This window comes from Caretta caretta, chromosome 5 (assembly GCF_965140235.1).
Source record: "Caretta caretta isolate rCarCar2 chromosome 5, rCarCar1.hap1, whole genome shotgun sequence".
Classification (NCBI taxonomy): Eukaryota; Metazoa; Chordata; order Testudines; family Cheloniidae; genus Caretta; species Caretta caretta.
In genome coordinates this window covers 74,526,204-74,649,253 of record NC_134210.1, presented here as the reverse complement: position 1 = coordinate 74,649,253, position 123,050 = coordinate 74,526,204, and the positions used below count along the sequence as shown (strand labels likewise).

The 123,050-nt window shown below is 42.0% G+C and overlaps 1 protein-coding gene across 1 annotated transcript; it reads right to left on the bottom strand.

Annotated features, from left to right (window-relative positions):
* Window positions 1-14,213: 14,213 nt before the first annotated feature.
* On the bottom strand, window positions 14,214-76,624 carry LVRN (laeverin). The gene is made up of 20 exons (XM_048851140.2): window positions 75,756-76,624; window positions 59,593-59,735; window positions 56,995-57,134; window positions 55,628-55,754; window positions 49,605-49,759; window positions 47,938-48,051; window positions 45,305-45,448; window positions 44,868-44,933; window positions 44,666-44,731; window positions 42,481-42,647; window positions 41,649-41,725; window positions 37,931-38,070; window positions 35,498-35,553; window positions 33,867-34,020; window positions 31,773-31,867; window positions 30,931-31,038; window positions 26,731-26,901; window positions 24,065-24,205; window positions 21,980-22,055; window positions 14,214-16,180 (listed from the first exon to the last, which is right to left on the bottom strand). Exons 1-20 carry the CDS (start codon window positions 76,427-76,429, stop codon window positions 16,034-16,036), a joined length of 2,961 nt encoding a protein of 986 aa, XP_048707097.2. The 5' UTR covers window positions 76,430-76,624; the 3' UTR covers window positions 14,214-16,033.
* Window positions 76,625-123,050: the final 46,426 nt, after the last annotated feature.

Below are 123,050 nucleotides of genomic sequence, written 5' to 3'. Positions count from 1 at the left end.
TTCTCTCATTTTTCACAATACATCTCAAGTTGCCTGAATCTGAAAATGAAGGTTTCTCTGTGGATCTAGAGTAAGGAGAAACAATAGTTATCGTGTCTATTAGTGCAACAATTAAAACTGAATTTAGTGTTTTATGCGTAAAATCTCAGATTGATCATTTTCCTCTCATTCAGCCTCTTCCACTCCGTTATTGCTAAGTACACAGTGCCAGTCAGCACACGAGTCTTAACTTTTTGCATGACTGTGAGTGATCATGAATTATGACACGCGAATCATGTTAAGTAGCAACCTGCAATCCACTGAAAATAACACAAGTACTTTCTTTGTGTCTGCGTCAGCCTGTAGGTATGGGTGCACACAAAGTAAAATCCTGGGTAAAATCCTAGCCCCATTGAGGCCAATGACAAAACTCCCTTTAAATTCAGGGGGCCAGGATTTCCCCCCCTGTGCAAGAGCATGCGGGATTATGAACATGTCTTGCATGATGTGATACAGATGTCCATAATAATAAAGAACAAGGGAGGAAAGTACAGAAACTATTTAATACATAAGCAGCTATATTTCTAAATACCTGGTTCTTTAAAGTTTTAAGCTTCTTGGCTTTAAAGGTTTAAGCTTCTTTTAAGCTTCTTGGCTTTCCTCCAACAGCCACGGGACTACTTTTCTCCACTCCAATCTACCTATTTCCAGTCCCAATTTCCACACAACGACACCCCATATCTCCTGGATCTTTGAATGAGGCTTAGGCTTTCAGGTAACTCAGACAGGATGAGGAGGCAGCTTTCCTTTCCTGGCTAGTGCTGGCACAGTCTAACTGCCAAAGTGCTCCAAGGCCTTCTGTTGGCCAGATCACTGGTCAAATTCCCTACCCTCTTGGATGACCCATGGTCTAACAAGTCTTCTTGGGGCCATTTCAGCAACGGTAGGTGGGAGTTTTGCAGGCTCACTAACTACCAAGCTAAGTTAAAGGATACAGGCTATCCTCTTCTATTTTATTTTATTTAGAGCTATAACCTAAACATCATTCTGATGAGAAACTAGATTGCTACCACCTTACTTGTCTTGTTTATGCATGTAAGTATGACATTTAAAAGATAAACTTTGCACTGGGATAGGGTGACATCCGTCCCATTTTTAACAGGACAGTCCCGTATTTAAGCCCTCTTGCAGGTGTCCTGCCTTTTTAAAAAAAAAACGGGCAAATTGTCCCATATTTTCCACTCCTCCTGCTGGTCAGTCAGCAGTCAGCACAGCCCCAGGCGCGCCTTGTTTGCAGCTGTCAGGTGAGTGTGGGTAGGCAGTGACTCATAAGAGAGAGCACATGGTGGCCTCAGGCCTGGTGGAGAGGCAGAAAGAGGTCACATCAAGTAGGAGGAGAGGCAGCCATGTGTATGTGTGTGTGGGAGGAGTAGGGGTGTTTTTACATGGTGAGGGGTGACAATCTAAAGCAGGGGTTGTCATAAATATAAAGGGAAGGGTAAACACCTTTAAAATCCCTCCTGGCCAGAGGAAAAACCCTTTCACCTGTAAAGGGTTAAGAAGCTAGGATAACCTCGCTGGCACCTGACCAAAATGACCAATGAGGAGACAAGATACTTTCAAAGGTGGAGGGGGGGAGAAACAAATGCTCTCTCTGTCTGTGTGATGCTTTTGCCGGGAACAGAACAGGAATGGAGTCTTAGAACTTAGTAAGTAATCTAGCTAGACATGCGTTACATTCTGTTTTGTTTAAATGGCTGAGAAAATAAGCTGTGCTGAATGGAATGTATATTTCTGTTTTTGTGTCTTTTTGTAACTTAAGGTTTTGCCTAGAGGGATTCTCTATGTTTTGAATCTGATTACCCTATAAGGTATTTACCATCCTGATTTTACAGAGGTGATTTTTTTACTTCTATTAAAATTCTTCTTTTAAGAACCTGATTGCTTTTTCATTGTTCTTAAGATCCAAGCGTTTGGGTCTGTGTTCACCTGTGCAAATTGGTGAGGATTTTTATCAAGCCTTCCCCAGGAAAGGGGATGTAGGGTTTGGAAGGATTTTGGGTAGAAAGACGTTTCCAAGCAGGCTCTTTCCCTATTATATATCTGTTAGATGCTTGGTGGTAGCAAAAAAAAGTCCAAGGGCAAAAGGTAAAATAGTTTGTATCTTGGGGAAGTTTTAACCTAAGCTGGTAAAAATAAGCTTAGTGGGTTTTCATGCAGGTCCCCACATCTGTACCCTAGAGTTCAGATTGGGGAAGGAACCTTGACAGGGGTTCTCAATGGGGGCCACTGTACACCAATACTGAAACCCAGAGCCTGAGCCCCAGCACCCTCCGTGGGGCTGAAGCCTCATTCTGCTGTGCCTGCCACTGGGCTGAAGCCAGCAGCTGCAGGGCTGAATGCCTGAGCCCTGTCAGCCTCCGCGGGGCTGAAGGCAGGAGCCATAGGGCTAAAGCCCCAATCCCCGATGGGCACCTGCCCCCTCCGGGGCTGAAGCCAGGAGTGGCAGAGCTGAATCCCAGATCCTCAGTGCTCCCTATGGGGTAGAAGCCCTCCAAGCTCCTGGGCAGAGTTGTGGGGGGGTGGACGACAAGGATGTTGGCTCCCAAAACTGCAGTGCAAGTGCAGGACTGTCCTGGGGACAGGTCCACAGCCCCGACACCTCCTTCTCTCCCCACCTCCTGGCCAGTTCAGAGGTGGAAACCTGGAGCCGGGCAGTGTGGAGCAGCTGCTTTTTGGGCTGGTGTCTCCTCTCCTGCTGCTGGTGCAGGGGGTTGAAGCTGCTCCTCAGCTCCCAGCCCCCTTTTCTCTCATAGCTGGTAAGAGCTGCAGGAGTCAGGGACCTGGCTCCATGGCTGGCAGAGTTCTCAGGAACTGGGACTATAGGGGAGCCCTCCCAGCACACAGCCCCTAGCTACTCCCTCCTTGCACCTTGAGCTATCCCCGCCCACACACAGCCCCTAGATACCCCTCTTACTGCTCCCTGAACTATCCCCATGCCCACACACAGCCCCTAGGTACTCCCTCCCTGCATCCTGAGCTGTTTTTGAAAATTTTTGAGTTGAGCCCGCCACCTTTGAGTTATAATTTTTGGTTGCATCTCCAACCAAGACAGGCTGGGTGGCCTGCTGAGGTGAATCAGAGAGTGGAGATGGCATTCCCTCCCTGGACCCATCATGTGAAGCTAGCTTGAGCCCCGCTAGCCCCTGCCCCCAAAATAGAAGTCAAACTACGCTTATGCCGGAGGCCCCCCTTTCCCTGCTGGGCGCTGGAGTTCTTATAGCCTGTTGGGGGTGGGTGGGTGGAGATGGCTACTGCATAGTTCTGATTGATTGCTGTTGAACTCACTTGAATACGAGCAATTTTACCAGGTGTCCTGTATTCAGCATAGGGAAATATGGTCACTCTACACTGGGAGGAATTTATTCTGCAGGTACATGGAACTATCTAATTTCACTTTCAGTTTGTAATGGGGAAAAGTGAGGCAAACACCCTCCCCAGTAAAATTAAATAGAAATACTCATTGTTTCTGCTGCCTGGTTATTCTTAGATAAAGCAACAGGACACAACTGACTGGTGTTTTGCCAATTAATGCCTCTGGTGCAGCTGAGGTGTGCTTTAATAAGCATTGCTGCATAGTCTGCTCCACAGTGTTCCAGAGCAATTACAAAATGGGCATTGTAGGAAACTAAACAGCAGTTTTTAATGTTTAAAGTTAGTTTGTAAGGTTCCTTTCTCATTATCAAATAATCCACTGAGCTTTCATTATAGGATGTGAAAAATTAGAAGATGTAACACTGTATGGAACGTTAAACTAAGTTCTCTCTGTTTTCTAATATATCCCTCCCCTTGTCCTCACTCCCTACTGCTCTAATTCCCCTCCCCCATATTTCTGACTCCAAAGTCTTTCCTCCCAAATTAATGATACTCATTATGGAGAAAGAAGAGGAGAAAAAACTCTACCACCTGTAGAGCCATGGGACAATTTTAATGAGTCTGATTTCCAAAGCTGGAGAGACTGTAAATGACTTGTTGCAAAAAAATCCTTTATACCCGCAGATTGTTAATTCCGCTTTAAAAAAATCAACTCAACATGCAGACATGTTGTTCCTCCTGAAGGAACAAGATTTAGAAGCAGATCTGCACATCACAAATTTCATAAAATTATTTTAGTGTCTCTTCCATTGAGACATAAGAGAGCCAGTAAGAGTCACTGCTTCTCCCCTGCCATCACTATCTTTAACAGCAGCCACAAACATCTTGTTTTTTCCTTTTCATCAGATTCAGCCCTTCTGATGAAGTCTTGAGACACATGACTAGCCTTTGAATTACGTACAGTGTGAATACACTTTTGTGTTTAAAAAAAAAACCATCTAAAATAATTTCTGATCAGCTGATTAATGTTCCAGTGAGATTGGAAAATGCAAGTCCAAAAGTTACAGAAGAGTTACTGAAGCAACACAAGCACAGAAGTTCAAGACTTGCACTGAGACAATAATACAATGGCCCAGTGCACAGCCACTTCTCTGGTGGCCTCAAGGGCTGGCGTAGTATTTAATTTTCCATTTAAAAAATTAAACTTCTAGACTTCAGGGTTGCAAATAAACTTTCTGAATGAGCACCAATAGTGCCAACAATGTGCCAATAGTGTGCCAACAATGCCCCTGTGCCATGTACATTGGCCAAACCGGACAATCTCTATGCAAAAGAATAATTGGACACAAATCAGACATCAAGAATTATAACATTCAAAAACCAGTGGGAGAACACTTCAGCCTCCCTGGTCACTCAATTTCAGACCTAAAAGTCGCAATTCTTCAACAAAAAAAACTTCAAAAACAGACTCCAATGAGAAACTGCAGAATTGGAATTAATTTGCAGACTGGACACCGTTAAATTAGGCTTGAATAAAGACTGGGAGTGAATGGGTCATTGCACAAAGTAAAAACTATTTCCCCATGCTAATTTTTCCCCTAGTGTTACTCACACCTTTTTGTCAACTGTTTGAAATGGGTCATCCTGATTATCACTACAAAAAGGTTTTTTTTCTCCTGCTGATAATAGCTCACCTTAATTAATTGATCTCGTTACAGTTGGTATGGCAACACCCATTTTTTCACATTCTCTGTGTGTGTTTATATATAATCTTCCTACTGTATTTTCCACTGCATGCATCCGATGAAGTGGGTTTTAGCCCACAAAAGCTTATGCCCAAATAAATTTGTTAGTCTCCAAGGTGCCACAAGTACTCCTTGGGTTTTTTTTCACCAATAGTGTGAGTCTGTAAATAGACAGATTGAATCAATAGCACCAAGATTGCTATGAATGCGCCATTTATTTCAATGACATATTGAATCTGAAACCCAAAGATAAGTTCCATGTGAAAAATGTTAACTGTTTCTCTGCTGATCATTTTGGTAGAAACTCCTTTGGGATGGGGAATAGATTTTGAGTAGGGTAGCATGCCAGAATTCTTTTAAATGATCCTGGTTAAAAAGTATAGATAAGATGGCCCCTTCCTTACTCATACCCTGACTCCTACAATCTCTCGCTCTGACACACACCCTTCTGTAACTTTCCTCTTTATCTCATCCCAACACATACAGTTATACCTAATTAAACTGAATTTCAGAAGATATCACAAAGCAGTTTAAAAATCATGCAGAACATATATTTGGGATTCACAGTATGCTATACCTTGGAGTGGATGTGTGTGATGCAGAAAAAATTGTCTATGATTTTAATAAAAAGAAAAGGAGTACTTGTGGCACCTTAGAGACTAACCAATTTATTTGAGCATGAGCTTTCGTGAGCTACAGCTCACTTCATCGGATGTAGCTCACGAAAGCTCATGCTCAAATAAATTGGTTAGTCTCTAAGGTGCCACAAGTACTCCTTTTCTTTTTGCGAATACAGACTAACACGGCTGTTACTCTGAAACCTATGATTTTAATGTTATTAATACCTGGGACATTTAAATAAAAAGCAGTTGTTTTGATTGTTTAAATTTCTAATTTTAGAGTAAATTTTGGTAACTATCACTGACAGTCAAATGCTGATTGGCACAAGCTTGACTGACCTTAAAGGGTTCTGTATTAATGATCCATGTTTAGACAAAATTCTCCTCCAGAATAGTGGAATAGATTTGATTCTGAAGTGAAGACAAGTCAGAACCATGTTTAGCAGTTTTCATGACTTCTGCAGAAAATCAAAACTCCAACAAAGTTAATCAACATGGTGTGGTCCCATGTCTTCTGCAACACTGAGCTGTTTGGGATCACTAACAGCGGTATGATTGATTTGTAACTGGATAACATGCATGGTACATTTTATAGCATAGATGGGACCAACATCTTGCCCTCCCTCTATGGATCCCTCTTCTTCTATCACTCACTGCTCCATTCTCCTCATAACCTGCTTATAACCTCTCCTCATAACCTCTCATGCTCCTGCTTTCTTCCCTTTTGGATCTCTTCTTTCTTCTGCAATCTTTCACTCTCAGGGGCCTGAGCACCCTCCCTTTCACTTTCTTCCTGGTCTCACTTCCCTTGGGTCTTTATTCTCCTTGATCTCAATGTCTGTCTCTCTGCCCTTTTCAGGTCCCTTTCTCAATAAATATCCCATTTCGTTTCTCCTTTAGGGAACTGTTCCCCTTTCTCCCCACTACTTTCCTTCTTGTATCCACAACTACCTACTCTTCGGCCCACAAAGACCCCAAATAGCTACCTGTCCCCTTGTAGTCCACACGCACGCACACACACAAATACATACAGCCTTTTCCCATCTGCCTCTGCAACCTGCACCCCCAGGCAGCTCCTCCTTGGCACACACTCAGCCAGTCAAGAGCTGTCTCTTCCTGGTGTTTGCTCATCTCTCTTTGCACTGAGAACAGGGAGAGGAGGTAACCAGGATGGTAAACAGAAGAGCTTGCTGCTGTGTCTGTAGTGTGGGGGAAGCAACTGCCCAGCAACCCATGGTCATTTTTGCAAAGCTTGCTCGCTTTAACCAAGTGCTGTGAGGAGTAAAAAGGAAGATAACACTCCCTACTGTCTCTCTGTGATGAAAAGCTAAACTTCCCCAACCTTTAGCCGCAAGCAATCCCTTCCCCACACAGCATCCTGCTACCTCTATACTTACAGTCCCCTCCATACGCACACCCCAGTACCTATAGCCTCTCCACTCACACTGTGATGCCTACAATTTCTTCTTTCACTTACAACCTTGGGGGCTGGGAAGGTGCAAATTAATTGCTGGGCTGGGGGATACAGAATTAATTAATTAGAGTTTTGTAAGAAACTGGAAGCTCCACATCACCAGGCTGCCAGCATGAGCACCTGAAGTGGGGGCCAGAATCAGCTTCCTCTATAAACATGGGAGAGAGCCACACAAGTACTGGGGGTGAGCAGGGGGCGTTCAAAGATCAAAAACCAAAACACACCATCTCATGCTTTTCATGGTCTGACTCATGAGTTTTTCATCTTTGGGATTGGCAAGCCGGTAATGCTGTGCTGTAATTGGGTCCCCTGCAGGGCTGGCCTTACCATGAGGCGAACTGAGGCAGTTGCCTGAGGTGCCAGACTGGGGGGGCGCCACTAGGACCCAGAGTGTAGAAAATTGTGTCTCCTGCTGGTGCATATGTATTCTCTCTGCTCTAGATGCACCGAGATGGTGGAGTGTTGTGCTGGAGGAAGGCAGGCACAAGAGATATAACAGGCAGGCAGGAGAAAAGGTGAGAGGGAATAACAGAAAGCAGCAGGAGCTGCAGGGAGAGAGAGGAAGAGAAGCCTCTTATGCACCTCTCTAGCACCCCCAGGAGCCTGGACAGATTAACATCAGCTTCTCAGGAAGATTCCTGTTTCCTGCTGCTTCCCTGAACCTACTTGAGGAGAACAGGCAGTCAACTGAAGTAGTAGGAGCCAGTTAGGCCCTTAAGACGCTGATATCTTCCCTCGCTCAGGCCCTGCTACCAGCCTGCTTATTTGTCCCCTTCAACTGAGTGTTGAGAGCCACTATAGCTGGCACAGAACAGCAGTCATGAGTGAAAGAAGAAAATGCCCCTCTGGGGCAGCATTCAGAAAAAGAAAGCAAGCAAAAGAAGCTTTTCTATCTCCATCTCAAATGGATGTAACCTTGCACATTCCTGAAGAAAAGTGTAGTTCAGAGAGGAGTGTGGTGGAGGAGCAAGAAACAGCTGCTGCTGAGTTTAGTTCCTTAAGTCTAGATGATCCAGGACTGTGGACCCACTTGAGCAGTAGCCTAAGGGACTTCCTTGTACTGCATGGATCACAGCAAGTGAAAAACTTCATGTTCCCCAAAGACAATGAAAATAGAAGTTTCCATCCAACACATTACTGGCGTGAAATCCCCAAGGTGACAAAGTGGAGAGGCCATGGCTTATGTACTCAAAAACCCAAAATGCTGCATACTGTTTTTGTTGCAAACTCTTCCAGTCTAATGTTCCAGCCACATTGGGTTCTACAGGAACAAATGTCTGGAAAAATCTGGCTAGAAATCTGGCATGCCATGAGAAGGCAGCAAATTACCAGACAGCATTCCATAGGTGGAAAGAGCTTGAGATGAGACTAAGGTTAAAGGCCACCACAGATGATCAGCATCAAGAGAAGATTGCCTCAGAGTCTCTTTACTGGCAAAATGTTCTGAAAAGGCTCATTGCCATTGTGAGAATGCTTGCTACCCAAAACCTAGCACTGCATGGCACTTCAGATCAGCTGTACGTGCCACACAATGGAAACTTCCTTAAAATAGTGGAGCTGATGGCTGAGTTTGATGCTGTACTCCAGGAGCATCTAAGAAGAGTCACCACCCAAGAAATGTACACACACCACTACCTTGGAAAAGCAATTCAAAATGAGATCATACAGTTACTGGCAACAAAAGTCAAACAGAAGATTGTGGCAGATCTGAAGTCAGCAAGATATCACTCTGTTATTCTGGAAGAATACTGATTACTCTGTTATTCTGCACACCTGACATCAGCCATATGGAACAAATGACTTTAATGGTGTGGTTTGTAACAACAACAGAACCTAGTGAAAATGTCCCTGCAATGGTGACTGTCAGAGCATTTTCTAGAATTTATTGACATTGATGATACTACAGGAGCTGGTATGACAAATGTGCTTCTTAAAAAGCTGGAAGATACAGGAATTGCGATAGCTGACATGGGCGGTCAGGGCTACGATAATGGTGCCAACATGAGAGGAAAGAAGAGAGGAGTGCAGACACGAATCCGAGAGTTAAACCCTTGAGCTTTTTTTGTCCCATGCAGTTCTCATTCATTGAACTTGGTGGTCAGTGATGCAGCATCAGCTCCTAGTGAGGCTGCTGAATTTTTTAATGTAGTTCAAAGCATCTGTGTTTTTTTCTCTGCATCAACTCATCAATAGCAAATTTTGAAGCAGCATCTGGGAACATCCTCTCTGACACTGAAACCACTGAGTGCCACATGATGGGAAAGTCAAGTGGAGGCGATAAAGCCTATCAAACACCAAATTGGGAAGATAGATAATGCCATAATTGCCATTATGGAGGATAATGCTATGACAGGAATTGTTCATGGGAGAACAGTGGCAGAGGGAAATGGAATCACCAGAAACATACATAACTTCAAATGTCTGTGTGGCTTAGTGTTGTGGCATGACATACTGTTTGAAATAAATGTTGTAAGCAAGAGACTCCAAGGTGTTGACCTTGATATATCTGGACCAATGGAACAACTGGACAAAGGAAAGTCATACCTACAGTCTTACTGATCAGATGAGGGATTTCAAAACATTCTGAAGAATGCACAGAAGTTGGCAGAGGAACTTCACACTGAAGCTATTTTCCCACCCATTCAAGAATACAAGCGTCACCGAAGAAGAAGACATTTTGATTACGAGGCACAGGATAATCCCATAAGAGACCCCAAACAACAATTCAAAGTTAATTCTTTAACCAGGTGCTAGATTGTGTAATACAGTCAGTTGAACGTTTCCTGCAGCTCAAGGAACACAGCAGTATATTTGGGATGTTGTATGATATTCCAAAACTCCTCATTATACCTGAAGAAGACCATCACCAGCAATGCAGGGCACTAGAGACAGTGTTGACACATGATGACATGCGCGATATTGATGTGAGTGATTTAGGCGATGAACTTTCAAGATACATTTCAGCAGGATCAACTCCAAAGACTGTTCTGGAATATATGTGCACAAATAAGATGACCACCCTCTTTCCACCCTCTTTCCAAATGCTTTTGTTGCTCTGCACATACTTTTAACACTTCCTGTAACCGTTGCCAGTGGAGAACGCAGCTTCTCCAAGCTGAAGTTAATAAAAACACATCTACGCTCCACAATGACTCAGGAGAGGCTGGTCAGCCTTGCAACCATCTCAATAGAGATTGAGCTGGCCCAGACTGTGCACCTTCAGCAGGGAGCAGTTCACATCTTTGCAACCAAGGAGGCACGGAAGGCACCACTTTGATTATTCAAACAGATAAAAATGCCAGTGTTTACTATGCAGACAAGAAAAGTTACATTTGCTGTTCAGGCATCTGAAAGTTAAATGTTACTTAGAATTTTTGAACAAGGCATTTTAAGTTGTTAGTTCTCCTTTATTGGGGTAGGTGGCAGAGCAGTACCATGAGAGGAGTAGAACAGGAAGAAGGCAGAACTGAGACCTTTCAAAGTTTTGGCCCAAGCGAGGGGGCATGGCGATGTCATTTTTGCTTCCTGCCTCAGGTGCCAAAATGTTGTGGGCCGACCCTGGTCCCCTGGCATAGTAAAATGCGTAGTAAGGCTGATAGGGGAGCCCAGGCACTCCCATTCCATCAGGTTCCAACCCAGAGCCCTTTGAGGGCAATCAGTGATCTGACAGCCAGGGGCACTTAAGGCTGCCCTCCCTGGGCCACTTCCTACCACCTCCCTGCAATTGTCCCAAGGGTAAGATGGTGTGAAGGGTGTCCGTTCACCAGAAGAGGTCTTCCAGCAGCTGTGCAACATGGGAGCTTCCTTTCTCTCGGGACGGCAACTGCTTCCTCCTGTGGTGTGGGCCTCCCTCCTGAGTCAGACCAGGTTTACAGCTTTCCCCTGCCAGGGTAGTCCAAACAAAACAAAGGGAATTAGCACAACCCAGAGTTCATATGAGAGGGAGTAGGGGATGCTTCCCTGTCAGGCTCTCTCTGTAGCAGGACCTCCCTTCTCTCAGGGAAGGATCTTTGGGCAATTGTTTAGGGAGAAATTCTGCCGTTCTTTCCGTTCTCCTCTGCTGAAGTTACAAGTCTGCTTTCTTTCCTGGTCTACCACCAAGTGAGCTGTTCTCCTGCCTTTTAACTCCTCCTCCAGCTGGTGCATTTTCTAGGGGCAGGACAGGGCAGGGCTGGCTGAGCCCAGAGTAGTTCCTTACCCCTTTATTGCCTAGTGTGGTGTTTGTACACCCCATCACATCTTCCTTCCTAGTTCTTTGACCAATTCTCCTCCTCCCATTCTCTTAGGTCTCCCCTTTCTCCTGCAGTTCCTCTCACTTTCTTCCCCAGTCTCCCCCCCTTGAGTCCGGTTCCTCATGCTTCTCCTCCATCGTGCCTCTTTTCTGCCCTCCCTCCCCTAATATACCTTCTCTTCTGCGCCTCCCTTATCACTAACATCCCTGCATCTCTCTCTCTCCTTGCAGTTCCTGCCAGTTCACTTCTGACCTCAGCAACTCCTTCCTGCCCCCATGGCCACCTCACCCTTAGCACACCCACAGCAGCTTTCTCTGACTCTGCCCTCCAGAGACCGTCCCCTGCAGCAGCACAGTAACCTCTGTTTGCAAGACAGCATAGCAGTAAATCAGAGAAATGTGCGTGGGGTAAGGAGCTGAGTTTGGGACAACTGTAAAGAGCAGGTGGGGAGGCAATGATGAGCCTTATCTCAAACCTTGCATCACGATAGCTACAATTTGTCCTCACAGCCCACCATCTACCGCCTCCCCCATCACAGCCCAGCAACTATAACTGCTTCTCTCAGTGGAGCTACACTAATTATGCCAGTTGAAGTCCCTGACCTTTTTTCCTACCCAACACTTTTCCTCTCTGTCCATTCGCATTATCTACAACCTCCGCTCTTCACACCTTGTCATCTACAACCTCCTTTCCTCACCCATCTTCCCCACACATACACACTGACAGCTATATGCACCTCAACACCTACACACACCCTGTGATTTGCTTGCCAAACCCCATAATTTCCTAGTCCTGAATCCTTCACACTAAAGTCACTTTCAGCACCAAGCTGCCAGTCAGCAGCCTTCCCTTCACCTCCACCATGCTCCAGCCAACCACAGTCCCCCTGCAGTAACAGCAACTTCTCCCAGTCACTTCTCTTCCCCTGGCTGCATCATCTATTTCCCTGTTCTGAGCCTTTACTCTTCATAGTCACTCCTGCCTACTTGTCACCCTACTATTGGCCACGGAGTCTGAGTGCAGGGCCACTAGCAGTGTGAGATAGTCCATTCTGGTTGGGCTCCCTCTCAATCTCTTACTTCCCTGGCACTTCCAAGTAGAGCTGTGCAGTTTGCTGAAAATTCCAAAAAAAGTTGAGTAAAAATAAAATAACTTTGCATCAAACCATAAACATTTGTTACAAAATTTGGTGAATTAATATATATATTACAAAAATCACTTTGTGGGTCAAACAAAATATTTCATTTGACCTGAAACAAAATGTTTTCTTTTGATTTTGAATTTTTAAAAAAAACCACACAAAAAAAACTTAAAAAATTTTTAAAACTAAAATTAAAGGAAACTTCAAAATGAAAATTCATTTCAATCTGAAAAATTGAAATGTTTCCTATAGAAAATGAGAACCAAAACATTTTGATTTTTTGGAAGTTTTTTAGGGTTTTTGTTTGTTTTGGTTTTGGGGTTTGTTTTTACTGAAACAATTCTGCAAAATTGACACATTTGCAAAATGTTTTGGTGTCACTAATCTGCATTTTTTGCTGGAAAAAAAGCTTTGGTCAAAAATTTTTACTCAGCTTTACTTCCTACTCTTAGGCAGCTTGCCAATGAATCACCCATGCCAGTCAAAGCTTGGCATTCCTTTGGCATTCCCATCCACCTCCCTTAACTAGCTGTTGCTCCCTGCAGCCTACAAGGAGCACACAGTTCTTCATGCTGGGCCTGGCAAAAGAACACTCTCAGCAGGACTCAGCCTCTATTTAAGTGAATGCAGTAAAATGTGTTTTGTAGACGTCATTCTCACAGAAACTGAATGTAAAGTGTGGGTGAAGGGTCATTATTTTTCTAGTCCAAAACTTAAGTCTCATAACACATATCCTTTTCCATAAAGAGAATTGATACATTGATTGTGATCTGTTTTGTTTTCTCTAATGCACTTAACATAAATTAGGTTTTAGCTGAACTGAATTGAGAACTGTAATAAATGAGGAAATAATAAATACTACAAACTATATATGTGTTATTGACATGCCCTCAGAAAGATAACAGAGGAAATTCATATTAATTGCTTTTTACATATTGATTGCCCAGTTGCTGCTTCTCTCTTGACCTGAACAGACCAAAGAGATTAGTTCCATGATGACTTGTCTTGCTACAAACTAAGGGCAAGTTAGCATCAAAAAAGAATTACACCAAGCAGGCTGAAGTAGTTTTTCTTGACAGCTATAGTATGAGAGAGATCTGACATTAATTGTGGATCAGCCTCGAATGTTTATATACAATTATATTTTTAAATCAATTGTCTTTGTTCTGGTCGAATTTTAGCATGCCTGGGTCCATAATGGGATCAGTAATTGAGGCTCTCTTTCTCTCACAGAAAATTTTGCTTATGACAGCAGGCTGAAAGGGCAGGGCTAGTACTAGAGATACCATATTGTTATTTTCATCCTTGAACAAATCTAAGTAATTCTCTCCCTGCTATTCTGCCTCTACAGTTATTTCAGACAGAATTACCTGGAAAAGGGATACGTTCTTAGACATGTTTTCAACTGTCTATTCTCAGCAGAGCAAGAAGCAGTAACAAAAGGTAAAAGTTTTGCCTTCCTTTTCTTTGAGTGGCTGCCAACATTAGGCACCAAGTAATTCTGGGTTTCTTCCTGCTCTTTAGTCGCAGGCTTGAAAAGAGACATACAATATGGCATACACTCTAGGAAAATCAATCACTATATTGTTGCTGTAAGGATATAAAGGGTATGTTATTAAAGAAGCACACAATTAATCACACAATTAATTGATTTTGAAATATTTTCTTATTTACAATTGCTTTTGTAAATATTTACAGATTGGTGATTAAATTATTAACATATTTTTATTCAGGAAAAAACCTGACATTTCTGTAAACTAGAAAAGGGGAGAATGGTTACAGATAGCTGAGAAAGACAATGGTTTGGATAGGCTGGGTGCTGAAAGTTAGGTACATAAATCCTGCAGTGAGATTGTGTAGAGCTGTGCCCACCTGGGGTAGCCTAGGTGTCATTCCATTCCTTTCCACCTCGCACCAATCCTGCAGGGGGACAAATCAGTCATGCATCTATCTGAAGAAGCTCTAAGTCATGCTAGCAGGGAGCAGCTCCTTTGCGATCCATGATCAGTGGAACATATTGCATTCCGCCCCCAAACCCTCCCCATCCTGGAATGGGTGCTGGGGAGACCAGGAGTGTCTAGCATAGAGCTGGCTACATCATCAGATATGTCCCTTGTGCTGACAGAATTCTCCAGTACTGCCTAAAGGCAGCTTTAATTATACTTTGCACCATTGGAGAGGTGCAGAGGAGACTAAGTGTGTAACTACCCTTTGAGCTGGGGGTGTGATTCCAAGCTCCAGGAGACACTCCTGCACTAGTTCTGATCAAGCGGGTGTGCTAAAAATAGAGTGTAGCCACAGCCATAGGAGCAGTGGGAGGGGCTACCCACCCGGCGTACGTACCCATCCAAGACCATAGGCACGTACTCAGGGTGGCCAGCCTTTCCTGCTGCCCGTGCTGCCACAGCTACATGTCTCCTCAGTCTGGGAATCGCACCCCCAGCTCCAAGTTTAGACATACCCTTAGTTGGGGCTAAGGATGTGGCTGTCAGCGTCCTCGTATGCGCACTGGGAACCCAACAAAGAATTTTCCACATTGAAAACTCTGATTTTGAAATCCTGGATATTGCTCTGTTTTGTGCTCTTTATTTCCTTTATAACACTGCCTGTTACTTCCTCACTGGGTTTCCCTAAGGTAATGTAATATTACTTTCTTTGTTTATTGGGGTAGTGGTGCAACTTCATTTTTTCATAATTTGTTAACTGTGCAAATAAACAAACCCACAAACTAATACACTTTAACCAAAAGCTAATAGACTTGCTTTAATACTAATGGCCTGAGTTTTATTTGGCTGTCAGTCATCTCCATTAAGCCTAATAATAGGCAGGAAGAAAGTAAAACTTCTACAAATTCTCTAATGAAATTTAGTGTAGATGAAAAAGCACTCAATATATAAAAACGTAAGCTTTGGATTCCTGTAGTGCCTTCCCTCTGAGGATCAAGAGGCACTTCACAAACAAACATTCAAGAGTTAAAGTTCCATAACGCTGCTCTAACTTACATATTATCGTCCCCATTCCCTTTTCACAAATACAAAAACTGAGGCTCAGTGTGATTAAACGACTTGCCTAAAGGTCACACAGCAAGCCAGTGTCAGAACAGAGAATAAAACCCAAGTCTTCTAACTTCAAGTCCTGTGTTTTAACCACAGGGCTGATTCCCCAAAAGTGCTGACATATTTTAAAAATGTTTCTGCAGATTTTTCTTGACTTTATTTAAGAATAAGTCTCTCAAGCATCATCCCATAGGGAAATAAGATAGATGTAATATGCAGATAGTTTTCTTGCATGTTTTCTGTAGAATTTTATCCTTCCATTGTGAATCAGGTTGGTCTGGCTTTGTGGTTAGAATCTTTGGTTTCGAATATAAATCATGTGCTTCATCTCTTTATTAAATCATAAAATAGTATAAAAATGCTAGCAAGCTATATTCTAATAGAATATATGTGAGAAACAGATTTCAGAAGTCAGTCATCTATATTTTTCCGTAACCAATCAGTAAATCTGGCTATGAGTTTTCTCCTTTCCTTATTTGCAAACTTTGCAAACTGCAATGTTTCAGTAGTAGCAGTCCGTAGATCCTCGTCCAGTGTAGTATTGTAAAAAAGCTGCAACTAAAAAAATATAGATACATAAAGTTAGTCTACAGAGTACTTTGAGTTGAAAAATTTAATGCACTTTCGACAGATGTCTTATAACTGTCTAGATAAGAGCTTGTTTTTTACATTTAGGGTTTAAATTTACATTTAAAGGTACAATACTGATCTCACTGAAATCAATGGGAGTTTTGCATTTGACATCAATGGAGCCAGAATTTGACACTTAAAACTTTAGCTTAGGAAGGTGCTTGCTCTGCAAAGCTCCTATACTGTGGCTTAAATGTTCAAAAGTGATTTTGGGGGCCCAGATTGGGATACCTTAAAGGGGATGATTTTCAGAGTGGGAGTGCCCTGCACTGCTGAAAATTGAGCCCCTTAAAGATGAAAGCAGGAACTCTGCATCTGCGGAGCTTTGAGGCTTCACTGGCCTGGCACCTTTTCTTTTTCAAAGTAGTTCACACCTATAGTTACAGACAGCAGAATTCTGGGGTGAGATTCTGTGCTGTGCCTCTTAGAGGCATAGCATAGAACATAGCCCAGGAGGAAGGGGGTTAAGATGGCTTTAAAGCAGTTTTATGCCCTCCTGGTCTTGGGTAAATCTGAGGGCTGGAGAGGCACCCAGTGTAACTTATAGGCTTGCCAAAAAAGGCATGACTTTACTGCAGGATAACTAATGCATGTTAGCTATCCTGTTGTAAAATCCTAGCACAGACAAGGTGCTGTAGTCTTACCACTCGGTAAACTTGGTGAAGTCCACCAGAGGCAGGGGCGTAGTGTTGATCTTGCCTAGCTCCTCATGGTAAAAATGTCAGTGCCTTGTCCCCACTAGGATTTTACAGTGGGATAGCTAAAGAGCATTAGTCATCCTGCTGTAACCCCCCCCCCACCACCAGCCCCTCCCCCCCCCCAAGCTTTGTTGCAGAAAAGACATAGCCTAAGTCAGTGTTTCTCAAATGTGGCCACCAGGGGCTTTTCTTGCAGCCACAGCTTCCTGGACAGTGATTGGGGGGGAGCAGCAACCCCTCCCCAGGGGCCACCAGCAGTGGTTGGGCCCCGCCCCCCTCTGGAGACACACAAGCTGGAAGAGCAGGCAGTCAGTGAGTTCTCCATGTTCCTGAGGATAGTGGAGTTGGGCTTCAGCCCTGGGGTGGCAGACAGCAGGCTCAAGCTGTGGGACTTGAGGTTCTGTCCCCTGGATGTGGGGCTTTGGGCTCTGTTCCCTGGCTGCACAGTGGCGGGCTCTGGCTCTGAGCTCACCCCCCTCCCCCATTACCTCTGGCCCCAGCTGCCTCCTCCAGTGCCCCATTGCCCTTGGCCCCATTGCCTCTGTAGCCACCTCCCCATCCAGGGCTTACTTTGTCCCCGGGCTTGCTGGGGCTGAGTAAGTCTGCTGTGAAAAGTGATATTAACAAACATACAAATATCACTTTTCAGAGCAGACTTACTTATAGCTAGCAAGTCTTTTTTAAAAAAAAGACAAGCATGTTCAAAGGACCTTATTTGTGTTTCTATTCTGTTTAGGTCCAGTAAAGAACAGACAGCTGTACATGATTTTTATTACCGAGTCTGCAAAAAAAAAAAACCCACATAGATAAATCACAATGCTTTGGACATGAATATGTGCATATTTATTTGTTTTTCCTAAAGTATTTTAGGAAAAATTGTCAGAGCAGCCAGCAACCAGCAAGAGTTGGTGGCCGCATTTTGAGGCCACCAAAAATTTGTTGTAAGAACACCTGGCCTAAGTTATGGTAGCCTCCAAGGGCTGCCCTTTGGGCCACACACTGCCCCCAAACTCCTCCCTGGTGCAGGCTGTAGTCTCATCCCTCACATGCCCTTTTCAGCCCAACATGCCCTCTACAGTATGGTTTGTGAGAGGATCCTCGGAAACAGCTTTATGGCTGTCTTCACAGTGCTTGCTCTGGGGGAAATCTGCACCCATGCTGGAACCAGAACTTTCAGGGTATGTCTACACTGCATCTGGGAGCGAGCCTCCCAGCATGGATAGACAGACCTTTATGCTAGCTCAGCTTGAGCTAATGCTCTAAAAATAGCAGTGTGGACATTGCAGTTTGGAGTCCTTGGGTCTGAGCTCGGGTCTCCACTGAAGCCGCAACATCCACACTGCTATTTTTAGCTACCTCCAGCCAATTTTGTAGTGCAAGTCTGACTACCTGGGCTGGGAGGCATGCTCCCAGCTGTAGTGTAGACATGTCTTTGGGGTCCCCTTCACACCATACCACCACTTTTCAGCATGAAGGAGCCAGAGCAAGGAGCTCTACCCAGATGTATAAAATTTTAGACATCAGCTTTTGATGAATAATTGCTCCCAGGGTACAACTAGAAACAGCTATGATTAATAACTTGGGTTGTTTTTTTCAGACTAGCCTATGCACAAGTTCTATGGACATCTACCTAAAGAGTGACAGAAATGTTGCAAAAGAGAGAGGGGGGGGGCATTTGTAGGCTAGAAAGATCTGAAAAGGCTTTAGTCTGCAGCCATGAATGTAAGATGGAGTCAATTTCTTTGAACTCCTAATTTCCTGAATGGATTTACTTGTACATTTCTGGAAAATACAATCTTTACTCTATGAGTTTGTCCACTCTAGGATTTTTTCCTGGAATAATTTCCTACCATTACAGAAGCTCCACTGGCGGCAGTAACACGGGCCGCACAATCCTAGATTCGGCTTCTGGCAGCCACTGACACTTTAACCATTGTGTCATCTCAGCCTGTTCACAGCAGCTCTACACAACATGTTGTTAAAAATAGCAGCAGCTACTAGTGCCCTGACTACACAGTTTAGAGTGACCAGACGTCTTGATGTTAGGGGATTTGTCTTATATAGGCAACTATACCCCTTGAAAAAAAAAAAGTCCTGATTTTTGACACTTGCTGTCTGGTCACCGTATCACAATTGCTCCCAGAATTGTTCCTACCAACCGAGCTGCACTGGTGTTAGCATTGGTGGAAATTTTGGGGGAATCCTACAGTAGACAAGGATTGGGAGTAAATGCTGTCATTTTTGTAATAATCAATATTTGTTTTTATGCCTAACAAAAGTTTGAACTGAAAAGCTAACTGCAATCTTAAAATTCCTCCGTAGTGAAATCGTATTGTCTGTACAGGTAAATACATTATAGGGGAGGTTCCTAGTGCCACCTGTTAAAAAAGGTTCCCTGTGTCTGTTTTCAGTTGCTTACAACTTGGTAAAACTTGAACAGTTTAGGCTGAAAATTTCCATGTTCTGAGTCTGCCTCAGACTGAATTATTTGGAAAATTTTGTCCAAAATCATTTAGCCATTTCAAAGAACGAGGTTAGGAAAAAATACATTATTTTGCCCATGTTAAAAATTTCTAGCAACCTTTTTTTGAACAGTTCTAGTGCCCTCATGCTTTGGAGCAGGGACTTGAAATTTGGCAGAGGGGTCTTTGTATCAGGGATGTGCCTTTTGCAGTCCCCATGAAAATCCACTTAGATAAGGCCAAGTTATAAGCCTTTAGGGGAGGAGGGAATCAGTTGGCATTTGCTCAGTAGATACTACTTTGATTATAACAGTTAACTCTCCAAATATTTCATCCTCATTGAGCCTGCTCCAGCCTCTCACAGCTCCTACCTGTAACCAAACTGAGCATGTGCCATCCCACAGAGTTAATGAGCATGCTCCAGCCCAGGGCTACAGGGGCCAAGCCAACCTTTCCCTCTAATGATCAGACACTACAACTGAGAGCAGGGAACCTGTCTCCCTTTTAAAAAAGGAGTACTTGTGGCACCTTAGAGACTAACACATTTATTTGAGCATAAGCTTTCGTGAGCTACAGCTCTCTTCATCGGATGCATTCAGTGGAAAATACAGTGGGGAGATTTATATACGCAGAGAACACGAAACAATGGGTGTTACCATACACACTGTAAGGAGAGTGATCACTTCAGATGAGCTAATACCAGCAGGAGAGCGGGGCGGGGGAACCTTTTGTAGTGATAATCAAGGTGGGCCATTTCCAGCAGTTGACAAGAACGTCTGAGGAACAGTGGGGGGCGGGGGAGGGGCGAGGGGAATAAACATGGAGAAATAGTTTTACTTTGTGTAATGACCCATCCCAGTCTCTATTCACGCCTAAGTTAATTGTATCCAGTTTGCAAATTAATTCCAATTCAGCAGTCTCTCGTTGCACAACAGAACCACTAACCCAGGAACCTATCCTTGCAACAAAGCCCGTTGCCAACTGTGTCCACATATCTATTCAGGGGACACCATCATAGGGCCTAATCACATCAGCCACACTATCAGAGGCTCGTTCACCTGCACATCCACCAATGTGATATATGCCATCATGTGCCAGCAATGCCCCTCTGCCATGTACATTGGTAAAACTGGACAATCTCTACGCAAAAGAATAAATGGACACAAATCAGACGTCAAGAATTAGAACATTCAAAAACCAGTCGGAGAACACTTCAATCTCTCTGGTCACTCGATTAGAGACCTAAAAGTGACCATTCTTCAACAAAAAAACTTCAGAAACAGACTCCAACGAGAGACTGCTGAATTGGACTTAATTTGCAACCTGGATACAATTAATTTAGGCTTGAATAGAGACTGGGAGTGGATGGGTCATTACACAAAGTAAAACTATTTCCCCATGTTTACCCCCACCCCCCACTGTTCATCAGACGTTCTTATCAACTGCTGGAAATGGCCCACCTTGATTATCACTAAAAATGGTTCCCCGCCCCCCCTCCGCCCCCGCTCTCCTGCTGGTATTAGCTCATCTTAAGTGATCACTCTCCTTACAGTGTGTATAAAAACACCCATTGTTTCATGTTCACTGTGTATATAAATCTCCCTACTGTATTTTCCACTCAATGCATCCGATGAAGTGAGCTGTAGCTCACAAAAGCTTATGCTCAGATAAATTGGTTAGTCTCTAAGGTGCCACAAGTACTCCTTTTCTTTTTGCGACTACAGACTAACACGACTGCTACTCTGAAACCTGTCTCTCTTTTGGTATCAATGGACCTCCACTGAGCCCAGGAAGCCATCTTATCCAAATGCACAGGGGACAAAACCCAGACCCAAGGAAGGAAAGGGAGTAGACTGGCACAAGGAGTCTGGTGAGACTGGGACTGGAATAGGAAAAGAAACTGTGATTGGGAATTGGTGGGGGGACTGGAAGAGGTTGGACAAAGGGACTGGGTCTAGGAGCTGGAAGAGGCAAGGACAGGTTGGATGGGGAGCCTGGGAGCCCAGGGGAGGATGCTGTGATTGGTTGGGCAATGAGACTGGGAGCTGGAGATTGGTTAGGCAGGGAGGCTAGGATTGGAAGCTGGGGGGTTGGCAGGGGAGCAAGGCAAGGAGACTGGGACTGGGGGCCAGAGGGAGGAATGTTGGCGGGTTAAATCTGGGCTTTTGGTGCTTCCTTGAGAAGCTGATATGAAGGAAGAGGATGGGGACAAGGGCTCCCATGACAGTTTGCCTCCTGATGAGGATGATGTCTCACTGAGTAAGAGCATGGGGCTGGGTGCAGGGGAGAGAACTTGGAGCTGGGGACATGGCAATATGGGGGAAAAGCACAGGGCTGGGTGTGGGGCAGCAGGAGGGGTCCGGGTGTAGAGCTAGGTGCACGGGGGAGAAACAGGTCTGGGTGAAGAGAAAGTGGGGGATTTGGTCTGGGTACAATGAGTTTCCATATATGTATTCAATACAATTCATGTTTTCCATGTTTTTTTAAGAAATATGTAATTTTAAAAAATACTATTTACAAATTGACAGCAAGATTTAAATTAGTTATTTATCCAGTAAGTAACTTACCTCTTGGATCTGTAAGTCTGTATTGACAAAGTTTTCCATAATTCTCAATAATCTCTGTAGTATTCCATTCCCATGCCTATAAAGTAATATAAATATCAGTCAGGAAGAGAAGCATTTTGATAATATGTTGGTAAATATGCCATCAGCCTGAGTTCCTCTTCTGCAAGCATATTCGCCAAGCCTAATCTATTATTATGTTGAAACTTTGAAACTGAAATTTAGTAGTCTGAGTTCTCTCCTCCCCCCCATTATTTAAAGAAATATTCTCAGAGTTTAAATTTGTGAGGCAAATATTTATGCTGGATGCAGAGTGCAGTTTACAAATAATTTTCCTTTCTGTAAAAGATTTGCTCTCACTCTAGGGTAAATAGACAGGAATCATCTGACTTTTCTAATCGGGTAAACTCTGCCATTTATACACAGCTAAAAATCATAATCAAGTTAGAAGAGACTAGAATAATATGCTCATCCATTGTCAGTCACATGCAAATAATCAGGTGCAAGAGTTTGAAGGAGGAAGAGAAATATCAGTGTATTGAATCAGAGCCATGGCATATTATGATATAAAAGATACTAGGGACTATATCCAGCCCTGGAGTAAGCAAGGTTAAATAATCATTTAATTCAATGGGAGTTATGCCCCTTTCATCATTTGCCCTAGTAGGATTAAAATGTAGTTTCAGATATCTCAGTATATTCCTATTGGCAGGGTTTTCATTTGAAAGTGGGGGACCAGATTCACAACAGATTTCACATCAGTATAATTGTGCAGTGATCCACAGTGGCACAAAAATTTTGCCAGGGGACAGGTTGTGGTGGCAAAAGATGCCACAACTGGCCCTACACTGGGTTATCGTTAGGGACTAAGTTATGTTGCACACACGCAAGATCAAATGGCTGCTCTACGTTATACCACAGTAATGGTCCTCTTGGGACCATTCTGCCAGCCAGGGATAGCAGGAGTGCAAAAGGATACAACCACATCCCATCCCACTTTTGTTCCACCTCCTGTGCTGGGGAGGCTAGTAGCACATGGTGTAAATGAGGCTATCCCAGCTTTATGCCATGCAGGACTCCCCTATGCAAGCATCTAACATTTCCAAATAAGAATGCATTTTCCTACTATATAAAAGCTGACTGCATGTTTGCCATACAATTTGTCCCAGGCTTTACTCGGTAAAGAGGCTGAACTGGAAAGTTTCATATTTATATACAGGAAGCCTGTATTGTCTTAAACCATTATATTGATAGCCTTGATAAACTCATGATGGATAAAACGAAAGAGCAATAGCATTTTCCATCTGAAAGTTTGGATGCCCATCTGATCCAAAAGCGTTCCTGCCCACTCACCCTTCCCCCCACCATGTCTGACCACTCTTTAAACCTCCTCTGTTCATTCTCCTTGCTTCCGGAATCATACTACACATATACCAATCCTTCCTTTTTTATCTGCCCCCAACATCTCATTCATAGATAACCAGCCATTCTCCTGCCACAATATTTGGACCATACCCTTTCCTACTCTTACCAATGAGTTATAGGATCCAACTACCTTCCAGTGCTTCCAATTTAAATATTTGTGCTGTATGGAGTGTATGGAACTCTGGAGTATACCAGTTTGCATGCTATTTAACAAACAGTAAACCCTCACATTTTTTAAATGTTTTTTGCCACAAAGCACTTAAAAGGTAGCACTATAAGTCAGATTTTTAAATGCTCACCGTCTTACAGTTGGGGCCAGATTTTCAGAAAAGCTCAGCTCCCATTTAGTCACCAAAATAGGGTCCAGATTTTTCAAAGCGGGTCAGCACCCCTTAGCTCCCATTGAAACATTTATGGGGACACAAGCATACTTCTGTTGAGCTCTTCCAGGCACTTATTTTGGTGCCCTAATGAAAACTGAGCCCTTCTGATAATTCTATCCTTTCTATGTAGGAATCACTTAGACCACCATGGAAATGCAGGCACTTCTGGAGTAGAACATCTGCAATTGGGCTCTACAGCTCAAACTTAAGGTAGAGAAGAGAGTCAGAGAAACAACTGTAGAAATAAAGATGAATTACATCATTTGGTTGCTCACCATACCTTTCATTTAAAAGTAGCCAATTTTCTGTTACAAATTCCCAAGCTATGCGTTGGCCAATCTCAGTAGATGCCACATTTGAAATGATTATGGCCGTATTATTAGAAGACAATAATGAATTGTTGAGTGAGTACTGCAAATATCTGTTGGAAAAATACATTGAAAATATAACTATTTAGAATACAAACATTGACCTTATGAGCTGCCTGTATCATTAGAGTATCATGTTTTATATAGCAGAGTAGCAGCTGTGTTAGTCTGTATCTGCAAAAAGAAAAGGAGTACTTGTGGCACCTTAGAGACTAACCAATTTATTTGAGCGTAAGCTTTCGTGAGCTACAGCTCACTTCATCGGATGCATTCAGTGGAAAATACAGTGGGGAGATTTATATACACAGAGAACACGAAACAATGGGTGTTACCATACACACTGTAAGGAGAGTGATCAGGAAAGGTGAGCTATTACCAGCAGGAGAGCGGGGAGGGGAGGAACCCTTTTGTAGCCCCCCGCTCTCCTGCTGGTAATAGCTCACCTTTCCTGATCACTCTCCTTACAGTGTGTATGGTAACACCCATTGTTTCGTGTTCTCTGTGTATATAAATCTCCCCACTGTATTTTCCACTGAATGCATCCGATGAAGTGAGCTGTAGCTCACGAAAGCTTACGCTCAAATAAATTTGTTAGTCTCTAAGGTGCCACAAGTCCTCCTTTTCTTTTTATGTTTAATATAAACATTAACCATTCATTACTTACTGGGTTTACGTTCTCAATGTAGAAAAAGCATTTCACAGGGTATGGGCATATTCATTTTCCTTATGTTTGCACTACTCAGAAAATGTTAGGGGCAAATTATCCCTTCCACAGAAAAAAATCCATAGATTCTTAGTTTCTATGGACTCATCCTGTCAGGAGCAAGGTTGGGGTTTGCCCTGCTGCAGAGTGAGCAGGAAGCAGGACCCTTCATGCCATAATGGGGTATGTCAAGATAACAGAAATGCCACAGATCTCCTGGGTAAGTCCCTAGTGCCTAAGGAATGCTTCCCACCCTCCAGAGCAACATGGCTGCCAAAAAGAAAACGAGTACTTGTGGCACCTTAGAGACTAACCAATTTATTTGAGCATGAGTTTTCGTGAGCTACAGCTCACTTCATCGGATGCATACCGTGGAAACTGCAGCAGATATTATATACACACAGAGATCATGAAACAATACCTCCTCCCACCCCACTGTCCTGCTGGTAATAGCTTATCTAAAGTGACCATCAAGTTGGGCCATTTCCAGCACAAATCCAGGTTTTCTCACCCTCCACCCCCCTACACACAAACTCACTCTCCTGCTGGTAATAGCCCATCCAAAGTGACAACTCTCTTCACAATGTGCATGATAATCAAGGTGGGCCATTTCCTGCACAAATCCAGGTTCTCTCACCCCCGCATCCCCCTCCAAAAACCACACACACAAACTCACTCTCCTGCTGGTAATAGCTCATCCAAAGTGACCACTCTCCCTACAATGTGCATGATAATCAAGGTGGGCCATTTCCAGCACAAATCCAGGTTTTCTCACCCCCCCACCCCCATACACACACAAACTCACTCTCCTGCTGGTAATAGCTCATCCAAAGTGACCACTCTCCCTACAATGTGCATGGTAATCAAGGTGGGCCATGTCCAGCACAAATCCGAGCTCTCTCACACCCCACCTTCCCCCCCCCCCCCCCTCGGGACACACACACACACAAACTCACTCTCCTGCTGGCAATAGCTCATCCAAACTGACCACTCTCCAAGTTTAAATCCAAGTTTAACCAGAACGTCTCGGGGCTGCCAAAGGAGCTGTGTTCTCAGAGGCTCCCCACTGGTAGTTGCCACATGCATAAGGCAGGTGCAGGTCACCTAAATTTTCTCTGGCTGAGCAACAGAGACAGGATTGTTAACTAATTTCTAATTGTAGAATATTTACTGTTTGCGAGACAGAACGAGCCCATCTTGACTTTCCTCTTCCTAAGTGACTTTGCAGACTGCCATTTGGAAAAACGCATTGGATTCTCACTCTCTCAGGCAAAGGGAGGAGAGGGCCATCAGGGAGCCAGGGGAAGTTCCCAGAACTGGTTAGAGCTGGTAAGGACAAGCTCTAACTTATAAAAAGTGGCATAAGGTCCTTAAATGACCACAGAACAATGGAGCATCAGCATAGCAGTGCTCTGCTCTATCATGTCTTTTCTGTTCCCACCCTCGCCCTCGATATACTCCTTCCATCTCCTGACATGCCCCCCATGGCAGAGGAGTGGCTGCCACAGGAGGCAGCTATGCTGCCTCTGCAAGCTTTATACCAATGGAGTTTACCCCAATAAGAGAGAGATGCTCTGCTTGCCTGTCTATCTTGTGCTTCTCAGTGGTGCGAAGTGGACATAAACAATCATAGAATCCAGCTTCGCTATATTTTTACTTATAAGCTAAGCAGATTTTCTTTGAAGCCATTGAGAAATGATACTTATGGTAATTATGGACTCAATAATGCAATGTTTATAAAGCTATTTTTAGGAGTAGGACTGCACTTTAAACAATGGATAACTTATTATTGAATTAATATCTATTTTTACCCTTAACCAAGAAATTAATGATTTACTGTTAAATACATTAAAAATATGATTTGAGCAAAGTCACCTGTAAAGCAACCAGGACTCTCTGGTGCAACTCATGGCAAAGAGCATTATATCCTTATCTATTTCTTTGGAATTATTATGATTATACATTTTCCATGCAAAGTCCCATTCTTTATCACTTCCCATTGCAACACCATAACAACAGATTGTTCTTTTAATAGTAAAGGGAATCCTGTAAAATAGAATAATAGTTGTTGACACCATATTGCTATAAAATGAAAACAAGCAGCTAAAATATGGCAGAAAATTATATATTATGTTCACCAATTACAATATAAAATAATCACAAAAGAGCACTAAACACAGAACAAAAATCTGAAAAGCAACTAGATTTGAGGACTGCATTTTTACATTTATTATTCAAGCATTACCACAACAGAGATGCTTGAAGGTGAACTGAATAGCTTTTTTAATATGGCTGGGCAAACAGTTCATATTAGCCAACATAATTAACATCCTTGTGTCACATCACAATATGGTGATATCACATCCTAATGTGATGACATTTGCATGAAAACACCACCCAAAAGGCCTTTCTGAGAAGGGCCTATCCCAGCAGTGCAGGTGATAGGAAAACACTATCCATTTCAAGAAGAGAGCCATATGTTTTGAGAATGCAAGATGAAGAAAGAGAATGGTTGCCTCTCCATGCAGCAGATTGTCTCCCACTACTCACACTTCAGAGGATGGTACCTACAAAGTGATGTATTTTGCAACAAAACCCAAATCCAAAACACCTTCAGGCTCGTCTACTGCTACATTTTACATGCTGAGCCCAGAGTGAAAATATTTGTTTCTTCTGCAACAGTCAAAAGTGTCATTAACACTAAAACAGCACAGGGTGCTAAATCTTCTTGTTGTTAGCAATATTAACTATTCTACTGAAATAATAACATATCATACATGTGAAGATCTCTATGCACTTTACAAACATTTTATATCAACTGGATTTTTTGGTTGATTCCCTATGGCAGGAAGGGACCCACTGCTATAAGACTCTGAACGTTCTATTTTCCTAATGTCTCTGTATTAACTTACCATTACTTTACTTACCATTAAAACTAGCATAGGCTTTTTAAAATTTCATTTCCTTCTTCTAAAAGAATAGGGCAAAACAGAAAAAAGGAACACCATGGACAGGAAAATAACTGAGGAGAAACAATGGGGCAGGAAACCTAGTTCTGGCATGATAGAGTTATATCATTTTGTTTTACACAGCTCCATGGCTTTGCACCTCAACCATTCTGAAAATGCAGGGGGAGAGGGGAGTCTATCTAAAGCACTATACACATGTGCAACACACAGCTCTGTAGAGCTGTAGTGTGACACAGTTTCCCAATGCCACAGGGAATAGGTTAGGCCCATATTGCTCCCATGAGTAAAAGGAAGAAAAACCTGGAAGATATTGGCTGGTGGGTGTGGGAAAAGGGGAGCAGGGGTTCCACAGCATGTTCTTTCCACAGATCCTGTAAAACCCCATTACCCCAAGTCCACTTGATTGGAGCTTCATGGGTCAGGAGGAAGTGCGCCTAGGCAGTAAGTGCACCTAGGCAGTAACCATCACGGGATGGTTGCTCTCCATAGCAATATCCCCTTTCAAGCCTGTGGGGATGTCACTATGGAAGATAATGACATTGTCAGCCTATGACAGAATGACTGCATTGTGAACTGTGCTGTCAGGAGGGAGAAAAGGAACTTGGGGGGTAGCATGAATGCACTGTTTCAGCACCCAAAAGGATTTCTCTGCAGATCTTGTGTCTGTTACAGGTTTGGTGTGTTTTCCAGTTCAGTGTGTAGAAAAATTGTGCCTCCCTATATATTGATCAATCTGTGGGGAAAAAAATCCATGAACTGAAATGTAGGGAGCCTCCTTGCCCCATGCTATTTTTTCTCATTAAAAACTTAGTAATGAACATATTTGAATCACTTATAGCTTCAGAATTGCACTTGTTTTTCAAATATAGATGGCAGCCATTCCTTAGTGAGGACTGGCCACGTGAAGTTTTAAAGACTAGTTGTGTGAACTAACTGTATGCAAAGAAAGAATGGTCTTATTCATTATGAAATCAGAACAAGTATTTTTTTTCCACCTAACTCAAAAACAGAAACTCAAACTTTTGAAAAAGTGCAATTTTGGACTCAGACTAAGCATGGAAAGTTTCAGCCTGGAAGATAAATATTTCAAAAAAATTATGAATAAGACTGATTTTGTTAGAGAGGTCACGGCAATCATGAATTTGAATAAAGTCTGTGAAATCTTGGCAATGGTTATTAAAACAGATTTGATTCCTCCCCCGCTTCCTCAACTGAGTGGCACTGTGACCTGATATATGGGTTGCAGTGCCACTAGGTTTGAGCCATCCAATTTCTGTCTCCATCTGTGAAGGGTTCAAGGGGCACCAGATTGCAGTGCCTGAAGTGGGGAGCCAGGACCAGCCCAGTGGGACAGGAGTTCCACTCCAGGTTAAGGGTGGGGCGAGCTCACTCTACAACTTATCCCCAACCTTAGCCTCACACTTATTAACAACAACAGTTGCTTTTGCTACTTAAAAGCTTTTGTGTAGGTGCATGTAGCAAGAAATACATTACTGGTGATCCTCATCCTTCCATAATTTATTCCCCCCCACACACACTTCTGCTGTTAAATTTACTAAAAATGTCTGTGCCAAAATTGTAGCCTTAATTATGAACAACTGAAAATAGGAGATAATGATGAAAATCATCTTGCTTCCTTAACTGCAGTATTTACAGCTGACATTACACAATAATAAGAATATTCTATTTTGGATACTAAATAGTGATTAACATTTTAAAGCTTTTCAGTTTACCTTTAAAAGAAGTTTTTATGAGTTCAGTCATTACAAAGCTACTAAGCCCCTCCCCCTCCAACTTTATTATAAATACTACAAGTTCAGCTGACTTAGCCATCGATTTTATGAACATAGATTCAAATAAGAGCCAACAACATTTTTGTTCACATTTAGTAACTATACTACAACAGGTAAAATAAAAATATAAAAAGGATAAGAATAATAAACAGAACATAGACTCACCGGTGCCAAAACTATCATAATTGCATAGAAAAACAAGAAAAGAGGGAGGAAAAGAGAAGTGAGAATTACAATATGCCATATGGGCTTTTCTTGCAATGGAATACTCTAACATGGTTTTGTTGACAAATATAGGCCATCTTTAGTTACATAAAAGTCCAACATGCACTTTTGATTTCAGTTTGTGAAATCCATTTAGGGTGCTTCTGGATATGTTCTAATTGTGGATTTATTTGTTTTTACCATATTATACAGCCTTAATAAAAACCTATCAAAATAAAACATTGTAACTGTCAAGCTCCCCCCACAACAATGCCATATGCAACTGTAAAATTTCCCACAGTGATGCTGTATGTCACAGTTTACACTACTGTTGAAGCTGTGAAAGTCATACGGTAACATATACAGTGTATGCAATGTAACAAAGTTAATGTCTCTGTGGGAACCTGCTTTTTGAATTGCCTGCCTTTTTATTCATTTACATTTTCAACCTTAATGTTGTATAGGGCAATGGATGTCATGGCAGACTGGTACTTCTGCATTGCTTATTAAAATCCTGCCTAGAACCTTGGTCCTGCCAACAGCTGTCATGTGCTGCTTACACGCCCTCTTAGAGACTCATTGAAATCAAGGACACTTCAATTTAGAGTAACCTTTGCCTGATCAGGCCCTGGGTTTGTAATGGCTAAAAGCTATTTACAGTGAATAGTTGTTAAGTAGCACATATGAAATGATTTGATATGGGCAAGTGCCCACGTCACAAACCACCACCACAACTAGCAGTGTTTGGCTCAGCTAAAGATTAAATGGGTATAGACAATACCCAGAGGTTAGAATTGAGGCAAACTGAGAGAGTGCTGAGGATACTTCCACAGCCTTATCTGCACTTTGCCTCTTTGGTGCTTAGACAGAGTTCAATTTCCAGGGCCGTCAAACTGCATCCTTCATGAAAGTCAAGTTTACCTGAAAAAGCACTAAATATTATATCAATTTACGTTTTTACAATTTAGGTCTTACCAATCTGTATAGGAAGAAGAGAAGTGCACAAGGAACCTCCCCTACACTACCTGCCCATGTAATGGCCTGTTAAATTTAAATCTGACTTACACATCCATATATACATATCTATAATATTACATTGTCATTCTTACTCATTGTCAGGGTTCTCCATCCACTTAGTGTAAAGTTCAGAAGATAGGTTTAAACAGTCTTGGAGACCCAGCCAACATGCTGTATTAATAAGTTTTTCCAAATAAATTCTTGAAGGGAAGTAAAAAAAGGACACATATTACACATTTTGCATTATCCCAATGAATAATTTTTAACTATAACATAATTTTATCAAATGACATTACATCTCAGGAAGTCTTCTGCTAATAACAGCAGGTTCAATAATAAAAACATAACCAAATAGCAGTCTCAGAGATGGCACAGAGATGTTTGTAGGGATTAGCAAGGTTTAAATATATTCTAGTCCCACCACAAACCTATCTATCCATGTTCTTACACTGCACTTGCCACTGTGAGATCTGACCCTACTGCTATAACAGTCATGTCTCAACAGAGATGTTAAGGATTCAGTGCCCATGCAAACTGAATTACCTTTAATCTTTAGAAGTCGTTCCTTTAGGTCAGGTCTGAAGTACAAAGGAGCAGGGGGACCTACTTGCCCTGCTAATAGCTATGGTGCAAAAGTTCTATGGATAAATCAGGGATATCATGCTCCAGGGTGTTAAATCACTATCATTCTCTAGTACTAAATTTACTAACCCCCTCCCCCAATTCTGATAACAAAACAGGCAGCCCATCTTGCTGCTGCTATTTCATTTAAAATTCATATATCATGCACGTTTATGGTACTGCATTATTAATAATAATGTTTCAGTTACACTGAAATTAATTAAAATATTTCCTGTATACTGTTTTCAATTTGCATTATAGTCTTTATCAAATCAATTCACTTCAAATTTGAATTTTTTTAAAAAATACTTACTGATCAGAATAGTCATCCGCCAAAGCATCAACATTTTGACGAATAATACTTGCATAATAATGGTATATTGGCAACATTCTCTTTAACAGATATTTCTTTTAAAAGAAGAGAAAGAGAAATTACTTGCATTTAGATATATTGCTGTATGTTTCTCTACTTATTTATTTATTTTCGTCATTTTAAAATTGGAACTCTGGTACAGGTGCAAAATTTAAATAAAACATAAAAATTGGAATCAATGTCCAAAATACAAAATTCTCCCTGAACCACTCACATAGAGGTGTTCCTATTACAGCTCCCTTAGCCCTGGAAGAAAAGATGAGTTTTGGAACTTGACATGAAGGTTAAGCTCAGACTCTGGAAGAACAACTAAGAAAGCAAGTCCCAGAGAAGGAGGATACTGGAAAAATTCCCTGCCTCCTCCATATTAAAAATTCAGCAAAGTACTAAATCACATTTTTCTTTAAGCATGTAATTTGACCCATTGAAGTCAATGGCACTACTCAAGTGCTTAAAGTTAAGCATATGCCTAAGTGCTTGCTGAATTGCGGATTAAATAAGGGAACTGTTAGCTCAATTTCCACAAATGATCTCACCTGGTTACCATACAGGGCGAGTGGCAGCCTGAAGTATTTTGTACCTAAACTATATAGGACATGACAGGTTACAAGAAACTGGAAGCCTTTACAAATCACAGGTGTAGTGTGTTCTCTAGAACCGAGCTTCTCAAACTTCTTTTTTCACGGACCACTTGAAAATTGCTGAGGGTCTCGGCAGACCACTTAATGATATTTCCAAATGTTGTTTGTACCGTTAGCTAACTACTGTAAAGCGCTTTGGATAAAAGCGTTATATTAAAAAAAAACCTTAAAAAAATTAATGTTTTTTTTGTTCTACAAATAAAAGCACATAACTCATATTTTAATATCAGTTAAAATATGAATAAAATATGCCATGCCTAATTAAGTGGGTGGCCCTTCACGCTCTTGTGTGCAGCTACCCAGGAGTGTACCCTAGAGGGAACTATCCACGGACCACCTGATGGAGCTCACAGACCACTAGTGGTTCATGGACCACAGTTTGAAAATCTCTGCTCGTAGGCGCCAAGTTCTCCTGGCGCCAGTGGGTGCTCATGCCCCTCCCTGCTCCCATTCCAACCTCTTCCCCAAAGTCCCCGCCCCAACTCCGCCCCCTCCCTGCCCCTATTGGACCCCTTCCCCAAATCCCCACCCTGGCCCAGCCTCTTCCCCGCCTCTTCCCCTAAGCGTGCCAAGTTCCCACTCCTCCCGCCTCCCTTCCACAGCTTGTTTTGCGGCAGCAAGCCTGGGAGGAGAAGTGGGGATGCGGCATGCTCAGGGGAAGAGGCGGAGGTGAGCTGGGGGGGGAGCTTGGATGCTGGTGGGTGCAGAGCACCCACCAATTTTTCCCCGTGGATGCTCCCGCCCCAGAGCACCCACAGAGTCAGCGCCTAGGAGAAGCACTGCTTTGCAAGCGAACAGTTACATTCTATATGACTAGTGACAGCTGTTAGGCCCCCATTTTGTAAAAACTGGGGCATGTGCATGTACTTTTGACTGATTAATAGACAAATCAAATAATTAGCTTCCATTTCTTAAGAGAAAAAAAAAGGCTGAATAAAATTTCCCCAAAATTAATGTACCTTGTGTATCCTTAAACACTTATAAAGGATTTGTGGGATCCTGTCATTTAAATGGTCTAAAGCAGTGGTTCCCAAACTTGTTCCGCCACTTGTGCAGGGAAAGTCCCTGGCGGGCCGGGCCGGTTTGTTTACCTGCCGCATCCACAGGTTTGGCAGATCGCAGCTCCCAGTGGCCAGGGTTCGCTGCTCCAGGCCAATGGGAGCCGCTGGAAAGTGGTGTGGGCTGAGGGACGTACTGGCTGCCACTTCCAGCAGCTCCCATTGGCCTGGAGCAGCGAACCGCGGCCACTGGGAGCCGCGATCGGACGAACCTGCGGACGCGGCAGGTAAACAAACCGGCCCAGCCCGCCAGGGGCTTTCCCTGCACAAGCGGCAGAACAAGTCTGGGAACCACTGGTCTAAAGTGTTCAATATTTAACAAAGGAAGATGATACCTTTAAAAATGGATATAATTCATAGTTGTTCAGAATATTTTCCAAATTGTCAGGTATTAGGTTTGACAGTACTGTATACCACACAAACATTTCATCTTCTTTGGCAAGGTACTTTGTTAGTTCAAATACAGACTCAATCTCAATATATCCAGCCCTATTTAAAAAAAAAAATACAGAACTGAGCATAAGTATTCAAGTCAAACACACATTTGAACAGCAGTATATTTAGATAACGGATGAATAAACATCTAGATACCGTGGGGTCTATGAAAGAATAAATATAATACAACAGTGGCCAGTTTAAGAGTCTGATCCTGCAAAGACATACTGCTGAGCCAAGTGTTATCATCAAGAGTCAATGGGACTACTCAACTAACTCAAAACATTAAGCACACTACACTAAGGTGTGTTAGCAGGATCGCGCCACTTAACATCCTCACCAGGATAAAGTGAAGATTCCCTCTATATTTTTATGTAATAACATTTTGGAGATACATTATTTATCGTCTTTTTAAAATATTCAAACAGATTTTCATTAAAAAATGCTTTGGGGAATAACCATTATCCGAAAAGTATAAACAATTAAATGGTAATTCAGGGATATTTTTAAATTATTAATTAATTAATTATTCATTCATTAGAATGTCACCAATACACACTAGGCTAAACTTCACTCTTTTGCAGAGGGCCCATCCAAGACCCTCCATGGGAAGCCCTGTCTGTAATTATATATGAGGAGCACATTTTACAAATTCCTTACTACAGGCCAGACTGTGCCCTCTGGTGGGAAAACTTACAGAAAGTGGGGGGGCGGGGGAACTCTAAGGTTCCCCTCGCAGGGTTCCCTCCAAACTCCTCCAGTGTTGTGGGGGTGCTTTGCCCACCTGTAGACCACAGTGACTCTGATACCTTTGTGGATCTCAGGTATCTGCTGGAGGCACAGGGACAACCATTGACTCCTGGGCTCCCTACTGTTTTCCCTAGCTCCCTGGTAGCATGGCTCCAATGAAACTGTTATGCCCCCACCTGAAGCAGGACCTGGATATCCCTTAAAGGAGTTTTCCCAGGGGGAGTGGAAGAGTAGGGAGCTGTGCAGGTAAGTTAAGTTTTATTATTTTTTTTGCAGAATCCCAACACTTGTCAGGGCAATCACACCCCCCGAACTGTTTCTATCAGTGTCAATAATGAAAGAGGGATATCTACAAGTAGTTGGAAGATTACTTATCAGGAACAGAAAGGAACTGTTGAATACAGTGAGGAATAGCTAGGAACAATGAGATGAAGTAAGAAAAAGGAAATTTAGGCATATCATCAAGAAATTTTCCAAATGGGGATCTATATTAGCTTGTAGAAAAGTCTCCTGATGGAAGTTATGCCAGCTTCACTGCTTGAAACACATGAGCTGGGACAAATGGTTAGAAAAGATACCACAAGGAACTACTCTGCACCGGCCAGGGGATGGACGATGACCTAATGGTTTTTTTTAAACTGTTCCCTGGTGAAATCTGTCTTCTTTACAGGGTACTTATGGAGACAAAGGAGTGAAGTCAAAATAGGAATGTGAAGTATAACAGTGTCATGTAATAGTGTATTAATAATAATTTTCTATCATAGACTCAAAATATACTCACTGTGCCAATGTAAAAGCATCGTCTATCAAATGTAACCTGTTGACAACTGGAATAGCCTGCAGAAAGCACTCATGTGGTATTAGTAGATTAAACATATCATTTTGAGGAAAAGCATACTTAGTTACATTTTGAAAGTCTGGGACAAACGCTGCAGTCTTTTCTCAAGCCAAACTTTATAGACTTCAATGGAAGCTTTGCCCGAGTAAGGATGGCAGGATTTGGTCCCATATTTTGAGCTGAAATAATTTACTCGATGTGCCTTTAAGAAAATTTTTTTCTGTGTATGTAGATTTAAAAAATTCTACATCTGGTACCCATTTGCAACAGCTAATGAACTGCTAAGCATGAAAAATCCTCTTAAGTATGTGCAATATTGCAAATTAAAGTAACGAAGCTCTACAGTATCTAAAATAATTCCTGATTTCTTCAGCTTGACAATGAGTTTTTTCCTTTTTGAGACTCCAATTCATAATCAAGTACTCACACCAGTCCAGACTAGAGTGTCTTACATTTGTTCTGGCTACAGGAGACCATAAGCAGTTAGTAATTTTGTTCTCCATTGAATAAATCTTTGGTCTTATCCTGTACTGGATTATGTGGAGTGCAAAGATTATTTATGTTGTAACCAGAATATGTAAAAAGAACTACAGGCTCCTCATTCTGGTGCAAAACAGACTATGCACCCAGCAGCTATGGAAAAGACACCTATCCCGCCATCATTTATGCATATTATGCAAATTATGCAACCAGGAAGCAGAGTAGGTGCACAACCTGCCCACCCTCTTACTATATGATTCTCCTCTACACATGCATTTTTCCTCCCTATTTCTAGTTACAGGAGTAGCGTCTAGATATTTAAAGCCTATTATATCTCTTAGCATAAACGTCATTGGGCAATTTTGTGGGTTAAACCTATATAATGGAATTAAATTGCAAATTTCTTTCACACTGTTCCTTTGGTAGAGTTTCTCCAACAGCCTCAAAGGAACTTGTGTGGGGGTGGGGGATTGGTCCAAGGAATCTGAATTCCCTGAAATCCAGGTGAATCTAGCATTTACCAGAGTCCAGGTCCATTTGTGTCAAAACTCCTGGCCCCTGCTTATCTCTCTCCTGCCTGCATAGCAGAATGGTTCTGTCGTGTTCCCATGGCTTCTCTCAATGATGACTGCCAACAGAGGATTCAAAGCATGGATTGGGAGCCCACATAAATTTATGCTGACTTTCAGAATTTGCTTGATCAGGAAATCCATACAGGTTTGAAGGAAAGGAAAAGTATGCAGCTTAGAACGGCTGTACTCTCAGCCCTGCTGTCACCAATCTTGCCACACCCCTGGATTGCAACTCCTCTAGAGCAGTTTCCATAAAGTCAAGAAAGCGATACCAATAGGAGGCATTTCCCCTTTCCATGCCAATATTAGCCATTGTTTCCTATACTTTGTAGCAGAAGCAGAGGGGTTGATTTGGCCCTACTGAACTATTTTAAGTGGCCTTGGTCTTTACATTTTCAAAACTGTGTAATTAAAAAGCAATCGATTTGGGTTGGGCTACACCATGCAGAATGTAAAGGTGCCTTAAAGCTCATCTCTATGCTCCCTTTATCCTGAGCCCAAGCTGTGCTCAGCCAGTTCTCTGATGTAAGTTAGAGCCGCATGAAACTGCTCTGAGTTATATTGGCTGTCATTGGTCACAAGGTGCTGAAATGAGAACCAGGGATTAGCAGAACACTGGTAGAAGTGACTGGAAAACGGAATTTTCCTCCTGCAAAAAAACTGAAATTTTTCATGGGAGGAAAATCTCTGAAAATAATTCCATTTTGGGAGAACCCCAATGGAAATTTTTCAGCTTGTTCCTGGCGACCCAACTCCCCAGGCTGCTGCCTCTCAGGTCTGCCCAAGTCCACAGCGAACTGAGCAGACTCAGAGACCACTGACTAGGGAGTCAGGGAGAGTTTCATCAGAAGTTTTGATGAAATCAATACATTCTGGTGGAATGATTCAGTTCCATCAAATCAGCATTTTCTGATGGGAAAAGTGTTCTGTCCGAATGTTTTCCATCAGCTCTAAGTGCAGCTAAATCCCAGCAACACCCATACAATGGTAAGGCTTTGCAATGGCTTGAAGTCATGGAAGAACCTCCTTACACTGGGAGATCCTTCCAGGACTGATTAAGACAGCTTTACAGGTAGAATCTGGTCCTAGGTTAATGAAAAAATGTTCAGCACACACTTGAAATGAAAAGCTATTTTAGTCCCACTTTTGTTCCCACTAAAGTCAAAGAGAATTTTGTCAGTAACTTTAATGGGCACAGATTTGGCCCCTTTGCATGTGATGCACTAGTTTTCAATTATCAGTTAAAGTAACTACTGGTAATGATTGCAATAAGAAATTGGTTGTATAGAATTTGTTTACATCATTGATAAACAAGTTATCTTACCTTTGGGTCTTTTTCAAGCAGTTGTGCTAATCTCTTCAAATGTAATGGATCATAATTAACTCTGTAGTACCCAGTCATATTCATATTTAACAAAATCCAGTCATGTTCTGAATCAGATATTTGCATTTCAGGAAACATTTCTGTGGGGACATTTGAAAATGGAAAGGCTGTATCATTTTACCAATCACTAATGCAGGTATGCAGAATGTTATACACTGCTATGAAATATGGGCTCAGTTTTAATCTGATATATGTGTATGTGCATCACCACACCATTAAACTATATTGCTACTATACATGAGGCAAAAAAGCTGACCCAGTTTCTCAAGATTTTATGAGTCACAAGCTCACATGTGGAGCCAGATTGTGCCCGTCCCTTGATTTGGTACAGTGGCGGAGGGCGGGGGCACAAGGAGACCCCCACATGCACCAGGCCCAGTTGCACTCTCTGTGCTCTCCAGAACACAAAAACTTATCCCTTTAAGGAATTTCACAAAGGAAGCAGGGAGGAGGCAGAGCCATGGACCCACCTTGCTCCTTCACTGACTAAAGGAGCTGGCTGGCTGTGTTGTGGACTTAATGATTCATCCTCCTAATGGATGGAGACTTGTTCTGCCTGTGTGCCGAGATCTGTGGGAGAAACTCTGTCCACCTGAGGCTCAATACATTCTGGACTTTTCCCTGGAGCAGCATGCTTCCACACTGCTCCCACTGTGGGCCTCTATCTTCAAGCCATAACAGGGCTCACAGTTATCTTAGGTTAGAATTGCCTCCCTGTCAGCGTTCAAATATAAATCCAAACAATTGTGGGGGCATCAGAATGGGTAAACTTATGCAGCCGTAGCAAACATCCAACTAAATAGTTTTGTTGTAAATACAAGGCCCAATCTTTCAGTTCTTACACAGTCTGATCACTCATCAAGGGCCTGATTCTGCCAACGGTACTCATCTGGGTCTTCCTAGACTAGGAAAAAAGTGTGGTTTAAAAAATTGAGTTACCTAACTAGTTACCTAGCTGGAGTCTAGGGTAGACCTTAAGCAGCTAAAACAATTTTAAAAGGTGTTAAAACTGCACCTACACAAGGTGCTTCAAATGTTTCAACTGCAGTTAAGCTAACCTGATTTAAAAGAAACAAAAACAAAACAAAAAATCCAATCTTTTCCCCTAGTCTAGATAAGATCATGGAGTAGTACTGATGCAAGTGGTATGAGACTAAGTACGGGAATAAGGACGGCAGAATCAGGTTTTAAATGGGTGTTTTGAGTCAGTGGGGAATACAGGATTGGGCCCTAAACACTGTCACTAAACAAAACACAAAGGGTGGAAAGAAGCATGTGAAAGATTTTAGAACAGGTTCCTAAGTCAAGTAAAAAGAAAAGGAGTACTTGTGGCACCTTAGAGACTAACCACAAGTACTCCTTTTCTTTTTGCGAATACAGACTAACACGGCTGTTACTCTGAAATAAGTCAAGTAAGTGCTTTTTAAAAGTTTACTCCTAATACATAGTTATGCCATTACAGTAAACAGTGCTACAATTAAAGTTGAAACTTTACTTCCATCCTAAACTCTTACTTTCACATGTGTAAACCCAGAGGCCACTCTAGCTATAGACCACCTAAGCAGCTGCATAGGGTGGCAGATTTCTGGGCAGCTGCCTAGGGCCATAGCTCCTCTATCATGATGAAGTGGTGTCTGAGCCAAATTTGAGCAGCACTGTGACTCCATGTATCAGGTTGTAACACCACTTGCTCAAATTTTCCCCACCCCCTGTCATGATGGGGAGGTGGCTGGGCCAAATTTAAGTATTGTGGGGGGCAGCACACAGAAGTGTTACCTAGAGTAGCAGATTGTATTGAGTGGCCTCTGCCTAAACTATTTCCACAAAACACTTTTGAGCTGAAATTTTTATAGTTGGTGTCACCCAGAAGTGATTTCTATTTTAGGTGAGTAAGTGTGGGATAAGTTTCATAATAATTAATTTAGCTATCTGAGTGCTTTGTGCGAAAAAGTATTTTTAAGAAAATCTTTTAAGAAAACATTCAGTCACTTTCTTTTGTAGTTTGGCACAGCAAATCAGAATTGGCTTTGTTTTAAAACTTTAGACTTGGTGTGTCAGTAGCCTTGAATGAGGCCTATTGACTTTGATAGATTTGAAAACATTTGGTTTTCAAGTACAAGTTACAATATTTTTAAAGGAACTACTGAATATGTGCAGTATTTTATTTTCTTCAGACACATGCTCCAAATGCTAATTCATGGGGATGTTTGGTCATTCTAAGACCTGCACATAGGAGAATGTGTGATAGGTTGATGGGTGAGGGAGTGGAGTCTTTCTTTAACCCTACAACAAGTTTAATCCATAGCACTGAACTTAGTATAGCACCTTCAAAGTGACCACTGCTTAACACCCCTTTCCTGCAACAGCCCTAATTTGCTAACTTGTCACTCATGCAGCGGCTTATTGAATTTTAAATTGAAAAGTACAAGTGTTCTCTGGGGTGAATAAATATTGTTTTGTTTATCTGCTTCCTCCACCCACCTGTGGCTAGATACTCATTTCGATAGCTCAGTGGTTTGAGCATTGGCTTGCTAAACCCAGGGTTGTGAGTTCAATCCTTGAGGGGGCCATTTAGGGATCGGGGGCAAAAATTGGGGATTGGTCCTGCTTTGAGCAGGGGGTTGGATGAGATGACCTCGTGAGGTCCCTTCCAACCCTGATATTCTATGATAGCCCTATCTCTCATTATACAAAATAGATTAACAGCTTTTGACCTTACCACACCCACTCCAAAGATAGGACAGAGGAGAGTTGACATAGGTATACAGTGTATTACATTATCATTATTATGTACTGAGGAACTGAAAAAAGTATTTGAAGAAGCATGTGTCTGCCTCATATAGATGGTTCATAGTGTGGTGGAGTAAAGGTTAGAATGAAGGCTGTTTCTAGAACCTTAATTCAAAATGTCCAACCTTTCAAATATTTAGGTTTTTAGAATGGCAATAATCTAATGAAGCTTCTTTTTGTTTAAAGTAGCAGTGATTACACCCTTATCTCTGGTTAAGTGGACCTGTTTATCGCAGAATAGTAAAATGAAAAGGAATTGCACCTTTTTATGACTGAGGATGCATGTGCAGTTTCATTTTTTAAGATTAATTTTAATTCTGCTCCTTCTTTAAAATTATATAAACAAATTAAATTAAGTACTGTTGAAACTGCACCTTTTCAGTTTGCTTAGATGTACAAATGTGGCATTTTGAGTTACACCATCGAGTTATTTACAGTATTTAGGTATTATATGATTATGACCCTTTGATAATGGCCAAATCCTGAAGTCCTTCCTCAGTCCAGGAGAAACTCCCACTGAAGTCAGTGGAAGCAGCCTGAGTAAGGAATGAGTAAAACCTGAATAGGACCTCAGAATTTGTCCCTCTGTACAAAACAGCAGACTTCAAGTTGTTATGGGAATCTTATCTCACAATGTCCATTCTATTGTGTGATTAAAATAGTACTTTTACAGTTACAACAGATTTTTGCACATCATTTTTCTTTATTTGAAAATGTACTTATTTTAACATGTGATATAACTAAAGCAGATTAATGTGGAGTTTTTTATTGAGTTTTTTATCCTTTCTTATCTAATTCAAATATAGCTCATGTTTATAAAAGCTTATAGGCTTTTTTTTTTACATGTATGAACAAAAACATTACTTACTGCTACTTTTATCTAGCCAGACTAAGGGTTGTGCAGATCCATTTCTTATCCAAGAAATAGGAACAATCCATGTGTTACTTAACAAAAAACAAAATTGGACAATTTAATTAATTCTTATAGTTAAGGAAACAAGCTCTAAACTGATGTTGAATAAGATTGCAAGTAATTTCTTAAAATTCCAGCTGCTCCTTTCCTCTCTCTGATGCACTGTATCTTTGCTGATGTTAGTACTCAAGTTGGATCAACTCCTGGTCTAACTGAAGATAAAAGGGAGTTTTGGCTTTAAATTCAATAGGGCCAAGATTTAGCCTATAATCCTTTGGCAGATCCTCAGATAGTAGAATCTTTCTCTGTGGATTACTTTCCTTCTTCTAACAGTGATTTTATCCTCCTACATTCGCTCCTTTCATTACTCTTCATTCCCTTCCCGGCACCTGTAAAACTCCTTTTTTCAGAAACATGTTTGCTAAAAAGAGTTCTGTGCAGACAAGAGACTCCGGGTGCTCACTGAGCAGCACACCAGCCTTCTGCTAAAGGGCACCAAAGCTACTGCTACTAAAGTTAGTCACCCATTTTGGAAGATCTTGGTCTCCGTGTCTGTCTTTTGCAGCCACATAATGGCCTTGCACAATTGCTACCCAGGGGGGAAGTAATTCCTTGGAAAAGGGAATTGCATGCAATACCACTTCAAACTCATGTCTCAAATGGATTTCATTTGACAATTCTAGGGGAAAAAACAAACAGCTGTTCAAAACTTAATGTACTAATGCAATATTTTTCTGCAATAAAAGGTAAACGTATACTAAATGGTAAAAATATGAACTAAACATACTTGTAAGTAGTATTGTTTTCTGTCCTTTTATTATAAAATTGTTCCTGACTGATAACGCCGGTGGACAGATTCAATGTTAAAACTGGAAACCCATTTTGGCATGTCCAGGAGTCCATTATATTTTTTACTGATGCAGGCAACTGAACTTCATTCTGTGCATCTACAACCTTCAAGAAAGGCTGAATTAGAAACATTTATGAAACGTTTATTTATACTGATCCCAGCAACACGCTGGGGGATGTAGTAACGTATTTGAGAAATTATAACGACTTCATCTTCATTCATGTGTATTTTATATTGAGAATCATTGTAACTAACCAAAAAAAAGCATTATTGTCCCTAACCTATAGAGGACCCAACTCTTTAGGGAAATCTAAAGAATTGCAATGACATTTCTAATTCTTGTAACTTGATTCTTTACCTTTCTCTTGTTCATTTCAATATATCCGCACCTTTGGGTGGTTAATGATGGACACAATTTGTGGTATGGGATGTTTATTCAATTCATGTAAAGCACCTAGAATATAAGATAGACACTATGAAAACTAACTAACTAATTAAATAAATAATGTAACACCTGACAACTGATTCTGGGCTGGATTCTCAACTAGTGGGAACTGGCATAGCTCCATTGATTTCAAAACTCCTACAACAATTTATGCCATATGAGAATATGACCCTCTGTTCTTAAGGTAAGACTCTGTTGTAGCATGATGGAATCATTCTCCACAGTAATTTTGGTACAGACATTATTATAAAAATCCATTATTAATATTTGTTTTTTAGGGTCCAGTTTTATTCAAACTTTTATCAAATTTTAAAGGTGCTGACGGTGGGGAGTTTCCCTGAAGTGTTGGGCCCTCATAGTAATATCCATGGATAAATCCTGACCCTTTAGTGACTTATGATAAATAAACTAAATTTAAAATATTGTCCAAGCCAAAATATTTACTGTGTATAAAACTGAAGATATAAAAGAAAAAGATTTCAAAGTTGCACAGAAATAAAGATCAGAAAAGCTTATATGCAGTGCTGTCATAGCTGTGTTGGACCCCGGGAAGGATAGCTCAGTGGTTTGAGCATTGGCCTGCTAAACCCAGGGTTGTAAGTTCAATCCTTGAGGGGGCCCATTTAGGGATCTGGGGCAAAAATTGGGGATTGGTCCTGCTTTGAGCAGGGGGCTGGACTAGATGACCTCCTGTGGTCTCTTCCAACCCTGATATTCTATGAAAGAGACAAGGTGGCTGGGGTAATATCTTTTATTGGACCAACTTCTGTTGGAGAGAGAAAAAAGCTGAGGGGTGGTTATTACAACAATTTATAACCCATTTAAACCCCCACTGCCCAGCTTTTATTTCCCCTTTATGACTGGAGAGCTGTTAATGAGCCACTTCACCTTGAATGGTCCCTTAAAATATGTTTACTACTTATGATAAAAAACCCGCTCTACCTGGTATTTAGCTGTGATACTCTAAGTACATTTCCTAGACCTGAAGAAGAGCCCCATGTAAACCTGAAAGCTTGTCTCTCTCACCAACACAAGGTCCAATAAAATATATTACCACACCCACCTAGTCTCTCTGTAAGAAAAGATTATCCAATTAAATGGCCAAGTGAAAGATGACAAAATGTATTCAGAGCAAGAATAATCTATGCGGGTTTGTGTAGGCAGAGGCAAGTGCACAGACCTCCTCTCTGGCCCTTCAGAGTATGTCTATTCTGCAATTAAAAATCCGCAGCTGGCCCGTGCCAGCTTACTTGGGCTTGTGGGGCTCAAGCTAAGGGGCTGTTTAATTGCAGTGTAGACGTTCAGGCTCAGTCTGGTTCCAGGCTCTAGGACCCTGTGAGGTGGGAGGGTTTCAGAGCTCAGGCTGCAACATGAGCCCAAATGTCTACACCACAATTAAACAGCCCCTTAGCTCAAGCCCCACAAGCCCAAGTCAACTGGCACGGGCCAGCTGCGGGTTTTTAATTTCAGTGTAGACATACCCTTCGTCCCTCATCTCTCCCATCAAATCTCCTGCCACAAAAGGCCTGCAAAGTGAGTTCAGGGGATGGGGGTGGGGTGTAGGAACTAGGTTAGGAGTAGGGAAATTCCACTTCAAAGTTCCACAGTTGGTATATGAGCCTAATTTGGCCCATTCCAACCATTAAAGCAAAAGTACTAACAAGACATGGTAAGTACCATTTGTATGTGAGTCCACAGATCATCTTGGTTAACACTTGAAAACGAAAATGCTTTCAGGTATGACTGCAAAGAAACAAATATAAACATCAGAGTTCATTAAGCTTTAATTAAAAAATCAGAAAAAGAGAAACTCATTCATGCTCATTGTTATTTTCAAACTGATAAACCCAGATGAAGAAGTTTAGTTTTCTAAACTCACATTGAGTGCTTTGTTAAACAGTCTCTCAGTCAGAAAGCTGGAAAGCATCCAGATAATGGAGGCCCCCTATGGAACAAAAAAGATGTTTGAACACATGAGTTTATTTAAATAAACTTTAACCATTCAATGACTGATATTCAAGCCATATTTTTCATAAGTGACACTGATCATTTCTATTTTGACTTTGAATACTTAGGATAGATAGCAAATGCATTCATATTCATGCTTTCCTGTAGATGAACACTTTTGCAACACCCAATGTACCTGTGTTTATAACTAAACGAAAAATGGAACTATGGAAATTAAATCTTAGAAGAAAAGATAACTAAACGATTGTAAGTTTTGCAATAAAATATTTTGCTGGTTCTTTTTAAATCTGTGTTTTACAAAATTGTTGGAAAGTACATAAAAGCAAAATATTTGATTTTCTTTTTTACCTTGCTGTAAGTGAAGATATCAAATAGGCCAACTAGTGAAAACGTTCCTTTGATTTTTTCTTCTCTTGCTGATAATGACCGAGCTGCTATTTCTTTATCTTCCCTTAAGACAGGTTGTAACATGTGATAATAAAAGATTTTATTCTGAAAATTAAAAGATAGACTCTCATTTCAATTAATTCCAATTGTATAAACCACACAGACTACATACAAGCTAACATTTTCCTTTCCGCTCATTTTTCCCCCTCAAAAGGAAGCAACGCCCCCCCCCCCCCCGAATAAAGGGCGTCAGGGGCCTGATCCTGCATATCCTCCACAGGTGGAACTACCATTGAAAGCAGTGGGAGTTCTGCACACAGAAGGATGGCAGGTTTGGGTCTCATGAAGAGCACTAAAGTTTTACGATTTAAGAAAAAATTTAAAAATTATTAAATGCAACAAAAATTGCAAAATGTAAAAATGAATTATATATTTACATTTCGAGTACAATCAGTTCTTGCTTCACTTATCTGGCAAGACACATTCAGTGTTCTCTGTTTCCTATGTTGAAAGACTAAATAACACAATAGCCATCCAAAGGAGTGCAGTTTTAGGTGCTTCAGATGTCCCTGGATAGCAAATGTGTAGAGACAGATCCTCAGCTGGTGTAAATCAGCTTAGTTCCCTTAATTTTAATGAAATTGTGACAATTTACAGCTGTCACTCCAGAGACCTGAAGCCAAGTCTCATACTCAGGAAAGTAAAGAAGAAACTTACGTTCATCTGATTTCTTTGAACATGTATTTGTCATTTTAAGTCTACCTGGAGGTTCAGCTACTAATGTGGGTCTGCAAGTAGGTGTTCTTTTATTTAATGTGTTTTTAAAACACTGCAGGTCTCTTTGAACACCTGCACTACCAAAGAGGAGGAGGCTTTTAAGAGTAATCAATTTATTTAGTTACAGATTATTTTGTATTTTGCAAACAATTTTGGGAGCCAAATTTTGAAATGTTGCAGATGCAATTTGTGCTTGTAATTTTTTAACTGCATTTAAATTGTAGGTGAAAACCCTCAGTGCAGGTATCTGCAATTACCGGATTCGAGACACAAATCTGTAGCTGTACATATAACTAATGATGTTAAGTGCTTTGATTTGCAATACATTTTGTGTCACGAAGTTACAGGCGCAGACTTTTACAAGGGCAAACTGCAGCTACAAAAAGAGAGGCAAAGGCTTCATTCTTAAAATTTAGTCCTTTATACGTTCCTGTGGTATTAAGTTCTGCTTTATATAGAACCAGTAAACTGTTCTGGACATCCAAAGTTGCACACTAGTAGATTCCATGGCCTAAAAATCAGATTTGATCCTCCCAAGAATGTATTTGACATGCCTGTAGTAGTTTCCAATTCAGCAAAGTACTTAAGTGGTGGATTAATTTAAGCACAAGTTTAAAGAGCAAGTGGTAATTTTGGTGATCACAAACACTAATTTTCATCCCTAGCAGAGAATGAAATCCTGTTTTAAAAAGAAAAACTCAACACAAGCTTAACTATGGAGTTGTCATCAATGTCTCCATAGTCTCAAACACAAGAAGTTTACATTTACATTATCAGCTGTGGAGTCATTTACATATAGAATACTAAACTAGGAGAGAGAGAGAGAGAGAATTACATTCATTGTACCCCATAGTTAACCTAAACAAGCAACAGCTTCTCAGGAATCATGTATGTGGAGTACCCCCACCTCTCACAGTAAAGAAAAATTTACATTTTACAAATTTACATTACATTTACAGTTTTGCATTTTTGACAGTCATGATTAATCATATTGGATTATTGTGAATATATGAGACACGTTCTAAAAAGTTATGTCCTATTATCTGACTTAATATAACATGAGTGCAAGAAAGATTATTACAAGCTGCACAGATATGTACAAACAGAGTACATAAAACCAAACCCACCTATATCAATTAGGTATAGTGAATATCATTTCAAAATGAATGTACAGTAACAGACAGATTCAAAGCAAATACTGAAATGTTATCTCTGTGCTGCTGAAAGAGCAGATGCAATTGTGAGCCAACATTTGTCTCTATATTATATGCACAAACCATTAGAGATAGGTGAAATGTTTTGGCTAAAACTTTTTTTTTCCCCCAAACAAAAAAAAAATGCAGATTTGGGTCAGCAGAAACATTTTGTGCATTCATGCTGAATGTGCCAAATTATTTTGGTTAAAAAAAAATATCTGAAAAAATTGAAAGGTTTCATTTAGAAAATGTTGAAATGAAACGTTGATTTTTTTATTCAAAATGACTTTTCATTCAAAAATTTTTCAATTTTATTTTAAAATGTTCTAAAAACTAAAATGAAATGAAACATTAGGTTTCAGGTCAAATTAAATATTTTGTTTGATCCTAAATGAATTTTATTTTTACTTTTTGGAACAGCCAGAGAACCGAAAAATCAGTTATTCACACCACTCTATACACAATATCTATATTATTTTCATTTAAAGTTATACTGGAACTGACCACGAGCCCATTAAAGACAACAGGAAAGCTCCCATTGACTGCACCTCCCTGGTGTAGGATCAGGACAATAATATAGGTTGTAAGGGGAAAGCGTTAACATTCAGCTTTGGTACTCACCAGTGGTAGTCTGGGTTCCATGTAGCTAGCACCAACGTATTCAAAGTAAGATGCAAATCCTTCATTGAGCCATAGATCATTCCACCAATTCATGGTAACCAGATTTCCAAACCACTTAAATAGAAAAGAAAAAATGTCTCAGATTGCATTTCTTTGAACTGCTGCTTCATTCCTATATGTTAAACAGACATGAATGATCAAGAGAACAGTGTGACTTTATTTAATGTATATACATTTTCACAAATCAAATGCTATAATTTTTTCCAGTTGGTGGAAATTCAGTAGTGCAAAGATACAACTTGAGAAAAGCCACACAGATGCAGGTCAGTGGTTGTATATTTTTTAATTCCTTGGTCTCAGATTTCATAACATAAGCATATACAGTGATTTTAAACAGTTCGCCATTCTATTTAAATTAAAGCAGTCACTTATACATTTGTAAATCTAGCAGAGAAAGCCAGACTACAATTTGAAAATATGACATTTCTCAAATAATACACAAAAGTATTTTCAAAATAGAGTCTTTCCAATTAAATAATATTATTTTGTTTTTCCTTGTTCTTAACAAAAGGAAATTGTCAAGTAGATGATAAACAGAACTGGGGAAACAGCCACTTCCAAAATCAGCAAATCCATATCCTGATGAGCAATAAAACTTCCACAACAGCTGTGATGTACTAATAGTTGGCAGTTTATATTTAACAAAAATCTGATATATCATTTGGGGATTTGTGATTTCATTATATGTTATTTGTTGATCCTTAAGCTCTGTTACCTTATGTAAAAACTATGTTTAATAAGTAATATTTATTTTACTGGCCCTCAATAAACACACTAACTTTTCAGACCGTCAGATGAACAGACATAGTCAGGAGGGTGTACATGTGGACTAGCCAAGTTAAACTCTTTTTGCTAACTTTATTGTTTAAAATACTTTCTCTTGACAAAAGTACTATTAAATGAAGTATAGTAAAAAATGAAGTGAAACTATTTTATCATTCCAAACCAAATAATTTTAAATTCTGAAGGTCATTATGTAAACAGTTCCAGCTACAGATAAAAATGTGTTTACTTTGCCTTCATTCTATAGTTCCATAGCCCATTCACTATTTACCTTCTTCGATAGCTACATCTATCCCCATTAAAAATTAACATTGTTTATGGAGTCTATTCTCCCATCAGTGCATTGTGGGAATTATTACTCTATCTCGATATGCATATCATGTTCATTGCTAGGGTAGAGTATTTTCTTGGAAGGTAGCCAAGTATCTCGTAAGAAAATAAACAAATGGTTCATTAGTAGACGTGTATATCCATGACCCCTTTGAGTCAACTTTTCAAATAATGGTAATACTGTCATCAGTATTTCCAAAATCAGCATTTCATTCAAGATAAACAGATATTGGGTGGAAGTTCCTGTGTCATGCTGAAATTTGTTTTTTATATTGATCTGCCAAGTTAATTTATAACCAAAGTGTCTTCCAACCAACTGAAACAATGGCTTTGGTTATTACTGTAGCATTCCTTCCTCTAGTTACCATCAAAACTGTTACACCCCTACATGTAAGTTGCTATTTTCCCATATTAAATAGTGACTTTGCATCTATATAAACTGGAAAAGAGCAACTTCATAGATAAACACATATACAGAATGTTTTACCACATGCCTGGTGTCCTAGCTCATGTGAAACAATTAGGCAAATCATAGCCTTTTTGCCTCCGGATTGATCACTTGGGATGTACATCAATGATGATTCTTGGAAAGTAATTAGCCCCCAGTTTTCCATAGCACCTGCTCCAAAATCAGGCAGTGCAACCAGATCTAAATTGATTTAAACAGAAAAAAAAAATCTTTAAAATTTTCAAGAGTAAGAGGCTTACATGACTGTTCTATGTTTACTCAATGTGCAATTACAAGATATATATTTTAGTGGTTCTCTGCTGTACCATTGCAATAAACTAGAAAACGCTTTTTGGAATTGTTTTCTTTCATGTCTTTAACTGCTTATGAGACTGCTATGCCTCTCTAGTGATGCTGCCCTTTCAGTCAGAAAAACAAAAATCAACTAAGTCCAAGCCAAACCCCTCAACAGTTTCATGTACCAAAGTACACTCTGAACTAAAATATTTGATAAAGGGATTTTCCTCCCAGCTGCTGAGAGAGAGTAGAGTCAACTGTCCTCACTCCTGAGTACTTCTGGCTCTCCATTCTCTCTGTCTTGCTTTTGCCACAGTTATGGGAGCATGCAGGAGGGAGGGAGCAGAAAAAGACATCTTTCCTCTCTCTCTCTCTCTCTCATGGCTTTTAGGCATGTAATTTCCCGCGCTTTTTGCATCCTGGCTACTGATAAGAAAGGCTCCTGGCTACTGATAAGAAAGGCTCCTTCTCAAACTCTGTATCCCTGGGTGAGCAGAGAGGCTCATTTCCACTCTTTTGTATGGATCAAGTTGCCCCAGAAACACCTTCTCTCTCGCCTCACAGCAAGTCTCACTCCACCATGACTGTTTTCCCTGTATTCCCCATTGTGCCTGATAAGCAGTGAGCTCATCACATCTATGATTCAGATAAATTTTGGCAGGATGGGTTGATTTAAATCAAGGCAATTTAAATCACCAAGTGGAAAGCCTTGATTTAAATCTTTGATTTTAATCAACTTCACCATTTGTGCGTCAGTTATTTTCTAAAGGAAGGTCCATTCTCACTGGTTGATATAACCATTAAAAGGAGAGAATACTCACCTTGTGCAGTAGCTGGAGTTCTTCAAGATGGGTGTCCCTGTGGGTGCTCCACTTCAGGGACACCTGTCTATGAAGGGAGGTTTTTGGTAGCAGTGCCTGTTCAGCCCACACACGTGACCCACACATGCTTGCGCCCTGCACCGAGGTTACATGGGGTTGCATGAGTAAACCGCCCTCAGTTCCTTCTCCACTGCAAAGACCCACAAGGGAGACTCCAAAGCAGAGGGGAAGGAGGATGGGTAGTGGAATAGCTGCAAGGACACACATCTCAAAGAACTCCAGTTACAGCACAAGGTGAGTAACTTCTCCTTATATCAACCAATGAAAAGGCACTTTTCTTTAGAAAATAAAGAACTATGGGTGCTCAATGCTCAATAAAAGAATTGTTGGATTTGGTCATGATCACCAGATGGTTTGGTATTCTGAACTGAAGTGTGACTGAAGCATAGGATTTATTGACCAAAAAGATCAAGCCTCTTGTGGTTGTTCGTGTACAGGGTAGACTTTGAGCTATGTTTGTCTGCCTTCATCAATGGTCTCCACTACTAGGGAATTTGGAACTTGGTGAGAAAATTGATACTCCAATTCCCTAACTGGAACATAATACTTTTTATCCACCCTCTTGCAGGTAGGCGGTGTGGTAGCTGGAGTTTGCCAAACCATCTTAGCAGGCTCCATAAAAGTTTCATTGACCAGAATGGCAATCTTCATAGATATCAAGTGTGTAAAATATAGGAGTTTATGGTAGGACTACTGAACCTCCACTAAGGGAATCTGCAGCATGTCAGAAATCCACTTCCTTGGTTCCTGAAATTGCCTGAAGTCATCTGCCACAGAAGGTGATGGAGGCATGACAACTTCATCATGAGATGTGGAGGAAATATTATTAAGAGGTGTCACTTCCTTATCAGCCCTTGCCTCTTGCTCCTCAAAGGTCTCTTCCTCTGGCATATGTGGTGGTAAAGGGGGTTGAGAAGAATGGGTCCCTCTCTGTTCCCTCCGATGTTACAAAGACCTTGATGTAAATTGTTAGTGATAGAAGGCCCACAGTTCTCAGCAAGGCCACTGAGGGGGCCCAAATGGCAAAAGTGGAGGCAGCCATCTGTGTTCCTGCCACATGGGCATCCTTTGAAGTCTATCCTCCTGTAATATGTTAGTATAGCAGGGAGAGTGATGTGTCCCAGAACAGATAGGGGAACCTGCACCAAAATTTGAGAATCTGATGAGTTCTCTTCCATATACTGTAAGGGGACAGGGGGGACAGCTGTTCCACTTGCAGAGTAGATGAAGGTGAGTGTGGTGCTTTAGGTGATAGAGGGGTTGGTCACTGAAAGCATCTTGACAGTGACAAACCTCCACTCATTCACAGAAAATACTCCAGCTCACAAGATATTATCAGATCCTTAGGGTACCTAAACTCTTGCAGTACCAACAGTATCAAAGATTGGGCTGAGTGGGAACCTGTGGAGGATGGGTTTGGTACTGATGCAGCTGGTACCAAGTACTTAGTATGGGAGTGAGTTGGGTTCCGATTCCCTCAGTACCACAGGTAGGCAAGCAGTCTTTGGTATTATTTATCTTCTTGTTATCGGTACCAAGTATTGTTCCAGGATCAGCTTGGTCTTTTCAACCATGTCTCTGCTCTCTGGGTATGGGAATCTGAACTTGATATGGAGTCTGTCTTAGAGGACTGACTTCTCTTTGCCTTTGCAGTACCAGCCTCGCTGGGAGCCTACATGGAACTACCCTTGTGACCTGAAGTTTCCTGTAACCTTCTTGTGAGATGGTGACCGAGAGATTCTTGGAGATTTACTCCTTACCTCCTTCTGCTTATAGGCAGATATGAATGAGAACTTCAGCACCGAAGATGTACTCAGTTCCATGGTGCTGCCTGCCTTGCTACCCTTCTCTGGTGACCAAGATCTCAGTGTGGATGGGGTACTAGCTGTACTGGGAGGTCTATGTACTCCTGGATCTGAAGCGGAACATAACGTTTGCTCCATCATTAGGAGTTTAAACTTAATTTTTCTATTTTTTCAGGATCTACCCTTGAAGGAAGTGCTAATCTTGCACATACTGGGGATATCAGTACCACACAGGCAGCGGAGGCACTGGGAGCGTCTGTCACTTTTTGGAATAGCCTCATGACAGGAGAGACACCTCTTGAATCTTGGGGATCCCAGCATTCGTGAGCAAAACTAATGAAAATTTAACCCCTAGGAGAGGAAATCTCCTAACTACACAACTATATGAATAAAAAGAGGTTTTTGTTTGCTTTTGCTTTTTTTGAGAAAGAAAAGCAAAACAAATGGAATAATTTTTCCAGTAACTATAACACAAAAGGGTAACCAACCATAAGGTAACTAACTATCTGAGAAAAAAAGCTAAATATCAGAGAACAGGCACACAGTAGACACTGTCTCAAGCCAATGGTGGTTGTGAAGGAATGAGGGTGGTTCACCCATGCAGCCTCATATAGTCTCGGTGCTAGACACGAGGATGTGTGGGGCACATGTGTGGGCCAGATGAGCACCCCTACGAAAAAATCTTAGATTGAAGGCACAGAGCTCAGGCGTACGCAAAATGGAGCACAGAGACACTATCTGAAGAATATGTTGATTTACAACTAAATAGAGCCTTTACACTAGATTTGGTATCTTTTTGCTACCGAGGAGGTACACTATAATTATAAACATTTATTTAAGGAATTATATAGCTTAATATTTTCAGATTCTTATTAATTGTATATTTTTGTATGTTAGAAAATGGTGAATAATATATTGTTTATTTACTAGTTAATTAACTTTTTGCTCATGATTTGTGTCTAGGATGGTAACTGGGATTTAATTAAACACAAAACACAGCATATAAAATGTTTATTAAACAAAATATTTTGGATTCATAAACATCTCTTATGAAAAGATGTTTCACATTTACAACTAAATTATAATAAGTTTAGGCCTTTGTATTAAATTCAGATGTCATTTTAAACAGGTTTATTTTTAAAAAGAAAAACAGTATAATTTCAATAAAATTTAAAAATAAAAAAGTTTAAATACAAATTTAAATAAAAAATCCAATTTCAATTTTTTTTTAAAAAAAGATCTTTAATTGTTATCCACCCTGGATTTGGACATTGAAGAAAATGAAGAAAGATTTTGAATGGACATCAAGGATATCAACAAGGGATATTTAATTTAAAACTATATAGGTGGTAACTAATGAGCAAATTTCATCTTCCAGACTATTAAAAAATTATTTAGGTATTTTAAATTGTCAGAGTACAAAATAAAAGGAAACTGGTGGTTAAAAATGATTTCTTTAGCTCTTATATATTAAGAAGAGCCCAATTTTTTAAAATGAAATGTATTGATTTTTAACTTTCTGTTTTTGAGCTCATAACAAATGTGCTCAGTGTTTACATGAAACCATTCACAATGGGTCACATCATGCCATGGATTTTTAAGCCAAACTCTCAAATGAAGTCTAAAGGAAGTCTGCTTAGTAACCAATGTCATCACAAGGCTGAAATTTTTACTAAGAGGCCTATGTCACCACTCCATTGATCTAGTTTATATCTGTGTCACTCTGTTGAAATCAATTAAGTTATACTGGTGTAAAACTGGAAAAATTCAGTGGTGAATCAGGACCCATAATGATGTCTACAACCTTTGCACAAGGTATACATAAAACTAAGATAATGAGGTTTAAGAAATGGCTATTGCACGTTTCCTTCTAAGCAGAAATAGAGTTTGCCTACAGGGGACTTTTTTCCAGGAAGGAAGATACAGGGAGATGTTGGTGAGTTACAAATTAGGATAAGACACTGCACCAAAAGCTAGTAAGGTGCAAAGAGATGCTGGTAATTTACAAGTTAGATGGGGACATAGTACAGGAAGCAAGGAAATTTTGGGGAGGTGTGGGTTAATTACGTTAGGAACGATATTTCAGAGAAAGCAAGATCAGTGTGGGGAGAGGTCACTGACTTACAGATTAATGAAAGATGCTGCACAGAAAGAAGGGATCTGGTTTTCAGCTGGAATGCCTGGTTGAAACGGGACCCTGGCAGCTCTGGTCGGCATTGCCGACTGGGCCATTAAAAGTCTGGTCGGCGGCGCAGCATGGGCACGGGGCTAAGGCAGGCTCCCAACCTGCCCTGGCTTTGCACAGCTCCCGGAAGCAGTTGCCAGGTCCCTGCGGCCCCTAGGTGCATGGGCAGCCAAGGAGGCGCTGCGCGCTGCCCCTGCCCAAGTGTCGGCTCCGCAGCTCCCATTGGCTGTGAACCGCGACCAATGGGAGCTGCAGGGGCGGCGCCTGTTGGCGTGAGGGCAGCATGTGAAGCCTCCCTGGCTGCCCATGGGACTAGGGGCCGCAGGGACCTGGTGGCCACTTCCTGGGAGCCATGATAAGCACCACCAGGACCCCACACCCCAAACCCGCTCCCCATACCCTAACCCCCTGCCCCAGCACAGAGTCCTCTCCCACACATCAACCCCCTGCCCCAGCACAGAGTCCCCTCCCACACCCAAACTCCCTTCCAGAGCCCACACCCCCCACACGCATCCCAACCCCCTGCCCCAGCCCTGAACCCCCTCCTGCACCCCAAACGCCTCATCCCTGTCCCCACCCCAGAACCCACACCCCCAGCCAGAACCTTCACTCCCTACACCCAACCCCATGCCCCAGCCCAGTGAAAGTGAGTGAGGGTGCAGGAGAGCGAGCAAGCAACGGAGGGAGGGGTGATGGAGTGAGTGGAGGGGTGGGGCCTTGGAGAAGGGGTGGGGCAGGGGTGTTCGGTTTTGTGCAATTAGAAAGTAGGCAACCCTAGGGCTAGTATTCTCTGAATCCTGCACTGATTAAAGTAAGAGTCTGGCAAGACAGGACCCAGTATTTCTGTAGATATTACATCATCAGCAACCATTTGTGTTTAAATGAAAGGAAGGTACCTCACCTGTTTTTGAAAGCGGGTAGCTGACGTTAAATAAATCTTCCAGAAATGAAAAGAGTGGGCCTGTGATATTTAAAGCATATTCAGCATACCCATTTTTAATTGCTTCTTTCCGACCCCAAATACGTATCTATAATAAAGCAAGGAAATGTTACTTTAGACTACTTAAATTTTCACTTTCTTCACCTCTCTTCTGTGAGGGTAACATTTCTGAATAGCTGTTTTGGAAATGCTGTCTGTCCGTATCAGATCCTGCAATTAAACTTTTCATACAAGAAAAAAAAATCAATTTATCACTTGTCCGAACAAACTAATGGGCAAATCCTAATCCCATTGAAGTCATTGAGAGTTTTGGCACTGACTTCAAAGGGACCAAGATTTGAGTCTAAATGTATATAGATAGTTTCCTAGTTGTTCTTTTATTAAATATGAAACACCACCTTAAAACATAACAACATTGAAGACCACATTTTTAAAAGTGATATCTTAACTTGTACCAGCAAAATGCATGTGCACCAGTCTGTGGTCAGAAATGAGCTTTTGGACAGAAAATTTAGGTATTTGCATGAATAAATGGATAAATTAAATATACTGTTACCCCATCTATATGTCCACTTGGGTGCACGCATTAATCTGAGACCCTTTGAAAATTTAGCCAGCAAGTTTTGAATACATAGCAGTTTGCAAAATTGAACCCAGATGTGAGTTCTGCACATGCAAGTGGTTGTAAATGCAAAATTTATGGGCACAGTTTTAGAGGCATTTGATCTCCAGGTTTTAATTTAAAGTGAAAAGGTACAGGTATTCAGTTAACATAGTCTCTCCAACCTTGAGTTCCCCTTTTCTGCCAATGTATTGTAAGAGTCTCAAATCAGCACACCATTGTGTTCTTTAATACCCAGACACAAAGGATAGAGTTAAAATAATAGTGACAGCTTTAACTTTAAATACCCTGACATATGGCAGACTCTCATGGATATATTTTCACCTAGCTCCTATTGTCTTGTCACCAATTTCAGTGGGAGCAGGAACAGACTTACACTTTTTAAATGAAAAGGGCTAAGGAGATCTTGAATTACAAAAAATACTTTCTGGGTAGTAACTTCTCAGAAGGTTTTACTCTGCTCATCATTCACAGCAGAATTTATTTATGTAGTGATCTGTACAGCGTATATAAACTAATTGTTATGAAGGAGATTTTTCTGCACATGTATTTATTGGATAAATGTTAACAGTTCTGCCATGTAATCAAATACTTTCAAAATAGGACATATATTCAATACAAGTTACATCTTATCAAACATATGGTGCACCATAGAACCAATTTATTCTGTTAGCTGCTCTAATGAGTTATGAGTACTCTTATTTACCTCATTGCCCCTTTCAGTCCTGGTGATGTAATCAAAGTCACAAACCACAAAAGCAGTTAGATAAGTTGACATTTTCAGTGTCGTGTTAAATGTGGTAACAGTCCATAGGCTTCCATTCTCATCTTTCATTTCAGATGTATCTAGAACAAACACAATTTTAGTATAGAAACAAACTATCACTACTATACAATAAAACAAGAGTTTGTGTTTTAAAACCAGTCTTTTATACTCTGTATGACAGCACTGGCTACATATATTTTGGCAATAGCACCATGCCAACTTTCCCACTTAGCTCATTCCATGTACTTGAATTATTACCTAAAATACAAAGACTCTACTATTCCACTCCTCAGCTTCTTCATCAAAATCTATGAAGCACATCAAACTGTGAATTGGTTTTGGGATGTGGACAAGCATCATAAATATTCTCCCATGCTACACTTCTATAATATGTATGTTCATAATATCACTCAAGTAAATATCAAACATGCCTGGGAGTTATCAAATGCTTAAATCTCACATGCTTCAAATAAAGGGCCCAATCAGACCCTCCAGAGAAAAACCCATGGAAGGAGGTCCTGAGAGAGGAAATATTTGCAGACTACCTTCACAGATATTCCCCTCTTTTAGTCCCAAAGTTACATTACATGCCTTACAGATTTGGTAACCATTGACTTTTACTACTTAAAATTATGTACTTGAGAAATAAAGAATCATGACAATAAGGATATTAAAAGAGATATTTACACGCGAAAGGAAGGAATCCCACAGCTTTTTAGGGTTCCTGCATGAATACTATCTGTCCCTCATGTGGCGTCTTTGTCACACACAGCATCCCACATCAGGTGAGAATCAGTGGTGAGAAACATTGCCAGGGCAGTATATAATAGCTTGCATGGCTGCTGACCCTGTCATGTCTATTCTGTGGATTAACAGAAGATTTCAATTATGTGACTGTTAAGGCAGTTTTCATAAGCACCCAAGAATTTTTTTTTAAGATACACACAATCTCCCCCACCCCTGTCCTTAAATAACGGAAGTATAGCTCTCACACATACAACACCACAACTTCAGAAGTAAGTAAAAGTCATGTAGTAAAATATACTGAGTAAACACTGTATAGTAAGACTCAGAACATGAACTGTTGTGCAATCAATCACAGCTACCAGACATGGATATGTCACCATTGAAAGGTGACCCAAAACCACCACCACCCACCTTTCAAAACTGTGACTGTGCATATTTGCCTGTGAATTTATAGATTTTTACTAACCCTCTCTGACTTTTTTTTCAGACCTATTAGATAATCTTCCTGCCTCAACAACCCTTGTCTCTTAGGGCTTGCCTACCACACGAAAGTTAATATGGGACAACAGTAGGGTATGAATTCAAAGCAGATTAAGTATTTCTGATTAACCCAATGTGCAGATGCTCATTCCAAAATAAGGCACTCATATTCTGGGGACTGGGGGGAGTTTGCACATGGAGTTAATCAGGAATAGTTATTCCAAAATAAGTCCCTCTCTCAGGCTGGTTGGCCCTTTAAGGTAAGCTGGACTGAGCCTTGCCCATGACCTAGCAGTTACCCTTCAACCTTTCCTCTGATCTAGCCAGGTAGGGATAATTAGTGATCCCAGCTGGTTGTAATGGAGTTAGAATGACTGACCCCAGCCACAGAGGACAACTTAAATGGAGCTGAGCTCAGTTGAGGGAAGAAGACCTGGGAGAGGGGAGGGAGGGAGTTCGCTCTCACGAGGAAGGCAGAAGAAATAGAATCAATCCCTGTGGTGGGCCTGAAATGGGGGCAATATCCAGGGAGAGACTGCAGAGGTGGCAGGACTCTTCTTTGGAGAAAAGCCCACAGGGAGTAGAGTAGGTTGCTGTGTCAGGGAACCCTGAGATAGGGTTTGTAAGTGGAAGCAGAAGACTTACATAGCCCAAGGGGGCAAAAAATCTATTCAGACTTGTTTTGATTTTCATTTGGACCTTTCGGTTAGCTCAGAAAGGGTTTGAACTTTGTGTCTTGGCCGGAAGGCTGAGCCATGGAAGATCTTGTTAGAGTCAGATGCCTGCAAAAGGCACTGGAAATGAGGAGACCAGTCACATTATGCAAGGGGGGCACTCCAGGGAGCAGTGTTCCCCACCCTACTCCCCATGTAGACAAACCCTAACCCTTTCTGTCCCCAAACAGGAGCAGCAACCGCCTCCTTTTGGGAGAAGGAGTCTCCCTCCAGTAATGTATCAAAATTACTCTTTTGACCAGCAAGGACTACCATAGGACCATTCAAAGTCTTCCCACACATACCTAAGAACCTGGTCTTTGCAACGTCATGTTCTGCTAACCTCCTTCCACTTACATTTCTTTTTTTACAGTTGACCTCCCTTCAATGCTCTGTATTATTGCTCTGTATTGCTAGGACAGAACATGTTAATTGAACAGAATTTTCATATATTTGAGCCTTTAGCCCATCAATAACAGACCACTATAGTACAGGATGATACAGTAAAATAATGTGTTATGATTATACACTGTTCAAGTAAATTCAAACCTTTATTAAGGTAACTTGGAGAAATACAGATGTCCATTTTTTAACCTACCTATAGCAGGCATGTTGGAAAGGGCCACGTAACTGGGATGATGGACAATTATGATATTAAAGGTTGCCTTCATGGCAGGTTCATCAAAGCAGGGATAAACAGTCCTGGCATATGTTGGTTCAAGCTGTGATGCAATCAGCATACTAAATTGGAAATACAGATATGGTTAATCCAGCAGGTTGTAGCTGATCAAAACCATTATATAGTGCACAAAATCTGCCAAGTTAGAAAAAGAAAAGGTAAATCATATACATATGTGGATTTAGAAAAGGGTTAGTCATTATTTAGAGAAATTTATGACTCCGTTGTCCGCCGCAGAGATCCATGTGCAGATTTGCGCCTTGTTTAATTTAACCATTTTAATGGCTAATTCTTTTCTTCCATGTCTTTCTTTTCTAACTAAGAGTTCTAAGAGTTCACATTTTTATATATTTGGTTTTGTTTTTCTTATTTGATTTTTAATATGGTGTTAAAGTCTCACGCATAGTTCAGACCACTTACAGCAGTCAAGTGCTCAGAAATTATGTAGCCACCCATATTTTATCAGAAGTAGATTCGATGCGGATGCTTGCTTTTCTCTCTAATCCAAACTTTCTTATTTTAAAAAAGGTAGAGTTTATTAAAGGATTAAGAATTATAGGAAGTGTTTATGTGTAAAACGTGCCCCTCATCTCCACCCAAACCAGGCACAGAAGAACCCTACAGCAGCAGTTCCATGGCACTGGGGAACACCATGGAGAGAATGCTTATGGGGACCCTGTAGCACCTGCATGCTGCAGAACTCTGCTCCAAGATGCTGCTTGTGGTAGTTTGGATGAGGGCTTTGGGGCAGAGTGCAGCGGGCCAGGGGAGAAGCCAGTGGACCCAATGGCCAAATTTTCAAAAGCGTCCACTGGTTTTGGGTGCTGGAGAGAAGCAGGGAAGATGCTGACAGAGGCAATTTCCATTCTCTGTACAAACCAAATGCATCACGTAACAGGGATTGGAGGCAGATCTACAGGTAGACCACGAGAGGATACAGCTGGAGATGAACCACCTGTGTTTTGAAAACCAGATGCTTGAAGATGGGTATCACCCAGGTGAGAGAGAATACAAGGAGTGCCACTGACAGCATGAGGAAAGAGAGGAGGATGTGGAATGTCAACATCATCTTGAAAATGACAGAGTGCACCCACAAAACCCTAATCCAGTATGTGAAACCAGACACCCACGCACCTGTCCCAGTGAGTGGCAGAGATTCCAAATTATTTCCTTGCTTTAAGGAAGGGGATGACATGGATGTGTTTCTAAATGCTTTTAAAATGAGGTGCGAATTGAATAAGATAGGGCAGGAGGACATGGTCTGGTGCCTGGCTCCATTACTATCACAAAGGACTTAGACATTTTCCCCCCTATGGACAGAGAGAAATATAAAGATCATGGGCAACATAAACAAGCTTTCTTGCCAAAGTTTAAACTTCTCCCTGCATATAGAAGATTTGGGGAGTTCAGAAAAAAAGGGACATGATCTGTGGTTTCAACTCAAATTAGGGGCTATGTAAGAAAATGGGGAACTGGTTGGAGGGTTTCCAGGGTTGATGAGGTCTATGAATTAATGGACTTAGAACAATTCCTTAAACTCTTCCACCCCAACCTGAAATAATGGCTAATAGACAAAGATCCTAGAGGCATGACCGTATCTGGGAAATGGCCAACCAACATGCAGACAGTCCTTTGGCAGTTAAAAAAAAAAAAAAAATCAAGGGAGATAGCACAAATCTGACCACCCAATCAAGCTCTCCCCCTCCCATTCCCCCCCCCCCAAGGGAGAATGGGCTAAATCCAGACATGGCTAGGAGGCAAACCATAACAAGGGCCCAAAAAGGGAACCTGGGGAGCTGATACGTTTTTATTGCCATAAAAGTGGTCATAAGACAAAATACTGCCTGGTGCTGGGCTGATCAGAGGCTAGTTGTAGCACATAGCAGGTCCAGGTGGCAATGACTCCACCATCAGTGGAACCAAAACTAGTCCCATCAGTGAATATGACTCTGTCAGACTCCAAATGGGAATCAATTAAACACTGTTTCCCAGTGGAGGTGGATGGGAAACGGCCCAACGACGGCGGGATACTGGAACCCAAGTAACTGATATGCCCATGAGCAGCAGACCCCTCATAGATCATTCCAGATAGACTCATGACCATTCAGGGAATAATAGGTCCCCATTTCCATGTCCCTGTGGCTCCGATCCACCTGAAATGGGGTGGCAATCAGGGCCCTAGCACTGTTGGGGTACCATCCGAACTACCAGTAGAGGTCTTGTTGGGAAATGACCTGCAGTCCTGGGCCTGCGCCACTTGTAGGGTTACTTGGAGCCAAAAGCAGAAAGCCAGAGCCCCTGCCTCAGACCAAGCTGAAAGCTGGCACACAGCTCTGAGCTGCTGCCTGACAGTGTGAATGCATGGCCTGGGGCTAGGCAGAGTCCTCCTGATTCCCCCTCTGAGGTCTGTGTAAGTGGGCCCCAGTGATCAGCCTAAGCTCTCCCAGTTTCTGCTTTGGAAATCATGCAGGAACAATTAACTGACCCCTCAAGGAAAACCTAGGGCTGCAGCAGACTCCCCAGGCAACTTCCAGACAGGATGGTACGTGGAAAGGTTTCTCTGGGATCAGAGGTAGCTTTATAAAGAGTGGATGCTCCCTAACAATGTTGAGCCATGGAGTATACAGAGACAATTGGTGGTATCACAAAAGTACCATCTTAGACTACTCAGGCTAGTTGGGACACTTGGGAATACAGCTCAGCAAACAGCACTTACTCCAGAATTTCTACGGGGCTGGGGTTTTTGAGCAGTGCCAAAAGAGCTGTGACCCCTGTCAGAAGGTGGAAAATGGCTGGAATAAGGGCAAGGCTGTCCTGATTCCTCCTCCCATTATAGAGGAATGCTTTCCGAGGATTGCTATGGATATTGTGGGACCCCTTAGCAAAACTACCCATATGGAGAAAAAGTATATTCTGGTGGTAGTACCGTTATCAATAAGCAGTAGCTCTGTCCTCCATAGAGTCAGACAAGTTGGCTGATACCTTGCTAACAGCATTCATCCAGGGACAAGGGCAGTTATCCCTGAGGTTTTAATTGATCGCAGGGCAAACTTATGTCTGCCCTACATGAAGGGCTATGGGAGAAATGTGCAGTTCCACAATTTTGGTCATCTCCCTACTACCCCCACGCTACCAGACTGGTTGAGAGATTTAATGGAATCCTTAAAATTATATTGAAACCTTTGTGGACCAACAGCCTGGTTATTGGGATAAATATTTACCTGACCTGTTATCTGCCTATTAAGGAGGTTCTCTGGAAATCCACAGGATTCTCCCCTTTTGAACTTCTCTATTGGAGGAGGGTACAGGGCTCCCTGGACCTAACGAGGGCAGAGTGGGAAGGTACAGCTTCTCCCAAGGGAATGTCCATGGTGGAGTCCTTGTTAGGTTTCTGGGGGAAAAAACCACCTCACTGACCTTCTGGGTTTTCTCTGAGAGAACCTATCTAGAGCTTAGAAGAAACAGAAAGCCTGACAGGATCACACGACATGTGCTCTGACATAGGTACAGGGGACCAAGTTATGATGCTCATTCCAGTGTTAGAGGCACTGCACATTTGCTGTCAGTGCCAAATCCTGAGCATATAGTGGTTTGACATTGTGGAAAATGTCACAATCTTTCTCCAGCAAAAAAATATAACATTTGTATTTTCAGTCAGATTTGGGAAGAGCATGTGACCCCTTTATGGAAGATGCTTTATAGCATTCAGACAGTAGGCCTGACTGTAAAGGTGGAAAAATGCAAAATGGGGGTGGCCGAAGTGGGCTATTCTGACCATGGAGTGGAGAGGGGCTGCATAAAACCAGAGCCTGCAAGAGTGGAGTTTAAGAATTGCCCCACTCCCCAGACACAAAAACCAGGTACAATTCTTTACTGGGATGGCCAGATATTAGCAGAGGTTGTCCCTCACTGATCTGTGTGTAAGAAGGGTAAGTCAGACAAGGTTATCTGGTCCAAACAGAGTCAATGCAACTTCTGTGAACTGAAAGAAGCCATAAGTACAGATCCAGTTCTGGTATATCCAAACTTTGAAAAGGCTTCCATGGTATTCAGAGATGCCTCTGACACAGGCTCAGGGTTGTGCTGATGCAAGCTGATGAAAAGAGGAGAGGCACCCCACAGTGTGTGGGACCAAGAAATTGCATCCCTGAGGAAAAACAACTATGCAACAATGGAAAAAGAATGCTTGGTTATGGTGTGGGCCCTCAGCAAACTACAGCAGTACTCTTTTGGATGACATGTGACCATTGCATGCAGTGATCACTCACCTGACTACAACAAATGAAAAGGACAAATGCCACATTGCTAAAATAGAGATCAGTGCTCCAAGATTAAGATGGAAATGACTTGTGTTAAAGGGAATGCAAATTTGGTTGCTGATGCCCTGTCCAGGAAATAAGACAATAGGTTTCCCTAGGGTGCAGGTCAACCATCCTAAGCCATATCTATATGTTCAGTGCTGCATCTGTGCTGATACAGCTGGGCCACTGCAGCGCACAAGCTGAAGATGCTCTATGCCAACAGGAGAGAGCTCTCCTGTCAGCATAAAAAACCACCTCCAGAAGTGGCATAAGCTATGCTGGCATGAGAAGCTCTCCCACCAACACAGTGCTGTGCGCACAAACGCTTATGTCGGTGTAATTTATGTCATTCGGGGGAGTGGAATATTATGAGCGACATAAATTTTTCAGACAGCTGTAGTGTAGACATAGCCCTAGTTACACCCACTTTGGCAGGGGAGATCCAACAGATGGCAATTTCCTGCACTATCCTTGAAAATCTTTATAGTATTAAGTTTATGTATTATTTTGAGCTGGGATTATATGTAACCCCTCTAGAGGGCAGATGTGATGTGAAGTCTGGTAGTTCAAAGGACTATATTTCAAATGTGCCAGAAAAGAATAAACTTTTTGACAATAAGTGTGAAGTGGAGTTCCTAAGGAATACTTAGGGAGAGGTTAATGCAAATTCCCCATCCCCAGTTATGCAAAAACTCAGCCTTTTGAAACTAAGCCCTGAGGAAGGAGTCATTGTCTGCTGATTACCTCTTCTTGGAGACTGCAGATTAAGGGCTTGTATAAAGAAACAGCTCAACTGCCCAGCCAGGGGTCTGGTTCTGAATCTGAGATTATCATGAACATGTAACAGGGCAAACCCAGTTGTGGGTTTTGAAGGACTGACCAGAGCTTGAGGGTGGAGTTGGTGGTGATCTCTGGTAAGCATTTTTGCTCACCTAAAGATCTTCTATTGTTTTTAATGTTCTCCCTGTTAGAATACAAGTGCTTGCTTAGAAAGAGCTCTGTGGTAACCTATAATTACAAGCAACACACAGCCTCTCTAGAGAGAAAACAAAGTACAGCTGGTGGCCCTTTAGGCAGTCTGGCTTGCTGGGGATATCACAGTGTAAATGCAGGGAGCTGTGCAGCCTTAAAGAACCCCAGTCAGGGTGGAGTGAGACATGGGTCTCTGCCCAAGAGGTAATGCCTGGGAGCCAGAAATCTTTAAATGGGTGCCCTCAAGAGAGCGCGGAGGAGGAATACAGGGGCAGTTACACTCAAACTATGATAGCCCTCCCTTAGAGTTTCCACAGAGTTAGAGAGCACCTTTAATCTCTATGGATTCCATAGGAGCTGCAATGGCATAGGCTATGTAGGGGGTGGACCTAATGAGTATATCAATGCATAAATCTGCCACCCTAACCATGACCCTCCCCAACCTGCAATGCCCAGTATTGGGGTAGCACTTGCTGTTGGTCTTAGGAGATATTGTGGGCACGTTGCATCACTGCAAACTCCCCAACCCCAGTGGAATTTCTATTCCCCTCCTCCCCTTCCCCCTCCCCACCATGCCAGAATCTGTGCCAGTTGAAGCTAGCAGAGAGCCTGCATGAATTTGGCACACTGCCTGCAAATAATTTTCATTACAAAGCACAACACATGTTAGCCAAGGCATTATTACAAAAAGAATTAAAGGTTGTTTTTCCAGCAGATTTCCACATGAAAAAAGAATATATATGAAAATGCTTCATCTACTGTACATAAACAGTGGGTGTTTCACCCCTAGTACCACAGGTCAGGCAGTGGTATGAGTCACTGTTTGTTTGCTTATTTTTAAAAGATCCTAATGTGACTGAATTGCTAGTAAACTTTATTCCACATTGCAAATCTACCACATTTGACACAAATCAGTCCAAATGGAATTTTATTTTCCTATGGCCCAGCATTGTATAAGCAGACAAATTAACTCCCCCCACTATTCCTTTTTTGCTCAAAGAAATTTGTAGAAAATGAACCTTTTTATGAACTATTTTAAGAAATGTTGTATAGCAGGGATCGGCAACCTTTGGCACGCCGCCCGCCAGGGTAAGCCCCCTGGCAGGCCGGGCCAGTTTGTTTACCTGACGTGTCTGCAGGTTTGGCCAATCGCAGCTCCCACTGACCGCGGTTCGCCGCTGCAGGCCAATGGGGGCTGCGGGAACCAGTGGCCAGCACATCCCTTCGCCCGCACCGCTTTCCGCAGCCCCCATTGGCTTGGAGTGGCGAACAACGGCCAGTGGAACTGGCGAACAGCGGCCAGTGGAAGCTGCGATCGGCGGAACCTGTGGACACGGCAGGTAAACAAACCGGCCTGGCCCACCGGGGGCTTACTCTGCTGGGCCGCATGCCAAAAGTTGCCAATCCCTGTTGTATAACAATGCCAGAGGTTAGCAAAATAAAATCAGAATTAGAGTATTCCCAAATAATGGCAACCTGACCGTTAACAGGCTCTTTAAGAATAAGGCATGATTACTCCAGCTATTCCAAGTTGTATTTCACCTCATATGAAATGAACTAAGTTTAAAACACTGGAAATCTTTTTCATCATGTATAAAGACTTCATGTTTATAGGGGATAAGCTGGCATTTCTGCAATAACTCCTATTAACAGCCTTCTTGCTAGAACATAATAGTATTAGGATGACACCGGACAGTTTCCACCTTCTCCCCATGTCCCAACTGTTTAGGGAAGTAACATTTTTGAAATCATTAACACTGTTTACACACAACTACAAATTTTAAAAAGCTTACAACCATGCTGAACTCATTTGAACCATGTATGGCGACTGAATCTTGAAGATAGCTTAGTATAAACCATCTTAGTTTTAGGGTAGACAACAGGTTTTAATATGTAACTGTTAGTACTCGGTAATCCATATTGGTCCTGTTTCTAGTCCTTATCAATTGACATAATACAGACAATTTAAAAAAAAAAACACCAGAACAGGTAGTGGATTGCCCATTTACACCTACCAGTGTTCATCTAAAACATAAGAACATAAGAATGGCCATACTGGATCAGACCAAAGATCCATCTGGCTCAGTATCCTGTCTTCCGACAGTGGCCAATGCCAGATGCCCCAGAGGGAATGAACAGGTAATCATCAAGTGATCCATTCCCTGTCACTCATTCCCAGCTTCTGGCAAACCGAGGCTACGGATACCATCCCTGCCCATCCTGGGTAATAGCCATTGATGGACCTATCCTCCATGAATTTATCTAGTTCTTTTTTGAACCCTGTTATAGACTTGGCCTTCACAACAGTCTCTGACAAAGAGTTCCACAGGTTGACTGTGCGCTGGTGAAGAAATACTTCCTTTTGTTTGTTTTAAGCCTGCTGCCTATTAATTTCATTTGGTGACCCCTAGTTCTTGTGTTATGAGAAGGAGTAAATAACTGGTGAGTCTTCAAGAATCAGCTACATTTGCTATCAGAGGGCAAGACTGTATCGTGTACAGAATGGGTACTAAAAAAAATTGCACTGATTAGGATAGTATTCAAAACTCCTAAGATTTACATGAAATTAAGCCAGTACTTTAGTATAAATTCTATAGGGACATATACTACTCTTGATCTGAGCACACAGCACTCAATTCACAGCAGTGAAAGTTCTGCATGTAGTCTGATGGTAAAACATGCCTCCCAAATTCCACGGAGTTAATCCAATACAACTGAAGTAGGAAGAAGGAAGATAAGAGTGTCTTTAAAACACCTTTCTCCCCCCCGCCCCCCCGATCCTGACAATGACTCTCTTCGCTACATGCCACCCATGGATTCCACAGCTTGACCCCCATAAGGATAGCTTTTGAGCTACTTTGTACTGTCTGACCAGTGCAAAGCATCCAGAAGTGGGGCCAGGCTTATATTTGACTCCTTTTGGTGCTGTAAGCACTGCAGAAATGTACTCCATAGTGGCTACAAATAGTGCCTTCGTTTTTCATTTCCTTCCTCCCTCCCCCCGCCTCCCACACACACTTCAAGACCTGATTAAGTGTGTAACTTAGATCACTTGCCATTATCTATAATCAAACAGACCATTAATGGTCATTGTGTTGTTATTCATATTGCTTTTTTCTTATTTGTGAGTTTAGTGTTTGTGAGAGGACTAGAGAGCTCTGGCTCTATAAGAATTATAGCACAGATGGACACAGGTTTTCCAAACCAGTTCACCAATGTGCCTCAACTCTGATTTGACAAAGTGTCAGAGAAGTTCATTCTCAATGCCAATTAAGCCTTTCGCCTCTATTAAGCTGCCAACAGCTATGTGGACATCTGAGCAGGAGAAACTGTTAGCACAAGTGATAGAAAACCATTATCTTCTGCAAGTTGTACAGTGGCTTTACCAAAACAACTATCAACCTAGATTTGAACTGAAGACCTAGAGGTGAAAGGTGCCCTATTACATAGTGCCTGAGCTATCCAATCATCCACTAGAATTAGTCTTCTAAAATAATTAAAATAACCTTGTCAGGTACCTTATTAGACCTGACAAATGATGTCCCCAAAATACATGCCTACTGCAGGAGGAGGTTTGAGTTTCTGCAGCACAACTGCAAGAGACTCAGAGCTAGGAAACTGCTACTATGGCAAGATTGAAGACTTCACTCTCAAAGAAGGAGAAGTTACAAAATAGTGTTGCATGGATCAAGTTCAGAGAAAGTCATTTAAAATAAGGAAAGATATGCAAAAAATTGACTTAAGAACATCAAGAATGCAGACAAGAGCAGAAAAGCAAAGCAACATGTTAAATCTGCAACCCATAGACTTCCTTTGATTTAATCTACTGTCTGGACATAACTGGAATCTTTTCACCAGACTGCAATCTTACATACCATAGTTACTTCAGGGTAAATCAAGGATAGAATGGAACAATTCATATAAATCTTTTTGCCACTTTGCTAAGCTATTTAGGGAGGTTGTACCATAAAATGAAGTCACAACATAAAGAACAGAATGTAAATGAGTACTAAGAATACATACACAGGGTATTCATTTATATACTTAGCCCTGGTCTACACTAGGAGTTGAGGTCGAATTTAGCAGTGTTAAATCAATTTAACCCTGCACCCGTCCACACGACAAAGCCCTTTTTTTTCGACTTAAAGGGCTCTTAAAATTGATTTCTTTACTCCACCCCCGACAAGGGGATTAGTGCTGAAATCGGCCTTGCTGTGTCGAATTTGGGATACTGTGGATGCAATTAGACGGTATTGGCCTCTGGGAGCTATCCCAGAGTGCTCCATAGTGACCGCTCTGGACTGCACTCTCAACTCAGATGCACTGGCCAGGTAGACAGGAAAAGACCAGCAAACCTTTGAATTTCATTTCCTGTTTGGCCAGTGTGGCAAGCTGCAGGTGAGTGCAGAGCTCATCTGGAGAGGTGACCATATTGGAGTCCCAGAATCGCAAAAGGGCTCCAGCATGTACCAAACGGGAGGTACAGGATCTGATCGCTGTATGGGGAGAGGAATCTGTGCTATCAGAACTCCGTTCCAAAAGACGAAATGCCCAAACATTTGAAAAAATCTTCCAGGGCATGAAGGACAGAGGCCATAACAGGGACCTGAAGTGGTGCCATGCGAAACTTAAGGAGCGGAGGCAAGCCTACCAGAAAACCAAAGAGGCAAATGGCCGCTCCGGGTCAGAGCCCAAAACATAACGCTTCTATGATGAGCTGCATGCCATTTTAGGGGATTCAGCCACCACTACCCCAACCGTGTTGTTTGACTCATTCAATGGAGATGGAGGCAACACGGAAGCAGGTTTTGGGGACGAGGAAAATGATGAGGAGGAGGTTGTAAATAGCTCACAGCAAGCAAGCGGAGAAACCGGTTTTCCTGACAGCCAGGAACTGTCTGTCCTGGATCTGGAGCCAGTACCCCACGAACCCACCCAAGGCTGCCTCCCGGACCCACCAGGCAGAGAAGGGACCTCTGGTGAGTGTACCTTTTTAAATAGTATACATGGTTTAAAAGCAAGCGTGTTTAATGATTAATTTTCCCTGGCATTCGCGGCCAGTACAGATACTGGAAAAGTCTGTTAAGGTGTCTGGGGATGGAGCAGAAATCCTCCAGGGACATCTCCATAAAGCTCTCCTGGATGTACTCCCAAAACCTTTGCAAAAGGTTGCTGGGGAGGGCAGCCTTATTCCGTCCACCATGGTAGGACACTTTACCACGCCAGGACAGTAGCACATAGTCGGGAATCATTGCAGAACAAAGCATTGCAGCATATGTTTGCTGGCGTTCAAACAACATCCATTCTTTATCTCTGTGTTATCCTCAGGAGAGCGATACCATTCATGGTCACCTGGTTGAAATAGGGTGATTTTCTTAAGGGGACATTCAGAGTTGCCTGCTCCTGCTGGGCTGTTTGCCTGTGGCTGAACAGAAATATTCCCCGCTGTTAGCCATGGGGGAGGACCCAAGGGGCTAGCCACGTGGTGGGGGGAGGCAAAATGCGACCTTGGAACGAAAGCACATGTGCTATGTATGTAATGTTAAGAGCAAGGTTTACCGTGAAAGTGTGTACTCATTGTTCTAGAAAATGTGTCTTTTTAAATACCACTGTCCCTTTTTTTTCCTCCACCAGCTGCATGTGTTTCAAGGATCACAGGATCTTCTCCTTCCCAGAGGCTAGTGAAGATTAGAAGGCGAAAAAAACGCACTAGCGATGAAATGTTCTCTGACCTCATGCAGTCCTCCCACACTGACAGAGCACAGACAAATGCGTGGAGGCAGACAATGTCAGAGTGCAGGAAAGCACAAAATGACCGGGAGGAGAGGTGGCGGGCTGAAGAGAGGGCTGAAGCTGAAAGGTGCCGGCAGCGTGATGAGAGGAGGCAGGATTCAATGCTGAGGCTGCTGGAGGATCAAACTAATATGCTCCAGCGTATGGTTGAGCTGCAGGAAAAGCAGCAGGAGCACAGACTGCTGCTACAGTCCCTGTGTAACCAACCGCCCTCCTCCCCAAGTTCCATAGCCTCCTCACCCAGATGCCCAGAAACTGGGTGGCCAGAGGCCCCCCCACCACGCCACTCCACCCCAGAAGATTGCCCAAGCAACGGAAGGCTGGCATTCAATAAGTTTTAAAGTGCTGTGTGGCCTTGTCCTTCCCTCCTCCACCACCCCTCCTGGTGCTTCCCTCCTCCACCACCCCTCCTGGGCTGCCTTGGCAGTTATCCCCCTATTTTTGTGATGAATAAATAAAGAATACATGAATGTGAAGCAACAATAACTTTATTGCCTCTGCAAGCGGTGATTGAAGGGAGGAGGGGAGGGTGGTCAACTTACAGGGAAGTAGAGTGAACCAAGTGTGTGTGTGTGTGTATGGGGGGGGTTCATCAAGGAGAAACAAACAGAACTTTCACACCGTAGCCTGGCCAGTCATGAAACTGGTTTTCAAAGCTTCTCTGATGCGTACCGCACCCTCCTGTGCTCTTCTAACCGCCCTGGTGTCTAGTTGCACGTAACCAGCGGCGAGGCGATTTGCCTCAACCTCCCACCCCACCATAAACGTCTCCCCCTTACTCTCACAGATATTGTGGAGCACACAGCAAGCAGCAACAACAATGGGAATATTGGTTTCGCTGAGGTCTAACCGAGTCTAAACTGCACCAGCACACTTTTAAATGTCCAAATGCACATTCTACCACCATTCTGCACTTGCTCAGCCTGTAGTTGAACAGCTCCTGACTACTGTCCAGGGTGCCTGTGTACCGCTTCATGAGCCATGGCATTAAGGGGTAGGCTGTGTCCCCAAGGATACATATAGGCATTTCAACATCCCCAAAGGTTATTTTGTGGTCTGGGAATAAAGTCCCTTCCTGCAGCTTTTGAAACAGACCAGAGTTCCTGAAGATGCGAGCTTCATGTACCTTTCCCGGCCATCCCACACTGATGTTGGTGAAATGTCCCTTGTGATCCACTAGTGCTTGCAGCACTATTGAAAAGTACCCCTTGCGGTTTATGTACTCGCCGGCTTGGTGCTTCAGTGCCGAGATAGGGATATGGGTTCCGTCTATGGCCCCATCACAGTTGAGGAATCCCATTGCAACAAAGGCACCCACTATGACCTTCTAGTTTTCCTCAAACTCCATAATTAGACAAATGCCATTGTATAAAGAGATCCATGAAAGAACGGATGAAGATTGCAGGAAAAAATAGAAGAAATTTGTCCAAATAAAAACTCTTACTGTTCTTCTCTCATGCCAACCAACTTCTCAAAATAAATAAATTAATAAATAAATAAATAACAACAAGGAAAAAAGCAGTCAGTGGAAGTTAAATCTCCAGATTTGGTATCAGTGGAGTTGGTTATATGAAAGTCACATGACACTTTTTGTTTCAATAAAACAAAAAAATTAAGGTTTTTTTTATTATTGGTGTGTGTTCATGCATGAATGGATTTTTTTTTTAGCAAAATGACTATTATCTAGTTGGCACATTCTCGTAATATCCAACCCGCTGATAGACAACTTAATCTAGTGAACTAATCAGTTGGTTAGGACCCAAGAATGCCAGGATTCTAATTCTAGCTCTATTGACCTTGAACAATTCACTACTCCTTAAACTAGTAAAGGTGAAAAAAATTAAAAATCCCATTTACTGATGTGTTTTGTTTACCTCGTGCATCTCAGTTTGGACAATGAAAATCAATTAATTAAGTTTCACTTTTGTTTAATGAGTTTTGTTTCCAGATTCTTAGCATGAAATTTGCCAGCACAAAGTCTATGAAACATGTAAGCACATAATTGCCATTTTGCAGGTTAATTTATTTAAAATGACTGTTTATTTAACTTGTACTGGGCCAAGTTGAAGTTGATAGTGTCTCTATATTGTGTGCACAGTTTTGAAAGTGTAAAGCACTGTCATTGGTGATTTGACTCTTATAGTTGCAGTTAAACAAACACTAACATTCATACCACCTAACAACAACAGTCACAGACTCCTCCACTCTACACCTAAGTACCATATTATTCCAACATACACCTGCAGTTCATGCATCTAATTCCTCAACAACAAAAACCCAAAAACAAAAAAAGCCCACTCGAACACACAGCCTGAACTCTAACCTTAGCTCAATTAAGATATATTCTCTACAGACAGACATACAGGTGAAGTGCATAATGTGTCATATGTGCATGAAAACATCTGAGGTCAGAGTTAAGGTTTTGCATTTGAGTCTGACGATGATACATTGGATGTGTGTGCTGTCCTTGTCCCTCATATTAACATTAATGAAAGGGGAGATCTGAAGCAGTCAGAGCACAGAGCAGCATAGCTTGCCTCTGTTGAGGCAGCTGCTCCACTGGACAAACCTTTTATGGTTTGCCAGAGTGGAGCCCCACTCTGGGAGACCTAAGAAAGTCTACTGGACTAGAAGTAGCGTTGGGAAGCTTAGCAAGTGTGAGAGGTTGGGGAGAAGGAGACATGCAGAATTGTAAGAAGGCTGGGGAGCAAAACTGGAAGCAGACCAAGAAGGTCCACATTTGTCATCTTTAGCACAAAGCATGTGTCTGTACCACTTGTTCATGTGATGGGGTTAGATCAGGGAAGCTAATTGCATCAGTGATGTGGAGCTTGTTGCTCCCCTACAGAGCTCTTTTGTCTAGGATGAGCCTCCTGTGATTCGCCAGAAGGGGGGGCGGGCTCCTGCTCTGACAAGCCTGTGGAATTCCTTGAGACTAGGAATAGTGCTGCCAAGGGAGAGCTTGGCAACACAACTCAGAGCCTGGGAAGGAGGCATGAATGACAAGAATCATGGATGATGGAGTGGGAAGGCATTGTGGCAACTAGGGTACAGGCTGTAACAGTAAACTAGGGAGGGAGATGAGACCGGGGAAGCAGCCTGGGAGAATAGAAGTGGCCAGCAGATCTGTGCTGTTCAGATTTGTCTTTGCAGACCTAGAGTAGGTATGGATGAACACTAGAAAAACAGCTCCCCATCTATTTCACTTTAAAATTTGAATATTGACTTTCTCTGAGCTGATATGCTAATTTGTGCGAGAAACTTGTACTTTATGGGGACTGTAGTTCTTTAGCTACAGGATGCTGAAAGATGTTTGAGCTGCATTTTGCACTATAGTTTTGGCCACATAATTGGTTCTATGGTGGACACCTGCGTTAATATAAATAAGGGGCTCCAGCATCTTTTTGCAAGCCATCAACTAGTTGGTCTTACTTGTAACATCAGATAATCACAGGAAAGGCAACTATAGCTTCTATATAACTGCAACAGTGCTGACCATTTAGTTCTCTTTTGAGTGGATACTAGTGCCAATAATCCAGCAACAGCTAACTTGAACAGACACAAGCTTTTGCCAAATCTGTTTTTCATAATGAGTCACAATGTAATTGTGGAGAGAGAGAAAGGAAGAGACATACCATAAAACACAGCTAATATATAGGGCCCAAAGGCCCCAATCCTGCAACCTTTACTGTATTGAGTTGCACTTTCTCACACTGAGGTCAATGGAACTACTTGCATAAGTGCTACCTTACTCAGCAAGAATAAGGACTCTAGAACCAGACCTACAGATTGCAAGCCAGCAGAGGGAACCTACAGAGTTTTATTTAATAGCTTTGTGACCTTGGTAAATAAAAAGCATGGAACAGGTTAAGGATGTGAATGAATGTATGTTGCTGTGACTTTTTACCTTCATAGAGGATCTGCTAACACATTATCGAATAACAAACTGTATGGTTGTGTAAACCTGAAAGGCAGAGGTTAGGGGAGGGATATTCCTGTTGTCAGACAAGACTATATTATTTTTATAGTGTCTTTTATATGTTCTATAGCTACAAAAGTGCTTTTGTTGTTTAACTCCACATAACAGACAAAGAGAGAACTTAAGTTATCGGCAAAGAAGAAATTTTCTTCAGCTAAGATCAGATACAAAAATAGAGATACCACTAGAGGACATCACTAAGTAGATGTGTGTGTGATTGCAAATTTGTATTGATTTTCCTAAAATGCAAGATGTGATCAGATCTGAGCTTTTGGTTTCAGCTTCCTCCATCTCTAAAAAGCTTATAATTCCTTTTTGGGAAAAGAGGAAAGAAGAGAGACAACGGGCTGTGTGCCCCCCCCCCCCCCGAAAAACCCACCAAAACAAGCACTTAGGGCAATGGTTTTCAGCCTTTTTTCATTTGCGGACCCCCTAAAAATTTTCAAGTGGAAGTCAGCCTGCGGACCCCCATGGGTTCCCAGACCACAGGTTGAAAACCACTGATTTAGGGGATTAGCCAAAGCCCACTGAAGTCAAGGACAATCTTTCCATTGACTTACATGGGTTTGGATCGGGCCCTCTGATCCTCATATGATGGCACTATAAAAAGAAGGGCCTCTAAAGCCAGGAGGAGCTGGTGCCCCAGCCTTTGACCGGAACAGAAGTGCCCAAGCCCTTTCCCGGGCGGTCATCTCAGAAACTGGCTCGGGAATTAGCCAGCAACTCTTCCGGGGCTGGCCGGAGCACAGCGCCCTTCGGGGCCACATCCTCGGAGCCGGGAGCTGAAGTCCGGCACCTGCCCTACACTAAACCCCAGGCAGCGCTTAGCTGCCCGCTTGCCCGGGCGCCCACGTCATAGAATCATATGGAAGGGACCTCCGAAGGTCATCTAGTCCAACCCCCTGCTTTAAGCAGGACCAATCCCCAATTTTTGCCCCAAATCCCTAAAGGGCCCCCTCAAGGATTGAACTCACAACACTGGGTTTAGCAGGCCAATGCTCAAACCACTGAGCTATCCTGTCCCCGCGCGCTCTCACCTGCTCTGTCCCTGGTCCGTGTAGCGGGTGAGGAAGAGCCCGTCCAGATCCTCGCTCAGGGGCCCCCTGAAGCTGAGCTGCAGCACGTAGCGCCCGCCGGCCCGCAGGCTCCGCCGCAGCGCCAGCACCGCGTACTCCTGCCGCTCCTCCAGCCACAGCTCCGCCACCTCGATGCTGCTGCCGCCGCCGCCGCCGCCGGCCGGCCCCTCGGGCAGGGGCCCCCGCACGGCCGCCCCCCACAGCTCCAGCTCGGCGCTGTGCAGCAGGACGGTGGCCGTGTCCTGGGCGCAGCGCACCGTGATGTTCACCTGCCCGGAGAAGACAAAGGGGCCGGGCTGGCCGGGGCTCACGCGGGGCCAGAGCCGCAGCTCGTAGTGGAGGGGCAGCAGAGCGCGGGGCAGGCGGGAGTTGTCCCAGGCCCCCGGCGGGCGCGTGCTGCCGGGGCTGGGGCTGGGGCTGGGGCTGGGGGGGCAGCAGCCGGCGCCCTCCTTCTTCGGGCCGGCTGTGGGCGAGGGGGGAGCCGCTGCCGCCCGCAGCGCCTCCACCTCCTGCAGGCAGCGCCCGTACAGGGCCCCCAGCACGGCCAGGGCCAGCAGCAGCGCGGCCAGCAGCAGCGCGAGCAGGGCGGCGGGCTTCCTGCCCAGGTAGAAGCCGGAGGCGGCCTTGGGTCCCATGGCAGCAGGCGCCGGGAGCACAGCACGGCCGAGGGGCGCCCCGTTACTCTCCGAGCCAGGCAGCGAGTGCGGCTGGGGCTGGGCTGCGCGCAACCAACAAATACCCTGGGAGCGCGGGTGGAGGTGGAGCCCCTCCGGCGAGGGGCAAGGCAGGAGGAAGGGGAGAGGTCCCCACGCTCCCTTGCTCTGGAGGTGGGAAAAGGTAAGAGGCGGATCCACTTGGATCCTGCCCATCTTTGGCCCCAAGCCCTCAAAGTGTATCATCAAAAACTGAGAACGAATCTAGACGCTCTGATTGCTCTCTCACACACACACACACACAAACTGGTTCCTGATGCATTTCAGCACAATAGTGGGTAAGTCAGGCACATTTTAGCCCCCAATTCCTCAAATTCTAAACCCCTAAATAGAGGACAAGTCTAGCCCTTCCTACAACACCAAAAAATACTTGATCCTGGCACATCCTCGCATACCAGCACCACAAAAACCTAGATCCACTACCTGAATCTGGCCATACCCAGTCAATTTTTGGCCCCTACCCTTGAAATTCTATGGCATCAACAGAGAACAAGTATAGTTGCCCCTAATGCACCAATAAATAAATAACTCCAGACCCAGATGCATCTCAGCCTAGAAGCCTAGATCTGGCATCCGGATCTAGCTGAACATTCTTACTTTTCTTATGTGTTGCGTTAAACTTTATGTAAGATGGTGGGTGTTACAGCTGCCTTTCATGGAGGATAAATGTAAAAGAGAATTAAGCTCCTGTATGGAAGAGAGAGCCGAAACAACAGGGTCCCTTGCCCAAAACAAAGCCACATGAAGCTGAAGGGGGTTCCACTGTGATCTGATAGCAAACTCCTGTTTGATTCCTGTTGTGTTCAGGGATATAGGAGTTATTCTTTGAGTGGTTGCAGATATGTATTTCACTTCCAGGAGCATGCTCCTAGTGCACCAAAGCTAGAGAACTTTGCTTAGAACTACTTGGGCAGTGCATGCACCCTCATACCTCCTTGTGCACCCTCCCGAGGCCATTTAAGGACAGTGGCACCCCAACTGCCACTCCTCAGTTCCTTCTCACCACCTGTGGCCTAAGTCAGAGCTTCCTCTGGGGGTTGTTATCTCACCAGTTACTGCACAAATTCTCTGTGATTTTTTGTAATGAGTTAGTTTACTTAGTAGTACCCTTGTAGTTGTTAGTTAAGTGGTTAGTTGCTGTTTCAGTGATTATCTGATAAAATGCCTACCCAGGATTTTGACACTTTTGTTTGGAGTGGCTATCCTGAATTGTGACTCCCACACTTGGTGTTTGTTGTGTTTAGGAGGGGAGCACATTAAAGAAAAGTGCTTCATTTGCGGTTTCTTCAAGAAGAGGACAGAGGGTACCAGGGACTTATGCTTGAAGGAATATCTGAAGGGAGCCATGGAACAAGCTATGAGGCTGGCTTCAACTCTGGGACCTTTCTCTGACTGCCCTGCCCCTCAGATTTCAGAGCTGGTATGGAGTTTGGACAGACTGCCAAATTTGGACTCTTCTCCATGCAGAAGATGAGAATAGTGTCATTCCTCTGGCCCCCTGAGGAAGAGAGCTCAAGTCTAATCAGAGCCACTCCAGGGCTCAGAGAGATTCTTCATCTTCAGTGAGGAGTGTGGGATAGTGCAGCATCTTCTCAGGTACTCATGATAGAGCAGGGCCATCTACCTACTCCCCAGTACCCAAACAGGATCAGAGCAACATCATACTGTGACTCCAGCACCATCTGTCAGATGTCCATTGAGTCAGGTACCAACATCTGTTTATGCCCTGATGGTATCAACCCAAGTGGCATATCAGGCAGCAGCTGATCTACTCTGCCTTTCCAGTCCCAACTCTCCTCTCCTAAGAGTTCTCAGTGGTGGCCACACTTCTGGTCGTACCAACACAGTCCAGATTGGTTGCTTCAGATTAAGAACAGTTGCCTTCTTTGGTACCGCTGAGAATACCTGCCAGAGAGGTGAATCTGCTTAAGACATCCTTCCCTCAGTACCAATCTTGACATCTGCACTGCAAGATCAACCTTGGCCCCAGTACTGATCTCAGCGCTGGTACAGATACCCTTTTTGAATGTTAGTGCAGCTTCAATTTTACACCTGCTGTCAGCAGTAACTATTGGACCATCTGTGGTGTAGATACAGTTTGCTCACTGAAGGTCTGCCAGATCGTGGCATTTGGGGATCCCAACAGGTTTGGCCCTCTGCTGCTTGCAGACTATTGGAGGAGCTCCTTACACTCAAACTTAGTGTCATAGTTTTCCTTCCAGGTGCTGGTCTCAGAAGTCCCCCAGATCTCCTATAGAAGATCATCATTGGTACCAAAACCACTCTAGGGACAGGAGTATTTAGGCCAGTGCTTATTGGCTCCTGTGCCATACTCATTTCCACACTGGCTTCCTTGGAATCCGTGGGATAGCCACATTCTTCAAGATCTCAGTCATCTGCTAGTTCCTGACCAAGATCACCAGACCCTCCAGTTATTTCACCTCCCACCCCACTTGCTCTGGAGACACAAACTGATATTGCTCCTACTCTCTGACACTGCAGCAGGAACAAGGTTTTCCTCAAGAAGGTGTTTTGCTCCATGCTCTCCTTTGTTGTCTTCTTCACAGGATGATTCCACAATCCTAGGCTCATCCTCTCCAGTTTTGGAAGATGTTAAGTCTTACCAGGACCTTCTAAGCTGCAGCCTTGGTCATTCAAACTGAGTTTGTCCAAGAGAATGCCCATGAAGAATGTCCACTAATTTAACTTCCCCATTAGATACCCCTCCATATAAATGACATTTGTTTGGACCTGCAGAGTCCTTGTAGCAATGCCAGCTTCTTTGTCTCTACTCCAAAATGTACCAACAAGTGATACTATGTCCCCAGGCAAGGGTTTGAATGTTTCTACACTCATAAGCCCCTAACTCTCTTTTGGTAACTTGCTAATGAGAAAGGAGAGAGCTAAGTCGACACCTAAAGAAAGATGGCAAGAGATTGGATTTTATGGGGGAGAAAAATGTATTCTCCATCATCATTACATATGTGTATTGCTAATCAGCAGACACTTTTACTAAGTGTGACTTTGTGAACTGGAACACAACGTCTAAATTTACTGATAAGTTCCTCAAGATGCCAGGAAAGAATTTAAGGCTTTCCTACTGAGAGTCATCTAGTGTAGCAGTTCTCAACCTTTCCAGACTACTGTATCATTCTAGTGGCTAAGACATCACTGAAAACAGTATTCAGTGCAGTGGACACCTCCTCCAGGAGTCTGGCTTTAGCTGTAACAATCAGAAGAGTGTCTTGGTTGCTGAACTCTGGGATTGCTCCTGATGTTCAGACTACAGAAGACCTCCTTCTTCATGGTTAGTTCTTGTTTTTTTGAAAAAACTAATCAGATGCTGCATTCTTTTAAAAAAAGGAGTACTTGTGGCACCTTAGAGACTAACCAATTTATTTGAGCATGAGCTTTCGTGAGCTACAGCTCACTTCATCAGATGCATACCGTGGAAACTGCAGCAGACTTTATATATACACAGAGAATATGAAATTGTATGTTTTGTATGTATTGTTTCATATTCTCTGTGTATATATAAAGTCTGCTGCAGTTTCCACGGTATGCATCTGATGAAGTGAGCTGTAGCTCACGAAAGCTCATGCTCAAATAAATTGGTTAGTCTCTAAGGTGCCACAAGTACTCCTTTTCTTTTTGCGAATACAGACTAACACGGCTGTTCCTCTGAAACCTGCATTCTTTTAGAGACTCTAGGGCCACTTTAAAGTCACTGGAGGTTTATACCCTAGCAATTAAGAGGTATCATTATTGAGGTCAGCAACAACAATTCTGCCAATACTCCCAGCAGTATGTTAGACAGCTGATTTGGTCCACTAGGCAGAAAAACTTCTCCAGAAGGAGACAAAAGTCACACCTCCACCAGCTTTGGGCAAGCAGTAAATTTGACTCTCCTTTAGAGGACAGCATGCCAGTTGTCAACAGCCAGGCCCTTTCTCCTCTGTTTGAGGACAAGCTATCCCACTTCTACAGGGTTTGGGAAACGATAACCACAGACAAATGGGTCATAAGCACTGTGGGAATTGGGTTATGCCATCCAATTCCTGTCCATCCATTCTCCTTACCCTCCCACTCCATCTTTTTGCAGGGACCCTTTTCACAAGTCACTTCAGCAGATCCAGACTTTGTGTTTTGGAAGTCACAGAAGAAGTTCCCCTTCAGGACTGGGGAAAGGGATTCTATTCTTGTTTTTTTCTTGATCCCAACTCTAAGGGAGAGGTGGAACCTATTCTTGACCTCCAAGTTCTCAACAAGTACATCAACTATGAGATTCAAGACAGTAACCCAGCTACAATTCTCCCCGTATTGGACCACAATGACTGATTTGCTGCCCTCAATCTTCTTAATTCCTGTGTTCATGTAGCAATTTTCCCAAGTCACACAAGGTTTCTGAGATTTGTAGTGGCATGTCAACATCATTAATACACAGTACAGCTCCACATGTATCTACCAAATATATGATTGTATTGGCAGCCTCTCTCAGGATAATGGAGATTCATGTCTTTCTTTACCTGGAGGATTGACTAGTGAGGGGCAAGTCTGAAGTTCAGCTCCTCTGCCACATTCAGTTTACACTAGGTCTCTGATCGACTGTGCCTAATTTTGAACAAGGAAAAGTCAACATTAATTCCAACACAAAAAAGTTGAGTTCATTGAGGCTCCTGCTAGATTCCGAGTTTGATGGCTCTTCTGCCAAAAGAATGATTTCAAAGAGTTCGCACTTATGTCTCTGCCTTTAGTCTAACAGCCTTCAACCATGATCTGTATATACCTGAAGTTGTTAGGTCATATAGCTGCATGCACTTATATAGTCCAGCATGCGAGACTGCATCTTCACAATCTTCAAAGTTGGTCTATCTCCTAAATTGTCAGTTATTGGACACCCTACTATGAATGCCATCAGCAATCCTGGCCTCCCTACAATGGTTGGCATTTCAAAACAATGTTTGTGAGGGTGTGCCCTTCATCCATTCTTCACCCACCAGGATTATAGTTGTACTCCTCAACCTATTGTGGAAGGATTGCTATCTACAGACGGTGGAAGTTCAGATCATGTGGATAGAACAGAAAGCTTACTTCATATCAACATGCTGGAACTTCAACTCCGAGCAATTTAAAAGGTGTGCAGGGCCTTTTGCACTCAAATCAAAGGTACTGCTGTCCACATACTTGCTGACAATACCACCACATTTATATGAACACGCAAGGGGTGGTCTACTCCAACCAACTCTGTCAGGAAGAAACAAAGTTGTGGTTTTTCTGTATCAAGGAAGGCATTATTCCAACAGCCAATGATTTACCAATTGTTTAGAACCACGTGGCTGATCACCTCACAGGAATTTCTCCCAGAATCATGAGTGGTCTCTGAAGAGCAACATTCAGGGATCCATCTTCATTTGGGACCTGAAAACACAGGAAAGCTTGTTTTTCCTTTTCCGGATTACGAACAAACAGGAAAATAAAGGTGAAGATGACTGAATTAGCTGCAGAAGCCAATATTTTAAGTTTCTCATGCTGACCTGGCTGACACAGTAGATTTAATTTTTTTTTAATATTTCATTTTACTATTTTAGTAAAAAACAATTTTAACAAAAACAAACCTGATTTTAAAAAACTTGAATGTGTAACTAAATTCAAAAATTCATATGCTTGTTTTGTTAACATATTATATGTTTGCTGTTGAAGAAAAAAATCCAGAATACATAACGTTGTTGTTTTAGTTAAATAAAACAATATAAGTGTGTGTCTGGTGATGTTCTCCTCCTAACACAGCATAGCAAGAAAATTCTCCAAATATGAATGATTAACCTGTTGAATTGGAGATAGTTCACCTCCCAATGACTTCATAAATATCTGCTTCAATTACCTTTGGCAAAAGAAATAACCAAACAATCATTTGTTTTCTGATATAGCTGTAAAACTAATCTGAAAAGTTTTCAAAATAAATCACTTAAAAAAATGTGTAGTGTGTACCTTCTAAAAATGAAACCTACATCTATCTCTGAGTTGTGAAGAATATGTATTAAGGTTATAACAACCAACAAGAATGCACTTTTATTAGAAATCTATGATTAAATCGAGTCTTCCTGTCTAGTGATTTAAATCAATTTGATTTAAATCAAATCCACCCTGTCCATTGTGGGCTCTTAGCACTGTATTGCCCACCCATATGGGACCTCTGTTTGATCCCCTACTAACTTGTTCTCTGTCCCTCCTTTGCCAAATGACAGCTTTTTTTTGATTGCCATAACATCTGCAAGGAGAGTAAGTGAACTGCATGCCCTAATGTCAGGGCCTTCATATGTGCAGGTTTTCAAAAACAAAGTGGCCCTCTGGCCACATCCAAAATGTTTGTCTAAGGTGAGTTCACAGTTTCACCTTAATCAAACAATATACTGACCTGTTTTCTTTCCTAAGTCGCACAAAAATGCAAATGAACAGTGTGTTCATATGTTGGATGTGAGATGATGCTTGGCATTTGTCTGGAGAAAATTAAACCATTTTGGTCACTCCTTAAGTATTGGTCTCATATGCGGATCAGATGAACGATCAGGCAGTCTCCACACAAATGATTTCCAGATGGATCACTTCCTGCATGATGACAGCATATGGATAGCTCACACCACATTGCCACAGAGACTTGTCACTGATTCGATGAAGGCCCAAGCGGCTTCAAATCACAATCCTCAGTGATGTTTCTATATTGGACATTTGCAGGGCTGATGACTGGTCTTCAGTGCATACTTTTACCAAACATTATGCTAGTATGACTACGTCTGGATCAGATGCAAACTTTGGAAAGGCAATTCTGCAGATGTTCTTTAAGTAGAGTCTACGTCCTACCTCCTACTGTTACTGCTTGTGAGTCACCTGAGTGAAATACACACCTGCAACCATTCAAAGAAGGGAGAAAAAATTATTTACCTGTACTGTACCTGTTGTGCTTCGAGATGTGGGTGCAGATGTATTCCATAACCCACCCTCTGTCTCTTCTGCATCAGAGTCCCCACTCGTGCTTTCTCGTACAAAGGCACTGAGGAGAGAGGGTCAGGGCGGCACTGCCTTTAAACACCCTAGGGAGGGGCCATTAGGAGGCGCTGCCCACTAGGTACTTTTAAGCAAAGTTCTCTGTCTTCAATATGCTGGGCACATGCACACATGAATGGAATATTTGTCTGCACCCATATCTTGAAGAGCAGCAATTACAGTACAGGTAAGTAACCATTTTTGTATACATTCTTTGTAAATAAACAAGATTACATCAAAGAAATACCTGGACTCCATCATCAATTTCCCCTCCTAACTGAAACAACCTGCAGGACCCTGAATTTTGACGAACCGCTCAGGTCAAAAAAAAGATAGCACTTGTTTGCTTTGACTGTGTAATCCCCATGCAAAGGGAAGTTTCTCCCCCCTTGAGACTTTAAAAACTACTTTTCCTGGGAAAATTATATCTTTGAGTAATTCACTGGAGGAAACCAGAAACTCTTCTGAATGCATCTTTTTGTTGTTCACATGGGAGGAAAACTAATGGGACTTTAATATTTTATTTCCAAAGTCTCTGGAAACACTTCTCAGATCTACTCCAGATGTAAAACAGATAGCTCAAAACAGGGATCCCAAAAGGCATTTAGATGCACTGATACTTTCTACAATGCTTATAGATGTTTCAAACTAATACATTCACTTCTCAGTATTCCTTAGCTTTGAATCAAAATACAGGCAAAAGAATGTGTCATGTGCAAGGGGATCAAAGAGTTGAGGTCCAGAAATAAAAATAAAGATGAATTTGGGTCAGAAGGCTAAATATCCATTTGCTAATCCAACTTCTGTTTAAGGGAAAATTATGGCAAGTCACTACTGAGACAATTATACTGCAGAAGCAAGATTAGTCTAGTGTCTTTGGGCCAGGTTTTTAAGTAAAGAATGTGCAAAGTATGTGTGTCTTGGGCAGCTGCATTTCCAGCAAGCCCATTAAATACAAAAAAATCAGATGAGGGAGTCATAAATAAAAGCCATTATATAGGAAAATTAGTGCAGTGTGGTGCACAAATGAAACAAATGGCTTTTTTAAAAAAAATAATTGCACTGGATTAAGTACAGCTAGTAGTAAGAATCTGAACTGATTTCAAAAGGCTGCTGTGTGACACACATCCTGTAATGTACTCTTTTGTAGTTGTTTGAAACGTACTGTCCAGATACTGCAGGAACACAGGACTGAAGAAAACATTAGTGTCCTTCCTAGTAGTTCAGTAAGTTCTCCAGCGATTCTCCCACTGTCACAGGAGAATTTCAGTGTTTTTCAGTTTTTACACTTGTTTCCCCTCAGACTGTGCTAAACAGTAAAGGAAACTTTTGTCTGTCAGATCAGAGAACAACTAACCAGTATTAACTTCAATGCAATAACAATGATTGCAAGGATTCAAATCTTTTCGTGCTGTATTTTTTGGCATCACTTCTATAGATTTACCACAAGTCACAGGAGAGCTCATTCTTCTGTTTTTGTAGGATTCTGCATTTTTGTGCAACAAAAACAATATAAGGGAAGGACTCAAATCTATATGAATTATCATGAAGTGGTAGGTTTATAAAAATAATGACAATTGCAGAAGTAATGAAATTAGTATTACAAAGCATTAGGAAGAGAGGGATTCTTTCTCTGTTTTGCTGATTTTACCAAAGATCCAGTTGAGCGTTAAAAGAAAAGATTTTTTAGAGAAGTAAAATAGCAACAAGAGACCCAAATAATAATAATTAATAAAATGAATATACCTTCTCCAATCTTAAGAGCAGATAAAAATTCACTAGTTACAAATTTACAGAATATTATTTTCAAAGTGGAATTGACTGTTACAGTCAAGAAAAGCCTAAATATTTATGAAGCTTGAGAAAAGGATACTAATTATGAAATCTGACATTGAAAAAATAAGGACCGGGGTTATGTAAAATAGTACTCACTTAGAGAAACCCAAATTAAATCTTTAGGGCCTGATCCTGCAGACACTTTAAAATGTGCATAACTTTATTGATGTGGGTAATCCCATTAAAGACATGGTAAATTTAAGCATATGCTTAAATGCTTTGAGGGACTGGGGCCAAAATGTTAAGAAGACTGTTGGACTGAGCCTCTGGCACCTTAGTATTGGTGTTGGGGTCTTGTTCAAAGCTCCACAGATCTTATTCTCAACTCTTCTCTTAAATCATTATAAGATCTGCATTCTCAGATCAGCAGCCAAAACACATAGTGCCCAGGAAGTGGAAATGCCCCAAACTCCCAATCACTGAAGATTGAAAACTGCATATAGAGAAGGTACAACACATAACTAACTTTCTAATTGCCTGAACAACAACTTTTATAAGGCCATCTGATAAGCCTTTTACACTTGGGCACAAAAAGAGATCTCTCCCCAGATCGAATTTCAATATCTAGTTTCTTCCACATCTTTTAGTAGAGTCTCACAAAAATGTAAAAATTGTGCTCTTGGCTGTAGCCATGTCGTACATTCTGTATAGTTTTCAAATTCTGGCCTGATTTAATTAATTAATAGCTTTCCCTGGATAACACTACCAGTAAGTTATACCCTTTAGTTAGCAAAAACATTAGTGCTGTATACTGAACACAATTAATTTAAATATGTAACCATACCATTGCATCGTGGTATCATGAGCCAAAATGCGTAACTTGTTTTTAAATTACATCTAAGCAACCTACATTAAGGGAAAGTTACGGTCACACAGACAAGTACTCAAAAGGTAGGAAAGCCAAAATTAAGCTTGCCTGTCAAACCTTAATGCAGCCTCCTTGTGTGTATGCATTATGACACAGTCTTTAATTGCATGATGATTACATTTTTTTTTTTCACATGGATCATCAGCAGAGTTGGGATCATTAGATTCACAGCACAGTCCTCTACCACTTAAACTAATGGAGCAAGTAGTGGCAGTAGAAGACTGTTATCTTCCATACTGACTGGCATTAGAGAGGGATAGAGTCACACACACTTAGCCAGCAAGTTTCACACCTATTTGTTAGAAACAAAGGAGTACTAAGACTTAGGAATAATGTATTCCATTCCAAGTTCTGGAGTGGAGTGTGGTGTAGTGGTTACAGACTCTTCTATTCCTGTCCTGCTGAGTATCTTTCTGTCAGCTTCTGCTCCTATTTCCCCCCTCCTCAGCTCCAGTCCTAGTCCCTTTCTCTGTTGGCATCTTCCCAGCTGCTGCCCGTCCCTATCTCCCACTCCTGTCCATCTCTCACCCCGTCCCTCTCTCCACTCCCCTCTTTTGTTCCTATTTCTTCTGTCTTCTGTTCTGCCCTCTGCTTCTGTCCCACCCACCCGGCTCCTGCTCCTAACACCTCTCCTCCCCCTCAGGCTCCTATACTCCCTCCATCAAGCCCAACCTCTCTCCCCCTGCCCCCACTGCATTCAAATCAGGCAGCTTCTTTCTTCTCCTCACCTGGGAGCCAGCTGGGGAACACTGAAAGCACAAGAGGGACAGCCTCTCTGCTTGCTCTCAGTTCTAGTGCCTGGCACCACAGCAGCCCCCCAGCGGCCAGGAGGAGCAGTGACACTGAAAGTCCTGCGTGGCCCCTGCAGCCCTGGAAGGGAGTATGCTCACTCACTCTGCAGGGGTGGCAAATGTGCAATCTGGTTAGCATATAAAATCTGAGAGAGACTGGAGCATGCTCGGTGGAGATGAATTCTTCAGAGAATTTAGCAGCCAAAGTCTAACAAGCCTCTACTGAGCATGTGCAAACTGATTTTTTTTCAGAGACTTATAATGTGATCAGTTTTTCATGGGGTGAGAAATGGCACTTCTCCAACAATGGGGCAATTTTTCCTGTCAAATTTCAAGCCTTTGCTCCAAAGCATGGAGACACTAGTCCTTATCAATGAAACAGTTGTAAGAATATTTTTAACATTGTTTTGCCAATGTATTTTCCTCTAAGATTATTCTTGAAAATAGACATACTGTTTCAGTTGAAATTGTCCAAAAGTATTCAGCTTTAAGCAGACCGTTAGCATAGAAAGTTTCAGCCTCAAACTTTACATTTGGCAAAGTTATAAGCAACTGAAAACAGGGTTATATAACGGAAAGTGTCAGGCAACCTGCACCACCTATAATATAGAGTAGGACTATGCACAATATTTCAAAACATCAGAATTGATGTTTGTTCATTAAATTATGATTTTGTGAAAATGTCAACATTGTGAAAAATCATGGAAAAGATTGTGGATTTTTTTTTTGCTTTAAAAATAACTATTTTGAGTGAAAATTCCAATGTTTTTGAAATGCAGTGTGAAGACGATCAGATTCTGTTTCCATTAGAAGACTCCATTTTGTGAAATTTTATGAAAAAAGCAACAAAAACATTTTACACATACAAAATCACCTCAAATGAAATTGTGATGATTTTTTTCTGAAAATGATTGCAGTTTCACACAGTTCTAACATTCAGCTTGTCAAAAGTGCTTTTTTTAAAAAGTGAAGTTGATCAAAGCAATTTGCCACCTGCATACTACAATAAAAATAACTAAATTATTATTTTATGTATAGTATCAATAGTATTCTAGGTGCTTTTCAGACAGAAATAAAGAGAAGGTCTCAAACAAATAAATTGTAATCTTAACACAGAACAGTAAGTAATAGAGTGTTCGGAGAAATAAAAAGCAGCGTAACTGCATGGTGGAGTTAAACGTCTTGTTAATTCCATTATTTTGTATGGGGTTTGTTGTTCTAATTGTGCACATGTGTAAATTAAGGGTGAGGACTGAAATTAGTCTATGTTATGGATTACCCACCTTGGCAGTAACAAAAATATTCAATTTGACATTTTAAAAAGATTAGTATACAGTACATTATAAATAGTTCAGGTCACCATTTTGCTGAACATATGACAGAATTACTACATTTAGGGTACCTGGGTTATATGGTTTTGGGGTGGAAATTATATGAAGCATACGATCTGGACACACCCAATTAGGCACTATAAATCAGGTATCTTTTACACTCATATCCTACATCAGGCCAAATTCTGACCTTGGATGCACAGAGGTGGCTTCCATATAAGTAAATTACACATCTGAATGTAGAATTAAATCACATAATATAAAAGTACTCAGACATCTCGCATTTTTAAGGACACGAAAAATGTTTCAAACTTTACTATTTGATTTACAGATTACAGACATGATTTCACCCTTGTTCTTTATGCAGATGTCCTACTGATGTCAAGGAGATTTTTAAACAAAAAAAAGACAAAAGGTAAAATATGACCTGATGGGATCACTTCACCTACCATCCTTTAAAGTGAAATATGGTAATCAATAGTGCACTTGATAGTCTCACCTCCTGATCTAAACTATCTACAACTGACATTTTCAATTAAATTTTAATAAGCAGAATATTAGACCAATGCACACTGAAATTTCATCAGGACATTTAATTAGCAGCTTTAATCTTGTGAAAAAGCACCATGGCATAGTTCTAAAACCACACAAATAAAAAAAAGCAACAGATAATTCTAGAAATGGAAATCATCTTTTAGATGGCAGGACTGTTCCCTAAATTACGTTTAGAGCCGTACAAATAATAGATTTCACAGTTTGCTGGTAATTCTGAAAAACTGGGAAAAAATCATTTTGGGTCAACCTAAAAAGAAAATTTTTCAGTGAATCAAAAAAGTAAAAAATTCATTTAATTTAGATTAAGCATTTTTTAATGTTTTTGAATTTTTAAAAAATAAATGTGAAGGACAATCCTGAATATGTCATTCTGAATTAAAAAAACCCAAATGCTTTGTTTTATAAGTGTTTAAGTGGAGCATTAACTATTTTGGATTTTGGGGGTGGGAGGCTGTTTTTCCACTTGAACAATTTGGTGAGACCAACATAAAGCCGCTAAATGTTACAGTGTCACCAAATCTGCATTTTTTGCCAAAAATGTTCAGTTGAAAAGTTGTACCCAGTTCTAATAACGTTGTCATTTTGTTCAGTCTAATTTTAAAAAGTTCCAAGCTTCCACTATTTATTCTTGGAGACTATTCCACACCCTATGTCTTAGTTTTTCTCTTACTTAGTTCATTTCATTACTTCTCGCTATACTCCCATATATTACACTAATTCTTCTCTCTGCTTTGTAAAGTAATAACATTTGTAGCCTATGATGTCACCCCATAGCCATCACTGAGCCAAAGCTAGCCATTTCTCAATTTCCTTTTAGGTAGTTTCTCCAATCTTCTGATTAGGTTTGTTGTTCATCTCTAAACTCCCTCCAACCCTATCAGTATCTTTCTGGCATATAAATGCAATATTCTAAGGAGCATGTTGCCTCCATGCTTTGAACTAATGCCTTAATTTTTGCAGACTAAAATTCACATTGGCCTTTTGTACAGATATATCTATTGACTTGGAAAAGATTATTACGACATGGTGATTACTGAGGAAATTGATGAAAGATTTTCCCCCCAGAGATTCACTGTAAAGCTCTAAACTAACGGCTGGACAATTAATCACAGCTGCGTGGTTACTTGCGTATGTGTGCAAGAGCATCAACCCAGGATATGAGCAAGAGAGGATGTCATCAGTCTGCCTTACTTGGACTAAAAAAGGCTGTGGTTGTATCAATGGTGGGTTCAAAAGTCAATTAGGCTAGATCAGCTGGAAGCAGATATGCCTGGAAAAGCCCTTAATTTCCAGGATTGGTAAAACTGACACCTTTGCAAAGAAGGATATACAGTAAACAAATTAGTTATATTTCCTTCCGTTAGTTTTAGTGTGAATAGAAAACACCACACTGTTAACTGGAACCGAGTTTTGAAAATCGTATTGTTACAATTTGAGACAAAAAGAATGTGTGAGTGCAAGAACTGTCCTGAATCTTGAAAATCTAGTCCAGATGGAATTTATTATGCTTTTTTATAAAGAAAAGTTTAACTTGATTATGATTTTTACTGCATTTAAGCAGCTATAAAACTGTATTCTCTAAAAAGTGCCAGCAATTTAATTTGAAGTTTAGTTACTGAAAAAATATTCTATGTACCATATATGTAATTGCATTAAATACATACCTCAAGACATAAAAGAAAGATTTGATTCACCATAAATCAAATTAACTCAATTAAATTGTTATACATTTTAGGTGTTGTGTTTGTGAGACTGTGTGAAGTGAGCAAATGGTTGGCCAAGAATTAATACGTAAAGACAATTTTTGTTAAGTCGGCATTAAAGTAAATTAAGTTGATGTTAGCTAGTTAGGTAAAGGATAATTTTTCAAAAAAGTATCTAATTGTATGTCTACACAGCAAAGAAAACCCTGCGGCTGGCCAGTACCAGCCAACTCAGGCTTGCGGCACTCAGGCTGTGGAGCTGTTTCATTACTGTCTAGACTTCTGGGCTCGGGCTTGAGCTCTGGGACCCTGCAGGGTGGGAGGATCCCAGGGCCCAGATTCCAGCCCAAGCCTAGATGTCTAGACACCAATGCAACAGCTCCACAGTCCAAGCACTGGCCAGCCGTGGGGGTTTTCTTTGCTGTGTAGACATACCCTAAGTGACTTGAGAGCCTAAGTACTATTTTCAAACATCACTTAAACCCAAATTTTTAAAGGTATTTAGATGTTCCTGCACTTAGTATTGCAATGCTTAACTGATTTAGGTGCCTTAGTCTCACTTTCAAAAGGGATTTAGGCGCTTGGGAGCCTAAATGACATCAGGTGTCAATGGGATTTTGTCTCCCAAGTGCCTAAATCCCTTTTAAAATTGAGCCAGGCTCCTAAAACAGTTAGGCATTACAATACTGAGTACAGCAATGCCTAAATACCTTTAAAAATCTGGCCCTAAGGCTCAAGGAAAAGAAGCCAGTTAGACTCTGGCCCAGCAAATGCAAGCTGCAGATAAGCCATAAGAAATAAGAATTTGTCCAGGGCTGATTTTCCCTTTTAACTGCATAAAGGGCTGACGCCCTCTCCAGCCAACTCCACATTTGTAATGGAGTCAGGAAGGTGGTATTTGTCGTCTCAGTGCAAAACACACTTAGAATCCATGAACAGGCCCGCCGATGGGGGGGCGGGGGGAGGGGGAGAAAAGGGGCAATTGTCCAGGGGCCTGAGTGATTTAAAAGGGTCCGGGGGGCCTTTTCAATTGCCCGGGTGGGCCGCAGGGCTCCTAGGTGTGCGTTGGATGGTACCGGTGGTGGCAAAGGCAGCCGGGCAAGCATGTAGAAGCCCTGGCTGTACTGGAAGAGCGCCCATTGACTGTTCTGCCCTGGTGCGCATCATTGCTCTTGGCGGGCCTGTCCATGAATTCTCTATCCACCACAGCAGGTCAAATGCCATACAGTGGGTACATTGGGCCATATCGATCCTGGTGTATAACTCTACTCAATGAGTTAGACCAGGGAGGAATTTGTCTCCTCTAGTTTTATCTGTTTTTGAAGAAGGCCAAGGTTTTTGGATGGCATGAAACGTTTACCAGAGCCTTAGCTCATATTGCTCACTTTGCCCAGGGGCAGCTGTTTCAGCAGAACATAATTAATGACAGCTGCAGGGTGTGTGCACAAAACAGCCCAAAATAATACAAACTTCTTTTGCTGACAGTATTTTTAACATCTGTCCATTATCTTGTAAATCAAGATGGATTCTAGTTTTGACAATATGCCAAGTAGTCCAGAGTGATTTTAGTAATTCAGTTTTTATTTTTTTTATAACCTCAATGGAGAAGATTTTTAGCTTTTTTAGATCAATATACATTTTCACAGGTGACATATGGGCAGTGCCAGTCAATTATCAGACACTTACTTAGTGACAGCAAGACATTGTGTTTTAACATTTAAGGCTTTAACTGTTAAAACACAGAGTCAACATCATGTCAAGATATATAAAGTAAATATCTTTAAATCAAAATTACATTTTCAAGCATCATTTTTCTTATTTTGCCTATCTGTAAATTTTGATTATCAACAGAAATATTTGTTGCTTTGTGTGTCTGTCTGTCTGTGTGTGTGTGTGTGTGTACAGTGAAACTGATATTGACTGACATTTACCTATATCAAATCTAATCCTTCCAAACCTAAAGTTAAGGCATCTATATACTCATCTCGAAGGCCTTGCAATGCAAAACTGATTTCCTATTAAAGTCATCATAAATCACATAGACTAAGCAATGCCTGAGAGATGTGAGTTTGGATCCATGTTGGCAGTGAATTAAATGAAAAGTTATGATTTAAGGGTCTCTAAAGCTCAGAGGTCGACTTCTCCCTCCTCCCCCAGATTTCTGGTATCATTTTACAAGATAAGCTTCCAGGAGAGTTCACAGCAATGTTACAGAACCTTTGTCAATCAGACAAACCATTTGTGTTTCACCACAGATGATGGCTGTATATCACCTGTGATCAAATTGGCCGGAGCTTTGTGTTTTACAGACTCTAGAGAGACCGCTTTCTAGGGCCTCTTCCTGGCAGAACGTTCAGCCATAGTTTACTGGAAATGGATTAACAAGCCTCTGATTGAGCCCTTTTGTGTGTCAGTCTCAGGACTGGGGTTGCTTTACGTCAGGGGTGGCCAACCTGTGGCTCCGGAGCCACATGTGGCTCTTCAGAAGTTAATATGCGGCTCCTTCTATAGGCACCGACTCCAGGGATGGAGCTACAGGTGCCAACTTTCCAATGTGCCGGGGGGTGCTCACTGCTCAACCCCTGGCTCTGCCATAGGCCCTGCCCCCATTTCACCCCTTCCCGCCCCCTGAGCCTGCCATGCCCTCACTCCTCTTGCTCTCCACCAGAGCCTCCTGCACACCATGAAACAACTGATCAGGAGGTGCAGGGAGGGACGGAGAAGCGCTGATCGGCGGAGCTGCCCTTGGGCAGGAGGTGCTGGGAGCTGGGCGGGAGCGCTGATGCAGGGCTGCTGATGTATTACTGTGGCTCGTTGGCAATGTACATTGGTAAATTATGGCTCCTTCTCAGGCTCAGGTTGGCCACCCCTGCTTTACTTGGACATATTTTATCATTGTCATAGTATAGCCAGCGGGAGCACTCTCTCTACTTATTCATGTTCTGAACTTATCATTGCCAGGATTCACACACTAATGAATTCCCAAGGAAGGTTCCTTTCCCGCCCCCCATTCTGACACAAAAAGAGACAAGGAGGAGGATTCCTGCCAAATCTTGCATGATTGGCTAAGTTTGGACACTGGCTTGCCAGTCCCTGCACCTAGTAACATGCCTCATGGCAAAAGATAAAAAATAAAAAGCTATGGTGTGCTATAGAAGTCATGATATGAATCCATATACCTTTAACATCACTGGACTTTGTGTAAAAAAAACCCAAACACCACATGTACACACAGAACCCCACATCTCTTCCTTACTGCTGCAGGTGCAGAGTAGTTGGGGTTTCTTTTAGGCAGGATTGAAGGGAAGGGGGATCCTTATAAATGAGACTAGGGATAGGTTTAAATTCTTACCAAGAACTAGTGTGCAAGCAGCATAAAGAGCCAGGTTGTCGAGACTGAACAGGAGAACCAATCTTTGGTGCAGACAGGGCTCCAAATTAACAAAAACTATGGATAAGTCTCAGGGCAACTCTTAATCTAGTAAAAACAAACCTCTGAGGATCTGCCTGTGTTTTGAAAACAATAGTTATATGCCTGAATATCATATAAGATTGGTGATTACTCAGTACTGTAGTGCATTCTGGGGCAACTCAGCCTCCAGTGCAGTGAAAGGGACAATGGAGTGGCAGTAGCAGGACCCAGAGAAATCTTACTAGCCTTGCTGCTTCAGAACAAGGACTGGGATAAGCAAGCGGCATAACCTCCTGAAGAAAATAACTTGGGTTTGAACAGGAAGCGAGCCTACTGGCTATTCCCCTAAACAGACAGCAGGGGAAACTGACCAGGCTGTTATATTTGGGAGGAAGGAGCAGGCCAATGGCTGCCCCCATGAAGATCCATGAGAAGGAGAGTGCAAGCTAATCACAGAAGTGAGTAAAATGGCAGGAGGCCACTAGGCTTACCCCTCAGAAGACAGCTAATGCTGTGAGTTTATGCAACTAATATTTTGTCATGGATCAGGCTCCCAAAATACAACAATGTACACATTTGACAGGGAGAAGGTCAGGCTGGGGAAGGGGAAATTAGAATGAGTTTATCAGTCTTATAATGACTAACTGAAGCTTGCAGGGTCAGATCATCATTTCTATATGGGGAGGAAGAGGAATCCCAAGTTCTTCACCACCACTACATGAGTGATCGCAGCAGAACTGGCCTCAGGAGAGTGAGAAGAGGTCCCCATCCTGTGAGACGCTAATGAAAGGATTTCTGGGTTAGCCATGTTCAGCATGAGGAGATTTGGGCAGGTCCAGACTCACATTATTTATCCACCACTAAGACAAGAATGATGTCAGCAGAGGATCGGAATAGTCTCTTCCCACCCTGCACTAGGATTAGCAGATCCATAGCTGTGCAGCAGAACAGGGATGCTGAGCAGGCAGAGAAGTCCTGAAGCAAACGACACACTCACACACTAAGTGTATGTGCTGGGAAACCGTTCAAAGCTCCATGCTCTGTGGTAGTACAATTGGGGATGGGAAATGCCACTGTTCCTATTCTTGTGGTCATTCCAGAGTGGACCAGACAGATCCTGTGGTTTTCTCCTCCATACTTCTCTGCAATATCTAGCTATAGTATGGATCTTCCTAGGGAAACAATGCTTGGTCCAGGGATGCCACTCAGAGATTGTACTAAATCTCAGCCAGGTTCCATTTGGAAGTAGAGGAGTTTTCCATAAATGAAAAGGACAGACTACCGGTCTGTCTCTTAGATTGACTGCATCCACATTCAGGCACCCTAATTTCACTTACCCAATTCTCCTGTGCCACTAGTTTTCCCTTACATATTTCCATTGACTTCACTGGAGGCACCCCTTTACACTGATATATAACGGAGAACAAAACCAATCTTAAAAATAGTGAGAAATGGCCTTACCTGCAAAGTAGCTTGACATCTCCTCCCTTTCTTTTGTTCATATGCAGCTCCCTTCACTCTCACCTCTGCATTATTAATCCCTAGAGTTATAATATCAAAATTCATGAAGGCTACTGGGTTATTATGCCTACCAATGAACTCTTCAAAAGGCACCTTTAAATCAGTGTTCTTGTCAGCTAACAGTAATTTTATGCATTGTTAATCTGGGTCTGTGGGACATGGGCTTTTTGACTCAGTGGTTCCAAGCCTGGGCTTGGGTGTCCACACTGCATTGTAAACCTCCTCCTCATCCTATTCTTAATTTTGTTTTTGTTAGGGCTATAAATAGACGAAATGATATTATTAAGGATATAGATTCATAGATACTAAGGTCAGAAGGGACCATTATGATCATCTAGTCCGACCTCCTGCACAACGCAGGCCACAGAATCTCACCCACCGACTCCCGCGAAAAACCTTGTGTCTGAGCTACTGAAGTCCTCAAATCGTGGTTTAAAGACTTCAAGGAGCAGAGAATCCTCCAGCAAGTGACCCGTGCCCCATGCTACAGAGGAAGGCAATATGATTCTGTCATGGAGGTCACAGATTCCTGGACTTTCTGGGACCTCCAGGACTTCTGTGGCAGGGCTGGAGCAGTGGCCCTAGGACTGAAGCAGCGGCAGGGATTGGGTCAGACTCTGCCGCAGGAGCAACAGTCCCAGGGCCATGGGAACCACTGGCCAGCCCCAGGGCCACTGGAGCCACCAGAGCAGCGGTCCCCAGGCTTCTGGAGCAACAGCTAGGTTTGGATCAGCCTCCCTGGGGCTGGAGCAGCAGTGGTCAGCTGGTGCCACAGGAGCGCGACTGGAGCAGCTGCAAGCCTTTGGCAGTGCTGTTTCCCACCCCCCACCTCCCAGGTATTTTTAGTAAAAGTCAGACACAGGACATGGGCAAAAAAAACAAAAATTCACAGAAGCCCATGACCTGTCTCTGGCTTTTACTAAAAATACCTGTGACAGAATCTTAACCTTACCTATTATTAAGGTTGCCCAACACTTCCTATTATAAGACCCTGTTTACCATTGTTTATAACTTTGCCAAACTTTAACTATTTGGACTGAAATTTTCCATGCTCAGTGTCTTCCCAAGCCTGATTTTTTTTATGTCAGCCAAACAGGCACATTCATTCTGAAAACAAGGCTAATAAAAATAAATAGCTTTGCCCATGTTAAAAAATTCTGGCAACCTTTCCTTTGAGACACTCTAGTGCCCACATGCTTTCAAGCAGGGACTTAAAATATGGCATGGGGTGGCCTTTGGGTCAGGGAAGGCTTTTTGACAATACTGTGAAAATCAGCCCAAATTTGGCAAGGATAACACCATAGTTCACACGTGATCAGAAGAGACTAGGCAGAGCATTGCAGCTAAAATTCTGACGTTTCTGTCTGATTGGGCATGCTTCAGCCCAGGGCTGAGCAGAACTTTCCCACCAGCTTAGGAAGCATGGAGGAGGAAGCTGCCTAATTTAAATGCAGCAGGGACAAGAGCCAGGCACGGTGGGAGAGGGCAGGTGGAATAAATTGGGACAAGGAGCTTGTGTTGGAGGGGGGACTGGGACTGGAAAGTGGAGGAAGAGGTAAACTGGGAGTTGGGGCAGACAGGGACACTAGGACTGGCTGGTCCAGGAGATTGGGACTAGGAACCAGGCTACAGAGACTGGAACTATCTGGGCAAGAAGCCAGGAACTGGGAGCCGGGGAGGGAAATGTTGGAGGGAATAGGAAGCCAGAGGATGGGCTGCAACTGGGTTCAGAGGAGGAGTTGGAGGAGAGACTGGCTGGGCAAATAGACTGGGACTGGCCAGGGCAGAGACTGGGACTGGGATGTGGAGCTTGGGGTGGGAAAGAGACAGAGTTGGGATGGAGGACATGTTGGAGGGGACTGACAAGAAGGGTTAAAGTTTCTGGGCAGGGGGTGGTCGGGGAATAGGCAGAAGAGTCTGGGCCCAGAGCATCTTACCCTAGAGGGCCTGTAATGGAACCTGAGATTCGTGAGTCTCACCATTCCTCTGCTATTAGTCAATAGCTGGGAAACCCACTGGGAAAATGCATGTCTCATCACCCTCTAGTGTGGTACATATTTTTGTCACTACACACCCACTCTGCATTCTCGTGGTTTATGAGATCACCAGAACTCCTCAAAGGAGTAGCCCCAATAATTTACTCTTATTTCTTCCCTATATTTTTAACTCCCTTGTGGATATCAATTAATGGAGTCTGACATGAACAGATGATTAGTCTAAATTTGAGAGTGATTCCATCTGTAAACATCATTTGTAGTAATTACAATACATTCTCCTTTTATAAGCTTTAAGAAATACTTGAGCAATTTTGAATTTTCCAAATTAATCTAATTTGTTTCCATTTCATGACATTTATTTCTACCGAACACATATGTTTTCCCAGGCAGTTAAAAATAGATACTCTTTTCAGATACAATCTTATTCCTTGACAGTGTTTTACTCTAATTGCCACAGCCAGAGAAAACAGAGCTCTTCAAATTAAGTTGACCTTAAACAAACCTGTACAGAGCTGTCATGTTACAGCTCTTGTGTTGACCTGGGTTATAAAAAACATATGAGTTGAATTATAAAACCCTAGCAATAAGCAGGTAGCCAGTACTTCAAATAAACCATTTTCTCTAGGGGAGTTTTCATAGTGATGCCATAGGAATGGAAAATGACAGAGAATTAACACAAAAACGACAAAGAGGTTGGGAAGTTGAATCGGTATAAAAGTTTAAAGGAACTGTGACAGGCGAGCTCTCATTGGTGGTGCCACTTAGTGGGTTACATACCTGGGTCACAACTCTCTCCCATCTGTAGCATCCCCTGCCAGTGGTTTCTTCTTTGAATGGATACAGACTGCTTCTCCCTCCTCTGTTACACTGAAACAGCCATGGGGGCTGGAACTACAGGTGCAAGGGGTGCTGCAGTACCCCCTGGCTTGAAGTGGTTTTCATTATATACAGGGTTTACAATTTGGTCCAATGGCTCACAGCACCCCTACTACACAGATTGTTCCAGCACCCCTGGAAACAGCCTTTGGTTTCTATTCACAGATAGGATGAACCCTTGCCTTGTTGTGAACTTTCTTTTTTTACCTTTAAGTAGTTTTGATTGTTTGCAGTTGCCTCTGATGATTTCCATTTCAAAGTTTTAGCACTGTGCAAGGCTAAGCAATTGAGCTTTGCATTACCTCACCAGCTAAACAGGGTGGGATGACAACGCTTTGCTGCCTGAATAGGCCCTCACTGAACCATATTATCCCCTGGTGATTAATTTCTACTCCAAGTCCATAAAACATACTTGATTCCTTAATACATGATTCCTTAAATATTACCTATGCATACATCCTCATAATGATTATGAAATGTTGACAAGTTATGAGCTTTCTGGAGATACCTTGTGTGTTACTCTTTATGGATTATTATCCAGTAAGACGTGTTTGGTATAGTGAGTTTGTCAGGTCTGAGGTGAGCATTGTTTGCAAAGAACAGGGAACCCTTTGCTAAGAGGTGTTAGTGTCAAACTCTCTCTCAAAAGAGTCTTCACCCCATATTCAGGCCCCCATAGGTTGCACACCCTTGCCTCAAGGCTTACAATGTTTCTATTCCCTCTTATCTCTGGGAGGGGAAGAAGGGGGGAAGTGGAGAGGGAGGGAGTTGGTTGGGGAGCCCAGTCCTCCCTGTCCACTGTGCTCAAACCAGGGCCCTCTGAGGGGCAGTGATATCAAACAGCCAGGAGTGCTTCAGGGCTACCTCCCTGGGCCACCTCCTGCCGCTTACCCTCCCAGTCCAGAGCATGGTCTAAAGCCTTGCAAATGATTCATCAGAAGATGGTGTGAACTAGGTTCCCTAGTCCAAGGAAAAGGCTAGTCCCTTCTCTAGGGCCATTGATTGCTGCTATTTGCAGACCTCTCCCCTGCAGCCAAGACTCCAGCTAGACCTATACTCAGAAGCTGCCAGGATAGGTGTCTCCTCCTATCCTGTCTGCCCCCTTCTTCTTCATTTGTTTTGTGGTGCAGCAGATCAATTTTAAATGATAACCTGTTCTTTTCCCTGTATTCTTAAAGAATTGCAGAACTTTTTTTTTTAATTGGGTCCCATTTCCCTTGTATTTTGGAGAGATGTTCCAAAGAAAATGTTACTCTAAGGCTTCTGAGTTATAATGTCCTTTCACTGGTACTATCTCTACAGTTCTATAAAAGATGATCTATCGGTTTTCTGGACCATATGTGTTTTGCATACACCATCCTTATGTTTGTTTATTAGAAATATATTACTGTTTAATCCACAATGACTTGTTAAAATTCTGACTAGAGCCACTTTACTCCTCCTCTCAGAGCCTTGGATTATATCAACATTTTCAACTCTTGGGCATTCTTCACAGAATTTTTTCCCCTTTGTTTCATGTGCCCACAGTTCCTGCCATTCTTTCCGTAGGTCACTTTTGATTAAGTGTTTAAATTCCAGTTTGCTTAAGAGGATCTCTAGGTCAAGATGTTTGTGCTTAATAGCATTTTTTTGCCTCTTAGTCTGCCAATTCATTGCTGGCTATCCTTACATATGCCAGGATCTATGCTACGGTCACATCCAATTGGGCCAGTTCTGTTGTTAGCAGTATTATTTCATTAAGTATACCATTTTTACTGTCTGACTTGCCATTGTATAGTGACTACAACCCTGATAAGGAATCAGACAGGATGGCCACAGCAGCTGGTCACACATCTAAGGCCTAAATTAGTGCCAGAAATATTCCTGTTAGCTCTGCCTTAAAGACAGAGATAAAGTTAGTTAGCTTTATGGCTTTCTTGAGTCTGAATGTGAGGACACAAGCTATTTGCACTCTTCCCTCCTCTTTGGAGCCATCACTATATAATTGAGAATAATGTCCTCATTTAGCACAGATATAGTGATTTGCAATATCTTGTATATTTATCATTCTCCTTTTATTTTATAATTCCATGTCTATCTCAGGGGGAATGACTTTCCAGTGATAAGAGTATTTTCCCTTAGCTATAGATTTTAGCTTCTTTTAAGCCTCTCTTTCACTGAGATCCTTTATCCACCTCCTTACCCTACTTACATGAGAAATTTTGAGTTTTTGTCCAACCCAGTTTCCACTTAATTCTCAACAATCAGTATATATTAGCTCATTATTATCATCTTCACTATTATCTAGAACTTTGCTCCTAGACTTAACCTGTTGGCGCTTCATTATAAGAGTGAGAGGGATTTTTCCAGCTGCTATCTGCATTACACACCGAAGCGTATTAATGAAGGCACCACATGCTATATGCAGTGCCAGCTTGGATACAGTCTAGTTTTCTGAGATTTTATTTCGATTCTGACCTAAAGTCCTGGCAGTCATATCAATAATAAGAAGTCTGATTAGTGCTCTGTATAACATCACCATTTTCTTATCTGCTCCCCAAGAGGATCCAGATATACTAAGCTGATTCTTACTTATCGATAATATTTTTATTATGGTCCTTCCAGGTGAGCTTGGTGTCAAATTCCACACCTAAGAATTTGTATTTTTTTGCTATACTTTTCTGATGGTCATTTTATATATACACGTTTTACCTCTTTTTGAATCTTCTGTGTTGTGAAGATCATTCCCATATTTTTTGCAAGCGAGAATCTGAAGCCCCACCCATTTCCCCATTCTGTATGCCTCTAAAGTGCATCACTGATTCTTTTGGTGGCACTTTTAAGGTTTCTGCTTTTGGGCCATATGGCACAGTCATCAGAAAAAAAAAAAACAATGTGAAGCCTATTCCTGCTCTCTTCATCTTTGAAAGGCCATTTATCATCGTATTAGAAATGGCTGAACTAATGACATTCCCCTATGGAATTCCATTTGTAATGGAATATATGGTGGAAAAGGTTTTCCTTACCCACACTTTGTATAATTCTTTTGCTAAGGAAATCCCTTATCCGTCTGTATGTTCTTCCTACCATACTCAAGGTTGTCACTTTATATAACAATCCTTCTCACCAGAGCACATCACAGGCTTTTTCTAGGTCCAGGAATGCTACTAACATGTATTCTTTGATTCTCACACTTTTTTTGGTGCATCTATCTCTATCCCTACAGTGTGCTCAGTTGCACACACATACCGCTTCTGAACCCCCTTTGTGTTCCATCCATGAGCCTATTTCTTTCCAAGTGTGCTACTAATCTCACAGTCACCAGTTTTTCCAGAGTTTTACCTAAACATGCTGTGAGGGCAATTGATCTGTATGCCTCAGACCTAGAGTGCCTGGTTTCCTCACTGGAACAATAATCACACATTTCAAGTCTCTAGGTATTTCCCCTTTTCCCATATGCTATTGTACAATATACTATTGTATAATCCCCCAGGCTTTCATCACCTAGGTTTTTGAGCATTTCAAAACTTATTTTGTCTCCTTGCCTAGTGTGTTGTTTTTTGCTCCTCATCACCACTTTTTTTGAGTTTCCTCCTACTGAAGTTTTCATTTAAAATAAGATCCACATCTTCCTCCCACCTCTTCATCATTTCATAATTATTACTAAGGATGATTCTTTTCCTTTTCCTAGTTTCTATCCTCTGATCCTCACCATTTTTGAAATATAGGAGGTGAGGTAATATCTTATATTGGACCAACTTCTGTTGGTGAGAGAGAAGCTTATGAGCTTACACATTGCTCTTCTTCACGTCTGGGAAACATCATAGTGTCACAGTAAATACAAGGTGGAACAGATTGTTTAGCACGAGTAGTTAACCCATATTTCCAGGGACCATTCAAGGTGAAGTGAAACATGGCAGCCAGAATTTCTGATATCTTTTTGTTGGAGATCATTACTCCATGGCCTTCCACTGCAAGGTTCCAATGTACTGGTATCTTTACTGACTTTCCCCACAATATTTACTCCAGCTTTCTCTTTTTGCCCTTTTTATTGCCCTCTGTGCAACTCCCTTACTTTTTTCACGTCATTAACTCCTTACCGTTTAGTGTAGTTTTTCCTTTCTTATATGCCTTGTTCCTTTCCCTTAATTATCTTGTCACATTCCTTGCTCCACCATGGTATACTTTTCCTATCTCTAATTAGAGTTGGTATCGTCGGCATAGCTAAGATGTCTGTCTTTATAATTCCCTTAGTAATATTACTACAGAATTCCTCAATAGTCTTGTTTATACATTGCTTGCCCACATATTCCTCACTTTTATGTCTGAGGAGGTTCCAATTTGCTTTTTTTTTTTAAGGTTTCAGGTAGGGATATTTCCTTTTCCTTGATAATTAACCTCAGGAAGTGGTCACTACCCATTCTCTCTTCTCTGTAAATTGCTCAGCTGCCTTTTGTTGCTACATTACTAGAAGCTATTCCCAGGTCTAGGCAGGAGAGGTTTCTGTCCACTGCATTGAAGCTGGTAGGTGCTCCATCATTTACTATTACTAGATTATTTTCAAAAAAATTGCTGTAACCATTTTCCATTATCATTTATCCTACTTCTCCACAATCTGACTGTTCAGATCACTGCAGATAATGTATGAGCGTGTGACATCTGGAATTAATTCAGTTCCATAGCCTCTAGTTTTCTTTGCAAGTTATAAATATTATATGGTCTGAGAGACAGAGTGTTTTGTGTCCATTTCTGAACAGCATTATAGTCAATACTTAGCTTTGTAATCTCTACTTTGAGATAGTTTAGGCTCTCCTTAATGAAGGTACAGACACCCCATCTTTTCTTATTTCTCTATCGTGTTTATATATGCTACATCCAGGAATTTTTCAGTCTAGGTTTGTTTTCTTTTAATTAGCCGAGTCTCTTGTAGGCATATTATAATCAGGCTTGATTTTCTTATCAATTATATGTTTCTTTAAATCCTGCCCATATGCATGCCAGCTAAAAATAGTCACCCCCCACTTATCACTTTCAATACTTCTTTCACTTAGGAAAGCTTGGTGTCATTCCAATGACAGGTTGCTAGCTCGTAGATATTTTTCAGCATTGTCAACTACAATTCTCTTTTTTTTTCCTGTTTTCTTTCCTGTCTGAGACATATATTACTTCAATCATAAGTGGAATGACTCTCTCCTTTTCTATAAGTAGCATGTCATCTCCTTTTACCCTGATATCACTCATTACTTCCTTCCCAATATTTTGTTGCTTTTGATCCCTGTCCCAATATGGGTTTTCTTTTCCTACTCCTTTTAGGTGTCTCCTAGGAGCTTTTGCATAGGAGATGTTATAAATGATTTGGGGGGGCATTGTATTTCTGTCATTTACTTTCCCACAGTACATTCTCCATATGCTGAGCTGTGTCTTCACTCCACAGTTACAACATTGTTGTTCTGCCCCTTCCTCACAATTGTTGTATGAATGGTCACCTCCCCACTTGCTGCACCTTAATTTCCCTTTGCAATCATTTGCTACCTGACTAAATCTTTGACATTGGTAGCATCTCACTGGAGGAGGTATATACAGCTTAGTCCAGAATATCTAATACTCTAAAGTTACTCTCTGGAAATGGCCTTCCCTTAAATGTTACCAGCACCTCCTCTTCTGCTAATTAGCCTCTTCAGATATTTCACTTTATCTTCACCTATTCTGGCTTTATTGTCTCTACTGACATTTCAAGTGCCACACCATATACGGCCCCTCTCATGTCAGTTAGGAACCTGGGTGATAACAGCTTATTTTTAGCTTTCCTAGCAGCAGTGTCTTAGGAGCTTTCCTACTAGTTCTTTGTTTTTGCATTCTATTAACAAGTCTCCATCAGGTAGTTTCCTAGCCCTTACTATATCTCCAACATTTTTTTTGAATTACTCTGCAATCGTCCAGGGGCTGACATCCCCTCTCTTTATGTCCTTAGCTAGCGATTTTACTATTATGTCATTTTCCCCCGTGTCCCACTCCTGCCTTCCCGCTTGCTGCTCCTTCTGCTGGTTCCAAAGAATCTACCCTTCTCTTCTTCCTCGTTTGCATCCAATCTTCCTCAATGCTTTCCCTATCCACATTTTCTAGCCAGGTTTTAGTATCATTAGCTATTACTTCCATTTCCCCCACACCTGCCAATTCAGCCGAGCTCAGCCCTCACCTGCCCCTTTGGAGCTGTCTGTCTGACTCCTTTTTTAAGCTCCTCCTCCAACTGGAACAGGCTCTACAGGTGCAGTGGGATGGAGCCACATAGGCCCCAAACTGCTCCTTAATCTCTTCAATCCCAGGTTTATATACACCATCACAGGAACCCTCCTCTTTTTCTGCATTGGAGTTAACTTAGATAGACTATGCTGATGCCAGAAGTTGCTTATGTGCCATCATGGCTTCTGTAAATACTGTTTATTAAAGCCTTCCCCCCTCCCTGCAAATCACTATGTGCTCCAATCTATCTATCTATGTACGTATCAGAGGTGCAATGGTCTAGTGGGTGAATAATTCCAAAATGCTCATTTAATTCAAAAGCCTAAATACATATTTACACAATCCTAAATAAAATATTTAGCTAGAAGATAAGAATAGCATCCAAGAAGAAAGTTTTTATCACACCATTAATGGTGAGTGTTACCAAAAATTATATCTGCACATCAAGGGCCAGATTCTACTCTCTGTTTAAACAAATAATTTAAGATGATGTCAATGAGTAGAATCTGACCCCATATGTCCAATAGGTTAAATAAAAATATTACATAAAAATACCTACAAAATTCAAAGCGACTCTGAAGTTTAATGAAACAGACATCCTTTAGACTAAATATCATGTCTATTAACTAGTAAATTATTCATTTTATTCTTATTCTAGTCTCTCTAGGTTCTTATATCACACCCATCACCATGATATCAGTGTCTATAAAGTGCTTTAAATGGGTTAAGCAAGTAAATAACCAATATTAAATCCGTGATATATTCCTAATTGCATATTTTCTCTTTTGTTTTACTGGTACATTGCATTTCAAAGAGCTCATGGAATTTAAATATTTCATTAGCATTCCCTGAAGTATGAAAATATTTAGAAACTGGACTTCAAACTGGCTCTCTCTCTTCTCTTTCAAGATATCATCCATAGAGAATTCAAGTTTTCCCTTATTTACAGTACTGCTGCACAACAGGCATCTGTTAGGGTTACACATATGGTGTTATTCAAATGCAACAATCAAGTAGGTGACCCTATTAAATTCAAATTTGCAGCCAGGATACAGTGTTCCTGTCCAACTGTGTAGGAGGGAAGTGAAGAATATGTTTACAAAACAATCTGTACAAGTACACAAGACCAGAATAAGGCCTTCATCTGTAAAATAGACAATATAGCAGTACTTAATCCCCCCAAAAGAGATCAACTTTCTCTCTTCAGTTAACCTCTACCTCTAATTAACAGAAAATCCCAGAACAACAGGCAGCTGTCTACATTCCCCTTGGTGCATGAGTAAATAATTTTGGATACAAACAAACTACCGGTACCAAATATATTTAGTATGTGAAGCAATAATCATCCTGCTAATCCTAAGGTTTTGTGCCCTTTTGTATAAATTATCAACCAGTATTCTTAAAAAAATAATAATAATAATCACAGTGCAGACTTTATCAAAATGCCAGTGATTTACAAAGAGGGGGAAACAGGCTTTGCCTTTCTTTGCTTTATGATATATATCTTTTCAGGCCTTCTTTATATCGGATGGGGCACAAGTCCTTATTTCATAAAATCTCTTTATTACTGAAAAATAACAAACATTGCAAAAGGTAATGAGTGTTCTTGTCAGGAATCAGGGCCTGCAGCTAGTCTCCCAGAAATCTCATCAGTACAGCTGATCTGCAGCAAACTGCCTGATTAGCCATGCTACCTGACTGGCTGCAGGGACCAGCAAGCTGGCTCTTAAGCCAGCAGCAGCAGCTGGCTGCTTCTCAATGCTCATGCCTACCACTGTGCCTCCTCCTGTGTTATCATGTTCCTCTGCTCCTGCCTTGCACCCAGCCTTGCCTTTGTCCTGCCCTTGCCTTGAACCCCTCCTTGTCGGATACCCAACTCACTCTAGTTCCTGACCTCCAGTTTGGCCCTTGGCTTTGGCGCCTGACCCTAACCACTAGGCCTGCTGGGACCACTAGGCTAGACCACTCTGATCTCAGTCAGCTAACAGAATGAGAAGTCCTTAAAATTAGGGCCAAGGGCTCTTGGCACTAGCATGGACCCTACTAAGGCCCCAGTGAAACTGGTAGATGCTGTCCAGAACCTGCAGTTCCAAGTAACTGCTCCGCAATCACAAAATACAGCACTGCAGGCGTAGGTTGCTCCTATTCTGCCCCTCTTGGAGCCAAAGATTCTGGTGTCCGACAAATTTGATGGTGATCGGGACAAGTCTGGGGGGTTCCTGAACCAATGTTGGCTCCTGTTCCTCCTATGCCCCTGATCATCTCCATGGATTAGGCCCGTGTGGGGTTCATCTTAGGTTTGTTGACTGCAGGGCCTGGGCTTTCCTGTCCCTGGAACAGTTCAGCTCCCTCTTGAACCATTAGAGAAATTCATTCAAGCTATGTCCATTATCATGGGTGACCCCGACCACGTGCAGACTACTGAGGCAACCCTTGCAGGCCTTTTGGCCGGGGGGCCAGCTCATAGCCAAGTACACAGCTGAATTTTGTTGTCTGGCTCCTGATACCAGGTGGAATGAGGCAGCACAGCACCACCATTTCTGCCTGGGATTAAACGAGGAGATAAAGGAGAAGTACTACAAACCTGATGAGGATATTATATCCACGGTTCTCAAGCCCTCAGACTTCATTTCTGGCACCACAGCTTCTGACCTGCTATCCTCAATCTTCTCTGTTCCCCACCGATCTCTTTGCCATCCAAGCCTAAGACCATTACCAGGAGCAGACCACCACAGGCTTCACATGCCAGGAGAGGATCCTATACCATGAGGAACATGTCTATGTGCCTAAAGGCGCCATTCAGTTTTGAATCCTACAACTCTGCCATAATGCTCCCCTAGCAATCACTTGGGCCATTCTGAGACCTGGCTTCCAGGAACTTTTGGTAGCCTGCCATATGCACCTCTGTTGCATCCTAGGTTGAATCCTGTGATCTTTGTGCCTGAACCAAGATTCCCCTGTTCAAGACTGCTGGGTCTTCTCCAGCCCTTACCCACTTCACGTTGGCCTGGGGCCATTATTTCCATGGGAAGGTGGTAATTCCATGATCAAGTCCAAGACCACACTACCATTCTAGTGATGGTGAACCATTTAACCAAGATGGTGTATTTTGTTCCATGTCAAGCGCTCCCCTCTACTCAGGAAAAAGCCCACCTGTTTGTAAGCAACATTTTTCATCTCAACAGCTTGCTTATGGGCTGACCGAGGATTTCAGTTTATTTCCCACTTCTGGTGAGAATTTCTATGCAGCCAGAGTATCGAGACCCTAACCTCAACAGCTGGTCATCCCAGCACCTACAGGCAGGTAGAGCAGGTCCTTGACCAGTATCTACATTGCGTCCTAAACTATCATCAAGATGATTGGCTGTCCCTGATCCCTCATGCTGAGTTTGCTTACAACAATGCCATACACACCTCCACCAAGAAGACTCCCTTCTTTGCTAACTATGGTTTCCATCTTCATGCTCAACCAGAGATCCCCTCCTAATCATCGATGGCTGCTGTTACCAAACTCACATGCAGCAGGCACACCAAAAACTCCAGAGTCAGTGAGAAGTCACCAAGGCTACCTACAAACAGTATGCTGACCAGTCCCGCCTGCCAACACCTGGCTTTGGGGTTGGGCATAAGATGTGGTTGTCTGTCCAGAATCGATGATCGACTTGCCCCTCTGCAAAGCTGGGCCATAAGTACCCTAGGACCTTCTCCGATCACAAAGCAGATTAGTCAAGTTACTTTCAAGTAACAACTACCAGATTCCCTGAAAATTTATCTCATCTTCCAGGTCTCCCTTCTAAAACCCCTTCCTTTGCCTATAACTCTTCAGGTGCAAGAATACATGGTTCTGCAGATTCTAGACTCTCGTTGTGTCTGAGGAAAAACTTCAATATCTAGTTGACTGGAATGGGTATGGATGACTGGGACAAATGTTCAGGGGAACCTGCAGAAGACATCCATGCCTCGGATCTCCTGTGTGCCTTCCACCACACTTACCCTGAGAAACCAGGTCCCAAGCCGCCTTGGAAGTCGGGGGATACTGTCAGGAATCAGGACCTGCTGCAGAGCTAGTCTCCAGGCAGCCTCATCAGTATAGCTAGCCCACAACAGGCTGCCTGATTAGCCATGCCACCTGATGGGTTGCAGAAGCCAGCAGGGTGGTTCTGAAGCCAGCAGCAGCAGCTTGCTGGCTTCTCAATGCTCATACTCATCACTGCACCTACTCCTGTATTACCTAGCTCTGGCTGCTCCTGTCTTGCACCCAGCCTTCTGCCCCTTCTTTGACCCCTGCTCTTGCCTGATACCTTGCTTGCTCCAATTCCTGACCTCTGGCTTGACCTTTGTCTCTGGCTCCTGCTCAACCCTCGGTTCTGGTATCCAGTTCCTGCTTTCCAGTTTGACCCTTGGCTTTAGCTTCTGACTACAGCTCTGACCCTAGCCACTAGGCTTGACGCCCACTCTGAACACAAGGCTTGATTGTCCTTGTCCTGGTTGGCTGACAATTCTTTTGTAAGCCCGCACATGCTGTTATCCAAGAGGCAGACTTGAACACTATTCTCTGCAAAGGACACATTGCATTTATGTAGGACCTTTCATCCAAAGATTTCAAAGCATGGTGTGTATATGCAGTAAGTTTCATAACACCTTTATATGAAAATGAAGCAGAGACTAAGTGGCTTACCCAAGGTCAAGACAATGCAGAGCAGGGAACAGAATGCTGATTGCCGTCTGACGCACTAACCCCTAGCCACGCTTCCTTTCCAAATGCACAGACAGTACATACGTGCTGATGCCTGCAAGAGCCATGCTATTTTCCATTAAGAATGAAGCTTTTTATTTTTCTAAGACCTTGGAACCAAATCCAGCAAATGATGATGGGTTAGTTGTTGTAGAGGCTTTCATCTAAAAGGAGACCGTCTGAATTCTTTAGGACTCTCCCTCAGTTCTTTGTTAGTCATACTCAACCTTTAACATCCAAACAGCCTTAATCATGGACCTGAGTTACACAGGGTCACAAAAGAATACAAAAGTTCATGGTACAAACTTATCAAATACAGTAATAGGGCCCAATCCAACTCTCATCCAACTTCCACTGACTTTGATGGGACTTGGACCAAGTCAACAAAGCAGTTAAATAAAGTCTGCACTGTGAATGGCCTTTTTAGGGCTCAAAACTAGATCTAATATTCAGATTCTGGTACTTGTTTCAAGGCAGTTGGTTCTATAAATGTCTCTGCTTTCCCAGGGATATTCTGCAGCAAGCTCCAGTCTGATCACTACAGGCCTGATTTTTAAGAGGGGCTGGGTACAGCAGCTCTCACTGGTTTCAAATAAAGTTTTGGATGCTCTGTACTTCAGAAAAATGTTAGCCCTATATTTTTATAGAGCTAGACCTGATATTTGGATACAAAGTTTCCCCAGATTAGTTTCAGCTCCAGGACTCTGGATCTCTAGGTTTTTGGACACTGTCAATTCTTGCATAGTGTGCTCTCTGCTGTACAGAGGGGAAGACAATGGGCCAGAACTTCAGGTGGTGTAAATGGGCAAAAAAATCAATGAGGCCCACAGTCTCTCCCAGTAGTGACCTTATAATCTGAATAAGGAGCCAAAACAATACAAATAAAGGATGCACAGGATGAGCAGTGGGAAGCTATCAAAGCATGTTGAAAGTTTTATTCTCGACTGGTCAACACGGGAAGATGTGATGGCTGTTAACGCAGGTTTGGAGCCAACTACCATAAAATGTTGTGTATTGGTGTGGATAATTTTGAGGTTAAACATTTCTCTATGCAAATGCAACTATAAATATATATGTGAGGGTGGGTGGGGATGTTGTTGTGTTTTTGTATTTCTTCCACAGCACAGCTGCTGTATCAACTATGGCTGAACCACTTGGTAATAGTGACCATAATATAATTAAATTTAACATCCCTGTGGCAGGGAAACCCCACAGCAGCCCAACATGGTAGCATTTAATTTCAGAAAGAGGAACTACACAAAAAATGAGGAAGTTAGTTAAACAGAAATTAAAAAGGTACAGTGCCAAAGGGAAATCCCTGCAAGCTGCATACAAAATTTTTAAAAGACACCATAATAGAAGCTCAACTTAAATGTATACCCCAAATTAAAAAACACATAGTAAGAGAACCAAAAAAGTGCCACAGTGACTAAAGAGCAAAGTAAAAAAAACAATGAGAGACAAAAAGGAATCCTTTAAATATGTGGAAGTTAAATCTAGGAGTGTCAAGCGATTAAAAAAATTAATCGTGATTTATCGTGCTGTTAAACAATAATAGAATACCATTTATTTAAATATTTTGGATCTTTTCTATGTTTTCAAATATTCATTTCAGTTTCAACACCAAATACAAAGTGTACAGTGCTCACTTTATATTTTTGATTACAAGTATTTGCACTGTTAAAAAAAGCAAAAGAATAGTATTTTTCAAATCACCTAATACAAGTACTATAGTGCAATCTCTTTATCATGAAATTTGAACTTACAAAAGTAGAATTATGTACAAAAAACTGCACTCAAAAACAACACAATGTAAAACTTCAGAGCCTGCAAGTCCACTCAGTCCTACTTCTATAACTGCTATAACATGAAATATACGGCAGAATGATGGTAAAACAGAGCAGAGGACATACAATTCATCCCCCGGGGAGTTCAGTCACAAATTTAATTAACGCATTTTTTTTTTAACATGCATCATCAGCATAGAAGCATGTCCTCTGGAATGGTGGCCAAAGCATGAAGAGGCATACAAATGTTTAGCATATCTGGCACCTAAATACCTTGCAATGCTGGCTACAAAAGTGCCATGTGGATGCCTGTTCTCACTTCCTGGTGACATTGTAAATAAGAAGCGGGTAGCATTATCTCCTGTAAAGGTAAACAAACATGTTAGTCTAAGCAATTGGCTGAATGAGAAGTAGGACTGAGTGGACTTGTAGGCGCTGAAGTTTTACATTGTTTTGTTTTTGAGTGCAGTTATGTAACAAACATACATCTACATTTGTAAATTGCACTTTCACAATAAAGAGATTGCACTACTACTTGTATGAAGTGAATTGAAAAATACTATTTCTTCTGTTTATCATTTTTACAGTGCAAATATCTGTAATCAAAAATATACACTTGGATTTCAATTACAACAGAGAATATATATGAAAATGTGGAAAAACATCCAAAATATTTAATAATTTTCAGTTGGTATTCTATTGTTTAACAGTGCTATTCATCTTGATTAATTTTTCTGAGTTAATCGTATGAGTTAACTGCAATTAATTGACAGTCCCAGTTAAATCCTGGTGAGGAAAATAAAAAGGAGAATTCTGGCAAATAAAGTGTAAAAATATAATTAGGAAGGCCAAAAAAGAATTTGAAGAACAGCTAACCAAAGACTCAAAAAGTCATAGCAAAAAATTTTTAACTACATCAGAAGCAGGAAGCCTGCTAAACAACCAGTGGAACCACTGGACAATCGAGATGCTAAAGGAGCACTCAGGAACGATAAGGCCATTGTGGAGAAACTAAATGAATTCTTTGCATCAGTCTTTACTGCAGAGGATGTGAGGGAAATTCCCAAACCTGAGCCATTCTTTTTAGGTCACCAGTCTGGGACAGTTCCTCAGATTTAGGTTTCATTAGGGGAGATTTTGGAACAAATTGATAAACTAAACAGTAATAAGTCACCAGAACCAGATGGTATTCACCCAAGCGTTCTGAAGGAATTCCAATTTAAAATTGCAGAAATACTAGCTGTGGTATGTAACCTATCATTTAAATCAGCTTCTGTACCAAATGACTGGAGGATAGCTAATGTGATGCCAATTTTTAAAAAAGGCTCAGAGGTGATCCTGACAATTACAGGCTGGTAAGCCTAACTTCAGTACCAGGCAAACTGGTTGAAACTACAGTAAAGAACAAAACTGTCAGACACAGATGAATATGATTTGGGGAAAAGTCAACATGTTTTTTTGTAAAGGAAAATCATGCCTCACCAATCTACTAGAATGCTTTGAAGGGGTCAACAAGCATGTGGACAAGGGGGATCCAGTGGATATAGTGTATTTAGATTTTCAGAAAGCCTTTGCCAAGGTCCCTCTACAAAGGCTCTTAAGCAAAGTGAGCTGTCATGGGATAAGAGGGAAGGTCTTTAGGGTCAGTAACCGGTTAAAAGATAGGAAACAAAGGGTAGGAATAAATGGTCAGTTTTCAGAATGCATAAATAATGGCACCCCCAGGGATCTGTACTAGGACCAGTCCTATTCAACATATTCATAAATGATCTGGAAAAAGGGGTAAACAGCGAGATGGCAAAATTTGCAGGTGACACAAAACTACTCAAGATAGTTAAGTCCAAAACAGACTGCAAAAGAGTTACAAAGGGATCTCACAAAACTGGGTAACTGGGCAAACAAAATGGCAGATGAAATTCAATGTTGATAAATGCAAAGTAATGCACATTGGAAAGCACATTCCCAACTACACATATAAAATGATGGGGTCTAAATTAACTGTTACCGCTCAAGAAAGAGATCTTGGAGTCATTGGGGATAGTTCTCCGAAAACATCCAGTCAACATGCAGCGGCAGTCAAAAAAGTGACCAGAATGTTGGGAATCATTAGTAAAGGGATAGAGAATAAGACAGAAAATATCATATTGCCTATATATAAATCCATGGTATGCCCAGATCTTGAATACTGCGTGCAGATGTGGTTGCCCCATCTCAAAAAAGGTTTTTTGGAATTGGAAAAAGTTCAGAAAAGGGCAACAAAAATTAGTAGGGGTATGGAACAGCTTCCATATAAGTAGAGATTAATAAAACTGGGACTTTTCAGCTTGGAAAAAAGAGACAACTATGGGGGGGGGGGGGAGATGATAGAGGTCTAGAAAATAATGACTGATGTGAAGTAAATAAGGAAGTGTTATTTACTCTGTCTCATATCACAAGAATTAGGAGTCATCAAATGAAATTAATAGGCAGCAGGTTTAAAACAAACAAAAGGAAGTATTCCTTCACACAACACACAGCGAACATGTGGACCAGAGGATGTTGTCAAGGCCAAGACTATTACAGGAGTCAAAAAAGAACTAGATAAATTCATGGAGGATAGGTCCATCAATGGCTATTAGCCAGGATGTGCAGGGATGGTATCCCTAACCTCTGTTCGCCAGAAGCTGGGAATGGGCGAGAGAGGATTCATCACTTGATGATTACCTGTTCTGTTTATTCCCTCTGAAGCACCTGGCATTGGCCATGGACGGAAGACAGGATACTGGGCTAGATGGACCACTGGTCTGACCTACTAGGACCGTTCTTATGTTAACTTAAGGATATCACACTACACCAGGGATCGTCAACCTTTGGCATGTGGCCCGCCAGGGTAAGCCCACTTTGTTTACCTGCCACGTCCACAGGTTCGGCCAATCGTGACTCCCACTGGCTGCAGTTCACTGCTCCAGGCCAATGGGGGTTGCGGAGAGCAGTACTGGCCGAGGGATGTGCTGGCCACCGCTTCCTGCGGCCCCCATTAGCCTGCAGCGGCAAACCGCAGCCAGTGGGAGCCGCGATCGGCTGAACATGCAGACGTGGCAGGAAAACAAACCGGCCCGGCCTGCCAGGGGGCTTACCCTGGCGAGTCGCAGGCCAAAAGTTGCCGATCCCTGCACTACACTTTGCTCAGACCCAAGAGCAGGGCTATGAAAAGCAACATGCAAATTAACACTTACAGGCCAAACATTTTTGGTGTATAGTGAAAGAGTTCATTTTATCACAGCAAGCCACATCAGCCATTACAAGCATTTATAAAAGATACCTGCATTTTCAAAGAAGAAGGAGTTGCTCCCAAGATCTCTTAGCCTTGAATAACTGGAACACAGAACAAAGTTACCAAATAGTTTAGAGACTAAGTGAACACAAGGGACCTGTCCAAAAGGGGATGTAGGGCCCGATCCAAATTTTGCTGAAGTCAATTAAAAGCCTCCCATTGACTCCAGTAGCGTTTGGATCATGCCTTTAAGGCCTTTGGGTAACCAGCAATGCTTATTGCAGTATAAATCTGAAGTGAGAGAGAGAGAGAAGCAGCCAACGCAGATAATATACTCTGCCTCTTCCTCTTTATCTCTGATGCTCAGGTTCTTTAGGGTGATCATCTTGACAACGCATGTTGCTGCTTTGGTATGTTATTTACATATTTTTCTACTTTACATAATGTGCAACCAGAACACTCTCATAAGATTAGGGGAAAAATCGCTGGCACAGAGAGTTGTGTACCCAACCTTAACTCTGCATTTCTTGGCTTTTAACTACTTTGCAACCGTCAGTCCCAATCCTACAGTTAAATAAGCATATGGGAATTCCTGCACCCCTACATGGAGCCCCCTCAACTTCAACAGGACTTTAGTGGGGCTCTGCCTGAATACAGATATCCATCTGAACACATATAGTTGCAGGATAGGTGCACTAATGTTCTCCACATATTCTTTAGCACAACATTGTGTAATTAATTTAGGGTCCTTTCCTGTATTCCCTGGCTTGTCAATTAGATGGTATGACACTCTGTCTAGGATATACTGTGCAAACTATTATTGATTTGATTATGTTGTTTATAAATTTAAGAAGCTTGTAATTAGAGTATATGCAAGCGAGATTAATATAAATCTGTGGATTTAAATTTATTGACTCACCTTTAGTGTCCTTATTATTTGGTCCTAATACCCCATTGCTTTGTTGCTGTGGTTGGTTGTGAATAACTGCCTATTTGGTTGATATTCTGGCATTGTCACATCCATTCCCATTATTAATAAAACTGTTAGTTTGACAACTAGATTTGTCAACAGCCAATATCATGTCATTACTACTCCTTGAGCTCTGCATGAGGGGGACATCTCTTGAAATTAAAATCTTTATCTACTTTTGGAAAATATTTACTTGCTATGTTATAGAGAAAATAGAGTTTCTGCTGTTGTGACTAACACAATATACATGAATGTGATGGATGTTATACATTTTAAGCTGATGGCAAGAACACGCAAATTAAATTAAGGTCAATTTTCCTGTGGTAGATCCCACAAAGAAAATAGAGAACATTGTGTGTGTTTGTTACCAAAAGAAAAAAAAATTCAAACTGTTTTTATGACATTTTAGTTATATTACAGAAAAACAAGCATCGTTATGTATCACATTTCATTGTTACATATTGTACTTATAAAAGAAACAGCATGTTGTCATCCAACCGTAACTAATCTCATCCTGACAACTGAAAATGATGTCGAAAATGTCAGTTGTATTTTTTAACTCACAAGGGAGGAGAAATATCTATCAGAAAACCTGCTTATGATGCGGATGTGAAAATTAATATCACAAATTCTAACAGTAAATCAGTTCGTTATAAATGAAATTCTAGTATGGGACATTTCCAACTGGTATTTTTAAAATGTGCATAATTGAAACATGTATTGAAATACATTGCCACGCTAAGACACTGATGGTTAGTTAATGAGAACACTACAGAAAATAAAGATTACATTTCATTTTTATTCAGACTGTCTGGTCTTTTTAAAAAAAATAAATAAATCAAAGTTTATATTTCAGAAGCTTTTTGAATAAAAAAAACAGTAGAGATGGTATTAAAAGACAAAAAGAAAAGGAGTACTTGTGGCATCTTAGAGACTAACCAATTTATTTGAGCATAAGCTTTCGTGAGCTAGAGCTCACTTCATCAGATGCATTCAGTGGAAAATACAGTGGGGAGATTTATATACACACAGAACATGGAAAAAATGGGTGTTATCATACACACTGTAAGGAGAATGATCACTGAAGATGAGCTATTACCAGCAGGAGAGCCGGGATCACAAGATCAAATCCGCAAAGACACACCCCTGGAACCCCAACCTGGGATATTGTATCTACTACCCAAGATCCATAAACCTGGAAATCCTGGGCACCCCATCATCTCAGGCATTGGCACCCTGACAGCAGGATTGTCTGGCTATATAGACTCCCTCCTCAGGCCCTATGCTACCAGCACTCCCAGCTACCTTCGACTGACTTCCTGAGGAAACTACAGTCCATCGTTGATCTTCCTGATAACACCATCCTGGCCACTATGGATGTAGAAGCCCTCTACACCAACATTCTACACAAAGATGGACTACAAGTCGTCAAGAACACTATCCCCGATAATGTCACGGCTAACCTGGTGGCTGAACTTTGTGACTTTGTCCTTACCCATAACTATTTTACATTTGGGGACAATGTATATCTTCAGATCAGCGGCACTGCTATGGGTACCCGCATGGCCCCACAGTATGCCAACATTTTTATGGCTGACTTAGGGGACGAGAGCTGAAGAAGCGTTGTTCTAATGCCCCTACTCTACTTGTGCAATATTGATGACATCTTCATCATCTGGACCCATGGAAAAGAAGCCCTTGAGGAATTCCACCATGATTTCAACAATTTCCATCCCACCATCAACCTCAGCCTGGTCCAGTCCACACAAGAGATCCACTTCCTGGACACTACAGTGCTAATAAGCGATGGTCACATAAACACCACCCTCTACCGGAAACCTACTGACCGCTACTCCTACCTACATGCCTCCAGCTTTCACCCTGACCACACCACACGATCCATCGTCTACAGCCAAGCTCTGCGATACAACCGCATTTGCTCCAACCCTTCAGACAGAGACAAACACCTACAAGATCTCTATCAAGCATTCTTACAACTACAATACCCACCTGCGGAAGTGAAGAAACAGATTGATAGAGCCAGAAGAGTTCCCAGAAGTCACCTACTACAGGACAGGCCTAACAAAGAAAATAACAGAACGCCACTAGCCGTCACCTTCAGCCCCCAACTAAAACCCCTCCAACGCATTATCAAGGATCTACAACCTATCCCGAAGGATGACCCAACACACTCACAAATCTTGGGAGACAGGTCAGTCCTTGCCTACAGACAGCCCCCCAGCCTGAAGCAAATACTCACCAGCAACCACATACCACACAACAGAACCACTAACCCAGGAACCTATCCTTGCAACAAAGCCCGTTGCCAACTGTGCCCACATATCTATTCAGGGGACACCATCATAGGGCCTAATACATCAGCCACACTATCAGAGGCTCGTTCACCTGCACATCCACCAACATGTGATATATGCCATCATGTGCCAGCAATGCCCCTCTGCCATGTACATTGGTCAAAGTGAACAGTCTCTACGTAAAAGAATAAATGGACACAAATCAGATGTCAAGAATTATAACATTCATAAACCAGTCGGAGAACACGTCAATCTCTCTGGTCACGTGATTACAGACATGAAAGTTGCGATATTACAACAAAAAAAAATCAAATCCAGACTCCAGCGAGAAACTGTTGAATTGGAATTCATTTGCAAATTGGATACAATTAACTAAGGCTTGAATAGAGACTGGTAGTGGCTAAGTCATTATGCAAGGTAACCTATTTCCCCTTGTTTTTTCCTACCCCCCCACCCCCAGACGTTCTTGTTAAACCCTGGATTTGTGCTGGAAATGGCCCACCTTGATTATCATACACATTGTAAGGAGAGTGGTCACTTTAGATAAGCTATTACCAGCAGGAGAGTGGGGTGGGGGGGAGGTATTTTTTCATGCTTTGTGTGTATAAAAAGATCTTCTACACTTTCCACAGTATGCATCCGATGAAGTGAGCTGTAGCTCACGAAAGCTTATGCTCAAATAAATTGGTTAGTCTCTAAGGTGCCACAAGTACTCCTTTCCTTTTTGCGAATACAGACTAACACAGCTGCTATTCTGAAACCTATTAAAAGACCATAACAGTTCATGAGGTCAATGACTCATTTCTTGATTAGATTATTCTGTTTTGAATCATGAATAGCTGCATTTAGTGAATTAAATGTGCAATAAGGAATACATAAGTTCTTAAGAAACAAGTATGTTGTGTAGGAAAACTAACTCTTTATGATCTTTACCCTTATTCATACCATCTTTTGACCAGAAGGCATATTTCTTGAGAATGTTTATGAGGAAGGGATATAATACCACATAGATGGTGAGTTTTTATGTTACAAATAAAGAATGTATTTCTGATTATAGCACTAAGCCACAATTGGTGCAAATCAGTAGGTTATTGGTGTGTTCCTCAAGTCTGTCAGATTCTCTCTTTCAACTATTTGAGAACAGCTTAGAAAAAAAAATCACATGACCAACACTATTATCCACAAAGCTTAATAGTCCACATTAATTATCCACATTAGGTGCCTAGGCTCCTACACAATGAACAGAGAGAGACAGATGCTTTAGAATGTGATCCAAAAGCCAGCATACTTGGTGGGGAGCTGCCTAAGCTGACTAATGGAAGATGTTGAGGGCAGGGTGGTGTACTAAGCCCAATCCCTGTCTTGGAGCTCAGTGCTTAAGTCTGGGCTGCAGGGAGGAATCTATCTCCGCTAGTGGTCCATGAACCAAGGAAAATAGGCATTTGGTGCCTAAATTGTGTGCAGGGCCTAATCCAACATGCATGCTCAGAGGCCACCTAATTCCACACATAACAATCTGGCGCTGGGAAGGGCTGGAAGACCTCCCTTATAACCTTGTGGGTAGGGTACTCACTTTCGACAGGGGGAGAGCCCTGCACTTAAGTCCCCTCTGCACCTGATGAGGAGAAGGGATTTCAACAGGTATCTGCCACCTCTCAGGTGAGTGGCCTAATCACTTGGCTGAAGAGTCAGTCTAACAACTCCACTGGCTCAATTAATATTTACTTAAAGTGGAACAACTTCAATAGGAGAGATTGAGGAAGACCCACATCAGGATATCCCATAGCCCAGTGGTTAGAGCCATTACCTAAAAGGTAGCAGATCACTGTTCAAATCCCCCTCTGCCTAATGAGGAGAAGGAGACTTGAACCAGGAGTTTTCCACATCCAGGGTGAGTACCATGACCACAAAGGTAAAGGTTATAATGGAGGACCACTCCCGCTGCTTTGCATGGAGTTAAGCAGCCTCTGAGCATAGCTACCGGACCAGGCCCTGCATGCATCTTAGGTGGCCAAACACCTATGGTTTCCCCTGGTTTGTGAATCATTCTGGCTAGAGACAGGCACGTGGGTGCCTAGAGTGAGACAGCAGTGCACATGCTGAGCTACAGAAACGTAGTTGGCTAGAGAACTCTTTTGGGGGGGGGGATTGGGGGGGGGAAAGACAGTAAAACATAGGTGCTGACCAACTGCGGAAGCCTACAGTGCTCAGCAGAAGCCAAGCAGATGTTTTGTGGATTGCAATGGTGGTTAAAAATGGGACTTAGATGCCTAAGTACCTTTGTAGATCCTATCCTGGGAGTCTTTCCATTGACTTTGATGAACATTGGACCCAGCCCTATTTCCTCAAAGTGATCTTTGCAATATATTCAAAACTTACTCCCTCTTTATTTACAATAAGACAGCTGTGTGTGCCACAGAGATCTTCAGGTCATTTCCCAAGTATCCTATTTGTTCCTTTCAGCTTTAGTAATTAGTTTAAACTAGTTTAGGTTTTCAAGGGTTAGAAACTTGAAAGTTTTTAAACAAAAGCTGAGATTCTCTTTTCTACAAAACAGGGGGTTTATTGTGACAGTCTTCACAGTGTCAGACCTACGTAGCGTTTCTGATACAAAATAATCTTTTACTGTTTTTTACTCCTAATAGTAGTATTGGCTCTGAAGGACTATGCAGAGTGAGCTGGATTCTATCTGGCTCATGTAACATCAGCAGACTTGGTAACTAACTTGCAGTAGCAGAATCTTTATTAATGCTGTTGATTGATGGGCCGATGCAAATTCAAGCTTCAGCTTGATTCTCAGATCCCAAGTTGAGTTTGCAGGGCTAGCAGTTAGAAAATTTACGTTTTTATTTGTCAGCTAAACAAGATTGATCTGAAACCTGTTGAGAAACAATAAATATGGGAACCCCCATTGTTATTTTTACTGTAACTTTTCAGTTTAGAACTGCACTTTAAAAACAATTTCAGTGTGACATTTTGTTCTGCATCTATTTATTTAGAGATTATGTTTGTTAGAAAAGCACAGGAAAAAATTAAAACAGGAGAAAACCCTTGGGGTGGTATTTTTGTGTGTGTTTGTGTTTTGTTTTTAAATTATAGATATTTCAGGACATCAGAACAGGACTGCAGACGAGACATGGTAAATGTGGTAGGATTATAATAGCGGAGGTTATTCCACCAATCATCATCTGACTTGAGGCCATTTCCAAAATACAATCCTCATGGGTACAATACGGTACAAGTTGTGCTGGGCTTTGCTTTTCATGCCCATCCCTAGAGTCGAGAGAAGCAGTTGGAAAATTGAAAACCAGGCTAGATTTTCACCCAACCACTAAACTACATCTGTTTATGCTGTTGGATAAAGATTATTCTCTTTACCTCTCCCCAACTCCCAGTTTGGCCACAGCTCTCATCTTTCTCAAGGTGCTCTAATCTCTCATTCTCTTAGGTAAAAGAATACATTATCCACAAGATTACATCCATTAAGCATGGTATAGCAGCACCACTCAGAGTAGATTATGGTCAGGTGGGTAAATAAGGGGAATGAAAAGAATGTAAATTCAAAGAATGCAACAACAAAAAAGTAAATTCAAATATTTTCCCCTACAGTCTCAGCCAGATAATTATAGTCAAACTGAGGTGGTTCAGATTTGCGTGTACAAAATGCAGGGGCCCCTAAGTATTCTGACAGTGACTACAGATATCAGAAGACTAGTAATAGACTGTAGTGTTGTGCAATATGAGTTATTAAAGCTTTGTTGAGATGAATACATCTCAGAATTACTCAGCCCATCTGCAGAAACCCCACTGGGAGTTTCAAACTACAAAACAAAAGCTGAAATTCAAAGGTTTCTGCTGTGTCTGATCCATCCCGCCACACCTCAAACACAAAAGTATAATAAATGGTTCTTGTCTCAGGGCACGTAAATCTTGCCTGATCTGAACTCCAGTATTATGGCTTATTCTGGAAACACCCTTTCTTTAGCTAGAAGTTCAGTTTTTGAGTTGTTTTAAAACTAACAAACTCGCTGCTTTACAATAATTTGGACTCACCTTGCTTTCACATTTACCTCTCGGTCTTCTCCATGAATCCCTCCCAGCCATGTACAGACATGCTTGAGTCTAGTCTTCTTTGGAGGGGGACTTGACCTTTAATTTTCAGAAGATTCTTTTGATAAGGGACAGAGCTATTCTGCACAGTAGTCCCTTTTCCCTACAGAGTCCAGCCATGCATGTGCTCCAGAAGAAAGGCAGTCAGATACCACGATACTAAGCCTAGTATGAAAGCCTGGATGAACAAGCAAATCAGCCTTGTGCTGTTCTGTACAAAAGATGTTCATGCTTCAGTTATTGGACTGGGATGAGCTCTCACTCAAGTACAGAATTGTACAGGACTTCCCTAATGGTTTCCACAAACTCTCTCAGACTTTTCTGGAATTAAATGGGTCTTCAGGGGCTCAGCCGTGCATAGTCTAGACCCCTGAACACACAAACCCCTTCTGAGGTGAAAAGTCCAACAGTACTTGTCACAGTGCCCTCAGTAATTTCTTTAGGCGCTGTCTCAGGGCTCAGTCTTCAGCCCCTTCTGGGCTAGTTTTCAATCTGTCCCTGCCCTTTTATAGAGCAGTGCCCCCACGGCTTTCTCCATGGAGAAGGAGTTGTGTCCCTCTAAACACCACTTGTCCCCTTCACAGAGCTTAGGCCATTCTGCCAGTGCGGGGGACCCAGGCCCACCCATTACTCAAAGTCCTGACCCAAGCACTCTATAAATAGCAGCCACTTGTGCTTTGTGTAATAGTTGCTGCTGCTATTCCTCAGGCCACTTCCCATGCAGCCCCTCTGCTCCACCCTTACCCCACGGCTGAGGATATCATTTGAGTTCCAGCAGCCAGCAAAGCACCTTTCTTGTTCCTCTGGTTCCAGGCAGCAACTGCTCTGTCCATGTACTACAGCTCCTGCACCTCACTAGGAGCACCACCCTTGCTCTTCTGGCTCCTGTCAATGACTGCTCTGTCCAGCAGCAACTTTTGAGAGCCTGATGGGCTCTGATTGGCTGCTCCCCCCCGCAAGCCTCTCTAGGGAGCCTGGAAGACCCACCTCTACTGCTCCCTTTCCTGGGGCAGGGTGTGAAAGGGCCACAAGGCCTCCACTATGGCCTCTGGGCCTGGTACACCCCATCACAAAACCCTTTTTCAATCTGGGTCACTACAACCTCATAGTTTACCCATCTTTCCTCTACTTTCTCTTCTCTCATTGCTCAGTGGGTATATTCTTTGCTCTTAAGGAATCTTAATCTGTGCCATAGATTTCTCTCCTTGGTTTTACATACTGCT

What these genes read in the sequence shown, in the direction of transcription:
- LVRN (XM_048851140.2), bottom strand. Translation starts at nt 76,429, where the DNA reads ATGGGACCCAAGGCCGCCTCCGGCTTCTACCTGGGCAGGAAGCCCGCC. An exon ending in ACGGACCAGGGACAGAGCAG is followed by an intron (nt 59,736 to 75,755) that starts GTGAGAGCGCGC and finishes TTTCCAATTTAG; the next exon opens with TATGCTGATTGCATCACAGC. An exon ending in CAGACTTACAGATCCAAGAG is followed by an intron (nt 16,181 to 21,979) that starts GTAAGTTACTTA and finishes ATATTTTTTTAG; the next exon opens with TTGCAGCTTTTTTACAATAC.